The 124,824-nt window shown below is 45.2% G+C and overlaps 2 protein-coding genes across 7 annotated transcripts; both read left to right on the top strand.

Annotated features, from left to right (window-relative positions):
• The first annotated feature begins 209 nt into the window (after positions 1-209).
• LOC119382527 (uncharacterized) lies at positions 210-85,164 on the top strand. Of its 6 annotated transcripts, none has more exons than XM_037650260.2 (37): positions 210-449; positions 1,750-1,909; positions 3,857-3,955; positions 8,430-8,516; positions 9,332-9,418; positions 11,229-11,381; positions 15,298-15,363; positions 17,380-17,467; positions 20,079-20,419; positions 23,706-23,877; positions 24,423-24,534; positions 25,643-25,747; positions 29,100-29,327; positions 30,822-30,935; positions 33,595-33,880; positions 37,085-37,250; positions 39,190-39,333; positions 40,179-40,325; positions 47,173-47,282; positions 48,244-48,430; positions 49,314-49,456; positions 56,570-56,785; positions 57,390-57,509; positions 58,760-58,878; positions 59,512-59,597; positions 59,760-59,820; positions 62,972-63,173; positions 64,252-64,401; positions 66,225-66,371; positions 69,163-69,210; positions 69,384-69,464; positions 70,873-70,959; positions 74,000-74,073; positions 75,885-76,068; positions 76,453-76,536; positions 81,266-81,371; positions 84,994-85,164. In XM_037650260.2, exons 2-36 carry the CDS (start codon positions 1,790-1,792, stop codon positions 81,362-81,364), a joined length of 4,713 nt encoding a protein of 1,570 aa, XP_037506188.1. In that variant the 5' UTR covers positions 210-449; positions 1,750-1,789; the 3' UTR covers positions 81,365-81,371; positions 84,994-85,164. The 6 variants fall into 6 exon arrangements, with proteins under 6 accessions (XP_037506188.1, XP_049268185.1, XP_049268186.1 ...); XM_049412228.1 differs by having other exon boundaries at positions 62,975-63,173; XM_049412229.1 differs by having other exon boundaries at positions 56,573-56,785.
• A 10,888-nt stretch (positions 85,165-96,052) lies between these two features.
• Positions 96,053-120,453, top strand: LOC119382529 (beta-1,4-glucuronyltransferase 1). Its single transcript, XM_037650264.2, has 3 exons — positions 96,053-96,160; positions 111,168-112,376; positions 115,219-120,453. Exons 2-3 carry the CDS (start codon positions 111,186-111,188, stop codon positions 115,441-115,443), a joined length of 1,416 nt encoding a protein of 471 aa, XP_037506192.1. The 5' UTR covers positions 96,053-96,160; positions 111,168-111,185; the 3' UTR covers positions 115,444-120,453.
• Positions 120,454-124,824: the final 4,371 nt, after the last annotated feature.

Raw genomic sequence — 124,824 nt, forward strand, 5'->3', positions numbered from 1 at the left:
GGTAAAGCGCTCAATCAGACCGTCAAAGACCGAAAGCGAAAGTAATGTTTTATGATTTTTTTTTCTGATTTTGTAAGTCCGAGCAAGTTGACCTGTAAAAATCTAAGCTTGCATTTTGCTAAAACATATACTATTTTAATGGGCGTTGCACTACTTGCTTTTATTATTGAAGCACATTACTGCCAGTCAAACGTATGCGAAACTAAGCGTTGTGCATACTGTGGCTATATTTGTACGCTCTGAAGAAACATGATCCGGATTTTGCCTGAGCATCGCTGCTTGTCTGCCGGACCCTGCGATATGCCGGCGTGCCCTGTGTGTTTTGACGCATGAACTCGCGGACACGGATTGGCATCCGTCTTTAGCACTTACGTTTTTGCTTTTCTTCAAGTCAAAGTGACGGCGCCGCCTTAGTGATATCTGCGCCGCGCCTAACCGGGCTCCAGTCGGTACGTAGGTCTCCGGTCAACGTCCAACAAAGTTTATGTGGCATTTACACCTAATGTAGTTCTCACATGAGGTTATCTGCAGTGAGCCTGCCTAGGTATTACTTAGTCTTCAAAATCGACCACTGTTATGCCTCTCAGTTATACGTTACCCTGTTTGCTCAGGCACTAGTAGCCAGTGTCATCTTAGTGACCGGTACCAATAACATGCATATAAGACCAATTCCAAGCGCTCTCGCTTGCACTGAACCACATCTTTGAGCGTGCACAGCGGTCGATCTTTAGCGATGATACAACAGCTCGTTCTGTGCTTGGAACACGCGTGTGCCGCGATCGCAATGTCGAAGCCTCCCCGTGCACTGGATGTAATGAGGTTGTACTGACCTTTTAGTACGTGTTGTCGATTGTTCTGTGTCTGGTTCTAAAGAATTGCATCGTGCCAGCGGATACGTAATGCTTGCACAAAGCCTCATCATCTCAGAAGTTCAAGGCTGAAAGTGTTTTGTTTTTTCGAATCGCTGCATTTAAACTTGTGCTGGCAAATTCGCACGTCAGCGCTTTCGCAGCTGTCACCTGTCATTCAAAACACATTCAGTGCCGCTTATCATGCTTGCACTGTGCATGTTGCGAGCTAGTTACGCTGCTGCAATAAACACATGCTTTAGTGATGCATTTAAAACCGAATCAGAACCGGAAGTGTAGACATTTATTGAAAAAAATAGAGGTGTGGTCGCTATATGTGTGTTTCCCTTTGCTTGAATATGTGTTTTGTCCAGCAGAATGGAAGCTGCTAATTGTAATTACACCTGACAAAAAGAAGTACAAGAAATTTCATGCCTTAAGGTTTTACTAACCAGCAACCTTTAGTTGTAGAAAAAAAGGGTTACAATTTTGTTATCTGCAGCAGGTGAGAAGCCTAAAAGGAACATGTAAGATTCAATTCTGGTAGCATTAAGCAGAAGTGTGCGGTATTTAAAGCAAAGCATTGTGGCAAGCAGAGAGGTCTTTTTAGCTTATGTGGCGCTTTGTAACCAAACAGCTCGAGCAGGAAAAGCAAAAATGCGCTAAGGTGATTTGTGTCAGATGTGAGGGATGCCAAGGGAAAGGCAGGCATTGCGATGTTGTCAACCTACAAATTTCCTGCCGACACAAGTAGATTTTTAAAATTGAGTTTCTCTATAACCAGAAGTTAACTAAATCTTGGCTCGTGTTTGTTAGGCACTACATTGGCCACAGCATGTAAACATGAAGCTGTCATGTTATTGAAGCTGTTTTTTCACCACATGTACATGCGATGCTTCAGTTTTCCATGCAGGGGTGATGCTGGACAACTTCTACTAAACATGCAACGACGCAACACCGACCCTGATCAGGCCCGACGAAATGCAAGGGCAGACAGGGCATCTCCGAGCACTGCCTCAGTTGGCAGCGCATCGTCCGCCAGTAAAAACACTAATCGTGCTGTAAGTTATAGCTTCTATTTTAATTCCTGGCAAAAGGCTTCATGAAGGGGGCCATTGAATAAAAGAGGGCAGGATCCTTTAATGTTTTTTGCTTGTACTATTAAAAGCGAAGTTGGCATCATTTATTGGGCTTTCGGTCTCATTGTGTCATGAAACCAAAGCTGTAGGCTGAAAAACCATTATGAAAAATTTACACTGAAGTGCTATGCAGCATAGGAAAAAAAAGACGCATCTTTAGAACAACATTTGTTGAGCTTTCGATTTCATTGTGTCATGAAACCAAAACTGTAGCTTGGAACACAGTTATGAAAAATACGAAACTCAGTGCTATGCAACTCAGGAAAAAAATATATATATACATCTTTAGAGCACCAATGAGCTTACGGATACATGCTCATTATTGCAGTCCACCTAATCGTGCACAGTTAGTTCAGTCTGTGTCGTACATAAAAATTATGCCCTAAATTACGATGTACTGTATGCACAAGGAAATTCTGTTTCCATTCTCACTTGCAAGCTAAGCTGTTCTTGTGGAAGGAATCTTCTACGTCCTCTTTGTTGAGAAGTGTCATTGGCTGTTCAAACAAAGCTAGTCGTGACATCTACATTTCTTCATACTTTGCGTTGCTATAGTCGTTAAAGGTAACGCTGAGGCACAGCAACTAAGATGCAATTTTTAGTGTCTGTATTAATGGTTTTCATATGTCCTTGATGGCTAAAACGTCAAAGGTGCCTTGTGACACTTTTTGAATGTAGTCAGAAAATGCTGTCAAGCTCTTTTGAACATGTGAGCCAGATATTGCACATGTACACATCGGGAATTTATAATTTTGTGCTTAAAACAGCCACAAATCTCATACTGTGTTGTCAGCAATGTCGTCATTAACTGCACGGTATGCAGGAGCAAGTGGGTGTGCCAGTGGCTGATTTCGGAGGCCACGTGCTGCATTGTGTAGGTACTGCTGCTGCTCGCGGGGTGCTGCCACGTGCCTGTGCTGCACCCGTCTGAACCAGAAGTAATGATGAATATAAAGAAAAAGAAGACGAAATGCTCAAGGCATTGATGTACGGGGACATAACTTTTGGACAGCACATTGCCCTCTTGCCATCCTCCCATTTGAAGCTTCCAGTGCACTCATGGCCCTAAGAAGAGAAACAAAGTGCTCGTTTCGTGCAATAACTCTGCTCATACTAAACTGATTCTAACAAAACATTTTGCTCTGGGAGATTTGTGAAGCAATAAAGTTCAACTGTAGGGTTCTATGGTAACTTCAAAGAGGATGTGGGCCCCTTTAATATTGACAGATCCTGCATATTTGGGTTTTGATTGATTTTCCAAATTTCTTTACCAGCTGTCTTTTTGTTGTTGTTTACTTGCTTAAAAGACTGTTGACCAGCTTTCAGGAACATAAATTTATATAATCAAATCCTCCATGTGCAAACTATATTATACATATATACACTACATCAACTCTGATAACAAATGCAGTAGCAATGAGGCACTGTAAATATTGAACAGAAAGCAAATGCACCATTTACAGATACAAAAAAAAAAGTTGATGTCATTCATAGTAATTAACAGCACGAAATAAAGGGCGACAAAAGGATGGTCAACACATAAGATGAAATTTTTCAGTTGAAAATCAGCGCCCATCCCTTGTTGATTTTTCTTTTGACTCTTGCTTTTATTTCGCGCTGTTCATTACTATGCATCCATACACACTAGCCCACCTTACCACTCTTTTGATATCATTCTTATTTGTGGGTGGAATTCGCCTTGCATGAGTTTGCCATTGGTTACCTGTCAACAGGACCTGTTACATTGAATTCACTTATATGCAGAGTTGTGGAGTTGGGAAATCCTGCATATGGTCTTGCACATAAAAAAGTCAGTTGCATGAGCTTGGGACTGGGAATGTTTTTTCATTTTGAATTCATCCTTTTCAGCATGACACAAGTGCCTTGACCAGCCGATTGAAACATCTGGATGATTGCATGCGACAGGTGAAAAGCCTGATGAAAAACCTTGAGAAGTCTGAAGATCCTGTGAGTAGCATAAATCTTTTGCTTCCTTCTTCTTTACCATGGCAAAGCATCTTTGGCATATTCTACTTGGAATGATAGGAAGTTGAAACTCAATCTAACGAAGTAATAAGGACACTCAAATTATTTAGTTAAATTGGGAAGTTTGTAAAATCAAGAAAGGGATTTTTCGGCTCTTCAAAATCCAAAATCGTAATGTAGCGACATCCAAAAGCTACCAGGTCATTGTCCTTGCCACCACTCTACTCCCGCATATGTGAAAAGTCTGTGAGGGCGTCCCGAGGGTGTCCTTGACACGGAGCCTGCCATGTCACCCAGACATAGGGGGCACCATGTCTGTGTTACGTGAAGCAGTGGTGGGCAAACATTATGCGGAGACGCGGGGAACGAATGAGGTATTGAGCGTGGAGGCTGAGCCGGAAAGTTGCAAGGAGACAATTAGTGCCATGAAATCGCAAAACCAACCACTGCCACGCATAGCACTATACGGAACATAAGAGCTCTACAGACTGCCGAGTAAGGTGCTCCATGCATGGGCGCAGCGTGCAGCCTCGTCAGACTAAAGCTATTGGGCCGTGAGTAGGGCGCCTAGACGTTTTAATGTGAGAGCATTAGAGCGCATGCTCAAAGGAAAACCCATTGCTGCAAAATTGGAAGGAAGTCACCGCTTTCTTACTCAGTTATTTCTGCAAAAACTTTGTTAAATTGGGTTTGGTGGCCAAGCTAGTTCGTTAATTCGGGTTGATGATCACACTGATCCCTATGGCTACTTGCTGGTGAATCTAAATATCTTTGTTAGATTGGGAACTTTGTGACATCTGGTTTCGTTAGATGGAGTTTTAGCTGTATTTGGTAGGGATTCATTTGAGAAGAAAGTGACATGTGCAGACATGGGACAGACGTGGAGGGAAATGTAGGGGTGTTTGTGTTTTCTATTTCCCTTCTTTAGTGTCCATGCCTATATGCCGAACTTTCTTTAAAATTAAGCACAAGCATATATTTCATGCAACTGAGCAATGGCTCAAATGATCTGCCCCCAAATCATGAAGTTCGGGAGGGCAGATCATGAACAAGTGCAGAATATGGCAAGTTGAGCAGAGTTTCAAGATCTTTTCTGCATGTTGAAGTGCAGTTTTAGCTGTGATGTTCCCCACTCTGGGCGCACCATGGTTATGGCATTCTGTTGCTGAACACAATGGCACATGTTAGGTTTGTGGCCATGCCTGCCAAATTTTGACAGAGCTGAAAAGCAAAAGCACTCTCATACTTGGACTTAGGTACACTGGGGAATGGGGGTGGGGGGGGGGGGGGTTGGGTCAAAATTTATCCAGAGCCCACCACTGCAATGTCTCCCATGAGCCCAAAATTGTACCCGGATGTTAAACCCCATAAATTAATTGTCTGTGGTGTTGATAATACACAATGGCATATGAAAAGCTGGCCACGTTCATATCGGCGTATTAACTTCATTCTGTTCTCATTAAAAGCTTTCCTATACATTCCCAAATGGCGTTCGCACAGGTTCTTTTGGTAACTGAAGCACCTGCTGTAGTGTTAGGATAATGTTAAGAAACTCATCTTTTAAAAATTTTGTTGAACTTAGGGTACAAATTACTTAGAGTTGTGGTAAAAGGTGCTCTCCTGTCCACTTGACTCAGCATGCTCCCAGATGACTTGGGTGTACTGCAGCAATGCTCCAATAGTATCCCATAGTTAGGCGCGAATTATGATGCACTGTCTGCAAATGTGTCTAATTTGCATAGCATAATTCCAAGACACACTATATTGCATTCCAAGAAATAAAATGAAGGAATGTGTTGTTTTGTGTGAGTTCCAGTAATTAATATTATTATTTGTTTAATTAGCATGTAAATATTTATATATTTAATTAGCATGTAATTAAATAATTTATTATTCTGCAATCAGTCAGCTTCAATTCTTGCATAAAAAGAATAAAATATTAGGCCCAAAATGCATGCCCAGTTTGTTTTTTGGTTGTATTCGTTTCGAACAAAGAAAAATAATACTCTTGACGTTTGTCCTGGAACACGGCACGTCGAACGATCGTCGAACACGGTACTGTCTCCAGCAAAGTGATCCTCTACAGCAGTACGCAGCACAATGAAGTTAAATGACCGCTAGTTATCGACTCGGGAAGCGTGCACAAATATGCACACGCCATTTCAAATCATTTCAAGACATGCACGGTGCTTGACGCGCGTCCGGAGTTGATGTGTACAATAGGTGGATAGCGAAACGGCGCGTAGTCCACTACGGTAATTCCGGCTCAAGGCCTAGCTCTTTGCTCCTTCAAGGTGCCTGCTGTTCAGTGTAATCGGGGAGAAAACACGTGCAATTCTGCGACACGTTTGTTACCGATTGTCCAGTGATTGTGTTCTTGAATTCTTTTGCGAATGTATACAAGGTATTTCGCAGTTTAGAGGACTAAGCAAGAAGTAGAAACGGGCAGACATGCAGAACGGTGAGAGGTGGGTCTCGAGCGCAGCATGCGAGTGTTATGCTTTAAAACACGCAGTAATAGTTTGCAGAATTAGCTTGATTTAGTATTTTAGACCAAAAACGGTGGCTACCTCAGAATGTCTCACAGATATGAGCACATGGTACCAAATGTCAACATACGTACAGTCGTCAGCAGGACCGTACCCAGGAATTTTTTTCGGAGGGTGTTTTTGTGTAGAGCAGCTAACCTTAGCAACTTGTGGTCACTGTGAAGGTGCGCAAGTATTTTAGTGTCACCCGAAAAGTTAACGCACGAAAAAATTTCGGGGGGGTGTCAGAACCCCCTCAACTTTTGTTGAGGGGGTTCCCCCTCTTAGTTATGGCCCTGGTTGTCAGAAAGCTTAACTCGAACACTCTGCAGTTTGGCCAGTACTAGTTTGACTGATGCCAGCTGCGAAGTGCTGAGCGCTGTTGCTGAGACGACACTTCGGTATGCTTGGATAGTAGGTCGGCATGCATTGGTAACATCTCGCCAACAGAACCCAAAGCTACGCGACGCTGGAGTCAATAAAACCATTTCAGGACATGCTGCGGAGCGTTCGAGTTAAGCATGCTGACGACTGTACGTTCCAAAGTTACATAAAGACTTCAACATAAGTACGCGTACTCTGCCCAATCAAGTACACCCATATAGTATATTTGCATTGCATAAGCTACATTGCGAACTTCCTGCGAAATGTATGGAAACTGCTGAGCGTATAAAAGGCCAACGGAACAAAACCGCAGCTCAGTTACTGGTGTCATAGGACGAAAAATGATCTAAGTCACTTTTCAAGCAACAAGTTGCATATGGTATGACGTCTCTAGTATTTCAGAGACTTGCAAGTGGGAAGTGCCGGTATACCTTTTAGTGCAACTTGAAAGACAAACGTGTGTTGAGTGCGCAGAATTTCGCATGCATTGAAACACAGTGTTCGAGTGCGCGAGGGAACGACATCTCACGTAAAGGAAATAAATAATTTACACAAAAGTAAAAATTTACACAAAAGTAAATAAATAATTTTTTAGTTCGCAAAATGAAAACAGATTGGGTGGGTATTTTATGACACTATGATGTGCAACAAATCTTTATAGGTCACAAAACGTGCGAAAACACCCTTTGCTGCAAAACAACGTGCATGTTTCCGGAGGTGCATGCCACTTAAATGAAGAAATTACCATTTGCACCTTTATAACAATCCCACACTTATTGCATTTGTTATTCAAGTAAGCTGCACAGCGCTCCAAAGTATTATGCAGTGAATTGTGAGAAAAGAGGACCGTGACTGCTAGATGGAACACACAGAAAGCGACGGCGCTAGCAACTGTGCCTCTTCGGCGGCACGGAGTCTCGAACCGGAAGTCGATGCAGACGGGCGCCGTAGCCCACAATCCTTTGCGAGAGCCACGTTTTTGCTATCCACCTATTGTACACACTGCCGCTGAAGGGAATATGTTGATATATGTGTACAAAAAAGGAAAAAAAATAGAAACTTAACTGTTGACTATGGTGAGCTATGGTAAACAGTGCTAATGGACAACGGACAAGATACAGTGAGAATTTGGGATATTAACATACTAGTCAGCTTCTGCTCGTTTGCCAGAAAATAACTAGTATTGCTGTTTAATCTCATTGTTTTTAAAAGCTGTCAATGATGCTCACAACATGTGCAGCATTGTTCATTTTAAGCAAAATTTTTATGTCCTGCTTTGTTTGAGTGACCAGAACTGCTTTGTTTGAGTGACCAGAAGTGAGCTGTGCCATTGCATTGTTTGCATTAAGTTATTTTGCACGATGCGTGAGGCAGAGTAGCCAATGTAACCATAGCAGAGTTGTATATCATGGTTGAAAAATCATGTTAGAAATTGCAAGTTTCACTGTGTCGACATTATTTGATGCCAACTTAGATGACATTGTTTAAAATGCCTTTTATGTATTTGTATTTTCTTATTTTCACTTTTGTTCCTGCTACTGCAGCGTGCTCAAGAAGAACTGTGTCGTTTGCAGAGACTTTATAGTGACTTGGCGGACAAGTCCGACTCAATGCAGTCCCTTTTGGACCAGGTGTGGCTTAGTGACTCTTGAAACCACACTTTGTCTGTTTTGTATGCCTAAAGACGTAACTAACCGTTCATTTTGTGACTAACTACACTACTACACTACATTGAACTGTGAATAATGGAGCATATATATGTCAATACAGTGCATACGGGCAAAGAAATTTGAACCAGAGGATTTGTGGCATGCATTCCAAGACTTACTTGATGAATCAACAGTTTCGGTTGGTTTTACAAGGTGGCAGAGATTTCATTTTGTGTACCACTGTCTGAGTTCATTAATGAATGTAGTTGGGGCAATTGATATCAAGTAGTAATGCAGAAAAAGGAACAAGTTGCAATGAATATCATTCCCACATGGATCAAATGCATGCATGCATGCACAAAGCAAATTATTGGCTGGATTAGTAGTGGCTGCCGCAGCAGCTGAGTGTTACCAAATTGCATTGTTGAGCTCAGATGTGGTAACTGCATTTGGATGAAAGTTAATCATATAATCTCGGTGCCCCAGAATATAAATGCGTGGTAAGAAACCCAGATGGTCAAAATAAGGTTACAAAGGCTCAGCGTATCGCTTCAATCTATCACTTGGTTGACATGTCAGCCTGTGCTTTGTTTCCAGCTAGCTTTGGATGCATTCAAGGCAATTTGCTCCATTGTTCACATTTCTGTGTGGTATTTCTTGTCAGCAGCGTGTGCCTGTGTCTGCAGGTAATGTTTCGTGTCTAGTACATAAGCCTGTTCAGTAGTTCATGAAATGCACAAAGCTGTTTGGCCTATTCACTGAGATGCATGCTTTTTCCCTTCCTGCCTAACATATAGATGGCTCAGCAACAGTTAGTGACCCTACACCAGATGCTGGATCAGCTGAACATTGAACATGCAAATACTGATGATCGCAAAGGAAGGGTATGAAACCTAGATGCTGTATTTTCCTCCTAGTAACTGAGAGTTTTAAAGAGGCCATGACACCCAATTTTCCAACATAATCTGTGTTAGGTGGGTTAGTCCTTGTTCGTTCACAAATAAGCTGACAAAATGTTAGCACATTTGGTCGAGAACTTGATTTATAATTGAATATTTTTATGAACATGCAAGCAGCCTGAGAGTCAGGCAACACTGGTGCAGTCGCGAGCCGTGACATAACAAGCTACTTGCTGTGCGAGCATCTGCATTCTGGCAAACTATTTTGTTCCGTGGTCAGCTGCGCATGCAGTTGAGCTATTTCAGCTTTCTTCAGCTTGGCGGTGAAATTGAACAATTTGCAGTGGCTGAAGCTTTGGTATAAGATGACAGCTCCGCTCCATGCAGCACATGACGTCACACACGCCATGTCAAAATTGCATTCGCCGGTGGTCGGTGGGGTTTATAGCCGGCGAGTTCTAGGGCTTATTTCGCACTAAAGTATTCTTTTACAGGCTATTATTCATATATGTATAGGCATAATAGACCCTCTACTTCTGTTTTTTGCTGAAAACTGCAAATTGTTGGGGGACCATGTATGGCCCCTTTAAACAAACTTCATTCAAGTTGATTCTGTAATTCCTTAATAACAGAATTCAGGAAGCTTTGCATGTTTATTTTAATAATTCTGCAGCTGGTAGAGCTCAATTGAGCCTTTTCTCTTTCTCTCTCTCTCTTTTTATGTTCTATTGAAGCAGTTAATTATGTACAAATAAGAACAAAACAATAATGTGCATCTGGGATGCTTGAATGCATTCGAACTTGCTCTATTCATAAGTGCAATCGTTGAACGACATATTACTGCAGGGTTGCTCGTTAGTGGGTTGTAACAACACACACAAATTTGTGGTTTCTAGAAATGAAACCATTAAGTAGAAAAAAAGAAACACAATACATCACTTAGTGAATACACTTTTATACAACTGAGGAATTTATGAGACATTGTGATGTGTGATTAACAGTAGCAGTTGTGTGATTATTTAATATGAACTGAATTGTAGATGTCCCTGCTCATTTGATCTATCTATTAGGGCACTAACAGTGTAGATATCACTGTAACATTGATTGTTGTCTTGCTTTAACGTCTTGGCACATCAGCAGGATGGAGCATGGACTTAGTAGAGTCACGGTGCATTCTCACATGCACAAAAGTAGGAAGTTGCCCTTACTGCAAATGTGCCTCTAAAGTGCAAGGCTTTAAATATGCAAGGAAGAAGGTATTGTGGCCTGTGTAAATTCTATATATAGCCATGTAATATTGTTATTAAACTTTATTCATTAATTAAACGTAACAGAGTAGAGGAACCTGTTTATAGGTGTGCTTCGAATTGTCAGGGCAGCAGACTAACAGACAGTAAAAGTTAAGACATTATTGCAAGAAGAAAGAAAACTTTATCCTTTTATTGCCTTTTTTTTTTCCACTGAGATCACTGCCAATCCATCAAGATGCAAAACTTAATCTCTTGTTTTACAAAAAGTTTAATTTCAATTTAACCTTCCTTTTTTTTCTTAATTCTTGTTGACAAGACATCAAAATAAATCAATTATGTTTGCCTTGTTCATCAAAAAATGTGTGTGCAGACTGAAAACAGAATGCACAGAACAAGGACAACAGCACAGCGTGTGTTGCAGTCTTTGCCATCATCCTCGTTCTGTGCGCACTGTTTTCTTTCTGCAATGTTGTATAACCCGGCGATAATCAGTACACTTCAGAAGTGTTTGCATTGAAGGTCAATGGCCTTTCCTATTCCCACAGTTCAATGCCCTTGACCTGCGACAGCGCCATCTGAATGAGCGCCTCTTAGAAACTGGAGGGCGTGAAGCTTCACCAGCTTCTGCATCTGGCAGCCTTGACAACTGTCTCAATAGTCGTTCCACTGACGACCCACAGTATGCACAGCTGCTACAAGTAAGGATTCATCAGGTGGTTGCATAGACTATTGGAGCTGGAGCAGCTAGCATTGCTGGTTATTACATTGTTCTGTAGCTTTCTTTCTTTCATTTCTATTTGCTTTTATCTCTTCAGTCACAAGTTGTGACTCGCCGTTATAAAAACATTTCCCGTCTACTTTGATGCAAAAATTGAGCTCTGTCATCGATAAATGTTGGTGGGTGCAAATGGTGGTTGATGGGTATCTTAATCAACTTCCATATGTTTTTGGTCATACCGTCACATTGTAAGCAGTATTAAGTTTTTTTTTTTTTTTTTTTTTGTGAAGGCACGAATGACATTAATTGCAAGCGATAAAACCTTATTTAGCTGTACGTTCAACTGTGGGGTTAAGGCTGTTGTGGGAATTTGGGAAAACATTGGGCAAGCAGTCTGTACTAGTCGGGCTAGTTTGTTTGCGTACATTATGGCGAAACAGCTCAAACGATGGGACATTTGCCCTGTGTGTTCATCCCCTGTCCTGGCGTTCGCACTGTTTCACCAGAAGGCAGTCCGTATTTTTAATTTCTCTTATTTCTCTCTAAAATGCCACCTTAACCTTATATGCTGAGTTTCTTGCATTCCATGTTCATTTCTGTTAAGAGTGTCATTAATAAATTAATACTACTCAATTTTAAATATGGTTGTGACAACACTAGAAGTACTGCCAGATTTTGCATAATACTCTGCTCAACAACTCTTGTGTTACATGTGCATGAGAAATTCTAACAAAGTCTGGATTGTTCTTCAAGATATCCTTTGTAATCGTTAGGTATAAAACAAGAAGTGTAATATATTTAGAACATCTACTGCACAAGCAAGTCTGACGTTGTTTATGGAGACACCAAGATCAAAATTTTACTTCATGTCCTTAGTGTTCTATAATTACTTACGAAATAGAATGAGAATGTTCCCTCAAACAAAACATGTTTCAGACAAAACATAGTACAGCAGTTGCATGAGACACCTATTCAGGTGAACCTGCATGCATTCGTGAACACGTTGCATTTTGCTAATTTGATACATTGTTTCTGCACACTCAGGTAGCATGTAAGTGCCTTCCAATATTGACAGATATATTCTTATTCATTCAGGGTGTCTACCGACCGGGAAAACCGGGAATTCTCAGGGATTTTGGGTAGTCTGGAAATTCGCAGGGAAAACTCAGGAAAATTGTGCTCCCATCAGGGAAAAACCACAGTAACTTTATTGAAAGGCAACGAAAGTTTGTGAACGCATTTTTCACATCAAACGGCCGCTGCGGGGAAGTGGCGCACCTCGATGCTGTCAGCAGTGAAGTGGGAGAGAATCCGGCTGATGCGTGGCATGCGGGAACCATGAACCACGACACATTGTATCGCGCAATGTTGTCAGGGTGTTCTGTGACTACGCGGTGTAGTTCTGTATTCTTTCTCGCGCGTGCTGTGTGTTAGCGCCCGATATGGTGTTTTTGTTATCGCCGCGTGTCAAGTAAAAAGCATGATTAGTTGTAGAAGCGGTAGCAGTAGATATAACGAGCTTGAGTTTTGCAAGCGATCGCGATCGTTCAGGAAGCGGATGTCTTCGACAATGCTGGTATCTGGCAAGCCATCCCGATCGGCGAGAAAAAAGACGCTTGTTGGCTGTTATCGGAGAGCTCACTCGCTCTGATCCCGAGCTTCAAAGATGCTGTTTAGGACTCCGTGAAGAATAGAATAAATTTCCAGGCGAGAGCTAGCGTAACTAACGGGCCCATTCACAGCGAGTGAAAGCTTTTTTCGTTCTTTTTTTCCCGATGAGGGCACTGCTGAAACAAGTTTTAGGCAGTCGACCGATATTTTTGGGGGCTGCAGCTCGCAATTACCAGCCACACCACGTGGATGTTTGCTACAAAGCCGAATTACAAAACTTTTCAGAGCCAAGGCATAGCGGCGACCGAAATTCGCGACACCAGCACGGGTCCCACTTGCTCGATTTGGCGCGCGATGTCGGAAAACAGTAACGTTTCCACCATAATCGGATGTGCCGTAATTCAGGCTGTTGCCGTGCTTTCATGCGATATAGAAACTCCGACGTGAATTTTTTGCCTTCGCCATGATCTTCCTTATCAAGTCCAAATCGCGATTGCATCACCCCGCGCGTTGTATGCTCCATGCGCGAGCGAAAGCGCGCGAGCGCTGCCGATGAACGGGGCTTAAGCAGAGATGAAATGAGCCGACCGTCTCGTTCGCGCGATGGGCACATGGAGATAGGAGCCGGCGGGTTGGGGAGGTGGGGGGCGCTGCGTGAGTCCCACAGGAAGTGCGTACTTTGTACCAGCGGGCGTGGTCGCGTGCGCCGCGGTATCTTTAGTGGGGATCAGCAGACGGCTCATACCTTTGTAGGTGTTGTGCTCTAATTGCAAAACTTCCGTTGAAGCCATAGCAGTGGCGGATCTAAAGGGGGGGGGGGGCGTAGCGGCGATCGCTCCCCCCCCCCTTTTAAGCCAGCCCCCGCCCCCTCCCTTCAGTGCCTGTCGTCCACCTCCTTTGTCAGACTGCCTGTTGAGTTTGCACCCTTTTTCAGGTTGCTTTGCCTGCCACGGCCCAAAAGGGGTAAAGAGAATCTTGTCCCTGATCTCTACCTCTCTCATTGCTCTAGCTTTTCCTGCTTCCCTATGCACATTTACAACGAAGGCTTCTTAGGCACCGCCATAATCCCCTCTGGGCTGTTGTAAATATGCGTGACCTACCAAAATGCACTGCTGAGCGGGGGCTTTAGCCTTTGTACCCCCCCCCCCCCATTAGGTACCTGAATCCACCCCTGAGCCATAGATAGGGCACTTCTCTTAGTGCAGCGGCTGCGTTTCCTGAAGGAGTGAACTGCTAGCCTATATTCATATAAAATTCCTCTTTGTTGCTATCGGATTTACTATTTTGCTCTCACGGTGAAACTCTGACTCTTTTTTTCTAACGTGGGATGGTTTTCGATGTTTTGCGTTCGTGGAGAGCAAATAGTTTTGCTGGGCAACATGGTAGCAAAGGCGTTGCATGGCTCTGGGCAACGCGTGAGGATTTGACAACCCGCAGCAGCAGAACAAGCGCAATTCCACAGTGCATTAAACCCACATTTGTTTCGTATTTACATGTGACACTCTGGCAAGGCATCTAACTGTGATTGCTGCACCCCAGGCTCAACAAAATTGATTTTTTTTCACGCAAAAAATAAAAAAAAGGTTTTTTCATGTTGCCATATTAGTCGAGCATTCTTGTGGCATTTTAACTTTAAGATTAATCCTTCAGTAACTATGCCTTGCATGAGAGGTCGAATTTCAGTTTAACGAAGTTTCGATATAATGAAGTGAGTTGCCGCTTTTACCAACTTCGCTATATTGAGGTTTAACTGTTCTATGTACCATACAAATGGGATTAAGTTGTTTTTATTTTCTAACGTGCGTATTAGAGAGTGACATCACTGAGCGATATGGTCTCTACCCATCTTGACATAAAACAAAGTTCTGCTTCACTCAGGGAATTTTAGCAAAAACACTCAGGGAAAACCTGGAAAACTCAGGGAATTTAGAAAAGTCAACTCGGTAGACACCCTGTCATTCCTTTGTTGTTGTTTTCTCTTTTTTTGCTGCCATTTGTCTAAAAATAAGCAAGATGGGCAGACTTTCTTTGGATGCAGTGCCCAAAGTTTTTGAGGTTGTTAATTCCTGCATCCTGGAACAGTTGATTTCATTCATTAGCTGATGAAAAAAAGAGAGAGATAAGGTCAGGTGAGCTGAATGTATTAAGGAGAAAGCTATGAGAGCTGTCAGGCATGCTGTCATTACGAGAAAAGTACAGATGCTGGCTTATCAAGACTTCACACTTCATTCCTAGTTATGGAAATATGATTCTCTCTTTTTTTCTTCTTCTTTTTGCTCATTTAGGATGAGAAGGAAAGTTTGATGGAACAGAACGCAGTCATAAGAAAGATTATAGAATCTCAGAAAAAGGTATGGACTTTCTTCATGCTGTGGCACTTTCCATATGTCAAGGTGTTTTTTGTTCTAGCTGCTCATTGCTTTTTACTGCCCTTAGTTTTGAGCACATTTTTTTACTAGTTCAAGCTAGGGTTGCTTACAGCAAAGAACATCACTGTGTACTAGGCTACCTCGATTAGCTATGGCATTTATGTAATACAATTAACTTGGGTAAATTTTAATGGTTCTCTATCTTCAAGCATAAAACATGGCCTCTATACTTGCATCTCCTTGTGTCAAATTCTGCTATGGATATCACACAAATGTCGTTGTGTCCTTTGTTGCATTCATTATTTCCTGTACTAACAGAAGTTTATGGGATTGTAATTGATTCAAATAACATTGCACTCCCATCATGTTTACATCAGTACATTTGGGCTCTATGATTGAATTGTAGCAGTTTACACTGTCAGTACAAACTTGCCTTTCAAGTGAAGACATTTTTATAAGCCATTAAGTCACAGTACATATGTGGCATTTTTTTTTTCTAAATGAGCCAAGTCCACTTTAAGTGAAACTGACAAAAATGCAGTTTTTTGCTACTGACAATATAGTCGGGCCTGCTCCAACAATTTTTTGCCAGTCATAATCTATATTGCTGCTAAAATCTATATAGTCCACTATCGTCGGCATTCAGGAGTAAAATTTGGATTTGGCTCTTATAGGTTGGAACATTTCATATGGGCTTGAATTGGCTCATAGAAGAAGTCTAAATCACAGTGAATGAACGATATAGCAATATTATGTGACAAAATTAACACCATCCTTGTGCTTCCATCGGTGCCATCCTTTGTTGCATGGGCGTTATGGCGATAACTAGACTTCTAGAGCGAGTGCTCCTTCCAGGCAAAAGGTGCACCATTCTGGACTGTCGGCAGCATTTTCTCGTTCTTGGCATATATTGAAGGCCTTCAAAAAAATGCTTCAGCTCTTCTTCATCTTAGCTCGTTCTATGACGTGCCGTTTCAATCACTTCTTCAAGTAATAGATCGGTGCCCAATATCTTCATTTCACTTGCCTTCTGTTTCAAATATACCATCTTGGAGCAAAAGAAGGGCATGATACTGTAGCGCACAACTAGAAAAGAAACACTAAAAGGCAGAAAGAAGTAGGAAAGTCAGCCTCTTACTTTTTACGTTCGAGTCTTGCCCTACAACATCATGTCCTTCAGTAAATAACAACTCACCCAAGAAAAACGAATTGTGTAACGAAAGCACAATAGGAAAGCAACTAGGAGACAAATGAAACAGATTGGATGAGCCGTGTTGGTTGTTTTGGTCAAGATTGTTGACGCAGCGCTGATTTAATGGATCTGGCTCAGTTTGATTGAAACAGATGCAGGATTTGGCTCATTTGTGATTCAAAACTACCTTTTTGAGTTCACGTTACAATGAGGAATGGCCCCATTTTGCTTACAATTGTTTTAAAAGTGAAGGATACTTAGGTGCACTTTACGCTCCCGGGAAATTTAGCCTAGTTTCGGTTTCTGGATTTGGCTCTTTTAGAAAAAAAAAATTCCACATATATGTGAACAGATTAAAGTTACAATAATAATGTGTTATTTTAGTGGCACACATTTTTTACTGAGAATGCGTTAGCTAGATAATACTACCATTTATGTGCAGTGCATGTGTGCACAATGAGCCTTTCTAAACACCTTTAACTATCTTTTCTCGCAGCGATGATTAAATTCAAGTGAATCATTTGTTGCACATCGTCTTTTGCTGTTTCGTTCATGCTTCATGCTACTATTGGCTGAAATAATCATCGCCTTTATCTTTTTTGTTTTGCTGTGGTACTTATATCTTGTAATCATTTTTCTTTATTTTGTTACTTTCATTGTACATCCCCCCCCCCCCCCCCCCCTATCCTCACTCCCATGTAACTCCTGTGTACAAAATTTGTTGAAACTGTTTTTTAGTTCTTTTTTCCTACTCTATGTCAGAAGCACTGCATAGAATAAGGATCTTACTTTTTTCTTTTTTATAGCTTTCAGCACTGCGAGAGCAGCACGACATAATTAGGAGCGTTCAAAAGAAAGCTGAAAACAAGCTAGCTGAGGCAAAGGCTTTTCAAGGTAAGTTACCACTCATGTGGTCTCTGTATTAGCAATGAGGGTTTGTTAAGTGTCAAACTCTAGCCCATCACATGTAGATGGCTTTTTAACTTGTAGCATCCAGGGTTGCACGGTTCAATGTCCTCCTTCAATCAATCATTTTTGCCTCTCGCCATCACGGAGTGGAAAATTTTGACAGACAGTGTTGTCACCGTGCGTAACCCCATTATGTTCAAACAGTTGCCTACTGATCACCTCACGCTGTAATATTCATATTGACCTTACACTGTTTTTTTTTTTCCTCGTTCAAATTGTGACTTTTTGTCTTGCAGCTTAAGCATTCTGTTTCTCTGAGAAACAGAATGCTTAACAGAATGCTAAACAGTGTTGTGGCCCGATCTGTTTTATCTGTTTTACTTCCTATGTACCCCCCCCCCCCATGTAATACCCCGACAGGGACCTTTAAAAGGGGCTCTGCAACACTTTTTCAGGTTACCATCGAATGGCTTTATTAAAGGCGTTTATTGGCTCATGAATCGACCGCCATAAAAAACTTTTAGAATGGCTTTTAGAATTTTTAGAAGCAGGGAGGGATGTCACGGGGGAAAGAAGTTATGTCACGCGTGCGTCATGACCTTGAGCACTTTTTCTTCTTTTCTTTTTCGAACTCGCGGCTTACTTTCAGTGTGATCGCGAGCGTGCTCGCAGACACGTGGCACCCTCTCGCAGCAGCCGCGGTAACTGTGTAGCACACGATGCCAAAATTAGCCAATGACTGTGAATTTGGGTATATGGCGCAGTCGTTTGAGTATATGGCATCATTTGTCAAGAGAAGAGGGAACGATTCCTAGCTGACTGAGAACTAATTGCAAATCGCAGGCGGTGTGCTGCGCTATAATGTTTGGCTCACGTGTTCTCAGGAGCCTCAACTACCGATTGGCAGCTTTTTCTGACCATGTTGAAGAAGTGTTGCAGGGCCCCTTTAAGGGAGAAATAAATGATGATGGTGAGGAGATGGTACCTGGTGTACATGGAAAATAATACATCACGTTGACTGCATTTCCTGTGTCCTTGAAAATCTTTTGAAAAATGTTTAGTGGAGATCTGGGACTGTATACATTACTGAAATTACAAGCACAAACACTTGCTTCCTGTTCTGAGCCCACAAGAAGTTGTCAGTCAAGCATTAACAGCCCAATTTACAGTAGACTTGAGTCAGCACTTCTTTTGTCACTTTCTTCTTTTGTCACTTTCTTTTATATTAGGGAGTTTTAGCTTGTAACGTATACTTCTTTACATTACCGTTACCGGATTACGTTTACCGTTTTACCGGAACTCGAGTTTTAGTAAAGTTTTTTAGCTGCCCAAACGTAAACCTTTATGTACGTACGTAAACCATTAGGTTTGCGCAAACCACTAAATGATGATGATAACAGCATTTAAACTACATTTAATTTAGATAATATTGAATTACGCTGCGGCAAAATCATAAGAGAGGTTTTTAGCGTGTGCAGTATCCCGGTATAAGCGAAGGGGTGTAGCAATACCAGGTTACCGGGCGATGGTGTCGACATCTTGTGACGCTTCGCACAACCACGATCATGAACACGTTTGTTTTCGCTTAGTGTTCTTGAGGGGAAAAAATTATTAAAAAGGCAACTCATTTGTAATAATGCAGCTGCAAGGCATCTACATTGGAAGTAGAATGCCCGATGTTTCTGCAATAACAATTTTGTGCTCGCCTGGTACACCTTGGCCCTGCTAGATGGCGCCACCTATCCAGCCTGTCAGCGTCTTTAGGCCCCTCACGTTTGCGGATTCGGTATTCTAGGTCACTCTAGCCTCGGTAATCCGGCTGAAATAAGGTGATCGTAAGTGGCGCTCGCACTTCGGCTTATTTTGACTCGGTGGCTGGAGTCTCCGCGAAGCGGATATCGCGAGTAGCCACGAACGAAGGTGGATTTGCGAGATGGGGCCTTAAACGTAAAGCCTATCTAGCGAGTAGTTTACGTTCCGTAAAGGTTCGCGCATGCGCGATTCCATCCGGTATCCAGTAACACGGTAACGTAAAGAAGTATACGTTACAAGCTAAAACTCCCTATTGTGTTATTTTGCAACACCATCGTGCTTGATCATGATATTACAGCACAACTTTTTACGAATGAAATTCATAAATGCTTACTGGCATAAACATTTTTAGTTTTAGTAAGCCATGGAACCTTTTGACTAAATTTTAAGTTGTGTGTGTATTTGTGCTTGGCATATGCCTGCTATGCGTAGCAGAGCGAGAGTTTACATGTCTATGTGCAGTTTCTGCTTCTAAAACGAAATGTTAAAGCATTTCTGGTGATAAATGGTTTTTGTATAAAATTAACTTGAAAAGAAAAATCTCTATTCTCATGGGCTGTTTTTCTTGATAATTATTGTTTGATCTAAGGCAAAGAAAAAGGACATTCTCAAATGACTACAGAAGGGTGAGCCTTAATTCATTCTGGGTTTTGCTTGAGCCATACCTTGTAATCCGTGTTCATTTGCTGTTGGTTTTTTTATCATAGGTCTAATCCAATCCACTCAGCTTGTTCAGTGTTTGCCTTAGCCTTTAAATGCTGTCATGCATTTGCACGCCTCACAGACCAGCTGGCTGCTAGCAATCCAGACTTGAGTGTGTGGGTGAGCGAGATGCAGCGTGAAACAGCTGCCGGGACACTGCCAATGCCACCATCGTCTTCCCTGCGGGAATCGAAAAGGACTGCGCCGTCCCGACGCTCCCACCACGGTGCATCTGCACCTCCGTGCGATGTCGCCTGTTGTGGTGATGGCAATTGGAACTGGTCTGCCGACTCGGCTGCGGATGGGGCTTCAGCCGAGGCTCTTATTGGAGCCATAGGTGGTCACCCAGCCGGTGATGTGGAATTTGAACAGTTAGAACAGAGAGTGCAGCAGTTGCAGAGATTACTAGGTCAAGAAGACAAGGTGAGTCATCTTATGGCAGTTAACTGTTGATTTGTCCTTTTCTCACAGTGTATTATGGTGATAACTGCATTAAGTAGGACTCTGAAGACACACACTTAGGCAAAGAAGCACACGTGAATGCAACTTCCGCATGTTTTCGAAGTTATGCATAATGGCATAATTGAAGCTAAGCTGCAATCTAGTTGTGTCAGCTTTAACATGTCTGAGCTAGATCAGAGTACATGTATTGTGGGCAAGCAGCTCTGAATGTGGGAAACAGTTTAAGGGAACACAAAATACAGTAAAACCTCACTGATATGTTTTTGATGGGACCATAAAAAATTAATGTAGGAGCCGGGAAATGCAAAAGCCTGAAAACAGGGAAAATGAAAAAAAAAAAAGCTGTGTATATTAGTGGGTGAACTGCGTACATAGTGGGTGAACATAGTGGGTGAACTGTGAATTAAAGGCAGTTCTATTTAAGGGGGGACGTGGCAATGAAAACTATCTTTGTTATTTATCACAATAAAGTGATGAAATTTGGCATGCAGATGTGATTTGTTATGCTGATATCAAAACTGAAATCTGTATTGAGATATATATCTGTTGCAGGGGCGTAGCCAGAAATTTTTTTCGGGGGGGGGGGTTCAACCCAGTCTTGGGCAGTGACTAGTTACTAGTAACGCGTTACCGGTAACTAGTTACTTTTTTCAGTAACTTGTAACTGTAACTAGTTACTTTTAAGTTAGAGGAACTTGTAACTGTAACACTGTTACTTTTTTCGCAGTAACTGTAACGGAAAATACCGTTACAGTTACTTCTGTCTTTATGAAAAATTATCCAACAGCAACACTTTTTCGAACTTTCTTCTTTACCATATATCCTCTCCACCCCTCAACTTTCCAGAATAGGGCTCCCCTCGCAGTTTAGGAGAGGAGGCGACTAAGCGTATTATCTTCCCTGCAGAAGACCGAGGTTGGAGGTCTGTCATTAACGCAACATGTAAATCAACCGTGGTTCAACTGAACAGCCTGCTAAGTTCGCGTCCGTTTTTTTTTTTTCAGCATATATATCCTTTTCGTCACTTGAGCGTCTAGCTATGTTCTTGGTGTACAGGTGGAGGAGCATTAGGATGCCATGTTTATAGTCTCCCTCGTCTGAGGCTCCGAGCTAATCGTGTTTGACAGGTGGCTAGAAAACGGCAGAACGCGAAACGGCTAAGGCCAGAAATTCCGTGAACTAGCGAAGCGATATTGTAAAACTTCTTTGTAACTGGTTGTAAAATGTTTACTCCGACTTTATGCAACAATTATTAACAAAATGACAGACGTTTCACCCCCAATGCAGGTGGCATCCTAAAAAAGAAAAAAAAAATGAGCCGAGGTCAACCAGTCCACTAGTCACACATGTCCTTGTAAATGTCCAGTGGGGGGCCGCGGCTGTTTTTGCAAGCCGCGGCGAATGAACCACGATTCCAGGAGTTGCTTTTCCCCCACCTTCGTTCACAAACCGGCGTTGTCGCATTGTTTAGGTCAAAGCTATGACCTGTCATCCAGCAGTGCTCAACAAGCTCGGTCTTAGAACGGGTTGCATGGGTTGCTTCAGCGACATTCCGCTTGAGTTCTTTAGGCCTCGTTGATCATTTCCTGCCCGTTTCGCCGATCCCCGCATCACACTTTTAGATACCGCCATGATCATCCGCAGGTGTGCAGTCTTAGGATTTCGTGAACACACGTTGTCATGTTCCAAGGTATAATAACGGGACTTAAAAACGGTTTGTATGGCCAGCGGACCGGAAGCTCTCCGAACAGAGTCTGACACACCTTAAACATATGGGGCAGACACAATGGACGTCGTAACCACTCGTGATGCACTCCCCACTGCTCTTCGCATGCGCTTCTGGGTATAGTTAATAAACGTCTTAGGATATACTGCCGTCGTTCCAGTACATCAACCACGTTTTCCACTTCAAGTAAGAGGCGTTCAAAGTGATTGCTGGTGTTGGGCCCCCTTTTATGTTTCCTTCGTCTAGGGTTTTACGACGTGCAACCCTTATTAAATAAATTCTATAATTTGATTTGTGATCTATTATTTTATACAGTAACGGAAAAGTAACGACGTTACTTTTGCACAGTAACTGTAACTGTAACAAGTTACTTTCGGAAACACTGTAACTGTGACTGTAACAGAGTTACTTTTTTGGCTTAGGTAACTGTAACTGTAACACTGTTACTTTTTACTGGTAACGTGCCCATGACTGGTTCAACCATACTTTATGTATGTTCGTGCGTGCGTCTGTATGTGTGCGTGCCTATATACGCAAGCAAAACTGAAAAATTTCGGGGGGTGTTTGAACCCACCCAACCCCCCCCCCCCCCTTGGCTACGCCCCTGATCTGTTGTAGTTCTGGAGTTACAATACTTGATGGACTCTCATTGTCATCCCAAAATTAACTAATGAATTAGATATACGTTGGTCAAAATTTTTGTACAAGGATATTCACAAGGATTCATTCTGTGCTGTAAAGCTATTGGTTTATTTTTTGATGTTCAAATGAGCACACTTAAAAATTTTGAAATTGCCTGTACATATTGTCTTACTAACAACTTTTACAAAAAGTCAATGACAAAAATCTGTATGATGTGCACACAAATATGGACAGCTTTACGGCACTCACCAATGTTTCAGGATCTAAGTGCAAAAAACGGAATGGTTATATCTTTATTTGTTGTGAACTGGCACTGGGATAACTCACAGCGAGTGCATAAAAAATGAAAGCTGAGAAAACTGAGCTCGAAGAAAATGGAGCTCATAGCTAAGAATACGAAACTCTGAAGGGAGCTGGTTTTATTTTTCATTGGAGAAATGTAGCATTGTGGCTACCTTGAGTTCCAATCTCTCATCTTTACGGTGATGCCAAGATTGCGGCATTGTGCCAGGGGAAAGCTGCAAGATAATCTAATACCCAATTTTTTTCTCATACTTTTTGATGACAGCACACTAATAAAGAGCTTTTTTCTCAACTTTTACTGACTATATTGTTCTAATATTTTACCATGATGTAAAAGATGGTCTGAGTATTGGAAAAAGAAAAAAAAATGAAAAATTGCAACATTCTGATCAAATTTACCATTCCCGTTGCTATGTGCCCCCCTTTTGAGTGATGTCCATTTACTGAGATTTTACTGTAGAGAAAAATTACAGTGCCTGCATACAGCAAGTGTAAAGCATGTATGTGGTACATGTGACTTGAGAACATGCAATTGACATTCTTCCCGACTTCCTGCAATGGCTTCATGGCATGCAGTTTGATATTGCTGACTTGGAGAATGCTACAGTGGATGGCGATACTACAGACCTGCAAGCCAGCCAAATAACGGCAAACATTCAGGCTTTACAAGAACAGAAATCTCAGGTGGATCAACTCCTCCGTGAACTCTCCACACTGCAAACGGAGGCCTGCAGGCTTAGCATCCATAGTAAGTACGATGCCTACTAATCTGAGTTATAAGGCATGGGGACTTGCATTTTCTGTTGTACCAGCTGAAGCAAATGCTGTGAAAGTGTTATGCGGGCGAGTGCACTTCTCGGTTGTTTTTTACATCGGGTTCAGGTTGTGCTTGTACTCATCACTTGGGCCACTGAAATGTTACGATGGCAGTGAACAACCTTTACTCTAGCGAGGCAATATTGTGTCCTTCAAGTAAGAAAAAAAGAATTGTGTGATTAAACTTGCTTGTGGCTTTAGTTTCTCTTTTGTTATTCTTGGATATCTGTTTAGTATTAGAATAACAAAGAGCTGAGCTAGTTGGTATGTATTCGTGTTAAAAGAACAGGTATGCAAACACAGGCACAAGAGAGGCCAGCACTTGCGGTGTCTTGACTTGTCTCTTGTGTCCATGTTTGCATGGCCAGTCTTCTAACGTGACTTTCATATTTCATGCTAAATGCATTAGAATGTCTTATTATTAGTACCGTAAGTCCGTATGATTTGCTTTTTTCCTGTTCTCTTCATATATTGCAGGTAATCCAAGTGCTGGCAGTGCTAATGAAGGTTCCAAAGGGGTTTCTTCAGCGAGAGGCCCAACGAAGTTCTCTGCTCCTTTCGAGCAGCCATCAATGAAAGATAAAAGAAGGTGATGTCACGATTATCTTTCGCTCATGTCTTATGGACCTGGGTATATGGATGCTGAAACTACTCCATAACAACTTTTTCACCTAAATTTTCTGATTTAGAAAAGAATAAGTACACATTACATCATTGAAAGTGTAAGTTGTCAGGGTTTTGTGAACGGATTAAGATTTTGCAGCATCACTTGGAAATCAAAGTGAAACATATTAAGAGGCCACATAGTTGCCTTTCTTTTTTAGGCAAGTTTGTCTGCAAGTTCTCTCCCCACTCGTCAATGCAGTGGTGCAACTGTTTTAATGACTAGCTGGTCATCCAATCATCAATGGAGCTGAAAAAAAAAAAGAAGTAAACATGAAATGTATTTTTTTTTATTAGTTGAAGCATATTTATTATTTCTAAAGGAAATGAGATTGCAAGTAAGGTCACTGGTGGCAGCTGCACCCACAACCACCACAAACGCGTAGTTCCGAATTCGTGCAATCCGCAAGTTGTCATGGCCAATATTTTACTTTAGATACGTAAACCTGTGTGACATGATTCAGTAATCACAGCTAATGTTTACAGGGACATGTGCTTTTAATCAGTCAATCGAGGAAGCAACCAGTAAATCAAAAATGCTTACTTCTTCAAGATGTTACGTTTAAACATATAAGTAAGCATGCAAAAGAACATTGAATATACAGAGCTATAGAGGGAACGTTCTTTTTTAAGACAGCATTGATAAAAAAAAAACAGTGATTGTTCTGGGTGGTATGGGAATAAATACTGTGTTCAATGAAATAACAATGGTAGGCACACCATTATCCACTATATATAAAATAATGCAGTGGCGGCTGTTATCCTTAAATGCAATAAAAGACACCATAGCATTTGGTAGGTTATTCTGAAGTGGCGAAGCATATAATTTGCTCTTAATTGTCTCTTACGGCAATTGTGTACTGGTGGTAAAAAGTGATTGTAGCAAATGTTGTGTCGCTGGAATTGCCTAAACTACGACAGCATTATAGTGCAACTTGTGATACCATCATTCTCTCAAGCTATACGCTATTGTTTACGCCTATAAATGCTAGTATATCAATGCAGTTTTTATTTATGCCATTCATTTAATGCAGGCAAGTTAATGAGATGCGCAAGACTTTACAACAGCTCAAGTCAGCAGTAAAAAATCTTGACCAAGGGGATTCGTCTGGTGCAGGGGGAAATTCTTCGAGCGCTTTGTAAGTTAAACCTTTGTTGCATATTTAAGCTTTTCCAGGAGTACAGTTTATTTGGTGATAGTATGTGAAAGCTCATTAAGCCAATTATGGCATCTATACTTAGTGTCATCTACTTTTTTAATCAACTTTTTCATAACTTTAGATTCTAGTGTTAAGTTTTGTCTCACTAATACTGGGGTCTATAGCTTTGATCCTAGCAGGAGGTGTATTGTATGCAAGAACAGTTTTTTTTCTGCATTAGGTTAAAGAAAAGTATATATAAAAAATACATGATCACTTTTCAACCAAAGATCCTGTTGTCAAAGGAGCAGTGCCAAAACTAATATAATAGTATACTTCTTATTGGAAGGACATACAGCTAATGTTTCAATATTTGCTTTGTAAAATCATTAGGTCAGATCAAAACACTCTTACATAGTATTTCAGCCAGGCACAATTCTCGAAAAAAGTTGTTCCCTGTGGTAGAGGCAGAAATAGAAGTCATTATCTGTTTGCAGAAATGCCTCTTTTATTTTCTTCTTGCATGGAGGATAAAGACAACCAAAACTATGACGCGTTTCTGTTGCAAGAACGAAATTTTGCTGAGCGTGAATTTTATGCCCCAAGTACTTCTCAAAAGCAGCTTTTTCAATTTTGAAAATGTTGAGCATTCAGTGTTACATTGCTTGTATCATCAGCACAGACATCTTGCACTTTGCTTAGGTAGCACTTTTAGTACGGTTGGAGTATTTGCCGTATGAAATGACACACTAGAGCTAGGATTACTTTTCACTAACTGTCATTGGAGAGCATTAAGGGGAGATGAGCGTCTTAAAAATAGGTTATTTATTATCCTATCCTAACTAATGAAAGCTGGCATGCATGTGCATCATTGAATGGAGATTTTTAATTTACAAATAGATTTCAACTATATCATTTAGGAAGGAAGTAATGACAAATTTTCACATTGTAATTAGGTAATTTCTTACGTGTCGTTATGGTAACTTGCAATACAAAAAGTTACTTGTCCGAACTACGTGGTTCTTCTAAAAAATCCACTCCACGGGCAAATTAGATGTCAAAACAGCTATTTCTGTGATCAGAAATAATTTTCAAACTTGTGAGGTAAAAGTTAGCTTTCAGCAATTAGCTGGTACTTATCAAATAATCACAACTGCATCAAGGTTGAGACAAAAGAAAAGCTTCAGCTTGTAGCTCAGGTGCTGCTGAAAAGAATGATACCAAGTTTGTTTAAATATGTTCACAGAAACTTCCTCAAAACTTCCTCCTTAACCCTTTGTGGTCCAAAACTTTTACCCACTTTCCGGCTCTACCGGTCCGAAACTATTTCGCCAGTTTCTGGCGCCGTGAAGAAAAACACAAACTGTGGAAGAAATACTCACAAGATATTTGTTTTTGCTCCTGCATTCTGCAGGCAATTCCTTTAGTGATATTTGGGCAGCGTATGATACCGCTCAAAGCATTCTCCTGGGTGCAGGCCAGGGTTGTTACTGCAGGTTTTGCAGAAAAACGTCGTCGTCGTCTTCGTCACTCACTTCTGTCGAATCACTGTCATCACTGTCCGGTGGAGGCGCGTAATTCTCTTCCTCACTAAAGTCATCCTCGCTTTCTCTAAAAGCACCACCGTAAAACGCACGCGGTGAAAATGTGGCCATGCTTCTCGGCGAACCGCGCGCGAGTGGGTACGCTCTAGGCTCCGTGCTGAACGTAGTGCTGCACCCTAGTGTAAAAAAATTTAAACCTCAACAAACAAAGCTTACTTATTCCTCAAAAGATGGCACTTCATGTATACAAAAAATGTGCGCGACTCGCAGTGAGAAAACAGCAAAATTTAAACCACGAACACTCTTGTTGGGCGGTGCCCGACAACGGACCGCTGTGGCCGTGTTGCGTTGTCGGGCGCTGCCCGACAACGGACCGCAAAGGGTTAAGGCAGATTCACTTCACAAAAATAACAAAGTTGAGGAAATCGTGTTTCAGACTTTAAAAACATTTGTAAGTCAATCTATTGAGCCTGTAAGAAAAAGAAAGGCTATTTTCCCATAACATATTTTTTCAGAGCATAATTTGGACTATAAATACTTAGAAATTGCGATTTACAAAAATTGACATCTTTTACAATTTTTAGCTATTTTAAGACCCTCGTCCCCCTTAAATACTGCTGACACTGGGCAATAATACACTGAAAGCACTGAAAACAGGTGTTAAAGAATAGAGAGTGCTTTTAGTTACAAATGTAGTCACAGATGTAGAAGAGGCACATGCACAGATGAGGGTACTGCATTGACTTTTTATGTCTATGATATTTTTGCGTCAATGTCGTTAGTGTGGTCCTTGCTTTGGGATGAGCAACTAACTATACTCGGGGACAACTTTCTGTGGCAATGAAGGGAAAGCTACGGAGGCGGAGCATCTGCTCATGTACTGCTACGCGAAGTAGTCCGATTTGGCGCGCGTCTCATTACGCCGTGGAAAGTGATGGCTAGCGTTACATTTCGACGCAAACGCTGCTTAGTGTCTGAGGTACGCGTAAAAGGCGCGACTTTTTTAAGCACGCGAAAACGCAAAGTGACAACGTATAAAGTAAAGGAAATACAAATATCTCGCTTGTGTGCGCTGCGTTCCATCTCAAAAAGCTACATATTGAAAATGGAGTATTTTATATATCTCATGCAGAAAATATGGACGCAATTGTGGGACTAGTACATTCATTAGCGGTAGGATATGTGCATTGTGGCTCTGTAGCTTTCTCTTCATTGCCACAGAAAGTTGTCCCTGAGTATAGCCTGCGCATGTTTCCACACAAAGTTTGTTGCTTGTAGTTTGCACTTAATAAATTACGGCTGTTTAGCTGAAACGTCGGTTACAACCCAAGCGTAAATGTAAGCTCCACCCACAGCCATTGCTGTCCCTCCCACAGAAAATTTGCATAAGTGCTCCGTCCAATAGCACTTACTCATTTTCGTGATCTCAAGCACCTCTCAAGTGTTTCAGACGCTGGCTCTCCCATACAGACCTACGTTTGTGTCACTGGTTTTAGGTGAGAAACTTGAACGTCCTTGTAAATTTCATCATGTGTTCTGACATAGCTGCTCAGCCAAACGTAATGTTTTAGGTGGTAACGAAGAACCTTTAACATATGCGTAGTATTTATGTTAGAAAAAGTACTTACGGTTCGAGCAAGAACCAACTAGCACAACTGTCTTTCCCAGGTGAAGGGAAGGCATGCCACGATTCTGTGGGCGGAGCTGTTATCATTTCCTAGGTTGTAACTGAGTATAGCGACGTTAATTCTAATTAAGGTTAGTCCAGTGATGCTTCAATTCCTTTTCTGTTCCTTGTGTGTGCCCAGACAAGAGGCCCAGCCAAAGCCGAAGGGAAGTGCCACATACAAGAAGGACAATCTGCAAGGGGACTTCCCTGCACGACGGCATTACGAAGCCGAGGGACGAGCCAATGAGGAGCCTGACGTTGGGCCTGGAGCAGCAGCCACTGCCACGGTCTCTGTACAGCCACCCGTTGACCCTACAAGTGCAGCTCAGGCAAGAGCTAATGGAGACATGCTCGCCGAGAAAGTCAGGTATTTTGATCCATCACCACCCTTGCCATTGTCAGAGTTACGGATGGAAAAAATATTAGTGCAAGCAGCTACTCACCGAAGTGATCATGTCGTCAAGACACACAGCGCTGTTTGTAATACGCGTACCAACAGCTTGAGCTGTATGTGATACCTTAGTGTGCAGGAGATTCTGTGAGCAGTTACGAATTGCAAAAAACTTTCTTTTAGCTGGCTGATGTAGACAGGTAAACTGATATGCCTCTGAACTTTCTCGCGTTACACTATGCAGCACCTCACGTTATATAATGTTCTAGTCTTTGGTCACCTTTGCCTGCTTTTTTTGACAGCTGCATCATAGAGTAATGGGTATTCAAAATTTATGTGTTTGAATGCTCTTGTTAGAATTCAACGTTAGTTTCGCACTGCATCAGAAGTGCTTTTAACGAAATGACAAAAAGCTGTGCTAGTGTAAGCAAGACTACGTTTTGAAGTCAGAGTGACTCATCATTTTTTTGCTTTAGTGTAAAGGAAATTGATCTTTTTTTTTAATTGTCAGTTTCACCCATAGGTAATGCATTGAAAATGAGAAAGGTTTACGTCATAGAATTCTGAGAATGCTAGTATGATGGGCATTCCAGCAGTGTGTTTCAGGTGTTGTACATTGATGGCGCACAGTGTAGTATGAAAGAAAAACCATTGACTTTGGTCAGCTCCCAAGGAAAAGACTACAATCAAATCACGCTGTGGTGAAATTTATGGGAGGAGGAGGAGGAAGCGAAACTTTATTTTTGTCCTTGCTGGAGGTGCGAATAAATTCTGTTGTTGCGATGTTTTATGTACCTTAGAACCTAATTGATATTTTCCCACTTCATACAAGTTTCCCTGCAGCAAGATTCGTAATCTGGAGCACAAAAAATTACCTTGTGGCAGTCCCACTACTGGTAGCTCAGAGCTACAAGCAAGACGTGCTAGAGAATGAGACTTGCCCTGACTGAAGGTCGTCTCTTCTTGTCTCCTCAGAGCTCTTTTCTTTTCTGTTGTTGTACGTATAAATGAGGTTTTGCACCGCAAAACACACCTCATTGTGTCGGGTGGCATGTTCATTGGATTGTGATAGCGGTACAGTTATATTTCAGCAACCAAAACAGTTTGTTTTAAAAATGCAAAGCAGCAGAGAGGTGCTACTGTGAACACGCTGAAGCACTTTGAATGGAGTTGTTTATGTTCACATTCCGGGCTGGGTCAAGGAATGGAGAAGAAAGAAGAGCGCGAGAGCGCAGGAAGCAGGTACACTGAACTGAAGGCAGAGTGGCTCCAAGCTCAGCTCAATGAAAAGTATCTTTTGCCTTGTGCCTTTCTGACGGAGTTGAGTCTGCTCACAGTATCTGGAATGCCATCGTTCAAACAGAGTTGTTATTGGTGCTCTGCACTGGTGTCTTATTGTGATTTTGTGTCCTCTCTTTTGTTCTGCTTTGTAAGTGTTGCACTGTGGTTTGTTTCGTTGCTGGCTCACAGACAACTGCAGACTACACGCAGTCAGTTGCAGTACCTGCAGTCTCTGGTTGCTTCATTCCAAGATGGCAACACCGAATCTGCAGCGAGTGCTCAGAGGAGTGGTGTGTCATCAAGGTGAGGGACACTGTTGCATCTGCTACAGCACGGCCCATCCAGTGGCTCACTTCTTATACGGCAAGAGATAGCTGTTTTCTGGTTACGTCCTTCCTAGGAGGCTTCTACAACACACTCTCGTTAAACGGAACCTGAAGGGGCCAGGAAAATTACGTTCCATTTAACAGGTTTCAATTTATTGAGAGACAGGGGTGCAAAATCGAAGTATGAAACCAATCATGTTAGAGGTCGTTGTTCCACTTAAGCAGCAATTCTGTTTAACGAGTCTTTTCGTTTACTGAGAGTCTATTGTACATTCTTATCAGCAAAAGGTTCTTGTTTTAAAAAGCACCTGTTACATTCCTCAAACTGAAAATGAATCAGTAAAACTTGCTGGTGGGCAAGTTGGTTCATACATTACTTGCAAGGAAAACGCGCATCCATTTTTTCCTTGCATGAAAATGAATCTCTGTTGTGACAGTTGACTAAGCCAGGCATGAAAGGTATCCCAACACAGCACGTTTTGCAAGCATACACTGTAATAATATTACGTTAATGTGTACAATCAATGGTCCCCTACAGCTTGTTTCAATTGAATCATACTGTTTTCATAAGTAGGGGTGTGCAGATAGGTTTTCTAATGGGATGGAATATGAATAGTATTCAGGAAAATAAAAAAGTGTTGACATTGCATGAAATACTGAATACAGTAGAACCCTGCTGATACGTTTTTGAAGGGACCGTAGGAAATAAACGTAAGAGACAGGAAACGTAAGAGACGAAAAACAGGAAAAACGGCAAAATATTTAGTGGTACAGAATTTTATTTCAATTCTTACGAGCAGCACGAAAATTGGCGCGCTCAGCCGCGATCTAGTCGATGGATAGAAACGCGGAGCTAAGGACGGCCTCATCCACAGAAATGTAATCAACGTATGTGATTTTTTTAACACCAACAGCTGTAGGCATGAAAGAACTAAGCACACGCAATCACGACCAGCGCGGCGAGTCCGACCGCGAACCGCACGCACGACCATGCGAGCTCCAACCAGCTCGAACTCCTCCCGTTCTCCGACAAATAACGATGATGATGAGTCTACGCCAACGCGATGGCAGAAGTGAATGCCAATCTCGAAGGCCTTGCTTTCGCAAGCAATTACGTCATACACGCCATGTTTGTGCAATGCAAATCTCAAAGGCTATGCTTTTGTCAATAGTAAATGCCAATCTCGAAGGCCTTGCTTTCGCGCGCAGTTACGTCATAGACGCCATCTTTGCAATTTGAATCTCGAAGGCCATGCTTTTGTTTGCATCAGTTGAAAGATTCTGTTGCTTGCGCCTCTCATGCGGCTAATATTACGGTCAAACGAGGCCAAGCTGCGTGAAAATGCACCATGGCCGCTCTCTTTGGTAGTCACTCGTCGGCTCCGAGCGCACTTCGCGACGTATCATACGGAACGGTCGACAGTTACGACGTAACAGCGGGGTTCCCAATACATTGTATCCTATGGGAGCTATGCCGGGACCAGCGGAAAACGACGTAACAGCCGGGAAAACGCAGCAGTGAGGAACGTAACAGCGGGGTTCTACTGTATTCTCACACTTATGAAGTGACTTTCGAAATACAAAGTTTATGCTGAGCACATTTGAAATAAGAAGAAGCATTATATACATTGACAGCTGTATGTACGTGTAATACCGTTCACAACTTGATCTCTCAATAAGTGAGGAGCTTAATTATAAACAATTGCTTTGAATTGCCTTGGGTCATGGAGCAATGACACTATTGACAGATGCTAATAGCTGTATGTACGGGGTTGTGTTTGTGTTTGCTGAAGCAGAGAAAGTTGTCATGGCTACAGCAACGCAAATCATTTTGAAGAGATGCAGACATGGCGGGACCATAAATGGGAAAATTATCATCCACTATTTTATAGCATGAAGCCTCAAAGGAAACATGTTATGTCTGCATACAGAGTATCTTTTTTTTATGAAAATGCTATGATAGTCAGACTCCTGTAGTCTTCGCACACGAACTCTACATTGAGGTGGAAATACTTCGCCGCACCTAAAGTTACATTGAAGTGACTGATTAATGAGAATTAATTAATTAACTTCTTAGTTACTGATTTGAGCGCCCTTGTTTATATGGGGAAATGGTGCTCGACTGCTAAACCGCAGGTCGCAGGATCGAATCCTGGCTGCAGTGGCCCCATTTCAATGGAGGCGAAATGCTAGAGGCCCATGTACTTATATTTAGGTGCATGTTAAAGAACTCGAGGTGGTCGAAATTCCCGGAGCCCTGCACTGTGGAGTCCCTCATAATCATAGCATGATTTTGGCATGTAAAACCCCAACAATTATTACTATTAATATTGTTTATATGGGAAAGTTTTAGGCCGTCGCAATTTATGGCATACGTATTTTTTAGAAATGGCAAAAGTTCCACATCATTTGAGATATGCATCATCGACTTTCAAAGCCCGTATCGAAACTGACTGCACCCGGCACACAAGAAAACGTCAGATAAGAACTTCCTCTGACAAGGAACTTATAAATTTTGAATGAAGGCTCTCGGGTAGTACGCACAAAAATGTGGTACTTTGGAAGCAGCTTATAGAAAGAGACATGGCACAGTTGCTCCTTCTGCAGTGGTGCAATATTGCTCTAATTGCATGTAGTGGAGAGAGCGACCTTCGGAAGGAGCAGCAGAAGCAGCGTCACAACCTGGAGCAACTGCAGGAGCAACGACTGCGCCTGTCACTGCTGAGGCAACAGCTTGCATCCGGCCAGGCACCCCTGGCTAAGAACCAGCTGCGTGTCGCCCCCGAAGGACCCCCCCATCACTTGCCTGCAACAAGCCCCAGGGGGCCCTCGGCAGATCCGGCCCTCTCCCCAACCAAAAAGGACAACGTCACCTTGCCCAAGAATCTCTATGACACCACCAAGGCCAGCAACCGTTTGCATGTGAGTGACCATTGCTTCAACCATTTAAAGGGCCCCTGAACAGCCTGTCAAAATACAAAAAATGAGCATGTTATTCTCTCATGGTGTTTCCCGTCTTTTCAGCACAATTCTGACACCAGCATTCTGTTCACGTGATGTCATGAAGAAATAAGCTCTCGATTGGTCCATATACAGGGGTCGTACAGCTGCACCAAGTTGTGCCAAAACCGCAATATTTCTTGAAATTGCGCCATGCTGCTCCAAAACGCAGAAACCGACGACCGCAAATTCGTTTTCTGTCAAGTTTTAGCAGAACCTTACAGTGGTTTATTCCACTGCTTTGATTCTGCTTCGTCCGCAATATTGAATGTAACATTCCGTATGAAACTGGAGCCAGGAAAAGTTTAACAGCGGACTAAGACACAGTGGCTCTTATGGGGCTATATATAGTCCTGTGTTCTCTACTTGCCAGGTAGCTGCCTACTCCATGCAGATATGCTGCACCGGCGACGCCAGGAACGTTGACAATTGGTCCGAACGAGTTGTTGTCATGGCTACGCACATGCGCTGCCTCCCTGAAGACGGTATCTGTTTGATCGTGCAACGTGACTGTCGTGCCAACAGAACTTGCCATGTATTTGGACACCTGTTTAGGTGGCCATGACATGCAAGCGAAGCAGAATTGATTTATCATGTATTGTTGTTACGTAGCGCTTGCCAAGCAAACGCAAATGTCTCAGCCCTGCCAATTGTAACGCAATTACACATAGAACTATGTTTTGCTGCACAAGCATGTGGCTTGCTTACACATCGCAACATCCACCCTGCAGCAATCAGCTTGCGAGAGCGCTGGTTGCGAGTGCTGGCTGACTATGTGCGTAATCACCCCCTTTTTTTCCGCTCCATGGTTTCGTATTTTTAATATAGAAGGCGCCATCAGTCTTGCAACATTCCCACCTGAATTCTACACTTACTGTGGCAAGTGGCTGCTCGTAAGACCGTAATCATCTTTTTCTGATTGTGACCATTTCAGCTCTGGCAGGCTATCCTCTCGAAGACATCAGTATGAGCATACATAAGTTGCTTCTTTTAACGCGGCTGCATTCTTTTTTACTGTTTAGTGTTTTTCTTTGCCTCGTGGAGGTGCGGTCGTCGAACGAGGGTTTAGTGAGAACAAGAATCTTCTTGAAGGGCACAGCTCACTTAATACTGCTGAACTCATTAGGAGTGTCAAGCAGTCCAGGGCAAAGTATGCATGAGGCTCAGTGCTGAAATAAGTGCCCAAAAACGGATAGTCATAGAAGTTGCTACCACCACCACAGAGAACTGATACAGAATGACTGGAAGGTCTTGGAAGACCAAGTGGAATCAAGCAGAGCATTGCTCGCTGGTGCAGATGAACTCATTAGTTCTGGCATCAAGCAGAATGATATTCGCAAAATCGAAAGTGACCAAGTACTCCTTTCTAAAGGAAACTCTGCCCTGAAGGGCTATTCAGCAAATTGCAGAATTTGACAAAGTGCAGAAAAAGCGGAAGCAATAAAGTTGAAATAAAATGTTCATGCAATGTTTACTTTCATTGTGATATCAAAATCGGTGACATCTTGCACCCCTCAGTTCTACTCCTTGTTAATTTTTTTCAGCCTGCAACTTTTTCATATAAATAACTCTGACATGGAGCATTTGCCCTAGCTGTCATAAAATAGTCTCTTAACAGCACTTTGGTTCTGTGATATTCTGTAAATTAAAAGGTTGACTTGCTTTTTTTTTTTTTTTTTTTACCAGCTGCTCCAAAACGCTATTTTTACTGCTCCAAAAACTGCTCCAAAAGCTATCTGAGCTGTCCCACCCCTGCTTTGCAATGCAGTCACATGTCCGTTCTGCCTTGTCTTGCATGACTATCATGTGCAATCAACTGATTTCACTTCGTTTTGTGCATTTTTGATTGTGCAAGCGGAGATAACAGCATGTAGCCGAAAAGTGCAAAATCCTGAATGGCTCAACGCTTTGTGCTGACATTTTCCACGGGTTTTATGAAGAAATAAGTGGCGAGGGGAAGATGTAGGAAACCTTCATCCCTGTAGGAAGGGTGGGGAAGGCAAGAATGGAACCACTCTCTCGTCTTTGAACTCAGAGTGGTTTAGGGGCCCTAAAGCAGAGATCTCAAACTTCTCATGGGAAGTCTTACGCATGAATGAGGGCCTGAGAAAGTGGGGGCAGAATGGGCATCAGGCAAACACAAAGTGCTGTGTTAGAGCAGAAAGCGTGAAATTACCGTGTTCTAATTGCACAAACCTTACCTCATCCTTACCTTACATCATCTTGTGTTGCCAACGTTTTTTTTTTCTTCTTCCTGTGTAAATTTTGTATATGTGTGGTCATTTGCCTTGGACTAGGCCTGTTGTAATCAAACTTATCTGACACTGTGCTGTGCTACAATAGTATATTCACTTGCCTGCCACTTAGCTGTTCTGTAGATGAATGAAGGGAAGAAGTGCTGTGGAATTGAAGACCCAAGAAAGCCTCACTGGCCATGTGCTTTCTAAAATTAACTTAAAGAAAAAAAAATGATGTGCCCAAGAGTGTGGAGGGACGTAGCTTGGTATATTCTAAGCAATGGTAAAGTGCAGTAACAAAATATTTTCTTGCTTCTTTTCATCTTCTTTCTCTTTTTTCTTTTGTTGTTGTTATCAAGGCAACTCATTGAATTTATTCCTGGCATGTTGTGACGTTCTGAAAGGCCACATATTTGGCTTTCACATTGTACAAGTTCCGCTGCTGCTGTTCTCAGCTTAGGAGAAACAAATTCTTCTGGTGACTGTACAGTCGGTGTCAAAGGTTTATAGACCATTCGGTCTGAGAAAACTTTGCATTTCCCAGCAATCTGTGACTGAATTCGGTCTTACTGCACAGCACATGTTGTTAGCGCGTCTTAGAACAGGTCAGAAATCTAGATTCAAGGCTGCCTGGCCAAGCAGCAAGAATATGCTGCTTTTTCTTGTGTGTCGTGGTCTCTAAACTTTTGACGCTGAATTTACATAACATACAACGAAGGCATTTTCATGTTTGCGTTAAGGACAGGATCGGCTGCATGTAGGGAAAACAAGCTGTGTTTGCTATGTTTGAATAGCTGCAGCAGTCCAGTGGGGCTGCACTTTCGGCAGACTATTGAAGAGCCAAATGCAGTCGCAGCTTTCTTAAATGGCCTGGTCCTGTTTTACCCAGGAGAATTCGTCCAACCTTGAGTCATTAAGTCGTGACAAGGCCATTCTCGAAGAGCTGTTGCAGCAAGAGCGAAGCAAGCAGCTTCTTTCCTATTCCCACAACGAGGATGTGCGGAGCCCCAGCTCATGCTCTGCAAGTTCTGAGCCCATGGAGGGCATGAACTTCGGTGCGTCCTTTGCTTCCTTGAAACTTATGTTGCAGACTTGTGCTTTGTGCCCTAAAAGTTAATGGAACATGGTTTCGAAAGGCAGGAAAGACATTGACTGTATGACAAGCCTAGTTTTGTATGTGGTGCAAGTGGTAGCTTCATCCAGGTATCGTCTTTTGAGTGTAGCTTTTAGATAAAAGATTTTAGGTAAAACCATAGTAGCGCATCATCAGTTGAGAAATGTACAAAACAATTAAAGTCATCACCTGAAGAAAGCACCTTTCTATCATACGCATTGAGCAGAATGCCACAAACATTCTTGTCACTAACAAAATTGCCATCGTGTCAACTGGCGTGAAACCACAACTCTGGTTGCAGACCTCCGACGAAATAGCACGAGTTAAGGCCTAACGTCCTAAACAGTGCCTGCCAACCCAGTGGCTGGTGACAAGTTGGAAGTTCGTTGTCAATATATTCGCAGACCTCATTAGTGAAACAATGAAAGATCACATGCACAGGTTAGACTGATGGCCGAAGTAGCAGAGTGCAGATCTGAGTGGCAGTTTCTTCCAAGTTTGAAGTCTGCCGTAATGGAATTTTGCAGTAGAAATTTGAAATGACATACTGGGCTTACATGCACGTTTTGCCTAGTAGCTTGGCTAGTTAGACTTGTAGGGTCTGAAAATGTGCCGCTCTTGGAATACACGGACACAGTAGACGTTGTTGAGCAAACCAGTACGTTTACACATTTATTGACCTGCTTTTACATCACGACGAGCTCGCCAGAGAATCTAATACATAACTAGTAACACGCTAAGTAACCTTATACAATGCCAGTACAATACACAGTTGGCCACCCATGGCCCTTGCGCCAAAAAAAAAAGTACAATACACAGAAAACATAATAAACATAAGCAACATAACGCATATAGAAGCTGCCGCGAATGCGGCGTCGCCGACGTTTGACTCACCACAAAGGGTCCACAGGAAACGAGCCGCGGTATCATCCCCATGGACCCACCGCAGGAGACGTCCATCTGCACGCGCTGCCAAACCCCAAAAAGGCTCGCTGCTATTCCCTGTATGCTGGTCTATCCTCGCCGACAGGGCGGCACCACTCCGCCACCTTACACCGTGTGATCACAGCGCCATCTCTCGTTCGGCGGCTGTTAAACCTAACTACAGCTAATCCGCGAGATGCGCCTGTGCCATGAGGCGCAAATGACCTTACAGGGGGTGATAGCACCCCCACGGACTGTAGTCAGCAGTCCAATGTGCCATTCCTATTTAATAGCACCAGTGATCGCATGGCTGTGTACTTGCACTCATTCAGGCTACACACATGTACTGTATACTTTCACATATAACACATACACAGAATTTTGAAATTTTAAGTAAATTCTGCTTTGAGGCTTGGCTTCACAGCAGTGCACACTGCTTTGACGTGACGCCACACTTCAAGACAAAGTTCGCTGCCATCAAAAGTTTTATATCCTAAGGAAGTCTGCCTCTTCCCCATCACAGACACCCCATTTGCCCGTCACAAGTACCCCACATTTGGTTTCTTTGCATACACATGATCAAAATTTATTTTTCACCGATGCCTGCATGTATGCTTGTGCTTATGACAAATATTGAGGACTACCTTGTGATGCCCTTGAATTTGAAAAAGTGTTGCCCTCTTCAGCAGCCTTTTATGCCCAAAAATTTTTGAACGGGAAACAGCCTCAAATCCTGTAATAGTACGCTATAGTGACTTCTGTGCCGTGAAACGTGCATGTTGAAAAAAAGATACTTGTGCTCATATTGTGCCATCATTATAAAAAATTTAAATTGTCAGCTGGCATAATGATGGTAGCTCTTTCCACAACATTCTTAACCCTTCCTTGTCAAGATATTAGTTTACTGCTTGTTCTAAGACCAACCTCTTGTGTTCATGCCGCCTGCTGTGCTTCAGGGACGGGAAGCGTCATGGCTGGTGGAAACACGACAATTGCTGCCACTTGGGGTGGCTCCAGCACGCAGGAGAACTTGGAAGACGATGAAGATGATGACGAGGACAGGCAGGAAGGCAGCGTTGAGGCAGGACATGACTCTGAAGGTAAACATCTCTTCTCCATGCAAGATTGCACTGATATAGAAGACTATCATGTCCTATGAACTTTCGTATAGTTTTATGTGTGATGCCAAAAAATATATTTTCTAGGATATTCTGGTCAGTACAGGTGTTGCGTGTAAGTCTGAGAAATCGAACATGTATATAATTCAAATAGCCAAGCATATCATGTAAGCATTAAAGTCGCCCTATGTTTTATGCACCTGCCATGTGGCTTCAAAAACGGAGCAGCACTTCTTGCATGTTGTTGTGGTTGCTCGGGCCTGTGTTAACCTATGCAGCTTCCTGCAAAGCTTCGTTCTTTGCTGGCTGTGAGTGCTGACCACCCTTAACTTGGACTAACTAGCTTACATGCGTCTCAATTCAATTTCTTTTTTTGCTTTCTAATTTTAATTGATGTTAACAGATAAGGTGCTATGGTAGAGTGAAGCATACGTGAAAGTAAAGTTTTGGCATTTTTAATGTTGCTTATTGTGTGATAGGGACAAAGTAGGGGGAGCGTGTTTATTTGAAGTTGTCACCATGCCTTGGCACATTGGAACCAGGCTGCGAATACCCATTCACAAGTAGTCTACTTGATAAGACAGCAGCAAGCACCTGCAAAGTTGGAAGGTAGTGGCAAAGAAAACTTCGCTTTTAAACCTTTCCATTGTTTTGCATTTTGTTCGGTGATTTTATGTGTTGTTGTGGACTGCACATCCTCAAACAATGCACTATGCAACTGAATTCATTTGCCTTTTGTTCATACATTATTTTTGCGCTCTTATTTTCTCACTCACTGAATGTTTCCCATGTCCTTTCTCTTCTCGCTCTCTCTTTTTGCTATGAAGGAAGCCGGAGTGATGTTGAGAATGACACTGGGCGTTCTATGCCGCCACCTCTTGCTGGGAAAGATCACCATCACGTGTCTGCAGAACCAGCTGCTCTACCCACGAAGCGGGCAGACAACAGACTCACCAATACACATGCAGTCAGAGGTGAGCCAACAGCACATCGTCTTGTTAGCTTCAAGATTTTTCACAGAAGCATTTATTACCATAATCACCTGACCAACTTTACATAGCAGCACTCAGAATGACGATCTGCAGCATACCACAGCACACTTCTTCATTTATTCGTAGCTTCATCTGACGTTTGTGAGGACATCCATTAGTAGTGATGGGGGTATGTGGCGCCCCCTGGGCGTGGTGGCAACAGGGGACATCCGGCCTGTGTGCGAGCAGTGTGTGCGCGGACGGTGTTGTGGTTGGACGAGAATGGCGCGGGATTCGGGGAGTGAGGCCTAACGAACATGACAAGTGGGGGCCCGTCCGGGATTGGACCGACTGAAATTCCCGATGAATTCGTACAGTTTATGCTGCGTCAGACAAATGGATCGGCTATCGAACGCGAGCGCATAGCATCTGAGCTGCGGCAGGCGTTAAAGGAACTGTCTACCGTCCTTCATCGCCTTTCTGTTTTGTATCGCAATCGAAAGCATACCTTCTGAAGTGGCCAACCTTGCAGCGGTTTCTCTGGAAAGTGAGTAGAAAATTTTAAAACAGAAGTTTTCGATCTGCGTTCGGTCTTCTTCCATTGGTGTGAATACGCCCCACAACACTGGTTGGTGGACGCGATGACGATTGTAGTGCCGGTAAAACTTAAAACCGAAAGCACATGTCATTTCTGTAGGATTTCTTTATTTTCGCTGAACACTAATGCAATGAATGTAACAGTCGTTTTTAGCGCGCCATCGGTTAAATGAAGCCTTATTATACGAAAACAGAACACTAGTTTTGCTATGATTGCAGTCTATGCGTTTATTTTAGCACTGCTGCCGCAATCTTCCCACAGACGTTTCTGTAACGGTCTTGCAAGCAAACGATGTAACGAAACTCCTGTACTGATGTAGCAATGATAAATGCACGCCTTCACAGCGCAGCACGCGCGAGACATCCTAACGACAGTGCAGCGTAACGGTACAACCAGCGCGGGGTGTTGAAGCAGACGAACTCGAAAGCGGCGGCGTCCGCAGCGCCGCCAGGCGTCTTTTTGGACGCGTGAGATTAAAAAACAGCAAAAATTACTTTTTGACGCAATCGAAAGCTGTTTCAAGAGCGGAAAATACACTCTCAAGTTCTGCATGTTTGTTTTTAAGCAAAATAAGTCCACCTGCGTGGATAGTCTGTCACACCTATAGATTGTGGGAATTGCGACCACTTTGCTGTTGGGTGACGCTAGCGGTCATTCTTTCACGGTTTTCAGCATCAGATTAAAATTATAATTCTTTTTTTATGGGACGAAAGCGCGCTCGTTGCCGCCGATGTGACGAACGATCTTCTCATTTTCACCACAATCAAAAAAAATTTTCGGAGCGGTAGACAGTCCCTTTAATGGCCGCTCCCGTGGTTCCCGGAGGCAACGAGCGCCGACCGGCCTTTGTTGGACCGCCGGCTACACAAATGTCGGTGACAGCGCCCATTGCGACCACGTTGCCTAGGTTTGCGGGCTTCCAGGATGTGCAACACCCGGAGGAATTCCTCAGCAAAGTGGACAATTTCTGCCTGATTAACGGCATAGCTCTGGAGGACCGAGTTCGCCGCGTCGTTACCGTGGCGCTTGACGGCAGCGCGAAATTGTGGCATCGTTTCGCGGGTCCCTTCGCTACGTGGGATGCCTTTGTCACCGCTTTCCGACGGGAATTCGCGTCGGCCGACGAAAAGAAGCGCCTGAAGGAAGAGTTGGAGGCACGCACTCAGCACCCGGAGGAGAACTTGAAAGAATTTATTTATGTTATTTCCGAGTTCTACGACCGAATCGGAGAGGAGGTTGCCGACGACGTCAAGGTCGACAGAGTGCTGCGCCAAATGCACCCCCAGCTGCAAGACTTGGTAGCGGGGTCCACCTTCTCAAGCTTGAAGGCCCTGGCGGATGCGGCCGATGGCCTGATGGAGCGAGTGCGGCGCCGGCTACAATATCGGCCTCCGCCACCCAAAACAAATCAGGTCGCGCGCGACTTGGCATATTCGGCGCATGGCATGCCTGACGCAATGGCAGTGCCCCAGCACTCCGCAGCAGTCGTCTCCGCGCCGAATGCCGGTTGGACACCTGGGTGCGCGTGGCCCCTCCACCCCGCAGCAGTGCAACCGTCATACCACCGGGACCAGTGGCCCATAATTCAGGCCCAATCTGTCGGCGCACCAACGTACCGACCACCAGCGGGGCGTCGACCTCAGCTGGCCCCGAGCCAAGTTGTTTGCCGACGATGTGGCGGCGTCGGCCACATTGCACGCAACTGTGCGAGTAGACCGCGCCAAGACAACGCCGTTTGCTTCCAGTGCGGCTGTCCAGGGCACTTCCAGGCTCAGTGCTCGGGAAACGGGCGCCAGTAGGCACCGGTTCGGCGGGTTCCTACTGCAATTTTATTATGCAAGTTGCATCTGCAGCCGGAGGAGGGAAGGAGCCGCTCTTGGATGTTCGAATCGGCAGTACAACGTTTCGTGCATTGCTCGACACTGGGTCCAGCGTGAGTCTCCTTGGTCCACTAGCCACCAGTGAGGCATGCTCTTCGGGGGGAAAAAGGAAACGCGAAACTCGAACACTCCGCTTGGCATCAGGTTGGTCCCAGAGCTCCGAGGCTACAAAATGCAAAATAGAGTGGGATGGCGGCTCCCGGGTTCAAAAATTTATTTGTCTGCCTGACCTGTGCCAGGATGTTGTGCTCGGAAGGGACTTCCTTACAGCCACTGGCATATCCTTGCACATAGCTTTGGGCGGGTGGACTATAGGTATGGAGCCACAGCTTGTTGTTCCATTTGCCAAACCAGAGAGAAAGGTTGCCCCAGATCCAGTGGATGATGCCAATTGCCTCGGAAACTTGTTTGAGCAACAGCCAGACGTTGTGGCATGCAACACCATTAGTGGCTCAGGACAGCAAGCAGAAGTGATGAGTGAGTTCAGGGTCCTGCTGGGAGAATATGAGGCACTCTTCACAAAGTTGCCTGGTTGTACAACACTCATTGAGCACTCTATCGACACAGGTGACAGCACACCAGTGCGCACAAAACTGCGCCCAGTCAATCCAAAAAAACAATGCATCATGGATGCTTGCTTGGACGAGATGCTAGAAGCAGGCCTAATCAGGCGAAGCATAAGCAGCTGGACAAGTGCACCAGTCCTGGTGGGAAAGAAATCCGGAGGCTACCGGGTGGCTGTCGACTACAGACGCTTGAATTCCTGCACAAGGGTACCAGTGTACCCAATGCCTCGCACTGATTGGCTCCTGGCTCAGCTAGGTAATGCACAATGGTTTACAAGCTTTGACCTCTCCCAAGGGTTCTTCCAAATTCCACTGCGGGAACAAGATGTTGAGAAGACTGCATTCATATGTCATAGGGGCACCTTCGAATTCACAAGGATGCCGTTTGGTGTGGCTGGAGGCCCGGCCACATTCCAAGCTTTAATGGACAGGGTTCTTGAGGGCATAAACCACAAATTTGCCATGGCGTTCCTTGATGATGTCTTGGTGTACTCTCCAACAATAGAACAACACCTGGTACACGTCCGTGAAGTCCTTGAACGCATCAAGAATGCAGGGCTTACAATTAATCCAACCAAAGTACAACAATGCACTCAATCCCTTACCTTCCTTGGTCACGTTGTATCTCCAGGAGAGTGCCGACCAGACCCAGAGAAGGTGCGTGCAGTGGCAGAGTACCCACGGCCATCCAACATGAAGCAACTGCAGGCATTTCTGGGCTTAGCTGAATATTACAGGAACTTTATTCCACAATTTTCCCTCACTGCTAAGCCCTTAACCAACTTGCTCAAGACTCAACAGAAATGGCAGTGGACGAGCATTGAAGAACAGTCATTTGCGACTCTCCGAGCAAGGCTGGCAACAGATGCAGTTCTGAGCTTGCCAGACCTCAATGCACCATTTGTAGTTGAAACAGATGCCAGCAGTGTTGGTATCGCCGCAGTGCTGCTGCAACGTCGGGATAACATTTTGAAGCCAATTTCATTCATCAGCAGAGGCTTGTCGGATGCGGAGCATAATTACACAGTCCAGGAGTGGGAGTGTTTGGCCGTCGTATGGGCTGTAGAGAAATTCCGATCTTATTTGGAATTCACAGAATTCGAAGTGCACTGTGATCATGCATCATTGGCTTGGATGTTCACCACTGAGCAGGCATCTCCTCGTGTGCGGCGCTGGGTGCTACGCCTTCAAGGGTTTCAGTGCAAAATTAAGCACCGTCGGGGGAAGGCCAACATTCCTGCTGATGCCCTAAGCCGGGCACCTGTTCAGCCAAACTCCAAGACAGCAGCTGAAAGCCTGCCTGAGAGACTTTTGCCACTTAACTTGGACACTGACGAAGGCTCTGTCATGTTTGAAACCTGCCTGCCAACCACCATTGAGGACCTCAGTGTGATAAACTGTGCGAAAAAACTAGCACAGGAACAACAACGTGATGCTCTTTTGTGTGACATAACGAGAACTATCCAGGGAGAGTGCCTGCACAAAGGCACTGCCGAAACCCGTCGTCTGGAGGATCTGGCATCCACGTCTCATCTAGAGCCATCAGGACTTTTGGTGCAATGTCGCGGCGACCGCACAGTAGCCTGGTTGCCTACTCACCTTCGCCCCTTGGTCCTGCAGATGGCCCATGACCACCCGACAAGTGCCCATGCAGGATTCTACAAGACACTGCGGTGCATCAGAGACAAGTTTGTGTGGTTGGGCATGAACAATGACACATCGAAGTATGTCCGCAGTTGCTCAGTCTGTCAAAGGACGAAAGCACAGCGTTGCAAACCCCAAGGATTTATGGCAAGCCAATGGCCTGCAGCACCAATGGAAGAACTTAGTATTGACTTAATGGGGCCGTTACCTACCAGCCCTCGGGGGCACAAGCACTTGCTGGTCATTGTTGACAAATTCACCAAATTCATTGAGCTCTTCCCTCTTCGTGCAGCAACAACACAGCAGATAGCCAGCCGTGTGGAAGAGTTCATCTGCAGACACGGGGTACCTACTGCTATTTCTAGCGATAATGGGAAGCCCTTTGTTAGTAAATTATGGAAGAACCTGCTTAGGCGATGGAGCATCTCGGAGCGCCACACGGTGCCTTACAGGCCAGCCGGACAGATGGTCGAGCGGCACAATGGCACCGTGAAGCAGTGCATTCGTGCATACTGCAATGAGCACAAAAACTGGGACCAACACATTCCCGTGATTGCTTTTGCAATGCGAACTGCTGTAAGTGCTGCTACTGGATACACCCCAGCCCTCCTCTGCTATGGCCGTGAACTCCGAACACTCTGGCAACCCACCGAAGACAAGCAAGACGCTGAGCCTGCGGTATCATCTTCTCACGCATTCGCAGTAGAACTTCAGTCCCATTTGGCAGAGGTCATGAATGCTGCACGGCAGCATCAGCAACATGCTTGGCGTGCCCAGAAGCAGCACTACGACCAGCGACGCCGAGCCACGACATTGGAGGAAGGCGACCTTGTCCTGCGAGAAACCCACATACTCAGTGACGCTGCAAGAGGCATCTCATCGAAGCTGGCACCAAGGCGAAATGGTCCATTCCGCATCTGCAGACGTATTGGTCCAAACACTTTCAAGCTCGTCCACCCACAGAATGGGAGAGCTTGTGGCGAGGCCCATGCCGACCAGCTCGTCAAATACCATCCTCCATGGTCAGCGGGGAGCTTCACGCTTCAAGGGGGGGACGGGCTGTGAGGACATCCATTAGTAGTGATGGGGGTATGTGGCGCCCCCTGGGCGTGGTGGCAACAGGGGACATCCGGCCTGTGTGCGAGCAGTGTGTGCGCGGACGGTGTTGTGGTTGGACGAGAGTGGCGTGGGATTCGGGGAGTGAGGCCTAACGAAACGAACATGACACGTTGTTAGAATTGATAACCTTGAGTTTACTTTTTGTGGATTTCTCAATCCTTTTACCACACAGTAGACTGATTTACCTTATATACTCGTGTAATGGCCGCAGGTTTTTTCTGAGATCTGGGGGGGAAATCGTGGGTGTGGCAATTACACAGAGAAAAAGACACATTTTTTTTGCTGTACATGTTTTCAATGCTACTTGCTTTTATTGAAGTGCAGTACTTGCTTGCACTGGGAGAGACGTTTCGATTCTCACACCACACAATGGTTAACACTACTAGCATTCTCAAAAATTAAAGGTGTGGCTAATTTCTGGATGTGGCTGTTACATGGGTGTGGCCATTACACGATACGTGAGCATATTGTCACGTGGTCGTGACGTCGACGAAGGCAACAGTCAGCACGTCCGAGATGAAACTGTTTATTTGGCCGAACTTGTGGCCGAGAAACTGAAAGTCAAACTACAGCAATACACTGATAGCGGCGTACAGAGCGTCGACCGTCGATCAACTGACAAACGGTCAAGCGCGTCGGCTTTTATACAGGCGCTATCGAACTTTCCAGCAATATCGCTGGTGGCGGCATTATCTCTAGACAAAGCCTGGCACATTCGTGTGCGGGGCGCAATCTTAACAAAACAATCTACTAAAATCGCCAAGCTTCTCGAACACTGCTTCGCGGACAGCGTCGAGTGTTGATAACCGTCCCTGCCGGTCAAACCCGAATACACCAAAACAAGACAAGAAGTGGGCGTGGCAATATATACGGTATATATCCCGCCTGGTTTCTTGTCTGTGTCTCTCAGTTTTTTTTTCTCAAGACAGGTTGCACTATTATCAATGTACCATAGTCATTTTTACTAGGCATAATCATTGTTAGTTGTACCACTTATCTGCGTTGTATAAAGATGCTCCCCTTCATTGTTACTTTTGTTGCAGTTAATGGTACGTGTAGTGGGAGCAGTCAGTGGGGCCTTTGGCACGGTACTGCTGGCGTCATCGGTACACCCTTACAACGCCAACATTCATCTGGTGCTCAGGGCGATCCGGTGAGCGCAGCTTTTTTTCTTGCTTCGTCTCTGCTTTTCAGATCCTCTTTGTTAGCACCGCAAGAAAAACTTCATAGTGCAGCTGCCCCCGTCTCCCACCTTGGTGAGGAGAGTGTGCTGATGTATTTAGATTTTGGAATGAACTTGGTAGAAGCTGCTAACTAAATACATCAGCAGTGAGAAATCTTTCTTCTCGGCAAACTACAGCGCTGATTTTTTATTAGGTTTGTTTCATACAGGGGTAAAAGCTCAATTCTACAGCTAGTCAATTTTTTTTACTTAGTCGAGAGTTCGATGGAATTCCGTCTGGTCAGGTAAAGGCATTGTTAATAAGCAGGTCACTGACCAATGTCAAAACAAGATAAAACGACGTTTCGTGATCCGTACGGATCCCTTGCTCACAATGGAATGATGGCTAACCAGCAGCAGCAACTTCTTCTTCAAGAACCTGTTGCTTAGCTGTCATGCCATTGTGAATAAGGGATCGGTACGAATCCCGAAACGTCATTTTATTTTGTTTTGACATTGGTCAGTGGCCTGCTTATTAACAGATTTTTTACTTAGACCATCAATTTCTAGAAAGCTATCTGAAAAATGCAAAATCAAAATATTACAATTCGTACTCCCTCTGTCACAAATTAAAAAGATGTATCTTAATTTTGTAAGCTGCACTTGTTGAGACTTCTGAAGCAGATGAAACTGATGTCTGATGTAGAACACTCTGTTATACATCGATAATTTGTGCATAGGACTTTTGCAAGACATTCATAAGCAATATGAATTACAAATTATTGGATGTAAAAAAAGCAACCCTAAAATGTGGTTGGTCTTGACTTGTTTCAGTAGTTGATGCACCTGCTTATAACAAAATTGAAAATGTAGGTTTCAACATGGTATCAGTTAGAGCAAAGCAATTTCGTCTTTTTGTGGGTCTGAAAATTTTTCCCTCCCCTTATTACAGTCACAGGCACCTCCTGAAGTTGAATGTCTCCAGTCCATGCCGGGAGTGCCAGGACTCTCTATGGTTCCAGGATGGCACCAGCTCTCACAACACCTTTTGCAGCAGCTGGAACACACCAATGCCATGTACCAGTCAATTTTGCAAGAGCAACAAGCGTTTGGCACCTCTGCTGCTGCCATGTCCCCAGGTGAAGCCAGAAGCTGGAGTACATCCCTCCTCAAGCATTTGCAATATTCTGCATCCAAATTACAACACTTGAGGGGGAAAAAATATTGATAGTATATACATATATACAGTGCTGTCCACTCTTAGGGTGAACACGGCCCAGCATGGCCACAGTCTGCTGAGCGCCAGTGCATCCAGCACGGCCACACATCAAAGCGCAGTGGCGCAGGCGCACAAGAACCCACAGGAGTGACTACATCGCATCGTCTGCTGCAGTGCTGGCTGGTGCTGGCATACCCGCGATTGCTTCGCTGTAGTACAGCAAGTGCAGCGCATTCCCGTGCGCCTGCGCCGTTTCATTTCGATGCGCGGCCGCGCTATATGCTCTGGCGCTCCGCAGAGCGCGGCCACGCTGAGCCGTGTTCACCGTAAGGGTGGAGGGCACTGTACATGTACAGTTCAGGCTTCAAAAATAAAGCGCAGAGGCCTAAATATAACATTATGCAATCCATGGACATTATCAAAACACTGTCAGGAAGAATCAGGTTATCTGCAGCACCAAGTCAGCAAAACGTGGAATTTGATTTTCTGTTAGTCCAGTTTCAAAATTAGTTGGTTTTCGTGTTTATTTTTTAAATTTAGAATATTAATTGAGAAGATTTACGATTCCTCCAAGAATCGTGTCTCCAGGAAGGGTTTTAATATGCATTCTCATCAAATGCATAAGACTGAGATGACATGAGAAAAATTTGTTGTACAGGAAGAAAAGATTAACCTATAAAAAAATTTAAAAAAACGACTAGGAGTGCATCTTTTGTTGTTGTTCTATATCGCTTTTTTTGTTTTTGCCACACGTTCACAATGCATGTTGTAGTGTGGTAAGGAACCACAATTGTACATTTCAGGTCCCCAATTTCGAGCTCCAAACACAGATGTCCTCCACCACTATGCAATTCAGCAGCAACTGCTTCTCAGCATCATCCACTGCTACCAACTCTTGAGCATCCAGCAGATGGAGATCAGCCAGTTACAGCAAGCCACCCACCAGGTTAGCTAATTCGTTGATGGTGCCCATATTTTCTGCAGTCACAAATGACTCCACAAATCACTGTCAATGAATGTGTCATATTTACAGACTATTATAACAAGGTGCCACTGACTCCTTTTGGAAAAGTCTAAGATAGCACGGTGATCCTTATACGTCTTTTAGTGAGGCCTCACATTTGCAAAGCACTTGAATGTGGTGTGAACTCAGTCATGTTACATTTTGGGTCACCTAATTATCAGTAGGAAGGAATATGAGGAAGGAACAACTATTCTTTCATCATTACTGACAGAACAGGGCTCTTGAAGCATCCTGCTAAAGATAGTGGTAGCTTCAGTTAATGTAATACATACTCTTTGTATCCTTTGTATACTGAGTACACTGCTGAAAGCAACATGCAAACACAAGTTTTGTACATTATGGTGTACACCATGACTTAAAGGGGCCCTGCAACACTTTTTCAGCATGGTCAGAAAACGCTGCCGATCAGTAGTTAAAGCTACTGAGAACACGACACGTGAGCCAAACATTAGTCACCTCGAGATTTTTGAGTGGCACCCTCTCACATGTGACGTCAGAGAGAGGACTCGGGTGCCGCTCTTCGCGCGCACTCGCTATGTGAAGGCTGCTCAACGCTGCCAGCCAGTTTCTCCTGCTTGAGTTATTGAAACATTAGTGGGCAAGTTGATAAGCAATTTGGACTGAATGTTCAAGCAAAATGCCCAGCAAAATCGAGCGGAATTGCTGCCATGTCCAGTATCGATTGCTCCTGGTGTCGTCTGCTAGCTATCAATGTGCACATCTGCATGTATGGTGACAATTTCTTTTCACGACTGTTTTATGGCCATGGTGCACTCAAAATGACTTTCCGGGCCCGTTTTTGATCACTGACTTCAGCGTTCAGGCTTTGGCTCCGTGTCTGCGTTAAAGTGCAATATATATACACCGCGTGCTGCGCATAGGGTTGCCACCTGCCCGGTTTTGGACCGGCCGGGCCGGTTTTTTAGACAAGGGGCCGGTCGCCGGTCCGCACCTAAGACCGGCCGTCATTGGCCGGTTTTTTGGTCATCGTATCCAGAGTTTTTTTTTTCTTCTTCTTTTTTTTTTTTTTTTTTGACTCTTCTCCGTGTTGACCGCACGTGTTGACTGAGGAATTCCACCTGCGCGGTCGGGGACTGACCGGCGGTCAGTCCCCGACCGCGTAGTTCAACAACTACGACGGTAAATATTTATCGTCAATCACCAAAACTCTTACGCTATTAGTCAACCACTTTCTGGGATCCCTTCAAGTCTAGCGATAATTGGAATAGAGCATATTATTGCGCGTGTATGGTACATGAATATCCGACATTTTTGTGGCTATGTACATTTTAACGTTCCTCTGTGTCTATAATGCCACTGGCCTGTTGGATTCAGACGTAAAGAAGAGCTTTTTTTATGGACGAAGCATTGTGGTTCCTTTTCAATGCAGCACGTTCAGACTAATAAGCGAAGCGTCATTCCAATCACGGGTACTTTTACGTCAGCAATTAAGCTAGTTGTTTAGCTGAGTGTGCTGCTTTTGTTTGTGCATTGGGTTTATTTGGCTCAATGAAAGCAATGTTACATTAAATGGCACTGCATGCCGAAGAATTGACATAGCGTCTATTGTTCAAAATTATTTTAATCTCCTGTTAACCCTCTTCCCCCCCCCCCCCCCCCCCCCCCCCCGAAGGGCCGGTTTTTTTTTCGGCAAAAGGTGGCAACCCTAGCTGCGCATGTTCGGTTGCCAAGCCTGCTCCTTTGGTTCAGTTCCTTTGTTCTGAGTTTTAAGCGCATGAGAAACGACGTGTGATGTCATTCACATAAATTAAATGGTCGTTACAGGCAACAACCTTTGATTAAATCCAAGTTTTCAGCAGCTGTTGGGTAAGCACATCGTAAGTACTCTAAATTTAAACAAGAAATAAAAAGGTTGAGAGCACGAGTCAAAAGGGGATGCACGAAGGTTATATGAAATATTGGTAGGTTGTGCGGAGTTTTTTTTTATGCAGCATGTTTTAATCCCTATGTTAATAGATCAACATTTTCTGGCTCGTTTATAGTCGTCTGAAAGTATGCTGAAAAGAATTAGTACAACCATACTAATGTAGATAAATACAAAGCTTTCGCATCGGAAAGTTGTAATAAGATGTATTTGCAATAAAATAGTCTAAATCACTCTCATCAGTAGACTCCTGATAGGGCGTGGTGCGATCGCTGTACTAAAATCATTCACAGGGTCCCTTATGCATTTTCCTAAGATGGCTCGAAGGCAAAAGCCATCTTCTTCTTTTTCTTCAGTCGATGTATTGTTCCTTCCGTGCCCCCCTCCGAATGCTTTCTGGACATAACGTTATTTTGCAGTGACTCAAGGATCGAAGGCATTGCAAGCCTTCTACACATCACCTGGTTTTGCAATGCCTCTGTGATCGGTGGGCCGATCACAGGGGCATTGCAAAATGGGCCGATCACAGAGGCAATTCAAAGCGACGATGTCATGTGATGACGTCATCATGTGACGTGGCGTTATGGCGTCACAAGTTTTGGCGGTCCGTGATGTCATGATGACGTCATAAGGTGACGTCATCATATGATGTTTTTTTGCATCACTCGTGTTGATGCTGCCGACGTGGAACGCCGACAGTCAATTTTCGCGTCTTATGAGAAATCTAATGCATTCACCTTAAAATATTCAATCTTGTTACAGCGGGGGAAAGAATAACAACAACCAGCCAAAGGGGCCAAGAGAATGGTGGGAAAGAGCTGTCTTTCTCCTCTTCCTGGACACATTTGCTGATTTTTTCTGCTATTTACCAAGCTTTACAATCAGTTTCAAATGAAACACAAACAGTGGAGTGCATTTCCCAAGCATTAGGAACTGTATAGCGTGTGCCATCCTGTCATCACCATTGACAGGCCCGCACACCCTATTAGGCAGCACTGCGTGATCGAAAGCATGAATGTGGCTCACTAGCAGCAAACCGCATGAGCATATCTCTAACCATAAAGGTGTGAACTGTACCACACGCACCACTGCTGCCATTTAATTCAGAGCTGATAGTATGTGTAACAAGTTTTAATGTGCATCCAACTCGCCCAATCTACACTACAGTAAAACCTCGTTATAACGAAGTTGAAGGGGGAGTCGTAATTACTTCGTTGTAACCATTACAGTAAAAGCTCGTTAATTCGGATTTCTAGGGACCGGAAAAAATGTCCGAATTAACCGAATGTCCGAATTATCGAATGGCCGAAATAAACACAATAAATGCACGAGTTTTTTCAACATACCTTTACTTAACAAAGTAATCGCGGATGCTTGTCTGTTTTCGAGCAGAAATTCGCGCGGACACAATTTTTCTGAGCCCTTCAAGGTGCTCAGCAACTCGCATGATGTCTGCAGTACCGCAAAAGTTTCACCCGTCATCCACGCTTTTCGGTTGGCACGGTAATCCACGGGAAGATTGTTGATGTTCTTAAAGCAGCGTGGCTTTTGAACCTTTCCGATAACGAGAAGCGGCAAGCGCTCTGTTCCCGTCACGTTGGGGGATTAAAAGTACGGTTACTCGTTCCTTGCTTCTTGCCGCCGATTGAAGGATCCCCTTTCATCACTCATCACTTCTTGTCGGGAGAGCCCGTTATTCAGAGCACGCAAAATTTCTACTTTGGTGGTGAAGTCCTTGGCCTCATACTTGGGCCGCTTCGCCGGCGTTGCCATCGGCGGAGAGTGCGGTCGCACGAGAAGTCAGCACAAAAGCACCAGCAACGATCAAGCTAAAGGAGCCGTACTGAAACGTTCCTCGATAAATCGGCGATCAACGATGCAGCACACCAACCCAACGGGACCAAGCAACAAAACCCACACGCGAAAAAAAGGCGTTGAACCAGTCTCAATCCAAGCCAAGTCGATAATTGATGTCCATGGCGATGCTGCGTTTGAGCTTCACTTTTGTTCCGAATTGTTCTTTTTTCGTTTTCGAGCCTCGCCAGCAGCCCGAAAGTCGCCGAATTATCCGATTGGCGGTCAAATCTGTCCGAAATAACGAGCGCCCAGTCTCATAGAGTGATGCGTATATTTACAGGGACCAGATGACGTGTCCGAATTAACCGATTTTCCGAATTAACGAGAGTCGAATTAACGAGCTTTTACTGTAGTTCGTTATAGCCAATATCCATTTCTACCGACAATTAGCACGGAAGAGAGGATGTACTCGCCACCAAATCCCACAGCAGCCCGCCACGCAAACGAAAAACGGCCGCCGCATGGAGAAAAGCTAGCAAAAGAAAAGGAAAGAACAGCAAAGAACTACTTTATTCACGCCAACCTCGGCACACCAGCTGGCCGCTCACTTAGCAAAAAAAAAGTCCTTAATAGACTTCTGCCGTGTCTTCCTCAGACGGATGACGGCTTTTTCGGCTGCTGCCGCTATGTCGAGTCCATCCTCGCCGTCATCGTGAGCGCCGACGAAGCGGCGCAGCAGGTCTGCCGCATCCAGCGCTTGCGTGGACGTCGGAACATCGGGTTCGCCAACTCCGGCTGTCGTCGACACATTCGTCACTGTCGTCATTCACCACCCCTGTCACCGCGTCAGCATCGGCACTGACGTACATGTACTTGCAGAAGGTGTCGCAGTCGGGCACAACTCCGGCGTCGAGAGCGTCCCACGACACCAGGTCTTGGTCACCCGCGGCACCCTCATTGGCAGCAGCACCGATATCTTGCCGGATATCGATGAGGCATGCCGGAAGCAGTTGGCGATCGTGCTTGCTGCTACAGACATCCAAGCAGCCTGTAGCATCTCGATCGCCATGTAGAGGTCGATTGTAGTCTCGCGCTTCATGCTCATATAGAGTCGAATTCAGTCGATTACACGCTTGCGGTACCGTGATCAACGCTACGCCGAAATCTTGGGCAACTTTTTTCTTCTTGACGCTGGACTAACGGCTTTCAACATAGCCCCCTTCTGCTTGATTGTAATCGTTTTGCGCTTTCGTTTGCCGTTGCTGTCGTCCATCTCCTGTCTAGCGGCGGGAACCGAGAGAGACGCTGTTCTGATGCACACGCAGCGAACGACAAACAACAACAAGGCCCGCAGTCGCCGCGTTGCGTTGGCCGCGTCGCCGTCCACGCGCGCAACAGGAGAGCGGGCGGGTCCATGAGTTCCGCGGGAGAACGGAGGCCGGGTGACGTGCGCAGGTGGGTCCACGAGTTTCAGTGGAAAGGGGAGGCAGGCAGACGCGCACCCTCGCGCGTGTTGGCAGGCGGCTCCTCGGGAGCGCGAGGCGCGAGTTTTGAATTACCGCATCCGTGATGGGACGTAAACCGTCGCGCGCTATAAGACATTGACTTGCCGGCTACCAAAAAGATCAGTAAATGCTCGGTGGGGAAAAAAAAAAGTTTCGTTATATCCATTGTGAGGAAATTTTAGCTTCGTTAAAACGAGGTTTTAAATACATGGGCGTCTATGGGAATTTCAAGGGGAATTACGATTGCTTCGTTATATCCATTAGTTCGTTATATTCCGCTTCGTTATAACGAGCTTCTACTGTAGTTGTTTACAGTAACTCGCTGGTCGATGAAGTTATCAATTTTATTTTGCCAGCAAAAGCTTTGTGTACACAGACTGGTCCACATGACTAACTGGGAGTGGAGTATTAATTTTCGTTCAGCTCAAGTCTGTTTATACAACGCTAACTTTTATTGATTGCACTTTGCTTCCAAAGCAGCGTAGGCTCTCTTTAATACGATTGGCGGGACGTTCGCGCTTTCACGTAAGTAATTTTAACGCCATCCAGCCCAGTGAGTGATGCTACGAACTCGGGGGCATGATCCTGGCTGTGGGTATGTAGAAGACACATTAAATGTTAACATTTCTTAACTTTCTGTAATGCTAGCAGCCATCTAAAGAACTATCATTAGAAGAAAATACAGCTAGTAGTCGAGGAACGCCATATGACACAAGCGAACTATAATGAAAGTGCTGCTGTTCTAGCCAGAGCCTAACAGACAACAAAAGCCAAATCCCCGCCTTTGCATCACCAGAGTGCCGTTCACAGCGCCACCATCGGTGGCGCACTAGGCGAATAGCGCAGCACGTGGCCTTGAATTTGCAGTCAATGCACAAAGTCAGCTAGAAATCACTCGCTCTTCTCTCGACAGATGATGCCGTAAACCCAAATGACGGCACCATAAACCCAGTGTCCACTGCCATTGACTTGATTTGAGCATCATGAGCTGCATAGTTACTGCAGCCACAGCGGGATGCCGCCACATGCCCACGTGCGTGCTCGCAATCACACTGAAAGTGAGCTGAGCGTACGAAGAAAAAAAAAACAGAAAAGAAAGTGCTCAAAGTCATGAGCACGCTGACAAAGGGACGCATCTTCTTGCCGCCTTGTAATCCCCCCCCCCCCTGTGTAGCTTTCAGTGCACTCGCTGGTACGAAAGGAGAAAGCACTTAAAGCATGCAACAAATCCCTGTAACTCCGCTTGTACTTGACAGATTCTAAAAATATTTGCAGCAGTCAATTCGTGAAGCAATAAACTCCTTTAATGAAGCCATTTGATGAATACTTGGGAAAACTGTTGCAGCGCCCCTTTTAAGGACGATATGTAATGCATGTTTTGTTGCACTTGTTGTACAGTGGAAGGCACATATACATGTACATTAGTAAGCTCTGGAGGGAACACAGCACAAAAGAAGACGGGGACAAGGAACAGCGACGCACACACAGTGCTGATTTACAATGCTTTATTCATGGAATGAGAAGGATGAACTTATATACATATGCTACAGACATGCACTACAACCAGGGAAAATGACTAATAATTTTTACTTAATGTTGTACATAGTACAAGCAACGGTGTGTCATTCAAGTGTCAAGTGACACCTGCGGAGGCCATGCTTGCTTGTATGGCAATCTTGGAGCAACAATCAAGCAATTGGCTTAAGCACATGACTTCCAGTATACATGAGAAGTGTATGTAGAGGCAGTGTATTGCACCCATCGCCAGCCATTTTACGTGTATCGGGCAACGCTGCAATGCCAGTCCTCATGCTCACTGTACACATGTGCTTCGATGAACTCCTGCAGCAGAGCTGTTCACCGAGCGTAGACGATGGTCTGAGGGGGCCCAGCTTGCAGCCATTGGATCAAGGGGGTCCCTTCCTGGCGGAACCAGATTCCACGGGTATCTGGGCACATGGAGCAGCCGCAGCTGCCCTTCATGCGGCTGGTCCCCAGGTGCATCGTCCTCTGGTAACTGCTGAAGCCAGAGGGGCCCCTCCGGGAGCCACACTCAACAACCAGGTCAGTTCCCATCTGATGTCAGCAATGGGCAGCCCTTCTACTTCTCCTCCCTCTGGAGGATCTTTGTATTGCTCTGGAGGTTCTTTAGTTGCACCTTGGACTACTGTTCTGCAAATTGCTCCATCTTTCTGTGTGAGCAAATAAAGCGTGCTCATGGTGCTCAGGAATGCTTGAGACAACGTTTTGCACGTGTAGCTTGAAACCCTCCTAAGAAAACAGACAAATTCATTGAATGCGTCTTCATATACACTCATAAAGCAGTTTTCATTTATGTTGCCATGTATTTGAAATTCTACACTGCTGCTTATTGTATTAATAGTGATTGAACGATATACAATGGCCAATAAATTATTATCGGTGAAATCTTGTTCTTTTCAGAACACCAGCACAGTGGAATGTTTTTATTTGCAAAATCTTGCTCTGTGTTGTGCTGCTCCATTGAAATATTGTTTACTTGTGCTAATATCTTATGTGCACTAATTGCCTTCGTTTCCTTAGTTAAAACCGAAAATGGGGTGCATTTGATACATTCTTTTAGTTGTATTTCGCACATGTTCTGCATTGGAGTACATGCTGCTTTGCTTCTATATGCTACATTTTACAGGTGGTTCCAGGTAGTCGTGCCAACAACTTTTGGGATAACTTTAGAAGCTACTCCCGTCAAAATCTACTGTCAAATCCTGGCACAGTACCAAAGACCAATGAGCTACCTGCCAATTTTCAGGTTTGTTATTTCTTGAGACATTAACTAGCATGAATAACTTCACAGAAAAAAACACTTTCGGTGGTGTTGTAGCAATACCATGTGCAACTTTCAAGGACCCACTGTAGTGGCTTGGTGCTTATCGTTTTGTGCTGGCAAGTTAAACTGCCATGGCTAAATTCTTTCGTGAGCGGGCTGCATAAGCAATGGGGGTCTTCTATCTCGAGGGTATTCGCAGGGGAGGTATACCAAAGTGCAGCTTTGGCACTTATATATTGTTGGGATTTAATGTCCCAAAACCATGATATGATTATGAGGGACGCCGTAGTGGAGGGCTCCGGAAGTTTCGACCACCTAGGGTTCTTTATTGTGCATCTAAATCTAAGTACACGGGCCTCAAGCATTTTCACCTCCATCGAAAATGCCATCGAAGCGGCCGGGATTCGATCTCGCAACCCTTCGTGTTAGCAGTCAAGCACCATAACCACTAGACCACAGTGGCGGGGGCAGCTTTGACACTTAGAGCTTTTGTCAGTAACATGTCATGTAAGACATCACATTAACATTAGGCTTGTGCGAATAGTAAATTTTAGGTTCGAAGTGATTTCAAAGCGAATAGTGGTTTGGTCGAGTAATTTTGAATCGAATTCGAATAGTATATATCACATATTATAAAGAAAATGAGCATATTTGTCATGACCCAACTAACCTGCACAATATTTTTTAAACTTGAAACAAGGCATGTACAAATGTCATTCTTTTTGGTTCAAAGGAAGTGGAAGCAACTTTGAATAGTAGAAAATTTGACTTTTGGTACAATGCAAGTGATAACCTGTAAAATATGTTACATTCTAAAATTTGCTTTACTTAGCATATAAGCCAGTATCACAAGCTTTTAAACTTTAAAAACGATGAATCGACGTGAGGGTAATATGTTCATTTAACCTTGAAGTAGGACTTCGCGGTAGTGCGGATTTTCCCTCGAAAGGTGTATTCACGGTATAGCACCCCGCCACTGCAGCGAAACCACCTTTTCAAGGGGGTTACGTGCGGACTACTATATACACGTATTCGTTCATTTTGAATACTTCGAAATTTCCAATAACTTAAATTCGAATCAAAGCAAATTCGAATACTGTAGTATTCGTTCGATTATTCGAAGTGCTCGAATATTCGCACAAGCCTAAAACATGATAGTTGTCTCTTTTATCGCTGTGTAGGCCATCCCATTCATGTTTCACTTTTGATCGTACCCATTGCCTCTTTCACAGGTCCAGCAATCTCATCCCAGTGGCCCAATACTAACAGCAGCTTCATCTAGGACAAAGATGTGGGCTTCCCCGCGTGAGTCGAGGGACTGCCCTCCAGCATTTGCATCAGCCACCAGCAGGTTGGTTTTTTCCCTCATGGTTGTAATTCAAGCCAAGTTGAAAGTTGCCACTGTAAACGTGTTTAGCAGCGGTAATTGATAATCTACTTCATCTGGCCTTAACGTTGCCTTCGAGGAATTGTTTTTTGAACAAACCTCTAGGAATACGAGCTCTAGAAATGACTAACATCCAGCTGTATAGTTCCATCACAAGCATCACTGCGCCACACTGCTCCTCCTCCGGAAGGTCAGTGCTTGGTTTGTTTGGACTGTGCACATCAGGAACAGTATTTCTGGAGTGTTTCCCACGAAAAAAGTGCAATTGAGAGAACAAAATTTGCAGTGCAAGCTGCCCTCTTTTGCCCTTCTCAGTCGTTTTAACTGCACAATTTCCCATTGCCACTTACAATTTCAAACTCCATTATCGCGCAATATTTTTGCATTCATCACATCATTTTATCATTTACCCCGTTGTCTTGCACCAGCGTGAGGCTGGAGTACTTTCTGACAATCTTAGATTTACCTCCAAAACAAAATTGACCTTATTTTGTTGTGGTGTTTACTTCATAGCTTCATGATAAGCCAAACGTCTAACTTGTGCCAGCAACCATCACTCTTGATTCATGTCATCAGTGTTGCCTCTCTCCTTTGCAGTCAGCCTAGCCATGTGAGGCCTGTGCAAAATGTGTGGCCTCAGGAGTCACCTGGGAATCGAACGAACGACTCAAAGCAAGCCAATGGTAAGGATGCCTCTTATTTTCGTTTATGTTCTCATCTTGAAAGTGGCAGAGATGCTTTGGAAATGGCAGGGAACGAGGGAAGAACTTTTTCATTGTTGACGCAGTGTAGTCATGTGTGCCTGTATGCCTTCATCTCTTTATTTTGAATGTTCCTGCTGTTAGGTATTCAAGGCCATGTGTGTGGTGTGGAACATGCTGCTGAAGCCCTCAATATATCTCCCAGGTGCTGTGACGTACTTCTTTCTTTCTATGTAACACAAATGCACTCGCATATATGGTACTCTGAAGTAGTATCTGCAGAAGCCTTCAGCCGCTTGAAAGTTGTAAAGGCTGTATTTTTTTTAGAGCTGTGCGAATAGCAAAATTTTGGGTGCGAAGCGAATTCGAATAATAAAGATTGAGTGCGAATCGAATCGAATATTTTCGAATAATTTTCGAATATTTCTCAAACATTTCTCGAATAATTCGAAGTGAAATTACAGAAAAAGTTGCAGAGAATCCCTAAGTATGTTCTTGTGATATAGCAACATGAAAGTGTTTCTTTTCGGTAGGTTGATGAAGCACTGGTGGGGTCATATTTCATAGTTGTCTTTCTTATCAAGAGTGAGGCAATGTAGAGGCCGAATTGTATTTATGTACATGATTTGATGCAACCAAAGTGTTGCCTACAACACTTTACACGTGATAGGCAGGGATGCCATTTCCTCAGCCTCTCCTCCTCTTTCAACTGCTGTGGAAGGCCAACTTGATGTGGCGGACAAGAGTGTGCTCCCTTCAAGTCCGGAGTTCCAAATCTGCCTCGTAGACGTCGATATATAAGAACATCTGAAATTTTGGATGCTAAAAAGCTTCGGCGTCCGATTTTTCGGACTTCCTGCCCAAATTTCAGGTCCAAAACAGCTTTAATTGAGCCCCCAACTCTGCCACATCTTTCATCTCCATATTGGAACCAGCGTTTTCTTGAGTTTATACATTTGCGACCGTAGCGGAGCTTGAAAGGCAGCTTTGCCGCAATACTGTATTGAGGTGAAGCATATTGAAAATTTAGGGACCACTTCCAAACGGACGTTGACTGTCTCTTGGCCCTAAGTTCGACCATAACGGAGCTTGAAAGGCAGCTTTGCCGCAATACGGGGGTGTGTTGAGGTGAAGCATATTGAAAATCTAGGGACCACTTCCAACCGGACTTTGTCTCTTGGCTATGTTCGACCGTAACGGAGCTTGAAAGGCAGCTTTGCCGCAATACGAGAGTGTAATGAGGTGAAGCATATTGAAAATCTGAAGGGGTCACTTTCAACCGGACGTTGACTGCATTTGTCTTTTGGGAAGTTCGAATAGTTCGAATAGTAAAATTCCAGTGCGAATCGAATCGAATAGCAAACACTATTCGAAAAATATTCGAAATTTCGAATATTCGCACACCCCTAATTTTTTTGTTTTCTGACAAACGGAGAAGACTATGAAATATAAGGTAGTAAAGAGGATATAGAGTAACCATGACTGTTACAGAATGAATCTTAGTTCTAGCAGGGCATTCATTTACTAGAATTGAAACAAAACTGTGCTGTTACAAATGTCTAGTTCTTGCTCCAGTGGCCCTCTGAACATGAGTCTGCTACTCTTTATAAGATGTGCGATTCCTGACTAAATTCTGATGAACACACATTTAAAAACTCTATCTAATGAAATGCGGTTTTACGAAGTTCCCAATCTATCGAAATTTTCATTCCCCAGCAAATACCCATAGGGCTCAGTGTTATCATAAATCCAAATTAATGAGCTAGCTTGGCCACCAAACCCGATTTAACGAAGTTTTTCCAGAAATAACTTAGTCAAAAAGCAGTGATTTTCTTCCAGTTTTGCAGAGACGGGCTTTTCTTCGAGCATGCGCTCCAACGCTATCACATTAAAACGTCTAGGTGCCCTACTCACGGCCTTAGAGCTTTAGTTTGACAAGGCTGCACACCGCGCCCATGCGTGGAGCAATGGACTCTGCAGTCGGTAGCGCTCTTATGTACCAGATGGTGCTATGGGCTGTGGTGGTTGGGTTTGTGATTTCGTGGCACTAATTGTCGCTTTGCAACTTTCTGGCGCAGGCTGCTTGCACAATCACTTCATTCATTCTCTGTGTCTCCGCATATCACTCGTCATTGTTTCACATAACCCTCTTTCTGGCCTGCATTACCCGGACATGGTGTCCCCTATGTCCGGGCGACATGGGAGGCTCCATGTCAGGGCCGCCCTCGGGCCACCCTCGCGGACTTTTCACATGCACAGGAGTAGATTGATTGGTGGCAAGCTGGTAGCTTTTAGTTGTCGCTATGTTACAATTTTAGATTTCAAGAAACCAAAAAATCCCTTTCTCGATTTTATGAACTTCCCAATTTAACTAAATAATTCGAGCGTCACCATCACTTCGTTAGATCGAGTTTCAACTGCAGAATCTAGAGGCACTTGTATACTAAGCATTTCAGAGATCGAAGAAGTATGTATATGGAGCCCTCCGTTACATTTTCACAAATAGGCCTTCTGCTATAGTCGAGGCATGAAAGCTCATTTTGACGCGATATCGTTACAGAACTTGTTTTACAGAAATTATGGTGATGGCGTCGTTGGTTGTGAGCGAAAAATGAGCGTTGTCCGTGACGGAAAAATCGAGAAAGATGCAAATAAAATTAAAAATCTTCGGTTTGAGTAAGAATCGAGCCCAGGCCTTCTGCAAGGCAAGCAGGTGTTCCACCACAGAGCCATGTCATTAATTGAAACTGCTTCGGAAAAAACACTATATGAATGTCATGTAGTGGAAGGAGTCTCCTTTGCACATGTAATATTGCGTGACAGAAGCGTGGAATTGCGCCAACCGTCAAAGCATGTGAATTACGCAATGAGGGGGTTTCTTAAAGGCCCACCCATTACAAAGCGCTCAGGCATATTTAATCATCATCATCATCAGCAGCAGCAGCAGCAGCAAAAGCATCAACAAAGTGAGCAGCTGCATAGGTTCACGTATTGCCTTATGGACGCGTAGTGGGCCCTTTGCTGATTCACAAAGGGAAGAATTATGGCGGGGTGGGAACTTTGCAACAGTACTTGCAGTAGGCATTTCAGGATAGTTTAAAATGGCCGATGTTCGGCACACATATGTTCATTTCTTTGCGGCACGGTTGAGGTGCCCGCTCAGAACCGAAGCCAGGCTAGCCATAAGAAGGCGATGCGCACACATCTCGATTACGCTATTGCGTTCTACTCTTGAAGGCGAAGCTCAAGCGTCCTCCAAGATTTTCAGTGAAATCTGGAGCATTTTATAGATGCCCTTGAAGCTTGTATTGCCGTGCAGTGTATGAATAGCCGCTTCTTTGCACTGTCTCAACCAGTAGACGGCCAGCATCTCAGCAGCAACAGCAGCAGCCCGCATGTGATGTCCTGAAAATGTCCATTGGGGCTGAAGTGTCACGATTGCTCGAAGGCAAAGAAGACGCAGCTAGCCTGGCTGCAGTGCTCCACCAACTGCAGCTCCTCAACAGTCCCCAGCCTGACCTCACCTCGGGCCAGGCATGTGGTGGTGCACGACGCAAGGTACATTAGTGTTATAAACCGTTTGTTTCGTCCTTTTGTACACCCTGTAGTTTTGCTTCTATCACGCAGTGATTCTCCGTGAATATCCCACAGCACTCAACCATTCTTCATTTCTTTGGGGCTAACAAGAAATCGTTCTTCAGTTCTTTTTTCCAGATTCAGCCCAATGTGCGCTAAGATCATGTCAACTGTTAAGCTTTTTTGACAATAACTAACTCTTTTGCACAAACCATCTAGAGAGTTTTAACACACAAATGCTAGCAGAACCTAGAAGGTAGTCTCGGGCTATGGGTAAAATTTGGTTATTCTGTCATTATACTATTTATAATATGTGCCAAGACTGAGCAGCTGAGAGGTACAAGCTGCTGGGCTAGTTTGTATTGCATAGCTGATGTGAGAAATTGGCACAAACAAAAGGACACACTCAGACAGAAGAGAAAAGAGCCTTTGCGTGAGAGCAGTGAGAGAATTTTTTTGGCGCTGTGTTGTTTTGAAAGCTGAACATACATTCAAACCTCATTATAACAAAGTCACATCTGCCACAAAAATAACTTTGTTATATCCGAAAATTCATTATTATCATTTATTTGTAGCACTGTAGCTATGACAAGATTATTCTTCATTTACTTCATTATAACCGATAATTCGTTATATCCGTGTTCGTTATATCGAGGTTTGAGTGTAATTGGTGGGTAGAGCTGAGGTCGCACTTCCTTCCACATTCATTTAAGTGAGTGGACGCTCCCAGCTGCATTTACCTAGCTTACATGTCCTCCGTTTTACACAAAGCATTAATACATTCACGATTGTACCTAGCTGACCTCCTGGCCCAATGCAAGGCAACCACAAAGAATTGGTCCAGGCTTTTCATATACGGTGCATGCCTTACAGAAGTGAAAGCGGAGAAAAAAAAATGTATGTTTTCATTAGGAATCATGCATGCAGTTTCAAAGGGAGTTATTTAAAAGTCATGTGGTAGTTGCTTCTTGGTATGTTAGATAAAATGAGAGCATTTAAACGAGCTATGGAACTGAATAACTTTCACTGGTTTATTTTTTCTTACTAATTGCTTCAACAGGTTCCATTGTCAACAAAAAGCAACATCCCCAAAGAGAATCGGGCACAAAATGGTGACCGCCACCTCATGTTTCAAAGAGGTGCCTCCGAGTCATCACCTGACCTCGTGGCTAGCGTGGAATTTGCAAATGACAGCCGGTCCAGGATTGAGGTAGACCTCTATTTTTTGTACATAGCTGTATACCAAGTTGATTTTGGCGTAGTCACTGATTATAATGCAAGAAACACTTCCACCTTCCTGGAAGTCTTGTTGCTAGGTTTTTTCGTGCCAGCAGGTTCAAATATTTTTTATTAATTGTGTTGTTCCTATGCATCCTGTTAACTGTGGTTTGTGAATCCTAGGTAGTCTATGAGGGAACTCAGAGGGCTTGGCAGGGATTGCTGTAAGGAAATCAGATTGCCCTAATAAGCATGAGCTGCCAAAAGATGTGGAATCAAAGGATTAGCAATCAGCACGATTTTTGTGACGACCTTTTTTAGGGAACTTGTGTTTTCTAAAACATTCATTCCAGACTCGCAGTTTTAGCAACCTTGGCTTTCACTTGGCCTCAGCATACTTGTCACGGAACATAAATAAAATAGTCAGAAGGCTCGTTCACAGCTGCGACTAGCACCGGTCGCGCGACTAAGTTAGTCGCAAAGCGGCTGCTTTGGCTCATTCTCTCGCTGCTTGATATTTTCAGTCATGCAACTGTAGTTGCGAACCTCTGAACCAATCACATGTGCAGGAACAGGACATCAGCTTATTTTACGGGGCAATGGCAATGCGAGCCATATGTGAGCAGACGTGAATTCAGTGTGGTGGCACGTATAAGTCACACACAGGTATGAATACCGGTCAGCTTGAGTCACTTTTTAGTCACCAGTTGCAAGTAGTGGCGTGACTGGTGCTAGTCGCAGGTGTGAATGAACCTATAAAACCATGTATTGATGGGACACATAAGACACGTAGGCCATGGATCCAACTTGGATGTTTTATTTTCTGTGCACATTTCTGCATAAAACAAATTTTATTGTGCTAAGGGAGCACACATGCTCACATTGAGGATACCCTTGACCTTGATGGGTTCATAGCAGCTGAAAATTTGAAAGTCGCTCATGTGTGGTGAAGGGATACAGCGATGAGTAATTTTTGTTGGGTGCCTTAAAACTAGGTACAGATTTTGTAGAATTACATGGCTACAGTAGTTTTGTGGGCTATCATTGTCACATGTGAATAACAATAATAAAATAAGGTTTCCTGCGTTTATGTTGAAGTGTTTGAATATAGCCGCTTTGCTCTGCTTGTCTTGAAGTTGTAGCTCTCTTACATAACAGTGACCATAAACATTGGTTTTCCCATGTATCTTCATTGTAACTGCAGCAAATCTGATTTTCTTATTGTTTCTACAGCACACGTGTAGTTGTAGCATGCTATTTTATTGGCATTCGTCAAGCTGCACTGATATTGCATTGATATAAGCTGTTACATTGCAGAGTTCCCTTGCTTACCATAACACAAGAAATTATTGATATTACTTAACACCTCGGAACTGTAATAGCTGTAGCAGCCAAGAGGCAATGTCAATGTTAAAAAGCAATGCTATGATTCCCTCATAAAAATGCACTTGCCATCTGCACTCACAACTAAACCTGTAGGCTGCTGTAAGCATTTGTAGTAGCAAATGGTGTAGTTTGCTGTGCATCTAGTGTTGCCAGTGAGGTGTTCGTGATCACATGCTACAGTGTACTTTATTCAAGAAAGTATACTCGTCTCTGTTGGGATGAGCATTGCACGTGTTCTTTATGAGAAGAGCATTTCTTTAAAAAGATACCTTCCCAGTCTTGTTTTAAATGTCCCTTAATGACATGTTTCAGCATTTTGCATTTCACGTCCCTCATTATGTGGCTACAGTTGATTGACCACTTTAGAGATTGTGCGTTGATTTTGAGCAACACCCAACTGCTGTTTTCATATCTTTGGTGCTTCTTTAGGAAACCCTGTCAGATTCATCCTTTGACAAGAACATTTCAAGGCCTCTGGCGGCAGTCACAGCACGCAAGAGAGCTAAACCACTGTGCAGCCCTGCTAGCCAGCCTCCCCAGCTTTCCACAATGGCTGCTGCTTCCATGGAAAGAACTGTGAGTGGGCACTGCACTGGGATGGTGTGCTGTTCCCTTGCCTTGTTGCTATTGTAGTAACTTCTACTGGACATACACATAGTTGTACTAATAGATGTTCTTTAACCCTTTGAGGGTCAAATTTTTTCGCGAAATGCACTCCAAAAATGTGTATTTTTTTTTATTGCTGAAGTAAATTCTTCAGATGATTCTGTTTAAGGAAAAAATTGTCTAAACTATTTTGCGTGACCGTAAAGTGACCAAAAAATCATTTTTGTTGTTACATACACATGGTTTATTCGTGAGTAACATCAAGCAAAATCCTAAAAAAAGCACTTATACAATTTTTTATAAATGAAAATTGTGCGTTGTAGCATTAAACATAGTTCACAGACATACAAAAATACACTTGGGGAATAGTCCACATCAGAAGAATCGCCCCTCGACTCACTAGCAGCAGAACAACCGGCGCGCACGGTAGAAAACTGTATGGTTGTGCGACCGTCCGGAAAGCAAAACGAGTGAAAAAGCTATAATAATCCTTCGTCTTATCGTCAACGAGACGGAGTTAGTTTTCTGAGTCCCCAAAACAGGAAATGCACCTACGGCGGCATCATTTGTATAATTTAGCGCCGCACGGAAACAGATGTAATAGCACCCCAAGGAGCAATAAATGAGAGAGTAACAAGCGGTCACCCTTTGAGAGATTAGAAACCAGGCAGCCATCAGCTTTGCAGGTGCGAGAAGCGATAGCCACCCGAAGGACGAAAACAAAACTAGCCGCACCACGCACGCGCACTTGGATGCGCAAGAGAAAGCCGGCGCTACTTTGGAAAGAGAAGAAAAAACACCGGAGAGTCATTGGTGCATAAAAAAATTCCACGTATTCCCGAAGTGTGGCAGCACATGCCAAGCAAAAGAAATGGTAGGAAAATTCTCGCATTTTAAACATACAGGCTATGTTGTACATGTACAGCGAAAACCCTATGGTGCCTGTTAGGTGATGCTGTACATGTACGGCAGAAACCCTCAAAGGGTTAAGGGGGGACACTGCTCTTAAAAAGTTTTCTTTATTTCTTGTTCAATTTTGATGAAACTTGGCGACTTTATGTATATTTGTGTGCTGATTTCAAATATGCAATTACTTTTCTAGTGTATTGAGCAGTTTTTAAAATACAAGATATTTCATGTGCCACTTGGGGAGAAAGTTTTTTTCTAAACTGAGTTAGTTACAAAGTAAATCAGCATATCACGATAATCTGCAATCGGAACTGTGTGCAGTGCAACAAAAATGGATGTTCTAAACTCATTAGAACAAAAGTTATGTTATGTTGAACATTCGCGAGTGAGTCAATTTCAAGCTAGAATTTCACTCTTGAATGTTCAACATACCATAACTTTTGTTCTAATGGGTTTAGAACATTCATTTTTGTTGCACTGCACACAGTTCTGATTGCAGATTATCGTGATATGCAGATTTACTTTGTAACTAACTCAGTTTAGAAAAAAACTTGCTCCCCAAGTGGCACATGAAATATTTTGTATTTTAAAAACTACACATCATACTATAAAAATAATTGCATGCTTGAAATTAGCACACAAATATACATAAACTCGGGAAGTTTCATCAAAATTGATCAAGAAATAAAAAACTTTTTTTCAAGTGCCATGTCCCCCCTTAAGTGTTGGTTTGTGCGAATAGTACATTTTAGCTTCGAAGCGTATTCGAAGTGAATAGTGATATGGTCGAATAATTTCAAATCGAATTCGAATAGTATTTATCACATATTATAAAGAAAAATGAGCATATTTGTCATGACCCAAATAACCCGCACACTATCTTTTTTTAATTGGAACAAGGCATGTGCAAATGTCATTCTTTTTGGTTCAAAAGAAGCGGAAGGAACTTTGAATAGTAGAAGATTTGACTTTCGGTACAATGCAAGTGATAACCTGTAAAATATGTTACATTCTAAAATTTACTATACTGCATATAAGCCGGTATAACAAGCTTTTAAACTTTAAAAACGATGAATCGATGTGAGGGTTATATGTTCATTTAACCTTGCAGTGGGGCTTCGCGGCAGTGCGAATTTTCGGAGTATTCACAATATAGCACCCCTCGACTGCAGTGAAACTACCTTTACAGGGGGGCTACATGCAGACTAACATACACATTTTCGTTCATTTCAAATACTTCAAAATTTGCAATAACTTAAATTCAAATCGAAGTGAATTCGAATACTGTAATATTCGTTCGAATATTCGCACAAGGCTAGTTAAATGTAATGTGCATTAAGAACCTTAGGTAGCCAGATTTCATCTTGAGGTTGTCACTACAGCATCTTTTATGCCATTAAGATGTCGAGCAGGATGAACTATTGTCACCATCACATTATGCATAACTTTTTCTTTTTCTTTTTTAACTTTTAGCACCATTCTTGTTAGAACTAGTTGCTGCATGCTTTACTGTTTCAGGATAATTTTTCATAGTACTCTACATAACCTCTATCTTGAAGGGAGTCTTGTATCTTTTGTGTGTTAAATTCCTGAGCTTGTTACTCAACCCGATTTACTGGTGTCCCAAATGTGTTTTTAAAATAATGCATTAATCTATGTTTGACGTTAAAACTGTTACGATCTACTTGTACTAGTACAAATGTTAATACTAGGTAGTTAGTTGCAACTCCATAGAGACTGTCATGCAAAAGCAAAAGAGTAAAGCAGTTTAAACTTGACTGCTTCACATTGTCGCATGGTTAGAGCAGCCTGTGGTGAAAGCCCTGTAATGTGATGTCACATTTTCTTTCAGGCTCCTGCTGAGCACATGGTAGCAGAGAGGGACTGTGGCACCAATGAGGTTTCTTGAATTTTCTGTATATATTACATAGTCCTCATTTGAATGAAAACTACAGTGCAGTCATCTGCACTTTTGTACTTACATCTTTGAGAACTATCATTATGATAGTTCTGACTGACTGTATTACTTGATGAATGTCCCATCTACAGCTTAGTTTGCATTTCTGTCTCTAGGATCAAGCAGCTTCGGCCAGACCGATAGATCCTGTGTTTGAGCAGACTTGGCCAGAGAAAGACACAACAGTTTCAGCTCCAGTAAGTGTCAGCTGCACTGTTGGTCGGTCTCTTGCAAATATTGGTGCGTGTATTCGATTTGTGGATCTTTTCCAATCTTCAGTGCATTCATTCTGCTCTCATGCCTTATTGCAAGCGTTCAGATCTTCCTTGACGGTGCCTCCCTATGTTTTTCCAAACTATCCTTTACTAATTATTCCACTCCTTGAGAGATTCAGGTTAACTCATATGTATGTGGGACACAGAAGTGCTTTTCCTCTGCAAATTCTGAACCATACTTAATAAATGGTCAGTTTAAAAATGAGGCAATATAATGCAGATAATGTATTCTAGAAAAAGCCACACTGCTTGAAGTAAACAGAATTGACATGGTTCAGTGAAACCTTATTAAATTGAAATCAGTGAAAAAGCAAAAAAATGCATCTGTGAAAAAAGGGTACAGCTTCACAACACAAATGTGTCACCGCTGTTCTTTGCATTTCAAGCATACTTAAACTAATCTTTGGTGTGGTGGTTCATCATAGAATGGGTCATGCTGTTTAGTCTGCTAATCATGTGCAGCACCTTACTGTCACCACCAATATATTTGGCCGAACTGTAGATATTCAGGGATCCTTAATTAAGCAGGCACATAGGTGGGCTCATTATTGTCACCACCATTGTCAGCTGGCTCATTTTTTATAGCTTCATCCTCTATGCTGGCATACAATGCATGCATGTTCACAAAGCTGACTCTGCTCTCGCTCTAGCTTACTAGCACTCCTTTCACGGCCTTAAGAGTGGTATGGACACACATCACTTGCCTCTTATTATTAGACTAAGAGCCGTTGTCAACTACAGCACCATAGCTATCATCCATCACCACAGTGGTTGCAAAATCTGATGCATTCACAGCTATGCCTGATGAAATTGCCATCATATGTCTCCATTGTCAACAAGACAAACCAGACTAGAGAAGTCGACGGTGCATGGCTTACCATGTGTTGTAGAGCAGAATTTGCTTCAGCAGGTGGTGCATGCCATTATACTAATCAGTTAACTAACATTCCCCTGCAAGGGTGCAATATAACTATGTATATCCCTTTGTTAATATTTGTCTTTTCTTTTTTCTTATATACCTGCACTCTTTCCCAATCTTTAAGTCTAGAGTAGACAACACAGCATGTCCTTAAAAACCTCCCAGCCTTTTCTTCCTCATCTCTCTCTCTCTCTCTCACTCATTCACTCACTCAATCACTGATTCAAGTTGACAGTCCACCTCAGATATGTTTGTCATTGAAGGGCTTTTTCGTTATTGCCTCCTGTTCTGTGGCTTGTTGTTTGGAGAACTGAAAAACCATTATTTGTAACAAAAACTATTCTTTTGGGATTTAACTGTGTATTTTGGTGAATGCGGCTCACGTTAATTGTCACTTTGCCAATTTTTCAGCAAGCTGCAGAGCTGCCTCAGCCAGGTGGTGAGGGCCCTGTTGCAGAGTCGTTGCCAGTATTGGACAACATGCTCATGATGGCAGAGGTCAGTCCATTGATTTATCTGCTAGGTAACTAGTGATTCAACTGATGAAGAATGAGCCTACATTCAATTAATGTAACATGACAGCAGTTTTCACTTTACCTAACTAAAGTTAGACAGGAGTTAGGTTGCTAGAGACATCAGATGAACTGCCTTTTTGTTCTTGTATGACTGCAGTCAAACCCGCTTATATCGAACTGGCAAAAAAACGGGAATTGGTTTGATATATCATATAATTCAATATAAAACTTTAAAAGAATTTGCCATATTTTTGGTGCGAAGTTCGGTGTGCAAGTTGACTTCACGGCATAGCTTCAGGATAATGCAAGAAAGACTGCTTCACGGCAATATGCGGGGATTTTTTCCGTGGTTTGTAGTTGAAGGTGTGGGTTATACGCAGGGGCGCGTTATACGCAATAAAAAGTGGTATTGATGTAAACGACGCCTCAAAATCTTCATACGAAGCTGTGCGTACTCATCGGGCGCCGGAAAACTTTTTGGCCTTGGCCCTAATGTTGGCCTCGTTTTCCAGTATCATATTCAGCATGCTTCTTGGGATGCTGCATGCAACGGTGACGTCACACTTCTTTTATCTGTGTTCGACTGCATTGATTATTGCAAGCCTCGTTGCAAATGGCCAAGTTCTTAAGTCTTGCTGCACACATTGAGTGAGCAAAGAAAGCGGAGACACGAACGGTGACCCTGTACAACAGGCGCAACGACGAGGAATCATGGGAGAAAGCACGCGATGGCAAGTGGTTGTTTCTGCATGCTCTGTGTGGCACCCTCTTAATCACACCACTCACCCAAATACGAGGGCTATTCAAAAAGTAAGGGCCTTTGGTCCCCATAAAATAAATATTCATAAATAAAAATTTTTATTGGCGGCATTAGTTCAGTACAAACCTGTTCACTTTTCTACATAATCACACTTAACTTCTAAGCACTTCGTACTGCTGCACCACTTTCTTTAGTCCCTCTGCATTGAAGGTCCCCGCCTGGGAATTCTTTGCTGTTCGAGTTGGTCAGTAAGCATTTTTGATGCCGACCTTGCACACTCTTAGTGATATCCGAGCTTTTCAGATACACTCGTGCCAATTGTAGTGCAGCCCACAAAAGGAAATTCATCCGACAGACCACTAACTGTCCGTCGTCGATCTAATCGCAATTTCTGGTCCACATGTTGAACAGTTTCATTGGTCTGGGTCACGGTGTAAGAATAAGTTAGGTGATGACTCTGCCACCAGCGCCGCATCCAGATTGTGTTTGCAGCCTTGGCTGTTTCCTTTTGGCTGCGACAGGTGGCGCTAACAGACGGGGGCTCATTGGGGAAAGGCGCCGATCCGTGTGTAGTAGGTTATTGCTGCGGAGCCTCGCTTGTTTATTACGCTCGATATACTTATGCACATAGATGTGAATAAAGTAGTACACTGGGATTCCGCAGTAACGAAATTGATTTTGTAATTGTATCGGAAGATTATTTCCCAACAGCGTTCTTGTCATATAAATCTTCCGACAGCAGCAAACGTTGGTCTGGAGAGCGGTCGCATTTTGACGCGACCGCGTTAAAGAGCTCGTTTCGCTGAAATTCCGGTGTCGGCGGCGTCGGCATCTTTGGTTCTGAGCAGAAAAGCAGCGTTGGCCGTGAGTGAAAATTCGAGGTAGCTGCAATAAGGATAGCAGCTCGAAGGCATTTGCGGTTTGGCTTACCTTGCGGCAGTCTCCACCGAAGAGCGAAGGCACTCTAGCGATAAGAAACACGATAGTGTGCGTGCGTGCTCGTGTGTGTGCGCGCATGTGTGTATTGCGAGTGTGTGCTTGCACGCGTGTGTGTGAGCCTGTGTATGTATGTGTGTGTGTGCGTGCATGTGTGCCTGCGTGTGTGTGAGTACATGTGTGCGTGCACGTGTGTAAGGGTATGTGCCTGTGCTTGTGTGCATTTGCATGCGTGCGTGCGTATGTATGCGCATCTGTGTGCATGTGTGTGTGTGCATTTGTGTGCGTGCGTGTGCGAGTGCATGTGTGCGTGCGCGTGTGTAAGGACATGTGCGTGAGCGTGTGTGCATTTGCGTGTGTGCGTCTGTGTGCATGTGCATGTGTGCATTTGTGTGCGTGTGTATGTATTGCATGTGTGTGTGAGTGCATGCGTGCGCGTGTGTAAGGACATGTGCGTGAGCGTGTGTGCATTTGCGTGCGTGCATATGTGTACGTGTCTGCACGCATGTGCATGTGTGTGTGCGCGTGCATGTGTGTGCGTGTACATGTATTGCGTGCGTGCGTACATGTGTGTGTGAGTGAGTGCATGCGTGTGTGTGAGGGCATGTGCGTCTCACATGATATTGATCAGAAATTGTCTGAAAGACTGGGTACAGGCAGCGCTTTGCATTTTGAGGACCATTTCACCTGTGACTCTCACATTGAGACATGCGCCACTCTGTCTACAGAAGAGATTGTAGCATGCATCCTACCTCAGGAAGAAGAGGACGAATAAGTAGCCCTTGTAATTCATGACCACTGCAGTCCTAAGTGCACAAGTGCAGCAAAAGATTACTGGATTTTCTAAAACATGCTAAATAAGCAGAAATGCACATTCAAATAAGCAGCATTGCAAATAAAAGGGTTCGAATTTCATTTCAAGAACTGCTGTTTTCTTTAGCTCCTGATAACAAGTTGTAACATGGCAAATTTCATTTCAGCGAACTTTCACTTTAACGAACATTTTCGAGGGGTCCCTTGAAGTTCGTTCGAGTGAAGTTTCACTGTAGTTTGGTTTAACTGTATATAATAATAACCTGTTCAGATTTTTTTACCACCGATAAATTACTGTTGGCCAATTAACAGCAGCCCAAGATGCTTATAAACTGCATGTTTTATTGCTTTTCACATGTATCTGTGCAAAATGTTTGTATTATTACTCTACATAAGAAAATCACCATCTCTAAAAACTTTGTACACTGTCTCAGGCAAAGGCAACTGTTTGTTAAAAATCAAACAGTGATTACTGATACTGTTTTATTGAAGGCTGTGATTGTCACTTTTGCAGGCCCATGCCTTGCGTGGTGTGAATCAAGATGTGCAGCAGGCTATGTACAACATTGAACTGGCTTTTTTGCAACAGTGAGTGTGGCATATCATTCAAACATTCTTGGGCACCCAACTCCATATTTGATACGCCTCGAGTGACGTTATAGTAACTGGGATCATTTTCATGATGTGTAAAATTTCTCACTTGAACTAAACCATACCCAGTCTGTGTGGCACACTCATCAACGTTTCTCAAGTTGATGCACGCTGAACCCGGTCCGTAAAATAAAACTAAGTGCATTTGGCGTAAGTAAGGAGTTTGAAAAGGAGGGCTTTGTTATAACACAAATGCTGAAAGGGTGGCCTGAGTCGAAGTTCTCAGCCTATCGGCATTGAAAGTGCAGCAGGTGAAAAGTAGGAAACAATATTACTTACACGGAAGTACTGTTTAGGTTGAAGTGATTCCCATGAGTAACTAATTGAACTGTGGCATTCTGGTTCTGACTAATCTGAATTTACCAACTTTTGCTTTATCTAGCTTAACAGGAAATAGTATGGCAGCACATATGCCTCAAGAACATTAGGAAAAGTCGCTAAGTTAAACCTGCCTATAACGAACCTCCATACAACGAATTCCTCGATATTACGAAGTTTTGCTATTCCCCACCGTTACTCCATATAAGCACATGTATTTGTGACCTCTGTATAACAAAGTGGCACCGAGAGACAAGAGACACCCTTGATATAACAAATTTTCGCCGCCGACAACCTAGGGATTTTGCCCCGAATTTTGTCATTTTGACACGAGCAGGAGCCACATGCATCTTCTGCGGTTGTCCCGCCGACGAGAGCGCGAAGCGGCGGCGTCACGCATGGCACACTCGAAGCCCCGGCGACTGCGAGGTGAGAGTGAGCGCTCGTTTGTGCATGCGGGTGTGCGCGAGGCAGGCAGGCGACGCCTACACTCCTCAAGCTGGCTTTCTTGCCTCCGCGGGTGCATACGCAGGCGTGACCCCACTCCCTTCCTTTAAACCTCATCCAGCCACTCGCGGGTGCCAACCATGCCAACCGCGCCGGCTTTCTGAAAAAAAAAATGGAAGAAAGAAAGAACAACAGCTTTTGCGTAGGCAGTGCCACTCTTCGGTTGTTGCAGTAGTCTCTGAACTGCACTTCGTTAACGTGACACCAGGTGATGCCAGTAAAAAAATTCTTGCTCCGTGTCGTTACACCTTGAGTTTGCGCCTCATATGTAGCTCGCTCTTCGTTTTCGACACGTGCACGCGTGCGTGGTTTCACTGCGCGTGCATGGAGCAGCCCCTGACGACTTGCAGCTTCATGATTTTTTTTTTATGCGGACAACTGTGTTGTCTTTACAGAGGCGATGTCAGAATAACCGCTGGTGAAAACTGGCCGCGACCACGGTGACATCGACGGATCTTCGGAGGTCGACTCATCAAATGCTTTGCCGTCTTGCGCCACGCCGCTGGTTCGCGAGACTGTAGCCTCCACATTGACTGCTTTCATTATGACTCGCCATCAACTCTAGTGCCAATTCCGCCTTGTGTTATTGCCCTTCTAAAAGGCCGCCGAACTAGACAGGATGGTGGCGATTACGTCATTACTTGGGATGCCGGAGTGGCAGTCTTTCCAACTATTGCTTCAGGCTAGAATCCGTACTGCTTTTCTGGCCTAATCAAAATGTCAGATTCAGATCAGAATCACAAATATCTTGTCAGCATATGGGCTGATGCCACCATTCCTGTCATATTTCTTTCCCTTGCGCCATCTTAGCTTTAAAGATGTGCCTTTTAGCTTTAACAGTCCAATTAATGACCATTTTGGTTAGGGCAAGTGAGACATGCAGGAAAGCCTGCTTGCAGAAATTTGCATTTCGTCCATTGCAGAGGCCTTGCACCTGGCAGCGAGCAGCAGGGTGAGGAAGCGGAAGATGACGAAGATCGTGAACTGGAAACTGAGCCCGAGGCTGAGGGAACCCAAGATTTGGCCGAAGCAGATCAGTCGCCTGCCGCTGAGCAAGATGCCACCGACCAGCAGCCTGAAGACGTGGCAGCACCGGCATTGTTGGGGGTTAGTTATGTTACTGTACATTGTTTTGCTTGCTGAAGCAGCCATTAGGGTTAGCGGCAGAGAACGCTTGTGTAGAAGGTACAGCGTGACCTGATTACAAGGAATTCAGACGTAGTGAAGTAGCATCCTGTGTGTCGAAAATTCAAACTTAACACATGAGAATGAATCATTTACAACATATTGCTTGCAACATCGTTTAGATATTTGGTGAGTCATCTCATTATCATAACTGAGAGTGGTCAGTTGACTTATATCAAACATGACCTAAGCAAGGCCATATGCACTGGTTACTAGATGTAAGCAGGCAGATTTACTGTGCCCTTTGCACAGCCTTCTTGTTTGAGGAAAAGTTGTCTTGCTGCTGTCTTTTGTGAATGAATGCAGGCTGTAAGTGGGGCTGTAGTTGGAGCTGAAGGTGGTGTGGCAGAACAGCCTATGGATGATGCTGCCTCAAGACAACCAGCATCCGTATGTAGAATTTACTTCTTTCCAGTTACCACATCTGAAACAAGATTTTCTTTTCACATTTTTTCTTAACACATTCGCTGCGGCACGCTTTCTTGAGGTCTCGTTTTAGATGCGGAGTGACCCACCCGCGGGCCACTCGGCATATCTTCCAGGTGCCTCGTGACCCACCGGTGGGTCATGTCTGTGCCTGTCTCATTCACTTGAAAGAGATGGCTCTGCTACCTTTGCGGCTGGCACTTGGCGCGCTTATTTGAAAGACACAGAGCTATTTTGTGCCTCTTTCGCGTAAAGCTGTGCTGAAATCTAAAGTGTCTGACACCAGAAAAAACAAACACACATTTGGTTCCTCTGTGTTGTGCTTTCTTTTGCGTCTGTAAAGGCCTTGATGATCCATGAGTCGCGCTAAAATGTTTCGGAGCAGCAGGAAAATCACATTTACATATACTTATTATTAGATAAGTATATGTGTCGTCATATCTCCCTCTGTCCTCGTCTTTTTTGTGCGGTCAAAATGTCTAACAGTAAGCACCAACTAGGCCAAACGCAAGTTCTCCTGAAGCATATACTTATTAGAGTGAAACGTAAAACCGCGGCAAAATGATGGCGAGCAATACAACAGAGAAATGGGCCACCACTCTACTCCTTAAAAACAACATCGCCGTCCCATGTCGAATGCGATAAAAATATATGTATTGGTTTCATTCTCAAATCTTAGACGGAGGCACATAACGGAGAGTTGTTGAGTGTGGGTCAGCGGTGGGTCACACCGCACGCAGCATGAAAATGTTTTCATTCAGTGCGTCGAGCGTCACGGGTTGGTCACGGTATCTAACACCAGAAAAGTATTCTTGTGGTTATTTATAAGCTCCTACAACAAGAATCGTACGTCTGCGTTCAAGTGTGATGAAGTTATCGCATCAGCAAGCAGATGCATGCTCGTAACATTGCGGCCGCATAGGAGGAGCACAGGTTGTGACCCACCGGTGACACACGCCGCAGTGAACGTGTTAAGCTAAAACAATACCTAGTTCTGTGCGCCTCTTTTCTAATCGACCATTTGGTTTTGTTGCACTGTTCTGCTGTGCGTGTATTTGGCGAGAACATTTAATTTTGCATTACCTTCATTCACAGGATGTCAAACCTTGTTTATCATACAGAGGCAGTGCGCAGAAAAAATTGTTGCGGTAGAATACAAGATTTGTAAGACTCCTTCCACCACCTTGCTAGGTGTTTGCACCTAGTGTATGACATTGCACTTCAGGCAGTTGTCTATCCTTTATAGCAGCAGTGTAAGGCATGGACATTAGTATACAAGTAGGTCTCTGAAACGTTAAATATAGGGTTGTGCGAATATTCGAAATTTCGAATAATTTTCTAATAGTGTTTGCTATTCGATTCGATTCGCACTGGAAATTTACTATTCGAACTATTCGAACTTCCCAAAAACAAATACAGTCAACGTCCGATTGAAAGTGACCCCTTCAGATTTTTAATATGCTTCACCTCATCACACCCCAATATTGCGGCAAAGCTGCCTTTCAAGCTCCGTTACGGTCGAACTTTGCTAAGAGACAGTCAACGTCCGATTACAGTGGTCACTAGATTTTCAATATGCTTCACCTCATCACACTCCGGTATTGCGGCAAAGCTGCCTTTCAAGCTTCGTTACGGCAGAGTCATTCAATGCTTCTTGTGGTCACGAAACTGCCGCGTCAGTTTCATATGGAGCCAGCGGCCGCCGCCAGAAGCGCAGCTGTGCTTGAGAGGCGATGCAAACGCTGCTATCGCTGGGGTTGTGTGTGGGAAGCCTCGGTGTTTAAGCTTTCTAAACTTCCGCAACGGTCGCTTTGCTTTCACGCTTTTACTTCTAGCACTCAGCATGCATAAATACATTTCTGAACACGTTTTCTGTTTTAAAATGAGCACCCGGGAGGAAAAAAACCAGCTCAATTAAAACATGCAGCTCGCGGTGGTATCAGCAGAAAAAATACAAAAATTCGGGGATTAACGACAGAATACCAAGATATATAATTACGAACGCCGTAGCAGGGGACTTCTGTATGACTTTTGGCACCTGCAGGCACAGCTGTTTCACCATGCTCGTAATTCGCTCGCTGTACGCCGCCGGCCGCAAGTTGATTCGTCTCGCCTTCACGCTAGATGTTTGACAACAGTTGTGGCATGTAGAGAAAGACACAGTTTGACCTGTACTTTATTCCAGAAGACAGTATTCTCTGTGAAGCATATTCTACGCAACGTTTCTTTCACCTGCACCGGCAACGCACTCACACCGGCCGCCGGCCGGCTTGGTGCCGACGACGTAGCGAAGCCTACTTCGTATCACTTCGTTGTTGTGGCAGGTAACTCTGCGGGAATACAACCGCTGACGAACAGCTTACTTTTGTTAAAGCTGGCAGTGTTCTTCGTAGTTCTTCCTCATTCGGCACATTGAAGCGAGTTATCCGTGGCGTCCGGGCTCGAAGGCTTGCACTTGTTTGGGTCCGGAAGCTCGATAGGGAAGAAACGTGGGTGAGCGCGCTCGCTCGCTCGCTGCGTGCGCCGGCGAGAGTTGCACTTGACTCTAATAACAGCTTCTATTCGTTGTAATAGTGCTTCGCTTTCATTCTGGCGTACAACCGATATGACTTGTTTTCGTCTAGCCGACAGGGCCGAGCAGTGCAGCACTTAGCAGGTGATCGGCGCGCAGTTACACTCCCCATTGGTCCCTTTCTTGCCAGGCGTTTCCGCACGACACGCACTACGGTGCGGTCTAAACAGGGCGTTGGCGACGCTCGTAGCTCTTCTCAGGGTGACTCACGTGGTCGTTTGCATGGTGGTCGCACTGTAGATGAGCGAGATCGAGGTTTGCGCTTTGTGAGATACGAAGGAAGTCCTCAAAAATCCTTGGAACGGTGTCAGCCTTCAGCGTTGGTCTGTCGCGTTTCTGCGACACGGAGTCGCCGTTGATGTTAAAATCATACACAGTGATAATGTCCGAGGCATCGAAATGGTTCGCACACACACGTGTATACTTCGACTCAAAGTTAATTATCACCGCTTCCTTGCAGCGGTATGGCCCGCTTCCATTTCTCGCGCTGCTGCTCGTCTAACGGCAAACAAAACAACGACACCTTTTTGCTTCCCTTATAGCCGGAACGGCACCCCGGCACGCAACATCTGTTAGGCATCCTAGTCCTGCGACAGCGTTTCTTCAAACTTGAACATATGATATCCAGCAGCTTGTTTCGCACTGCGCGAGTATTTCAATACGCGGACGGCGCAGACGATTGCCTCTGTGGCGCAGCGGCGGCGCGTTGCGGCATTTTCGAGCAGCGTATGAAGCTCGCCCATAGCGTGACGGTGCAGTTTCGTGACCATAAAGATAATTGAATGACTCTGGTTACGGTCAATTTTTGCCAACACACAGTGAACGTCCGATTGGAAGTGGTCTCTAGATTTTTGATATGCTTCACCTCATCACACCCCGGTATTGCGGCAAAGCTGCCTTTCAAGGTCCGTTACGGTCGAACTTTGCCAAGACGGTCAACGTCCGATTGGAAGTGGTCCCTAGATTTTCAATATGCTTCACCTCATCACACCCCGGTATTGCGGCAAAGCTGCCTTTCAAGCTTTGCTACGGTGGCAAATGTATTAACTCAAGAAAACGCTGGTTCCAACATGGAGATGAAAGATGTGGCAGAGTTGGGGGCCTAATTAATGCGGTTTTGGGCCTGAAATTTGGGCAGGAAGTCCGAAAAATTGGACGCCGAAGCTTTTTAGCATCCAAAATTTCAGATGTTCTTATATATCGACGTGTACGAGGCAGATTTAGAACTGCAGACTTGAAGGGAGCACACCCTTGTCCGCCACATCAGTTGGGCTTCCACAAAAGTTGAAAGAGGAGGAGAGGCTGAGGAAATGGCATCTTTGCCTATGACGTGTAAAGTGCTGTCCGCAACACTTTGGTTGCACCAAATCATGTATGTAGATGCAATTCGACCTCTACATTGCCTCATTCTTGATAAGACAACTATGAAACACCACCCAGCCAGTGCTTCATCAACCTAGCGAAATGAAACACTTTCATAATCGTAGTAGAACAGCGCCGGCGAAAACAACAGACCAGACGAGGAGAAGGACACGTAACACAAGGCGCCTTGTGTTACGTGTCCTTCTCCTCGTCTGGTCTGTTGTTTTCGCCGGCGCTGTTCTACTACGATTATGAACCAACTAGCCCAAAAGTACATTTAAACACTTTCATTGTTATCTCATAACAATATCCTTAGGAATCCTCCTTAACTTTTTTTCTGAAATTTCGCTTCGAAGTATTCGAAAAATATCCTAGAAATATTCGAGAAATATTCGAAAAATATTCGATTCGATTCGCACTCACACTTCAATATTCGAATTCGCTTCGCACCCAAAATTTTGCTATTCGCACAGCTCTAGTTAAATACCTACAATTTTCGCTCAGTGACTGGTGTTTTACTGTTGAGCATTATGTCCAGGGTTCGATTGCTGGCCACAGAGGCTGCATTCCAATTCATGCAAAATTCAAGAACACTAGTTTACCGTGCATTTTTAGATGCGCATTGGAGGTCGCCAGGGGCTCTGAAGCCCCTCTTTCTGTCTCTCATAAAACATGTTTCACTTTGAGACAGTAAACAATTGATGAATATAGTGAATTCTTGTCTTTTCTGTGTGCTCCCTCTCCCCCTTACCATACCAGGATGTATCGGAAGTCTCCCATGAAGATGCAGTGCCAAGGACTGAATCAGAAGACGACCCTCCTCGCCAGAATGAGGGCTCTCAGCCCCCGCCTAGCTAGTTACTTGGTAGGAGAGCCTTTTCTTATAATTGTTCGTGATTATAGGTGGTATGTCGGGCACATGAAGTAAAGCAAGCTTTTCCATTGTAGAAGCTGCACAGAGGCCCAAGCCCTTTTCATGACTAGTTCATTTTGAGCTTGCCGTGCAGGCAACATTCAACAGTGCATACGTGCCAAGTTCAAGGAATCTGAATCCGGGTGATTTCCGAAATGGAGGGAGGGGGGGAGGGGCGTGGCGCAGTGCCAATGTCCCTCGAACCCCCCCCCCCCTTTTTTTTCACAAAAGAACATCCGAAACAGACAGGGGGGGTGGGGGGTAAACAGCCCTGTAAGCGTAAACAACGTTGTGGGCTTACAATGGCTTATAAGCAACGCAGGCAGGGTATCCAACTACAGTAGGATCTTGGTGATACGAATCTCAAGGGGGAGCGAAAATATTCATATTGTGTGAAATTTCATATCGTCCAATAACTAGCAAAATCGGTTTTCAAACCACAATATACGCATAAAACATTTAAGTCAACGTCCGATTTTTCGGACTCCCTATGGATCGTCCGAAAAATCGGGCAGTCCGAAAGAATGAATTCATGCTTTTTTATTCCGCTCAAGCGTTCAAATCACCACAGCCACGTCCGAAATAGCTTTAATGCCTCCCAGTAATTTTGGTGTGCACCCAAGCTCTCGCAAATTCGGTACCTGCCGCGAACCCCGCTTAACTACAAGCCAACCGCTACTTGCAAGTTCGCATCTCATGATGAGCGCCGCTGATACAGCAAAGTGCGGGATAGATTACGGCTCTCTCGCATGGAGCGTTTGGAAACGATGACGCGGAACACAAAGACTGTGGCGAAAAAGCGGACGACTCGTCCGGCTTTCCCCGATGCGTGTGCGCATGTAAACGATGCGCACGCACACCGCCAAATCTCCGCCGATACGGAGCATTTGCTGCCGTGTCAAGCCAATCGTTTCTAGTTGTGTGCAGCACATCGCCAACTAAGCTGACGCTGTCACTGTACTGTTGCTACATCGTACGCACGCATTTATCATGAAAGGGTTCGTGATGTGCACTTTATTCCTGACCGCACACGGGCGCGGCAATGACGAGCTGGTTTCGTCCATGAAGGCAACGCGTCTGTGCGGCGCACTTGGCGGTCTCGCACAAAGAGGCAGCAGGAATGGCGGCGCGGCGCGTTTGGATTCTCGCCTAGATTAAATGCGTGCAGTACGCATGCAACTGCGCTAGGCCACATGCACTACCGAGCAGTTAACTGAAGATGCTTATCGTAAGGGTTGTCAGCGATTAAGCCGTACTGCCGCGTTTGCCACCTGCCGCGATCACGCCTCCGTGCATTTCCGCTGCTTATCCGTAAAGACATCGCCGCACGGCGCCGTGATAGCGGCCCCTTTGAATTTTTGGTCTGCTTCACCCCATAACGCTTCGGCATTGCGGCAAAGCTGACTTTTGGACTCTGCTGCTGTCGCAAACAGATCGACTCTCGAAAGCGCTGGTTTGAACCTACGAGATGATAGACATGGCAGAGGTGGGCCTTAAAATAATGCCTTTCGGACCTGCAATTTGAGCAGAAAGTCCGAAAAATCGGACACGGAAAAGTTTCAGCGTCCGAAATTTCGGACGTTCTAATACATGGACGTCTATGGGGCTGGTGACGGTGTCGCGAAAGTGTCCGAATTTTAGAGCACGTCCGGAAAATCAGGCATCCGAAAAATCGGCAGTTGACTGTATTTCCGTCAACGTGTACGAACCAGTAAGGGACGGCGCATCTGGCTGCCGCAAAAGTGCACGTCAAAGCTTTGCTTGAGGCCAACTGAAAGTTAAATGCCCAAGGCCACTCCACCACAGTCATAAATCATAAGCGAAGATCAGCAGGAACGCTGAAACGCTCTGTGCCTTTTTTTACTAATTTATTGCCTTTCATCTACCGCTGCATTAGCCGCTGCAACCGCAGTTTCACAGCGGTGGTTGCAGCAACAGAAGTTCCATTTCCGATTCGCGTGAGCTGGCCGTGCACGTGCCTTCAAAACCACTTCGTTTGTTGCTATCTATGATCACATTTGCCGCGGTTTTGTTCGTAGCTTTTGCGGAAAGCAGCATCGCTTTGACTGGGTGAGTGTTGGACGCGCGTGCACTTGCGGAGTTCTGTCATTTTTCGTCGTTGCCATACATCATCGTGTCAAGAGCGACCACGGTTTCGTCCACAACAGTTGCGGCAAATGATAACCACAGTTCTGGCAGGATGTGCGCTGGCCGCATGTGTACTTTCAAAGAAGGCACGCTGCTCTCGGCCATCGCTCAACGGTTTCGGTGTCAAAGTTCGCATTACCCGTTGCGATGCGGAAAAATGTTCGGAACATCTGAATTTTGGCCCATTAAAGACAGTGAACTTCGGCTGGGGAATTTCACAAATTCATAGCAGCCGGTTTCGCATCACCGAGATATTACCAATACTACTATACGTTTAGATTAACGGCTCCTAAATTGGTTTAGATGGATCGAATTTGGTTGGATTTTTGTCAAATTGGCCAGATCACACACAAAAATTTTTATTTCCGTGATATTTGTGTGCTAACCGTACAACCGTAAGAAACTGTCGAAATAAGGGAGTCTCCCGGATAATCCGGAAAACTTGGCAGGTATGCAGTGGCACCACTGAACGTAGCAGTCATTATTGGGTTGACTTACACGAGATGTCCTCCCACTCACTCATGTGACTATTAGGCTTGCAAACAGTAAAGATGTTGTAGTAAGGAACACATGGTGGCACCTCATGTGCACCTGCCTTATTTCTACCGCTGGGCCGACGCTCAACATTATGTATGGGACAAACAGGATGCATGGTGAAGTGTATTTGCACTATTACGCATACTCCCTTTTCATTAACGCTGTCGCTCATTACCTGGAATGACTATAATATGCATAAGTTTGCCACCTGCCCAGTTTTCTCTTGAACGGACTGACAAGTTTCGTGGAAAGGACGAACCAGTGGGAGGTGCGCCAAAAGGGTTGAGGGTGAGGCTTGACGGAAAGCGCATCAGAGCCCAGCTGTTTGCGAGAAGTAGGTCAATGAAGGTCTCGGTGGAGTATAAAGAAGGGTGTCGGTTCTTCGGGAGTTCACTCTTCCAGAGTGGCCAAGACTGCTCATACTCCCGAGGAACAAGCTGCCCGACATAGGCAATAGAAAGGCAATAGTCTGACGAAGGAGGGCGTCAGCTTCACTGTTTCAACAACTTTCACGGTGTGGAGATGGCCGTTTTTCGTTTTCTTTTTTTTTTTGCATAATGTCTGTATTTGTACTAATGCATAGTTTTAATTTTGTGTGAAATGCAATGGCCAGTTGATGTCTACCAGCCCCAATATCCTGCCAAACTGTTTGTGATAGCTTGTGCCTGCTGTCCCCCAACTTGTGATAGAAAATAAAGTTTAGGAATTGATTTTCAAGGCATAACATCAAGTTGTCAGCTACCAGTGTGCTGCAACAGTGAAAAGTAGGTTACAATGCCATCTGAACATTTCAGTTACTTGTGACATTGCAGATAGGCACATGAAGTGAACTAGCGTGGAGCGTGTTTCAGAGGAAAGATTAACATTCTTGTTTTCCTTTCTCTTGCAGGATCGTGGAGCGTTTATAGATCAAAAGCAATGAACTCCATGTTATAGTGATGAGTCATTGAGATCTTGATGTTTAGTCGATATTTTTGTGCAACTTTCTCTCCTATTAAAGTAATGGTATTTTTGCCCATTCACTGACATGACCAATAAAGTCATCAATTGTTCATATTTATTCTTGTGGTCTTTATTCTGTACCCTTCGAAGGAAGCACGATGTCTGAGCTCCTTTCGTTCACATTATTTTATATTGTTATCTTAGATTCATCATCTCACTTGCAGTATTTAGTTGATACCGGCTATGCTCCTAGTACTAAGTGACATGAAACTCGTTTTAGTCAGGAAACCTGTCTTGTTAAGCCACCTTTGATTAGTGCGGGCTGAACTGCAGCAACTCCGTGTGATTAAGGGAGTTAAAAGGAGAGAAGCCTCTCTCCTTAATTGTATCCGCACTTCAGACTGAGTTTAATAGGTGGCACTCAGGCAGAGCGGTTGCCGGCCACCTTTTTCAAGACTAGATCCACCTGCAGCAAATGGCACACCTCCCTCTTCTTAGGTCACAGTAGTAGCATGCAAAATGAGCATAGTCTCGTCACCTGTAGCTGTTGGCTGTCTGCTTCATGGGGATGAAGTCAGTTTGTAATGCTGGTTGAGCAAGCGATGTTCATGAAAGACGTATGGTGAGAAAGAGAAAGGTTTACTTGTAGAAAAAAAAAAGGCATAGTGGTCGGCCTGAAGTACAGAGTGCTGTGGCCTGCTACTCCGCCGTGCACAGCAAAGTACAACGCATGCCTAAGTAAATTCAACACTTCTTTAGCCCCTGACCCTCGTGCCATCCCCACTTTGCGGGCACCCCGAGGAATGTACTTCTTTCATGACCAAGCATGATCTCCAAGTCACCAGAATCATCTCGCGGATGCATCCAGCAAACGCTGAAAGCGTCAAAGGGAAGGACGGAGAGAAAAATAGAGGTACTGAACTGATTGTGTTGGGTTGCAAGTAAAGAAACCTTTGATCGCCGTCGCCGTCATCGCTTTCGCGTCCATGAAATACACTTCGCTATGAACCACGTACAGCCTTTATAGCTGGCTTTTCCCCATAGCCCAGAAGCTTGACGGTCGAGCCTTATTGTTGGTGGAGAGGTGATACCAGGCGACGGCACCGTCTCTGCGAGCATTTTACTTATTTAATAAATGCGAAAGCATTTCTACGCCGACTCAACGAGAAAACTGTCCGTCCCTCTGTCGCATAGGATGGTCATCTCCACAAAGAGATAAAGCAAAATAGATTTCGTGATATTGTAATAAAAGCCCCCTCTAGAACAACTTAAGAAGATTGTACGCATCAGTAAAATTTAGACTTTGCAGAAGTTTAATGCTAAACTCGCGTTTCGGTGATCAAGGTGTGCGCTTTCTGAGTGGTCCGTTCTAGACGCTGACGAAAGATGGAAAGACGTCATGCTGACGCCGCCTGAAAACGGCGTTCTATAGAGACGGCTGCAACCTACAATTTCACGCTTACGCATCACTTGGACAACTCCAAAGGTGGTTCTGCGTGGAAATTTTATTAAGGCGAGAGTCTTATATGCCTCATGAGGAGGGCCACTTGCGAAAAGCCGGCGACTAATACAAAAATAATAATAATAATAATTGGCGCAGCTTTCATTAGTGGCGTAAGGCTGGAACAGCGGATCTGGGCGGCCTTCCTTGTTTCTCTTTCGCTCTGTTTCTTTCCTTCTCTATATATCTGTTTCTTTCTCGCTCTTTCTATGGTTCTCCCTTTCTGTCTCTCTGTTTCTCGCTTTCTCCATCTCTATATTTCTTTCTTTATCTTCGTTTCTCTCTATTTCTGTCTTTACCTCTGTTTCTTTCTCTGTCTTTCTCTCTATGTCTCCCTTTCGTTCTATCTCTTTCTCTCTGTCTTTTTCTTCTCTTTTTTTTTTCTCTCTCTCTCTCTCCGTACTCACTCCTGGCCGTCTCCTAGGCGGAGCCGTCGGCCCGCCCCACCAACTCGCAGGACTCGGAATAAAGTTATTTCCTTCCTTCTCTCCGTACTCGTTATCTCGCCCATCCGAGTCCACGCCACACAAATCGGCGCAGCGGGATGCACGTGTTCGTGGGGCGAAGCAGAGGAGCACGAAGAGAGCGTGCGCCGGCATGATGATGATAGTTTTTGCGAAGGCGAGTCGGAGATTTGCCGGGCTTGCAACACCTTTTCAGCATGGTGATAAAACGCTGCCGATCGGCAGTCGAGGCTCCTGAGCACACGTGAGCCAAACATAGCGCGGCACGTGGCCTGGAATTTACAATTAATTCTCAAATTCAGCTATAAATCGTTCCCTCTCTTCTCGACAAATAATGCCATAAACCCAAATGACCGCGCCATAAACCCAAAGTCAACGGCCATTGGCTGATTTGAGCATCGTGCGCTGCATAGTTACCGTGGCAGCCACGTGCCCGCTCGCGCGCTCGCGATTTCGCTGGAAGTAAGCCGTACGTTCAAAGAAAAAAGAAAAGAAAGTGCTCAAGGTCATGACGCGCGCTGACAAAGCATATTCTTGTCCCCTTGTCATCCCCCTCCCTGCGTAGCTTTCAGCGCGCTCGCTAGTACGAAAGGAGAGAGAAAGCGCTTGAAGCGTGCGACAAATCTCTGAAACTCTGCTCGTATTGACGGATTCTAAAAAAAAAAATGCGGCAGTCGATTCGTGAGTCAATAAGCTGTTTTAATGAAGTCATTCTACCATTACTTGGAAAGTTTTGCGGGGCCCCTTTAAAAAATTAAGCGTGGCTCTGCTATCGCAAAGGCCAGCGGATCTGGAGGAAGCCGATCTTGCTTAATCGAATTTTTTGCTTGGCTTCCCCTAGCTCCACTGGTCTTTGGCATTTACGATGGTAGAGCCACGCTTAATTTTTTATTCACTACGAGAAATTGCTAAGCAAACGCCATGTCACTTCTTTTATTCCACTGCGAGAGTAGAGGACCGCCGAAGCGAGCGAGCGGGGATCGCAAGCCCAGAAACATATGTCTGAACATACCCACGCAACGACCATACTGGAACGCACGGTCGTTGTATAGCGCTGCTACAGACGCGTGCGTTTGTGCACGAACGCTTCTTGCGCGCCCATGGTATAGGCTTCCCAAGCATCGCTTAGTGGCGCTGCTGCTCTTGACAGGCAGCGCCATCCCTGGCATAAAAATACAAAATGGGTGCAAGCAACGCGCGTTTTCCCTTCTCTCCAATGCGCTGCCGCTCGCTTCCTTGCACGTGTAGAGCTCTCGCGGTGCACTTGCGGCGCCTCACAATGTACCGCTTGCAGTGCGGCTTCAAAAGAATCTTCAAGCTTGACTGGCACTTCCGAAAAGCGAACTTGATAAAAGAAGAAAGGCTCGTCAATCATGCTTACGGTGACGAGCAGACGATCGACGACAACGACGCCCGACTCAAAGCGAAATGCATTTCCCAAGTCGCGGTTACACCGTTAGGACGCGTACCTCGAGGTAAGTCTCATTCTGTCATGTTAAAGATGCGTAATGGTCCACATGCACTCCGAATGAAGCCGTGCACGCTATCGATGTTCTGCGGTGTGGACTACGCATCATATGATTGTTGTTTTGATATGGCATGCTTGCAGTAGCAGCCGTGTACTTTCGTGAACAAACGTTTGCAGCGTGCGAAAAAAAGAAATTATACGGCTATGACACTGTTTCCTGAGAAGTCAAGTCCTCCGTGCCGCTGGAGAATCATCCGCCGATTAAGACGCGAGGCAGCTAGCTGAGCTTTAACCACTGTGAAGCAAGATGAACTACTCGCCTCGTTTTTTTTTTTTTTTTTGTTTTTTTTTCGGCTCTCGCGTCGTGCTTGCACATTCTCTTTATTTGGGTATCGACTTGACAGGCGTATAAAACCTGCTGCGCGAACGCGGCTAGAAAATCGCACAAAGTCAGAAGGTGGTTACTTCAAGGTTGCAATTGCAAAGCATGTATTAAGTGCCAGTTATATTCAGCGGCTTAAATATTACCCTAATGAAGTTACAAAAACAAAGCAACCTGCAGAGCGATGTCAAAGCTTTTTTGCTGAAAATGCACATACGTCCGTTCCGGCGCGATAAAGCAGCCTTCCCGACGCGTGAATTGCAGGCGCCGAACTTCTCACAATGTGCCGAGTTCAGTTGAATTCAACCAACTGCGCAACGCTAACGGTATAACGCGAGTGTGAACGTTCAACAACGACGGGTAGGTCTCACGAACACGGGGAATCAAAACAGAAAGTTGTTTCACCTACAACCGTAACTGGACTTTCATAATGCGAGAAGACAGCGAGTAATCATTACTGTAGTCGCTGCGTGCATGCGCCGAGTTACGTACTGATTCATGCAGTCGAAACGAACGAAAGCGGTGAACTCAGGCAGCCAAAATAGAAGGCGAGACAGCGCTGTCATCTATCCACGCTTGCCGCTTTTATTACTCGTGCGAGAACCGATACAGCTTCACACGTGAATCGCGTGCCTTGGTGTTTGCACTTCTGTGGCAGGCCACGACACAGAAATACTTCGGACGTCGCTTGCGCTTCCGCGGGGTCGCTTCTGCCAACGTGGAAATGCAGCTTCGCACAGCAAGCCTCTCGGTTCAGCGTGCCAAGCTGTCGGCACGGCGCCCCAGTTCCCCGCACCGACAGGGAAACGCGCGCGCGCGCGCGCGTGCTCCCGCTGCCGACGAACAGGCTGATTCGGCTGCGCTTGCACCCAGTTGCGCCAGAGCTTCTCTCCAGAGCCGCAGCGCGGCCCTGTCCTCGCGCCGTAAACTTGAGCCACTTGAGTATGGTGACTAATGGTGACCATAACTTGAGTCTCACCGCCGCTCGCGGTGGCCTTCTCCGCGTGACGCAGTGATGTCGCTGTGTAGCGCTCCCTCCTCCTCTCCCGCTAACCCCTCGTCGCGCCGCTCTCCTCCACGCCACCTCACTCGCGATGCTATTTTCAGCTCGGCGAAAACTGCGCACAACGACATGAGAAACCTAGCAAGGTTCTAACTTCTAACCCTGTTTCTAACAGCTCCGCTGTGAAACCACACGAATCACAAAAGAGAGAGAGAATCAACTTTATTGAGCCCGAATACGCGCAGGTACCAGACGGGGTGGTTCCCTATTCACGGGACCCATATGTCTCCAGCAACTCCTGGCTCCTGGCCGTCAGTGCGAGCTGAGTCGGCAGGGCGGGGCTGGACAACAAGGTCTCCCATCGCTCTGGGGGTTGAGAATTGGGGGTGTTGGGGGGAAGGGGAGGTGGCGGGTTCTTGAGCTCTTTACATTCAGCTATGATATGTGCCAGAGTGCCTCTTTCCGTTTTGCAGAAAGGGCAGAGTGTGTCGTGCTCCGCCGGGTACATTCGGTGTAACAGAACGGGATGCGCTAGCGATCCCGCCTGCGTGCGCCGCAGGATCGTTTGCTGCTGCCTGGTTAGTTGCGGGTGTGGTACAGGAAGTTTGCACCTCGCGTTTCTGTACATTTTAGTGATGTCTTTAAAGCTCGTCACGGGATGGGGTAGCTCAGCCGGCTCGTCCTCGGCCCGGATGGACAGTTCTCGGGCGTGGTGGTCGGCGAGGGCATTGCCTTCCACCTTCGAGTGAGCCGGGATCCGAGCTCGATGGCTCGTCCCGGAGGCTTGTGCTTGGAGAGAATGGCCTGGGCAGCGGGAGAGATCAACCCCCTGCGGAAGCTTGCGTATGCTGACTTCGAATCTGTGACCACGGAGTCCACGCTCGGTTGTACGAGTGCGAGGGCCACAGCCACTTCTTCGGCAATGGCTGGGTCTGTCGTCCTCAGCGACGCGCTGACAATAAGCTTGTCGACGGACGTGGCTACCGCCGTTGCTCGGTCGTCGTATTTTCTGAGCGAGGCGTCCGCGTAGAGTACTCTATAGGGTTCTCCTCCAGCTGTCGGGCCAGGGCCTTGGCTCGCGCGGACCGTCTCCCGTCGTCCTTCCCTGGTTGCATGTTCCTGGGGAGTGGCTTGGTTTGAATGGCCTCTTTCCACTGCTCGGGAAGGGCTGTCTTGGTTGGAAGTGGTTCTATCTGCCATCCTATTTTCCGTAGGACGGCCCGGCCGTGCTCTGTTTGGCTTAGCCTGACCCTTTGGTTAGACAAGTGAGCCTCAATCAGCTCCTCCACCGTGTTGTGAACGCCCATGTCCAGCAGTTTCTGCGTGGACGAGTAGATCGGCACGCCCAATGCCTGCTTGGTTGCTTTACGCAGCATCGTGTTCAGGGTGTCCCTGTTTGCCTTCGTTAGCTGGAGGTACGGGGCAGAGTAGGTCACCCTTGATACGACGAACGCCCTCACTAGGCGCATTGCATCGTCTTCCTTTAGGCCTCTGTTACGATTAGAGACCCTTCGGATCATACTTAATATCTGTTCCGAGGTGTTCTTGATCTTCGTGACGGCCGCATACGCTCGACCGTCGCTTTGCAGCAGCAGACCGAGGATTCTGATCTGTTGCGTCGGTTTGATATGGCCATGCCGTCGATGGTGATGGTCACGTTCGGCGGCGGTTCCTTCTTGGGTCTTCCCGGCTGGACCATGAGCAGCTCTGATTTCTGTGGAGCGCAGCTCAGCCCGCAGGTCTTTGCATAGTCATGTACGGTCGTTGCCGCCCTCTGTAAGGCATCCTCTACGCAGGCATTGGACCCGGTTCGGTTCGTCCACACCGTGATATCGTCGGCGTAGAACGCGTGGTCCACGCCTTCAATTTGCTGGAGCAGATTGGGTAGGGGTAGGAGGGCCAGATTAAAGAGCAGGGGCGACAGAACCGACCCCTGAGGGGTTCTTCTGTCGCCGAGTTCGACAGGTTCCGACTTTTCCTCGCCTATCCTGATGGTCGCTGTTCTTCTCGTTAAGAAGTCCGTGATGTAAGCAAAGGTTTTCCGACCACATCCCGTCTTGTTTAGATTTTGGAGCACGCTCGCGTGAGACACGTTGTCGAAGGCCCCTTTTAGGTCTAGGGCGAGTATCCCCCGCGGCGCGTTCCTCGTTGCCTTCTTGACGACAAGTTCTTGTAGTTGGATAAGGACGTCCTGGGTGCCCAGGTGTTGTCTGAACCCATACATGGTTACGGGCATTTGGTTCGTTTCTTCCAGGTGTTTTTGAAGTCTGCGAAGAACCATACGTTCCATCACCTTCCCCACGCACGACGTGAGGGAGATGGGCCGCATGTTGTCGATCGTCAGCGCTTTGCCGGGTTTCGGGATGAATCGAACCTCAGCCTCTTTCCATTCTTCCGGCAGCCGCGAGCTCTCCCAGGTTTCATTGATGTGCCCCAAGAGGCCGCGGGCCACCGCTTCGCTCATGTTTCTGAGCAACTTATACGTGATCGCGTCCCTGCCGGGGGCGCTCTTGTTATTGCTTTCATCAATGGCCGACCAGAGTTCCGTCATGGTGAACGGTCTGTCCAGCTCTTCGTTTTCAGGACCTTCGTACCTCTCAGGCGTCGGGAATTGGCCCCGCTCAGTCTTGAGGTATTTTGTCTTCAGTTCTTCCAGTAGCCTTCGGCCATCCCCCTTGTACGTGTTGATGACCTTGGTGAGGTTGCGGTTGGTTGCGGTCTTGCTGCTCAGCGGGTCGATTAGGTGCCTCAGTAGGCACCACGTCTTCCGTGCCGATAGCTTGCCCTGCAAGCCGTCGCAAGTGCTCAGCCAGGTCTCTCGGCATAGCTTGGCCGCGTACTCGGTGATCTGTTTGTTGAGGACCGCGATACGTTTGACCAACTTCTTGTTGTGACGTTGGCGCTTCCACCTCCGCGTTAGCGAGTGCCGGGCCGCCCACATGTGTGCCAGTCTGGCATCCACGAAAGGTGTCTGCGCCGTCGTCGTTATTTCTTGCGTAAACTTCTCGAGGGCCTTTTTCTGATCCCTCGCCCATTCGGCGTACGTTTGCTTTCTGTCGGCTTCCACATCGTTCTCCGAAGCCTCTTCTGCTTCTTGCGTGTCTTTCCGCATCTTGTCCCAGTCCGTTACACGTGCCGTCCCCAACACAGCACGGTATTGGGGTCCCTTGATGATGATGCCGATCACGCTGTGGTCAGCACTCCCGCGTGACTCCACGAGCGCGAGCTTCGCGCTCACTTCGTCACTGCTGCGTTCCCTTGGAAAACAAAAAAAAAAAAGCGGCTTTCGCGTGAGATGACCGCACGCGCGTCTCGTGCATTGAGGCGCGCGAGCTGCGCATTCACTTCGTTTTTGCGGCGTTCGCGTGAGTTTAAAATATATTTTAAAGAAACAGCGTTCGCGTGACTCACTTCGTCTTTGCGAAAGCGTGAAACCGAGATGATAAAGAATACAATCCTCTGGCCGCTGCTCTGGCGTACGAGCAGCGGCGGCGTTTGCGTGCCTCGGCTTACTGACATCTAGAGGAGCGAAAGCCATACAAAAGAGATTGAAAGCATGACAGTGCATGTATATGATGATAATCAATGCAAACTTAATGAGTGAGTAGCCATTCAGTTAGTGAGAGTTGGTTTGTGCTTCAAGTTTTGCGAAACTTACTATAGCACAGGTATGCAAATATTTATGCTGATTTCAATACTTGTTCAGAAGTTTTGTGGTGTTCGAATATTTCGAATAATAAAAGTGCCTTGCGAAACAAATCGAATACCAAACTTTTTTACTTCAATATTCCAAGTTTCGAATATTCGCACACCCGTACTTAATACACTAAATGTGTTCATGATGAATAAATTAAACCTTTATTTCAGGGAAGGGGAATAATCGAATCGCGACAAATCGAGTCCTCTATTGTGGTTCTTCGGTTCGCAAATAACGCTTGTGTCACCGTGTAGACTTGTGTATAAGCTACGCAACCCGAGCTTGGCAGACCAAGATCGGAACAAGAATCTAAGAACGAGAAAAATAAATTCCAGCCAGCGTACTGCAGGTTAAGAGAGTACGTGGCGAACGTGCATGGCGAACCAAACGTGAGCGGCGGATATCGAAACCGAGTAGAGAAAATAGCGCGATGCCAATGAATTCATTCATTCATTTAAAAAGAATAGAGTTCACTTCTATGATGGTCGTAATCTCAGAAAATTGCTGCTGATGTCTCGTAGTTAGAAAAATTATTAGTGCCTGAACGTAATCAATATAACATGTTCGAACCCGGTAAATGCGTTCAACCTGCTTGTTATTTTGTAACTATTCTTGTCGATCACTTCGCCTCATTAGACGGCTTCAGTTTAAGAAATATTCCATCCATAAATTCAATACATTGCAAGTTTAATTGTTCAGGTCTCTTGACTCGCAATAAAAGAAATAAATTATTTCCCTTAGTTACTCTGTTCGCAAATACTCATATACACGTATCGTAAATACATAGTCATACATAACTATACTAGTGCAGACCACTGCGAAACTTTTCACAGAAAACTGGCTCTTGGCTGTTGGTTGTCGAGGTTTGTTTTGCTTGTGGCTCCTTAATCAGCATGGCAAGCCATCAGAACACTTGTCAACGCTGAATCTAATCTGACCGCACTGATTGTGTATACGTACACCTCATTCGTAATGACTTCAAAAAGAGGCAATCCTTAATTTACGGAGGGATATAGCCGGTGTGACGTGTTCTTTTTTTCTTATATGTTTTAGGTTCCGTAGATAAAATAAACCGCCTGTAGCAAATAGCATAATTCGGCCTGTTCAAGTGGATCGCCTGATGAGACGGAAATCGTGAGTCTAGTAAAATCATCGAGATGTCCGCCGCGAAAATGGTGTGACTAAGTACATCGGTGTTCCCGTTATCAGTCTGATAGATCTATGAGATGACATCATATTTTGGAAACGAAAGTCTCGAAACTGGCACTACTCACGGAATTTATCCTCAGTGGACATGAATTATTACCTGCATTATTTTTATCTAATCGGAACACATGTGTCCTAATGTGAAATGTTACGACAGTCAAGCCGTGGATACTTTTAATTAGCTATTGGACGTAGTGATTTATCACGTCTGTCTTTTCTGGTATAATCCACGGGAAGAAGTGGAACAGAGCAGCCAAAGGTTAAAAAAAAAACTAATTAAAGAAATTACGCTTCTAAAAAGGTACGCTTTTTAATATGAAGGCGCATGCCTTGACTAGGACTGATTTTTTTTTTTCTCAGAAAGGTTTATTATCGAGGGTTGCGAAACACATACGTTGGGGACTGCAGCTGAAAATTTCGTCGGTTAGGCAGTTGCTCTTTTTGCTAACGAACACTGAAGAGGTAGAAAATGATGCGTTACCATATTTGTCAAGAAAAAAAAAAAGCGTCATCATAAAAAGGGAAAAAATTTTTTTGAAAGTGCTGTATGCTAAAGTATAAACAAAATGAAAAACATGGTGGTACGCAGAGTACGTACACACTTTACAAGGCTGAGAATTATTGCGACGGCATCGAATACACTTTGGTGCCCTTTCTAAACAAAAAATTCCATGCAGAGCTTTACTGGAAGTTGCAGCCTTCCATAGAAAATTGTTTTCGCGCAGCATCGGCATGGCGTCTTTCATGTTCTCTGAAAATGCCTATTTTATTTATTTATTTATTTATTTATTTATTTATTTATTTATTTATTTATTTGTTTGTTTGTTTGTTTGTTTGTTTGTTTGTTTGTTTGTTTGTTTGTTTGTTTGTTTGTTTGTTTGTTTATTTATTTATTTATTTATTTATTTATTTATTTATTTATTTATTTATTTATTTATGCAGAAGGTCGTCCAGACGCTGAAAGCGGCGCTAACAGCGACGTATACACGGTGATTTTTACAATATAGTTGCGTTCACTGTCCATTTCCTTTCTTGCTTCCTTTGTTCCTTCCTTTATTTATTAGCTAGTTCCTTCCATCCTCATTCATTCGTATCCATTACTGCATTTTTAATTTTTAAGCCGATGGTCAATCTGCGCGGCGCTCTAAATTTCACCTCATTGCGCTGCTCTCGCAGTCATCGCGTGCATCGTCTGCTGGCGGCGGTGGCGCTAGCGTCGTGCGCCCGCGTGGCGGCGCTGCCTTCTTTCGCCGCTGTCTCTCCGGAGTGGCACCTTCCGGAGTGGCATCCTTCCTCCCGGCATCACCAGGATGAGACGGTCGGCCGCCGCCACTCCTCCCGCCACCGAATGCCCGCTTCCCCGTTCCCGATCTCCACCCGCTGTCCCCACACGGTGAGTCGGCCATCTCCACACAAAACCTGCATCTCCGCCCAGTCGCGTTACGTCTGCACGTAGAGCGAACATCGTTTTTCGGACAATCTATTGATTCTACGGCTAGCCCGTCGCTCCTCTTTCTACATCAGCTCTTCATCTGTTTTCTCCGCAGGAGCCGACTCGGGGTGTTAGCGCGAATTGATAGCTCCTTGACTCAGCTTTCATACAGATAGACGCGCGTATTTACTGATGTGGGCGAGGACATCGCAACACGGCTGACGCCTCTCTCCTCGCGCAAGTGTCCCCTTGCTTGGCAACAACCAGCGGAAGCTTTAGACCGCCGCCCGGTAGAACACATCAAGTGTTACTGTGAAGCCTCTGTCATTTTAGCGCAAGGCGTAAGCACACAGTATGTTCTTTCTTCATAATCAATCAGACATTCTTGTGCAGCGAATAAATCAAGATGTAATGTACGTATAAACATCACTTCGCTCTAATGCATCTGGGAGGAAACAAGCTGAACCAGCTTGACGGTTTGGACAAAATCTTAACAAACTTTTTTTTTTAATTCTTTAAGTATTATTTGACGTATTCTATGCAAATTTACGATAAGGGTACAAGAGCATGCTATTTTGGCAGATGAATTGGTAACATGTTATCTAATGTATTAAAGAAACTGAGCGAATTAGCGCACTTTTTAATTCACAAAGGCTGTATCATTCTAAGACGTTCTTACAGAGTATGTTACATGCTGACTAAAATTTCATTTATTTATGGAAATTGGAGGATACGGACTATTAGCGTACAATTGTTTTAATCGCGTTAGGAACTATTCTGTAGATGAGTTTGTGTTAATTGTCAACAGCTCATCCTTTGTTTTTTGCGCATACTCTGTTTTTAGCGCACTGGCCAATAGTAAAAATCAAGTTGTTTTGAGAATGTAACGTGCAGAATTGTATATATGTATATATATTCTTTTTCTTTCTTAATACTTTTATCCTAACAACCAAGTGCAAAGGAGTAGCCGTCGCCAACAAATGGCGACAACAACTTCTTCATTTATGTTTTATTTCAATAAAAAAAGCAGTGAAATCTCATCACTTTGCGCCATAGTGTCCCCGCCCACACGTGGAGAAGCCAGTTGCTAGGAAGGCTTCAGCAAATGTGTTTCATAGTATCTCAGATACTTGAAGTGTACGGCAGTCTAAAAGTGTTAATTTCTCGCACTTTTTAGGCGCTCTATGTGCAAACTAACAGTATTTTTTATTCGGGAGCTGAAAACCCATCCCTGCTTTCATTTCCCGTCTCTCTCTCTCTCTCCTTGAAGCGCAATAACTGTTACACGAAGTGAGTATCGATAAATGCTCTCGCCTTGTATAGTATCTGGTCAGTGACCTGTCAGTTTAGTCATATATGTATCCTTCCGGTCGTCACTTTCATCTTTGTAACTATGTACTACTCAAATGATCGACAAATCAGATTATGTAGTTATGGCGTTATGTGCATGGTTGTAATAAAGGGACATCTCTTGTTGCGGACACCACCACTGTCTTGCATCTGGAGGTTGCCAACAGCAGCAGGGATATTATCAGACGACAGCGTAAGAAGATGATGATATAGCAGATAAGGAAACGCAGAGAGGTTAACCAGTTCAGCACAACCGGTTTGCTACCCTACACGTCGGAACAGGTAGGGGGAGATTGAACGATGGAGAGAGAAATACAGCACATAACACAGCACACACGCAGTCAGTCAGTATCACGCAACATGTCATCACTTCTCTCCCATAAAGGAACGTAAGCTTCAGGAGATATACCGGCCCATTCACGGCCTTCTGACCGTAAACCCTTTGCCAGCCGTGATCCAAAGCCTTCTCTTCTGACAGTGCATGACCGTCAAGTCTGTAAAGCATGTTTCGTAGCACTTGTCTCTTAGCACCAAAAAGCGTCCATAGTATGAACCTAAAGTATGCGAAGGTCTCGACAGAGCGGCGCGTGTCGCAGGCGGTGCTGTCGGGAATATTAATTTGAACTGAATGAGAGTTTGCAAAAGCGACGGTAAATGAGGCGTCAAGCCGTTGACGAAACATTGTGGAGTGCTGTCGTCGTGGTTACTTCAAGAGGGCGACGTGATTCTGAGTCATGAGGCAGCGAATAGCGAGATACCGTGAAAACGTCGCATTACTATGCACGGTTCACCTTTGCTTACATTAATATGTGTATATAGCGTCTAACGGCTAATCAAAACCATGAGCACTTTCTAGTTCGAAGAGTGTGTCCTTTGCAACAAGTTCGCGTGGTCATAAAGACGAAAATGTACATCAGGTGGTTCTAGACTGTCACATGCACTCTGCACGTAGATTGCGTGCGTAGAATAACTGCATTTTAATGGACTTACGCAAGCGTCTCAAGCTGTTAGACTCATGAACGTCAAGAGTACATCACAAATCAATAAAAGTACAACACTGCTTTTTTGAGGATGTTTATATGTTATGTGAGAAATACTACTGGCTACGTGTGTGAGCGTCGCACGCGTAGGCGTTTGTAATTGTGTCATTAGCGCACCTAAAAACAACTCATGCAGTGCTTAAGTATTAAACGTCATTAGCGTATCGCACTGCCCATGTGCGTTGTGCCTTTATTTCAGTACTATATATCGCAACTATTAGCATTTTTAATATGATTCTCAATGACCAAGTGAGAAGGATTAACCGTCGCCTGTGAACGGCGGAATCAGCTTATATGATATCTTTTTTAAATAAATAACAGAGCTAACAAGTGGTTGTAACAGACCACTATTACAACTCGCAGTTGCGCTTCTCCGTAGTGAAAATTCGCCCCACTAATACTGGCATTGATCTTAGTTCAAATGAAGAAATAGCTGCACATACTTGGCATAATAGCTTGGCCCTTGTGCACATAGTTTCATCTCGAGAGCTCTGTCTACGTTTTCTATGTCATAAGACTTGCAAACTCCGCTTGTACGCACTAAGCGCAAGTATGAGTGCACCGGCCATTAGTTTGTTAAAGTGCCTACATGAAAGCTGGCTCTACGTACTGCAATCTAGAAGGACCGCTAACTATATAAACAGTAAAAAAAGAACGGATAAGGGATGAAGAATACGTGCGACAAGAGCTGTAGTAGCTGCCGTTATTGCGCTGTTTAGCCTTAGTTTATGTCTGGCCTCGCACGCTAACGCTGACGTCGGCGCGTGCTATTGGTTGGCATATGCGTCAGTGCAGCTTTTGTGGTGTCGGACTGGCACCGTACTCTTATGTTCAAAATCGCAACGCTATTGGAGGCTGTAGGCACGAAGCTTCCTTATTTAGCCCTCAGTACTTCCTTTCTCAGTGATTGGCGACCTTTTAACAACCCCACTGCCTCGCGGGCAGTAAACTTAAAATTACCGGAAGGAACACGGGGAGAGTGAACATCCGGGAAGCGGAAATGGCTCTTCTAGGAAGTAGCTTCGGTTGCATGCCTGCACTTGATAAGCGTAGCGATAAGCTTGCCACTGTTAAACTTTCCGTGAACCAAAATTAAGTTTGCCTCGTCTGGATTCGTGCATCATATAGACAAGGAAATGTACGTGGTTGTACGAATGGGTTACCTGGATTAATTCTTCTTATCTTATGTACTACATTGCGCACTTTTATATGATCGTGTTCATAGTAATAATAATCTGTGGGGTTTAACGTCCCAAAACCACGCTATGATTATGAGAGACGCCGTAGTGTAGGGCTCCGAAAATTTCGACCACCTGGGGTTCTTTAACGTGCACCTAAATCTAAGTATATGATCGTGTTCAGTTCCTGTGGGATCAGGTGTCGCGCTGTTAAGCTCGAGGGCGCGGGTTCGATTCCCGGCAACGGCGGCCGGATTTTGATGTGGGTGAAGTGCAAAGAATACCCGTGTGCTTAGATTTAGGCGCACGTTAAGGAACCCCGGGTGGTCGAAATTAATCCGGAATCCCCCACTGCGGCGCGGCTCATAATCAAATCGTGATATTAGCATGTAAACACCCAGACACTCGTGGTTTCTGTGGGATAGAGGCGCCGGCTATTGCTCTTCGCACTTATTTATGTGGCAAGCGAAGACCACGCATTTTATAACGTCCTGTTGTTACTTTAAACTCCGTATGCTGTGTGTTCGAGCTCTTGAAGCGCCGGAGACCTATTTGTGCGCCGATATCTTTAAATAGTAATAATAATAATAATAATAATAATAATAATAATAATAATAATAATAATAATAATAATAATAAGAAGAAGAAGAAGAAGAAGAAGAAGAAGAAGAAGAGACAGGTAATTTGAGGCTGAACCGAATCAGTGTACTTCCGCGATTCATGCTGGTTGTGACCTCGGTTACTGCAACAGAAGCAGGCTCTCAAAGGGGACACCGCCATATTCTCGCGAATTCAGAATTTCTTGCTTGCCGCATGAGCCCAATGTCGCTTTTGACAGCTGCAACATATTGCCTTTGCGGCCACCGAAACTCGCGAACAGACGTCACAACTCAGAATTGGCGAGGTGCGCAAATCCTTACAGAAATCTCGAAACGGGAATGCAACAACGCAGTGGTTAAAAGATTCGGCATCCATTCCATGCATGCCCATATTGCCGCATTGGAACGCGTGCCAAAGCGTCGTTTTCCATCGTTCGCTGCATCGTTTTCTAGGTCAGTGAAAGGAAATCTGGTGATATTTTGGCCTGCTGGCAATGGACGAGAGCGGAAGGACACATGAAATCCATTTTCCGATGCTTTCGAAGTATCATACATGGTTTAGTTTTACCAGATGCTTTACCTTCGTTAAACGGTCATTAAAGTAAAACGATGAATTGGTTTAGGTTGGCAAATCGTACTCTGAAAACTCTAATGTTAATTTCGCCATCATCGGTTTATTAATAGAGGAGAAACCCAAGGTCCAAGTTTAATTTCTAAATTTCGCGCAGAAACCGCCGCACGTGACGTCACAGATTTCAAAGCGTATTTTTCGTATCTTGGCAACGTTGGCTCAACGAAATTTCCTGAAATTTGGTATGTTAAATTTATGGCCCCCTCAAAAGACAATGTACTTCATTTTCACTGTTTAGGAACTACGTAGGACGCAGTAGATGCCGTCAAAATATATGACATCACGACATTTGGTGCTGGAACGTCAATGTGGCGTCGCCACCCGCATTTTCTTTTTGCGCGTTTTCTCGCTTACCAAGCGTCTTCCCGCGGCAAGCGAGGTGATTTTGGAATTGTGAAAGAGTAATGTAGTAATCTGAGAAAATCGCTTTTCTCTTTAGTGTCCCTTTAAGGGCTAAAGCAAGTCCCACGTGGTTGCTGGAGGGCGGATAAGTTGAAGCCGTAGTTTTGGCATTAAGTGTCAATACAGAGCGCACAACACTGTCTGTTTTAATGACTTTCTCCTATCCTCGATAGACAGGGCAGCCGCTCGGCCACTTCGTGTTAGTTATCTAACAGAAGTGACGTGACTTGGTTCACTCGTATGGCATTGAGACCACTATACAAATAAGAGAGAGAGAGAGAATTAAACTTTATTGTCTGACCAGGCGCGCGTTCTCTTCGCCCAGAGGTGGGTGACTTCCTTATTCCAGGTATATAGCCATGGCTTGCAGCTGATGCATACAAGTAAAAAAAAAAAAAAAAAAACTCAGGAAGCTGTGCGTCTGCGTGCCTGACGTACAACCTTTCTCTTTTCTTTCTTTCTTTCTTTCTTTCTTTCTTTCTTTCTTTCTTTCTTTCTTTCTTTCTTTCGTTCTTTCTTTCTTTCTTTCTTTGTATCGCATTGCGCAATACTCCCTCCTAATTGTTTCCTTCCTCCATGCCGGGAATCGGACTTTCATCCATGTACTTAGCAGCGCCACACTTCTGTTGCTACAGGCAACAACGACGGTCACGCGTTCATATCCAGGCAACAATGAAATGTGGCGACGTGAAATGGTGAGTCACCTCGACAAAAGATGTGATTGCCTTATCAGAAACCGCTGATCGCCGACAAGCGCACTATGGAGAGAGCATCAATTATTGGAAAACGGCGCATGCAAATACGCATCTGACTGGCGCACCTTCGAAGGCCGCATTTCTGTACACTCGCCGTCGCCAGGCTTTTCGCGTACGACGCCACCGAAATTTATTAGTTATAAAAGCTTCGTTTAAAAAAAATACAAAGAAAACACCTTGCGACGTCGATGTTTTTATGCAGAAAGGGTAAAAGTCTAGCTGGCAACCTTATTTCCGAGATCGTACTGCGAGCACGAAGGAAATGGAGCATCGACGTCGCATGCGGTGTTCTCGCACGTAGTGCTCTCGTTGGGACTCTGGGGCAAAGACCATTTACGCAACACGTGTGGAATATCGTTCGTCGCGTTGGGTTGCTGCAAAGCTGTTGGAAGCGGGATCGCATCGAAGCGAGGGAAATCGTCCGTGGCGAATGGAGACCTTTCCGCTTCACCTGGAAAAGGGCCCAACCAGTGGCATGAATTCTGACGAGTGTTTTCAGCTTTGATGCTTATTGGGTTCAGCTGAAAGCTGAACCCAATAAGAACAAGGACATTGCTAGGAAGCTCATTTTGCGAAGAGGCCTATTGATTCCCTTGTTTTGATATCTATGGGAAGCATTGGTTGCCAAATACAAAGTCTGAGACATTTATTGCCCAGAAAAGTTTTTGATGTAAAACTTATCACCTCAGTGCGCTGTTTCTACTAAGCAAGGGTGCACTCATTCATTGGGAAGTGCGTCGCCAGTCAGCGGAGCAATCATAAAAATTAAATTACTCGGTTTTATGTGCAAAAATTTGATCTGAATATAAGTCACGTCGTAATGGAGGCCTTTAATAACTAGCATCACCACTGGCGTAGCCGGGGTGGATGGAAGCGGAGGGGCTGGAGGTTCAACACCCCCCAGATTTTTCAATTTTGCATATATATATATATATATATATATATATATATATATATATATATATATATATATATATATATATATATATATATATATATATATGTGTATATATATATAAGGACTACGCTTTGATAAGCTAAAACATAACGTTATACATGAGTTCTTTTTTCTTGACAGCGAAGTGCGTGAGCACATATAAGTTCGATGTTTTACGAAAATAATTAACACTTCTCGTGCGGAATGCAAAGAATACCCGGCTGCTTAGATTTCGGTGCACGTCGAAGAACAAACTCCAAGTGGTCGAAATTAATACGGAGTCCCCCACTACGGCGTGCATCATAATCATATTGTGGCTTTGGCACGTCACGTGAAACCCCCGACAATCATTATTATTAAAGATGCGCGAAATCCTTACGTGTATACCTTGTGAACTTCCGCTTGGTAACGCATAAGAATTTTCGGTGGAGAGGAGCGTCACAGGGCATCAAAGATAATGTTGTTTCGGTGTGAAGCAAAATTGATTCGTTGCAGCAGAGCCCAGCATTGAAGGACTCTGGTTGGAGGAACAACTTGTGTCCCGATTCCAGCGCGTGAGCTCTCCGGCCGAGAACTTCGGTGATGTTCCACTGCAAGCACTCGAACAGCACTTCGGCGGTGCCGACAAAAAAAAGAAGGAAAGAGGGAGAGAGAGAAGCCGCTACAATGGCTCACCCCTTCAACACGCGAAGCAGCTGGACACAAACAAAAACCCTTGCGAGCAGCGAAGCTCACGTATTTGCTGTCATGCACCCTCCCAACTGACAGCTCTGAACGAAGCAATGACGGACATATGAAAGACCGTCCACAACTTCCAGACATCGGTGACACTCCTCTTCGCTGTAGAAGCAACAAAGTGTCAGCCGAGTAACGAATGCAACGTGGCGAGTATGTCAGTGTCGTCACCGAAAGGAGGAGTGATCAAACACTGCAGCGCCGTCGTCGCCGTCCACGATGACTAAGCGAGACGTTTTATACGCTTCCCTCCACGGTCTACCTACTACACAGTTCTCCACTTCTTTTGCGCACGTTTGCGAGGCTTTCAGATTTCGTTGACAAAGCTTTCGTCAAAGACGTAGACGGAGCGAAAACTACCTCGGCGTCTATTTCTACCGAAGAAAAAAAGTATGGAGGGATTGGAGAAAGAGCGGGCTGAAAATTGCCGCGTTGCAAGGAAGAGGGGAGGTGGGGGGGGGGGCAACTTTTTGGAAAACGCCGCTGGTCTATACCCGGTCCATTACCGAGACAGGTCATACATCATCGCCGATGGAAATCGCGGAGGTCTGGCTCCCAGCAGCTGGTGTTTCGGAAAAGCGCGAGTGAGAAGAATAAAGTACAAGAAAAGGGAAGAAGAAAATAGGGCGAATGGAGCTGCATTGATCAGAAGCGATTCCCATTGTCCGTGACCGGTGTACACTTCCGAAGTGGTCGATGGTCTCCGATTTAATCGATGCGACCCCCTTCCCGGCTCTCTCCTGCAAGGCAGATGCCCCCCCCCCCCCCCTGCTTCTGAATCTTTCTTGGAGTCGCGCAGCAGCCTGGTTGGCTGGCTTCGCCTCATAGCGTCGCGCTTCGCAGCGAAGCCCAATCGGCTAGACGCGCATGCCGAACACGCCGTGTACTACACGAGGTCGCTCCTGCCGAACATGCGCAGAATTCGGGGCGTCGCTTTTCTCTTGAGTTTGTTTCTTTCTCTTGCATGCCGTTCTTTTTTTTTCCCCTTATTTCGCTGCTCCCGTGCGTTGCGCGCTGGCTCCATCGTTGCAGTAAGAAACCAGGCTCGCTCGCTGTGGCAATCGCGTACATTATGACCAATAAAATAAACAAAAACGATAGGAGTAAAATTAATGAAACCGCCTCTCGTATAGGGACGCATCTCATGAGATGCGTGCAGCATGCTAGAGGCTAGCCTCGGTCGTAATCGGGGCCTCGTCTAATTAAGCTTTCACATCTTCCTGAAGTTGTCCTGCTGTAGTTGCTCGCTGCTTAATTAAGGCGAAAGCCTTGCATGCTCTCATCAAACGCGAAAATTGACCGTCGACCGTCATCCCGGCGCGTCGACGTCAACGCGAGTGATGCAAAAAGTCGCGTGATGACGTCACCATATGACGTCACAGATCGCCAAAATGTGTGACGTCGCAATCACGTGACTATGGCGTCACATGACATCGTCACTTGGTCAAAAGTGCGTCGATCACGGAGGCAGTGCAAAATAAGGTGAGCTGCAGAACGCTTGCAATGCCTGCGATCCTGGAGGCAGTGCTAAACCACGTTAGGTGAACAAAGCTCTCGCAGGGGGACGGGGGATGATCAATACATCGACTAAGAAGAAAAATAAGATGGCTTTCGCCTTCTAGTCGTCTTAGGCGCATGCGTAAGGGACCCTGTGACTTTTTTTTTTATATACCGTAGAATCCGCTTAAACCGAATTCTAATGAACAGTGAAATTTGCCGCTTCTGTGTGGAAGGAAAGGTCGATTAGACCGCCACCAGTTTTTTTTTGTACTTGTTACATATGACAGGGCATGATCTGCCATGAGACAGAGACGTCACCGAGTTGCAGCCAGAGTTGCCCTCGTTTCATCGCGCGTGCTTCACGTGTGCCTCGAGCTTACGGTACCAGGCATGGAGTATTCCTCCATGGTACCAGGGCTATCACACATCTATCCGAAGTTTCAATTAAGACACGAAGATCACCGACAGTCATTTCATTCGAAAATCATTCGCTTGTTTTACGATTACTGCGATAAAGAATGAAACAAAATAAACGGACTTTACTGTGTTCTGCTTCAAAAAATTGTAGCTGCTTGAAAGTATTCGAACAGTTTTGAACAGTTCCTGCGTTCACAATAGCGATGCGAACTTTGAAACGAATCACTTGTCGTCTGGTTCACATTGGTAACGCGTAGTGGAGCAGTAATACGAATGTATTCGCCCATTATTTTCCGATACTTTCAATTGTTTCCGTATAGTTAGTTAGCTAGTTAGTTTGCTTGCTTGCTTGCTTGCGGTGGTCTAGTGGTAATGGTGCTCGACTGTTGACCCCAAGGTCGTGGGATCGAATCACGGCCGCGGTGGCCGCGTTCCGAGAGAGGCGAAATGCTAGAGGCCCGTGTAGTTAGATTTAGGTGCCCGTTAAATAACACCAGATGGTCAAAATTTCCGGAGCGCCCCCCCCCCCCTGCGGTGTCCCTCATATTGTGGTTTTGGGACGTGAAACCACCACAATATCATATGTTAGTTAGTTAGTTAGTTAGTTAGTTAGTTAGTTAGTTAGTTAGTTAGTTAGTTAGTTAGTTAGTTAGTTAGTGTTGAGATACACTTGTCTTCCATGATTTGCTAGTGCACGGTCGCCAGCCAATCACAAGTGTGTGTTTTCCTGGAGGCAGTTTCGAAGTAAGGCCGAGTAAGTTTTTTAGCCTTACGAGTTGATGCCAGCTCTATCATCAAGAACGATTCGCAACAATGTCAGAAAAAAATATTAAACATGAGAGAGAGAGAGAGAGAGAGAGAGAAAGGTACCCGGCGATGTTCACATATACCCAATGCCTCCAAGCTTTCTAGACGGGACGGCTTTGTTCCGCCTCCATTCGCATTCACTTGCTCTTTTGTTCGTTTTCTTTTTTTTTTTTATTGAGACGCAGTCATTGTTTGCAGAGAATTTTTTTCGGCCATTTGCATCGTACCCGATCGAATCTCTCTTTACCACACTGAAGAGAACTGCTGCGTCCTTTTCCCCATTGAGCTCCGAACCAGTTTTTAATCTTCTCTCAGCGGATGGATTTCAGATCGCTGCTTTTGTTGAACTTCTAGGCTTCCGTTGACTCCTGCATACTTCGGGCAAAGTTCGAGAAGAGGCTTGCGAAAGGATGAACCGACAAAGAAAAAAAAAAAACTGTTTGTTATATTTTCTACCTTCGATGGGGCAGCTGAATAGATGCATGCCTTCTACGTCCGTCAGTTCGGAGAGTCGCATTTATTTTTTCTCTTTTTCTCAATAGCTGCCAGCTTTCACCTCGGTTCGTGGTGCTTCATATCACCGAGTTGGGAATGCGCCGCGCTTTTCGGACGGGTCTCATTCACCCACACTTTTCAATGGACTTCCACGCAGTAAACGTTGAATTTGATAACCTACTTACTCATAGGCGTGCGCACGGGGGGGAACAGGGGGAGCGGCTACCCCCTGCTCCCCCCTCCTCCTAATTAGTCATCTAAAGGGAAGCGCCAATTCACGTCATTTACGCCACGTCATTCACGTCATTTTTTATTGCGCGGGGTTATGGCTACGCATGTTTTTGACGATAATGGTGACCAAGGAACCCTTATGTTGCACTGAAAAAGCTGTTTGCTTCTCACCTTCACCCCGGAAAGCCGCGGACCAATGGCAGGCCTTTGTGAAAAGCACGTCATTGCTTCATTTTTATTTTGTAGCGTTAGCTACACTGACCTAGCCGGGCCAGTTTCGCGTGGATCCTCAAGAGCCGTGCTGCGCATGCGCGAGGATCAGTGATGTCACGCACCGGAGCCGGCAACTCCCGCGCACTCCGCCGCCGCCGCGCGCCACTCGCCGCCGCCGGTCTGCGCTTTCCAGAGGAGTGACGTCGTAGCCTTGGCAGACGTATTGGCGCCGGTGCGCGCGCAGCTATTCGCCTTCGCTGTGCAGTCGCCGTCTGACACTGCGCTGAAGCCGCTTGATAGCGCCTCTGACTGGCGTTTGCCAGTGTGGCATAGCCATGGAGAAGGAGAGCGCAAATGCTGCTCAACGGCCCAGAAGAGCGGAGATGCTTAACTCATCGGATCCCGAAGTAGTTACCAGGAAAAATAAATATACATGTGCCACATAATACGTATACCGTGTGTGTGTCATTGGAGCAGCAGTAAGCATGATAATCAAGCTAATCCTAGACAATCAGGAAATCTAAGAATAATTAGCTGAACCTTTGCTAACGCTACGTTATCCTGGCATAGCCGAGCTAAGCCACTGCAACATTTTTTTCATCCACTGCGGAGCTAGTTTTATTTCGGACTCGACCAACGGTGAAGGAGGCTGCGGTGAAACTCGGCCCCCTTATGGGGAACACTGCGCTCGCCTATGTACTTACTACCAATGTTAATGCCTATTATATACCTAAGAGGCTTGTTGGAATACTTTTGTGATAGCCGTCAAATAAACGCAATAATACCCAGAGATACTTCTTTCAGGGAAGACATGGCAGCTAGGAGTTAGCATTTTTTTTCACCATCATCAAATTAGTTTACCTTTTTACTTCCAGTCTCACACCAAAATTCCAGGCAGAGTTACCGGTGATTTTTCTAGTACAACCTAAACTTCCCGCTCCTACTTATTCAGCTGCTATATCGGCTCAATCCCTGTCTATTTGTTCTGCTACAGTATTATACAGCACAACATTTGTTCTGCTGGCAATATCAGAGCAATCGCGCTTACTCCCAGTTTAGTACAATTTATTGAAAGGGCTCTTCGCGATAGTCATATGAAGTTAGTATACAACAAAGCAGTGCTCAGCCTTTTCCCGATGGGAAGGAAGGAATGAAGGAAAATAACTTTTTGGGTCCTGCAGAACGCAATGGCATCTAGATTTTCGATTTGGCACGCTCCTTGGGATCTGGAAAGCAGCGTACAGCTAGCGCGACGCCAGATGCAAATCGCAGCAGCGTGGTTCACTGAGCCTCTTGCTGAGTTTACCCTAGAAAATAATACTGTTCTCTGAATTTTTTTTTTTTTTTGAAGTAGGTATCTACAGTTACGCGGTATTCCTTAAGGAGCTGCCACTTCAAGACGTTTTCAGAGAAATGTGCAATATTCATCGCCTAGTGCTCGCATACTTTCTTTTTTTAAACGAGACGCACATGACACTCGACGCTCACCAAGTGCCGCTGACGAACATGCGGAGTGCAGTCGCGTCTCATTCAGATGATGGCACTGGCCCGAATTTTCGGGCGTATTTCCCGCTCCACATTTTGCTGAATTTGCGAGCTGCTCCTAGAGCTTCCTTTAGCGAGCTATAGATTTAGTATCAGCTGAAGATGCGCGCAGTAAGTGCACTGCGCAGATACCTCACTCATTCATTCGCAATTGCTTAGACCTGTCATCTTGCGATATACTACTATACTTCTCGGGAAAGGCGCATTCGTATATATAGACACGTTATGTCGAAAATATTCGTTGTCCATCCGTAGTCACCCGATTATCATGATATCCGGCTATCGCTGGAACGGCTGGGCATTACAAAGAGCTCGTCGCAGAATCATTCGCTCCGTGCACCGAACTTGGATGTGCTAACCGCTCGAGCGCACAATTCTGGCGGGATCGTTAGCGCCAAGGGGCAGCGCTCGCATTTGCGAATTCTTCGCTCGCTGCGCGGCCCTAGGAACGAGCAGGGTGGAAGCGCGCGTCAGGGTGCACGTCGTATACCCGCTATACGTGCACCGGATCAATGCCTGCGGCACAAAAAAAAATGAATAAAAAAATGAGGAGGGTGATCGGGAGTGGTTCTCTGACCGGCGCGGACACTGGGCGTTCCTTTTGGGCGTTGGCCCGAGGGAGGCGAAAGGCACGTGCCCCACCGCACGCCAGTTCCGGCTTCGCCTTGTGGCCGTGGCTTTGCAAGGAAATGGCCGTTTTAAGCGCCCTCCGTGATCCGAAAGGAGGGTGGTCCCCGTTTTCGGAGGCCCTGCTTCCAAAATCGGGACTACGTGAGGAAGGAACGTTAAGGAAGGCGTGCTCCCGTCAATCCTACCTTCTTCTTTTTCCGCCTCAGAGAAAAAGTTCCTTCATCCCTTCTGTTGGCAAATAGTTCGCGAATGATGTTCTTCGCTCTATGCATTCCGCAATATCCACGTCTCAGTCGGCATCTTAACGTTTATGTGAACGCGAGCCTTTTTTTTTTCTAAAAAATGAGGGCGCTCAATTGTGGGTGTATCCCGGGATTTGAAAGCATAAAAGCCTGGAAGACTAGAACGGAAAGAAAAGGGAAATTCTAGGCATCTTCCGTGCAGTTAGAACTGCACGCCCTTGCTACACATCTGTTAGTCAATGTGATGATAACGAAATGGATTTTCTTGGTTGTGTCTTGTGGTTGTTAGATGAAGTAACACAATAACACAATAGGTGCAGTAACTGTTCATATGCGCATGCACCGTGAGGCTTGCTTCAGAGTTTATGTCTGTTTTCAGCAGAAAAGTTCGTTTGCTATTTTGAGCCTCGTCCCGTCATCTCGTGCTCCGTGTTTTATCGCTGGATTTCCCACCCAACACACCGCTTAGATACTATACCTTAATGAACGATCGGCGTAACGGTTGCAGTTTGGAGTGTGGCCGCAGTCACCGACATTGTCGGAGAGAGGCTGCATACGCGCCTTATGTATGAGGTTTTTCGGCCCTATGCAAGCCCTGTAAGGCTGCAATGTCTCCTTGTTTGTTTATGTAGCGACAATACAGCGTGTCAATGCTTTAATGTCGATCACATGAATGTGGACATTCAATCGTGAGGTGAGCACTGCCGAAATTCTCATAAATATTATTTTTACCTTTAGTCCCTGGTACATGCATGGGTCCCAGTAATTCACAGAAAGGAAAACGGCATCGCAGGTGAAACATCTCATTTAGACCTATCCAGCTTCCGTCGGTCCGTCGGTGCAGCTTGCTGACTGTGAAGTGCGGTATCTAGAATCTAGGTTGTGACATGGTGATTGACGCGTTCACGTGACCAGTTTTTGCCACATGAGCCCATCTTTCTTTTCATCTTCACTGTATATATGTCACCCTTCACTCAATAAAATTTCAGTTGTGAGTTTGTGCATGTGTTGTCCCCCCCCCCCTTTTTTTCTGTGTCCTTGTTTCTTATAGCGCAGTATACCTTTGAAGAATGGACTATCCAGCTTCTCGCAAACACACAGGTAACTCCTGATGCGAACAGCGTGGCACTATAGCGATACTAGGACGGAGGAGAGCTTTGTGGGTATGCAAACTGTTACCGAGGAAATGCCGTACAGTCGACGCTCGCACGGTATGTGCACATTCATAAGTTGACACGGCAGTACAAATTGGTCCTCGCAGGTGACCCCGTAGCCGGTGATGCGAGGAGCATGTCTTCCTGGAAACCGATGCCTTGGCCGAGGCCCGCTAGCCTTGATCGTGATAGGTGCCCTCGCCCTGGGCGAACTGATCGGCCTGCTGGTGATCAACCGGATCGACCCTTCCCCGGCGCCCGGGTCTTCCCCTCCGTCTTCTCCGCAGCAACGACGCGTTGACTCCGCGGTCCCCGTGGACGAGGAGGTGACGCCTGCCGGAGGCGCGCGCGGCGTTCACATACTGGACCTGCTCGCGCGGCGCACCCCTTTCAAGTTCGACGAAGACGCGATCGAACTGGACGCTAGCCGAAAGTACAAAATCGCGCGCTCCTTCCTCTCTCCCGATGCGGAGTTCGGCTCACCGGACGCTGGCGAAGTGTGCCTCGCCACCCAGAGCTCGCTCGATCGCCTCCACACGCTCGTTGAACTTGCCCAGCTGTGGAACGGACCCTTGTCGCTGGCCGTGTTCGTTGCGAACGCGGCGCAGTTCCAAGCGCTGCGCGCCTACCTCGCCCTGCTGCGCTCCTGCTCGGAGCCCGTGCGAGCCAACGTGCGCGTGGACCTCGTCTTCCCGGTCGGCGTCAACGTGACGCGCGCCGTCCCCTGGTCGACCCGCGGCGGTGGCGGCGGCCCCGAATTCTCGTGCTCCAACCACGCCTCGTTGCTGCGCACGCTGCACACTTCGGGAGGCGCCCGCGTGGTCCGCGGCAACGTCAAGCAGATGCTCTACCCCCAGAACCACTTGCGCAACGTGGCCCGGGACGGCTGCTCGCCGCAGAAGCACTTCTTCGTTGTCGACATCGACGTGATGCCCAAGCCGGGCCTGTGGGACGAGCTGTCCGATTTCTTGGCGTCGGCCAACAGTGGCCGCCGGCTACCGTGCGCCAAGTGCGTGTTTGTGGTGCCCACGTACGAGGCGCGCGAGATGGCGCCCGTGCCGAGGACCAAGCGCGAGCTGCTCGCCATGGTGCGTCGCAGGGAAGCCCGGCCCTTCCACGAGAAGTCCTTCGTCTTCAACCAGTATGCCACCAACCACGCCGCCTGGGAGGCCCTGCCGCACTCCGAGGACGGCCTGCACGCCGCATACAGGGTGCAGCGCTACGAGTTCTTCTACGAGCCATTCTACGTGGCCGGCAAGGAGGTGCCCCGGTACGACGAGAGGTTCGTCGGATACGGGTTCACGCGCAACACGCAGGTCAGTATGCAACGTGGCTAGCTTGAAACATTATAGCTTCAAGCTTGAATCCTATAGCGAGCTTGAAGCATTATCCCTTGGCCTGGTCTTGAATTGCGAATGCGGGTCATTGGACTGGAAAACTGCACGTAGAATCCGATTCAACAAGCGATTCAAGAAAATTCTTTTTAAACAAGTGCCTATGTGCGGCGCTGTAAACATAGTAAACAGCGCCTAGAAACGCGGACAAGGAAGAGAACAGGGCCAGCGCTGACTGCCAACAAAATGTTTGTTCGCGCCTGCACAAATATATACTATTCGTAACAGGCTGAAAGAGAGAGGGACAAGGCGAGTCATTGTTGAACAGCTATTGCCGCGCACGCGTCACAGCGTAAAACTACACAATAAAACACATTTAAAATGCAACAAACAAACACTTTAATAACGATACTGCCCGCTAAGTTCTTGCCGCGCGACAACTCATGGAAGCGAGCTTTGATACAACTTGAACATCAACACGGACGCTGCTCTCTCCGATAGCCAGGCCTGTATAGCATGGGTTTGCACGCAGACCACCGTGCCATCTTCCGAGCGGTACCCCCGTGCATGCCGAACTCCTTTCTATATGGGGAGCGACTGCAACCCTGCCATACACCATACAGAAACCACTTCGTGACTTTACCGACTCACACGCAGCTTACTCTGAAATATTTCGCCCAGCCTCGGATGATGCTACAGCTGTCGCTATTCAAAGCATCCTTCGTAGGCATGAAAATGCCAATAGGCCGATAGGAATCATCTGGACGCCGGGGCACACGGGTGTGCCCGGGGGCAATACGGCGGCACACGCCGCTGCTGCTTCCGCAGGTGGGTCGACCAATCTTTCTCTGTCCTCACTCCTCAGGGTAAACTCGATGAGCTTGTAAGTCAAATGGCTCTTTCGGTAGCCACGATGTACTATGTGCGCGCGGCCCTACGTAATGCGAGTAGACGCAGGTTACCCCACCGGTCCTCTTTTCGAACAAGTCGCCCCTTTCGTGCTCTCAAGAGGTATTCGTCAATAAGGTATTCGCAAATTCTGCCTACATACCGTGCTCTAGCAAAATGGCGACTACCCTATATTGCGACAGTGACGTGCACATACTGCGGGCTGCGCTGCCGCGCAGACCTTCACCACTTTAATGGCAAGGGTCTGCATTCGATAAAGGGAGAGTGGCCATACAGGCTGTGCGATGTACGAATTATTGTGAAGCGCTGCTTACGGATCCGAACACGCAGCTGTTATTTACACAATATTGAAGTCAGAGCGGCCTAGTCAGGGTAGTTTAGGGCGACTGACAAACCACAGTACTGACCAAACACCGCCTCAGTACAAGTGACTGCTACTTAAATAAGTGGAAACCATAGGACAATGTGAACTATTATCGTAGTTAGGCAAAGTCCCGCAGAGGACCTGCGCCTCCCTATTTCACAATAAAGCACTTTCCATACATCCATCACGAACTGATTAACTTCTAACGGAATTCTTTATCGCTAAGAGCGATGGACGGGGCACTTACACAAGAGGTTTCTTTCTTACACATTGAAAAGGCCTCGAAAATTTCCGTGGCAATCTGATCGCTGTACCTTCCCAACACACGTGCTTCTTCTAGAAGGGGCAAATATGTAAATACTAACAGTACCTGGCCAACTCTACCAATAAATTACATAAGTACTCAGCGTGGCAAATAAATAAATATAGATTATATACAGTGTTCATTCATTCATTTAGTACCCCTTATCGCGTGGACGCTCACTTTAACGGCAACAATGTGCTGAAGTACCTTGCAGAATCTAGCTAAATTATTGAACAGAAACAGCTGCATTACATTTGCGATAATTTCGTCTGTTTTGAATGAAGAAAGACATAAAGGAGAACTGAAAAAAAAAGGAGATATTTAAGCTTTAGATGGCTGCAAGCTGCATCGCCATTGCTATGCTTTCGTACCAATGTTTGCATACAAGGGGAAGCCAGGTGGCGCGAGTCGATATGCGCAGGTTTATATAAATAGGCTCCCAGTCGGCTGCAGCTGCTCTGTGACCGCCAGGAAGCATCGCACCGTGCCACTCGTTAGCAATCATTATCCTTTCACGATAGCGCTGGCGTTGCATGTATATATATGACGCGGTCGATTGCTCCAAATGGAGTATCTGCGTCGGGTTAATGACGTTAACCTTTCTACATTGTTGCCGTTGTTTTGCATTGTGCGGCCAAAATCGACGTTACTATTCTTCATATATATATATATATATATATATATATATATATATATATATATATATATATATATATATATATATATATATATATATATACAGTGCACACAACGGCTTGTACAGCGCACAGCAGCGCCGGCCAGTCACAGGTCGTTGCGGTGTCAACCAAACGGGCTGCTCTGGCGTGCACAAAATGCCATTTTAAAGGCGGCATTTCCCACATCTCATATACGGTTCATTTCTGAAGGGGAGTTGGCGTCAGCATTCCAACAACATATCCATACCGATCTTCAGAACGATTAAATTCTGCGCTCTGGAAGGTGAATTCTGAAATATAGTTTTTGTTTCATGGTTATATTTCGACATATGGTGACCGCATGGGATGCTTCACGAAAGGAATGCTTGAGGCCAGTCATGTCTGTAATGACATGAACATACTTCTTATATATATATATATATATATATATATATATATATATATATATATATATATATATATATATATATATATATATATATATATATATATATATATATATATTATGGGACGAACAGTCATGTGGGGGCCGGACCCCGCTGACTTACACGGTGACTTGACGGCCTGCAGGTGTACGAGACGCACGCAGCTGGCTTCGAGTTCTGGGTGCTGGACGAGGCGTTCGCCCTCCACCGGGGCATGCAGAACCACCGAGCTAAGGGTTACTGGCGCGAGCGTCAGAACACGCTCAACCAGCGCAAGCTGGCGGGCTTCAAGCGGGACGTGAAGAGAAAGTACCTCGTCACCGCTGCCAAGACGACGCTCCCTCCGGCCACCAAACCGCCGTTGCTGTGACCAACTTTTGTGCTTTTTGCTTTCGTTTCGACACAGTGTAGGGTGTCCTTTCACACCGGCCGAGCGGCGAGTGTATATGTTGGACTGACGAGCAGTTGTCAGGCATTGCTTATTAGAAAAGCCCTGTGAAGTGTCTGAAAGATACGCGGTTGCAACGAAAGGATAAGAGATCACGTTCCTGGGTACGTACGTATCCCTTTATAATACAGCTTGCAGTTAACCGCGAACAATCTACCTTCGGCATACAGGGATCTAGATTAAAGGATAACGTTATAACTGTACAGTTAGCGGTGAACGAGCAACCTTAGGGATTCAGAGCTCCTGTATTCCGATGGTTCCTCGTCCACTGGTGACGCATTACCCGGGCCCGCGACTGTGTGAAAGGTCACGGCCCGAGCCCGCCAGAGGAACTCGTTGCACATGCCTTAAAAGATGTCATTGCCTAGGTGGCGTGTCCACAGAAATTACAGTTGGGCAAACTGCGCCCACTGACATTAACACATCGGGAAAAAAAATTTTTTTTTTTTTTTGCCGTAAGCTCGCGTACAGCCAACATGAAAAGGCCGACACGAGTTAAGGCTATAGAATCAAGTTTTCTCAAAATGTATCTTACTTTAAACTAAATGCGCATTTGATTTTATGGGAACATAGGAACCTATATAGAAAATATGTATTCACTTTGGTCCGGACACGAAGCTTTGACTTCGCGCTTGAGCCCCTAGCACGGTGTTGTAACAATATGCGAAGGTGACATGGCGCGACGCGCCACAGCGAACAGTACAGAGCTCTAGCAGATACGCAGGGCGAGTCACAACGGTGCGATGAAAAACGCCAGCAGCGGCGCTACAGCGAACTGTCAACGTTTGTCAGCACTAAGCTTACCTGACGTTTGTTGTCATTCTCGCTCAAAGAAGTGTGTGCACAACGGTGTCCGGTGCAGTGGGCACACAACCGCTCAACAGAAACGCTGTCTGTGCGGACGACTTCAATGCCAGCAGTACAGAAGTCAAAACACTGCTCTGTCACCGGCAGAATTTAGCGGAGCGTGAAGGTGATACATATTTGTTACCCAGTGCGAAATAAGATTAAGTCCATGCTAGCTCGGTCTCGTAGTTTGTGAGAGGGTGACTAGGTGCTACCTGGATTCGACGTTTTTGCAGCTAAACGCATTTCGCGTATCTCCATCCTACTCGCATGGGCATGCACGTCAATACAATGACAGCACGGCGACGGCGGCGCACATGAGCCTTAGGTGCTCTACTTGGTGCCGCAATAATATGACACTTGTAAAGAGTTCTTACAGGAGCAAAGAGCTTAAAATTATATTAGGTGCAAAGGCAACTGAAAGTTCAAGCACATATGTTCTAACTTGAATACGAAGTTAATGAACGTCGGAAATGCGCTGCCAAGCCAACCCTGACGAACCCATGACTAAGCACTGCTCGTGCATAGATTCTGTTTTTATTAAGAGCTACTGCGTGTTCTCGAAGGCCCGATATAGACTCATTTGCGAACACGTCTTCAAGCCCGCCTGACCCAAGCCCGAGAGCTCGGGTTCGTTCAGGGCTCTAATCCTGAATCGCCATTGCACTTGTTTCAACAGTGTTTTGTCTTCCACTATAAACAAGGACAAAATATTATACTATATTATACGGCATCGATGGTTCAAAGACCATATTACCGTCACGCTGCACATGTTTCCACATTTCACGTGGTGCAGTGCAGTACTCCTATCTTCCTTATACAGTTTGACGATTAACAGTAAGCGTTACCGTGGGTACTGCATGCATCCGTATGAAACGCCCCACGTATCTGTATCGCGATTCGTATTACGCGCTTGTGACAGCGCAATACTGGCGCGTAATTCTAAAACGAATGCTTCACTATGGCAGCTGTTTAAAATCTCGAATCAGAAATAAAATCCGATACTTATATTTAACCAATCACTAGTTGTTGAACTATGTGGTTCATGCACATCATGTTCGTTTGTGTGCCGTAAAGCAACGCATAATTCCAGTGAAGGCTTTCGCCGTCTTTTATATATTACTTGCTTTCAATGTGATCCTCGCTGTTTGCCGAGTAAGACAAGAAACAATCGTTGAACCTTCTCTGTCTACGTAGTACTTATGTAGCTGAAGGCAATATCGAGCCTGCTTATGCCAACCTAAGGTATTTTGAATGTTGACCTGTACAAACACTCGTTTGAGGATAAAATGACGTTGGGCGCGCATGCCATTCGGCGGCACTGTCGATATATCGAGCCAATCGCTCGCCGCGACCCCGCAAGGTACGCGTTTTCTTGGCGCAACCGTGAACTACATTTTGTTCGTAATAGTGTAGACCCACGCGATCGACTGAAGACCATTTTTCTTGCGGGGAGAATTGAGACAGAGGCACTCGGCAATCCGCCACAATGACAACGTCATGTTAACAGCTGGTACGCCTCGCTGCTATATATACCGTTGGTGAGTGAAACATTAAACCAGAGTTTAAACAAACAAAACGGAACAAGCTCAAATTCGGATCGGCCAGCCCTCGGGTGCTGAATTGAACGTGTCTCGAGCAACGATAAGGTTGATCAGCGAGTACCAGCTGATTAGTTAATTGGATATGGTCAGTTACAAAAGCTGCCGCTATAGTAATGTATTATAACTGAAAAGGAACTTTATATATTTGTGTTAAAATAGCCTTTTTCCCATTTATTGAATTTGGTACACTGGCTCCATGCATGGAGTTCTGCTTCTCGAGAAACCATCATGACTTCGAAAGTTTTGTACGCGATGTATGTAGATACTGCGATAAGCTTGGGCGAACGCTTCAACCTCATGTTACATTGAATGTGGCATATGCTGACTCAGATGTCGGTGTTCGTATGTAAGCAGCTCTCAACTATCCCTAAACGATTGAGAATCGAAGCGGTCTAGTGGCGAGGGCTTTATTGTGACGTCACTGCAGCGTCACCGCATTGATTGAACGGGCATCTGCGTAGATTCGATAGAGCGAGCGTATACGCAGAAGAAGCCATGTAACGTGGTGAGCACGGACACACCACTTTGGTAGCTTTTATTTCCTACATCGTCTTGCGGCGTCTGCGTTCGTGTGCTGCTTCTCCTGCATCGACAAGTGGTGGCCTTCCTTTGGCGGAACAAATCGTGTACATTCCTATAGTCACTATGGCAGGGCTCATTTATCGCGCGCAGCGTTCAACACTTTTCTTCTGACTCCATTCCGCTTCCACGATTGTTTCATACTAAACTCTTTATTTATTTATATTTACTGTTTCTTCTTAATTCCTCGGGAGAAACTAGAGCTTCCGATTCAGCGTGCTTTTGCAATGGCCAGAATGGTTATTTCTGCACGTTGAGTAATATCTGCAAGTCAGCGTTCATTTGCTTGTTGTCAAGGCTCCCTCGCTTTCTGCGCGTGTTGCATACACCGTGAAGAGAGTTCAAACATGTCATATCGTAATCTTGCTACGCAATATATTGCAACAAAATATTGACAACGAAAGCCAGAACGTTCATCAAAAAAAAAAAAAGATAAATAACCGCACGTAAGTGCGGGTGGCCGAAGCTTGCGCCGCTTGTAGTACTCTCCGATTCTATGTGTATGATAGCTCTTAGCAGATACGGTCCGTGTTTGCCATTCGGATCTATAAATATATTTGTTCTTATTTGCGTTCTGTAATAATTGCGGCGTCCTTGTCGGGCATGCATCTGCGCAAGCATGTGCAGAGGTGTATGATCCGAGAATCATTAAAAACTGACGTGCCTTGCAGCTTGCCGACCACATAAGTGTAGAATAGAAAGCGTCTCGCCGCTTGTGAGCTCGGTAATCCACGCAGCGCAAGTGCGAGGTAACGACATAACTAACATTGATTGCAGTTAAAAGTACGGGTGATGAGTCGATGCTTGCCCATACTATTTTCGCGTACAGTCGATTCACTCCTAGAGACGTCTGCCTTGCTATGGCCAAACTGAAGACCCTTCCTTATTGTAATTCAATCGCGCTCGAATAATATGCGACGCCGATTATGCTTGTCACTGCATCTTAGATAACTTTATCGAATCACCGCTTATTCAGGATGTTCTCGTACCACTAGGGTTTCATGAATGGGCTCCTTGCGTACTTTCTGATGCATTTTAGTCGACATATAAATGAAATAATTAACAATATCTCACTGTCAAAATCCGCGATGTTGTAAGGAACTGGCGATGGACTAAATTTCACTCTGTCATCGCATTTCGTATTTACGTCATTACTTGCTTACCAAGCCTGCGCTTACATCATACTCGGTAATGACGACTTTCTTGGTCATGCGGAAAAATTTTCAGCCTCTGATTCTGCGTTAAACAAACATTTCTGTTTTGTATGCAATGGATACAGAAATGTCCCGCTCCGTGGAACACCTCACGGCTGGGAGCTTGACCTCGTAACCATCCGGTAGTCGATTACAATAAACAAACGCATATAATAAACCTGCCGTATATACAATAAAGGTATTATGCAAGGCAGGGCATTACGCTCCAAGGCGAGAGTTTCCGAGTACCTCCTGGCAGCGGCTATTGCGCAGGATGCACTGCGCATATCATGTGGTGGCAGCCAAATATTACAAATTTGATTGCTTGTGTCTCTGTCGCCTACGAAATGGAAGCATAAATAAGAAGATTCGCTTGCTTTATTCGTGCATGGTGCTCTGATTGTCTCGTGCTTTGACGGCGTAGGTTTCTATGAAGAAAATTGGCCGGACGTGCCTCGTTGCATGACCTTTTTCTTCTACTTTGTAGGAATGAAGTTGAAATGTCGAAAGGGGGCTGGATTGTTGCTTGTTTCTTTGTCGAACTGTGCGCATGCGCTCTCGCAAATTGTTGCTCTTTGAAACGGTACATATGAAAATGAAGCTTGCAGCGCTTGTGTAATTACAACAAAATAAAAAGAAAACATACAAAACAGGCTGAATATACTAATGTATCGAATGCTTCATAGGTGAAATAAAAATGTTATTTGTTTACGAGTGTGCGTGCGTTTCACTCACGACGGACGTATACCATCTACAAGAACAGGGCTACCGAAGCCATCTGTGATGCGACATATGGCCTTCTCGCAAGAAACTCTCTGAATGCATATGATAGCTACTTATCACGTTTCTGCAGTAGGGCCTGACCTTCTATGCTCACAAGTAACGAGCCTAACAGATGGGGGAAAATATTATTTCATATCGGGGAGGGGGTGCTGAGCACCCCCTCCCGAAATTTTTTCCATTTTCTTGCATGTGTATATATACTACGCACGCATACAAGCACACGCACGAACATATATCTCCCCCATCTGAAAAAAACATGGTTGATCCTTCCGTCATAGGAATCGGAATAACACGAAAGTAAAGCATGCCCTTACAGAAGTAACTGAATGTTTACTGTACATTGATATAAGGGGAGCTTGTAAAATGTATATTGATGTCTGGCAGCTAATGGCACCGTTTAACGTGTATGCACCCACTTTGGTGATTGGTGGTACATCTCCATGCCGACGACTAACGTCCATGTTAAATGATTAAACAAACCCTTGTGGTAGCTGTAGTAGTCAACGGTGAAAGCGTAATCAAAGGAGGAGGTGTGATAGCCAGAAGAGCGTCGCACATTGGACGCAGAACTTGGTCGCCATCCCGCGGCATGTTAAAATGTGATTGAGCACCACGGCCGGACTAGAGGAAAACGCAAAGCGCGTCGTGCCGCCCCGGTAGCCCGGCCGCGACTTTTCCCGGGGCGAGCGCGTGAGCGGGGAACGCGGTGTTAAGCCAGGTGTGGCAGGCGCGCGTCGCAGAGCTATCTTTGGTTTGGATTAGCGTGATGCTATGAGCGAGGCCGACGCTAGCTTTACCACGCTTGGGCCAATGTCGCCACCTCGCGGTGTGTTAAGGCATTGACAAAATTGAACTTCTATTGAAAACGCGCCGAATGGGACGGACGTGTAACTCGTTGCAGGTGCTAATAGCGGAGGCCATAGTAACGACGAATTACTTTACCTTACCGCTCCCAGAGGGCAACACCACTCCGCCGACCGGGAGAATGGTAGATAGAAAAGGCGCGTTTGTAAAGCCTCTAGAGTCTGTGACCGTGGCGCAGTGGATAGCAGGCCCGGCATCTGTTGTTGTGGATCGAGCGGTTGTGGTTTAGATGCCCGGTGACGGAACCTTTTTTTCTTTGCCATTTATTCGTGTACCTTTTTTCGACGTCATTTCCGTGACGGAAATACGTCATTGAAGTCTTGGTGGACCCCGGCATAAAAGACTTTCGTGTTAAAAAGTCTGGCTACGCCCCTGGTTGCCGAGATCACCTCGCTACGTGCCCTCGAGTGTAATACTTCAATTTAGTGCAGGGGCATTCTATCCAAATTCAAAATATCGAATATTTCAAGATATCTCTAAGGTTTAACCTTCGAGTTCAAAAGGCTCACACGTCGCTGAACGACGTGTGAAAATGTCTCGCCAGCAGGTCAAAGTTACAACTCTTCCACATTAACTAAGATAGTACATACCTGTTAGTATATACTCAAGGGAAGCTTGTTTTCACTCTGCCACTCGTTTTGTCTTTCATCTTTATATTTCTGTCTTGCCAATGTAGAAAAGCAGCTTCGCACTCGGCTCGTTTCGCATTAACCTCAGCGTGAATCTCCGCGTCCCAGCCGCAATATTTAACCAGAAACCCGAAACTCGCTTTAACGCGGTGCCACACAAAGTCCATTTGTGTGTGTACATAGGCTCTCATGTGCTTGCGTGCGTGTACCGTGCCGTACAAGAGTGTGTCGTGAACGCGCTTGGCTCACTTTGGTAAACGAATGGGCCCTTACTAAGCGCCCCCATCTCCGGTGCCAGTTTAGAGAGAGAGAAAAAAAAAAGCAAGGGAAAACTGGCGATGTCACGCCACGGCAATGTTCTCGTTCGCCCGCTCTGTGTGCGCGCTCGTTACTTTCTTTGGGACACGAAAGAGCTTTATGTCGGGCTCCACCAAGAATCCAGCGAATGATTTCAGTGAAAGAGCACGCTATATTCTCCTGCCATCTGCACGAGATCTCTCTTAATTCACTTCTGGTTTCAACTTCCGGTCTGTAAAGTTACTTCCGGTTTCTACTTGTGTGCTCATAATCCGATTCGCACTTCACTTTAAAGGGACCGACAACTGCCCAGAACATGAAATGAGATGACTGCACTGGTGGAAAGATTTTCCGTCGCATTGACTCAAACCAACCCTGTTTATCTCTTGAGAGGCGGATTTATATTTTTATTTCTTCATTGAAAGTCGCGAAAAATGACCTTTGGCGCCTCTGGCGGCAAAATCATACACGGCCCGATGAAGCCGGTCACGTGACCATTGATTGGTGTATGCGTTCGATGACTTTTCTGTTAGTACTGAAATATTGTTCATTTCTTTATATTAAAAGATATTACTCCATAAAAATGTACATACAGGCCTGCGTTAGTTGTATGCAACAAAGTGGCGCTGCCTTCGCTTGGCGTAATGATCCCATGCCGCGAAAAGCCATATATGACACAGGCGCAGGCAACCTTGGTCGCAGGCGCGCACAACGCTGTACAAATACCAAGAAGGTGTATAAAGCCACATCATCTCATTGTAACAGCTTGCTATTTTCAAAAATGGCTGGAAAGCTCAAAATAAAGGTGGTTAAGCAGAGCTACAGTAACTCCTGCGAAAGCAGAACAACGACAGCTTTCACAAGGGCTAGCGGCATTGCTATCAATTCTCAGCGTTGCTGGAGCAAGCCTTCATGCGTGTTTGGAGCCTTTCAGATCGAAAAATACTGCTTATAAAATAACTACGTGCTTTTAGGATAAACCACTGCAGCTACAAACGCTACGAAGGGTAAGCTTCCTGTCGCGCCGTAAAAAGCTGGGTCGAGAAAAATCAGTTGTCGGTCCCTTTAACCGCGCAACGCTCCCCCTCCCTGGCTACGCCAATATGTTGTGAAGCACGCCGTAGTGAGCTCGGGAGAAATTTATAGCGCCAGGGCTTCGTCAACGTGCACCCAAGGCACGATGCACGAGCGGTTTTCTTTTCTTTCTTCCTTTTTTTTTGCATTTATAGCCAAATGCAACCTAAAATCGATACTACGTACCACCTATTAAATAGCCGCACAACTTACGCCATAACCACAAAACCACCGCGGCGGATTCGCCAGGCATTCGCTTTTGCTTATTCATAAAATCGAAGCGCGAGTTGTAGTGAAGCCTCAATGAAATAAATAATATAAGCGCTACATCGGTGAGGACAGCTGAAATCGATGTCGAAGTCAACACGAAGGTGAAAGTGATGTACTAAAAAGCTGTCGCAGTGAATATTTTTCTAGCAGCCGAGTAGCTTCGCAGCTTTGTCCTGTGGATATGAAAGGAGAACGAGAAGCGCCTTGGGGGGTTTTGACTTGTTCCCTTATTTATTTATTTATTTATTTATTTATTTATTTATTTATTTATTTATTTGTTTATTTATTTCATCTCAGGCAGAGCGATTGGTCGATTCTCCTTACGATGGACGCGCGAGACACTTAAATTCTGCGTTGCCCACCGACTGGAGTTTTCTCTCCATTCAGGCCGGCTTAGAAATCGACATTTGAACTCATTGACGTCACATAGGAGAGGCATACAACACTAATAAAAAAAAAACAATGGCAAGCTAGTAAGACACGGGGCGAAAAGCTCGTACGTGGGTTTTATTATTATTATTATTATTATTTTTGTTGACCACGTGCCTCTTGCTCCTTTTGACCCTTCGGAAATGGGTGGGCGACGATAAGGCATTCGACGCAGGAGAATCCTTTCATCGGTGCAAGCTTTCACCCGGTGGCCCCGGGATAAACCATCTCACGAGTGTGCTCGCCGGGACGATCCGAGCTCGGCGTGGAAATGGGTGCCACGGCTTCTATTTCCTCTCCGAAAGGGGCCCGCTATCTCGCCGCGCCACAGTGAGGTGTGCACCGCTGATCTCTATACACCGTGCCCCTTCTGGCGTCTGTTAATTTCCTTCGGCCTTCCTTTCGGCTATACGCCCAGGCAGTGACGGAACCGTCTCGCACAGACGAGTCCCCAGTGACGCCTCTGTATAAATTGCCTTCTCGCTCGTGTTAGCCTTCTCGTTGTACGCCGCATCGTCGAGGCGTATACCCGCGTTATAATTTTTGCGCGTATACTGGGCCGCGTCTAAGCTTTTCGCGAGGGCCAAATATAGGACCGACAGCTATACGAGGTTTGAAGGAAGCTTTCTCTATTGATCTAAGTTTAATATAATTGATGTCCGAGCTAACGTTAGAAAAACGTTATTTTTTCAACTAAAGCTCACTTAGTATACTATACAGTGTTCAGTCATCTGC

Source organism: Rhipicephalus sanguineus, chromosome 2 (assembly GCF_013339695.2).
Source record: "Rhipicephalus sanguineus isolate Rsan-2018 chromosome 2, BIME_Rsan_1.4, whole genome shotgun sequence".
Taxonomy (NCBI): domain Eukaryota; kingdom Metazoa; phylum Arthropoda; class Arachnida; order Ixodida; family Ixodidae; genus Rhipicephalus; species Rhipicephalus sanguineus.

Excerpts from the sequence above, each read along its gene's own strand:
- LOC119382527 (XM_037650260.2), top strand. The coding sequence starts at position 1,790 with ATGCAACGACGCAACACCGACCCTGATCAGGCCCGACGAAATGCAAGG. Across the intron at positions 11,382-15,297 it reads AGTATGCACAGCTGCTACAA|GATGAGAAGGAAAGTTTGAT; the intron begins GTAAGGATTCAT and ends TTGCTCATTTAG. Across the intron at positions 25,748-29,099 it reads GGAAATTCTTCGAGCGCTTT|ACAAGAGGCCCAGCCAAAGC; the intron begins GTAAGTTAAACC and ends GTGTGTGCCCAG.
- LOC119382529 (XM_037650264.2), top strand. The coding sequence starts at position 111,186 with ATGCGAGGAGCATGTCTTCCTGGAAACCGATGCCTTGGCCGAGGCCCG. Across the intron at positions 112,377-115,218 it reads GGTTCACGCGCAACACGCAG|GTGTACGAGACGCACGCAGC; the intron begins GTCAGTATGCAA and ends GACGGCCTGCAG.